Source organism: Fistularia commersonii, chromosome 24 (genome assembly GCF_037954325.1).
Source record: "Fistularia commersonii isolate RoL2024-O1a breed Wild chromosome 24, RoL_Fcom_v1.0, whole genome shotgun sequence".
Classification (NCBI taxonomy): domain Eukaryota; kingdom Metazoa; phylum Chordata; class Actinopteri; order Syngnathiformes; family Fistulariidae; genus Fistularia; species Fistularia commersonii.
In genome coordinates, this window is record NC_141307.1 from 7,888,946 (window position 1) to 8,031,069 (window position 142,124).

At 46.4% G+C, this 142,124-nt stretch overlaps 30 non-coding genes and 4 pseudogenes across 30 annotated transcripts; 9 read left to right on the plus strand and 25 right to left on the minus strand.

Moving 5' to 3' along the window:
- Positions 1 to 20,507: 20,507 nt before the first annotated feature.
- On the minus strand, positions 20,508 to 20,626 carry LOC147219930 (5S ribosomal RNA). The gene has a single exon (XR_015108649.1). It is a non-coding gene; the product is annotated as a 5S ribosomal RNA (ribosomal RNA).
- Positions 20,627 to 22,019: 1,393 nt separating this feature from the next.
- LOC147219931 (5S ribosomal RNA) lies at positions 22,020 to 22,138 on the minus strand. The gene has a single exon (XR_015108502.1). It is a non-coding gene; the product is annotated as a 5S ribosomal RNA (ribosomal RNA).
- Positions 22,139 to 23,531: 1,393 nt separating this feature from the next.
- Positions 23,532 to 23,640, minus strand: LOC147219932 (5S ribosomal RNA; annotated as a pseudogene).
- Positions 23,641 to 25,032: 1,392 nt separating this feature from the next.
- On the minus strand, positions 25,033 to 25,151 carry LOC147219933 (5S ribosomal RNA). The gene has a single exon (XR_015108642.1). It is a non-coding gene; the product is annotated as a 5S ribosomal RNA (ribosomal RNA).
- Positions 25,152 to 26,546: 1,395 nt separating this feature from the next.
- LOC147219934 (5S ribosomal RNA) lies at positions 26,547 to 26,665 on the minus strand. The gene has a single exon (XR_015108616.1). It is a non-coding gene; the product is annotated as a 5S ribosomal RNA (ribosomal RNA).
- A 1,392-nt stretch (positions 26,666 to 28,057) lies between these two features.
- LOC147219935 (5S ribosomal RNA) lies at positions 28,058 to 28,176 on the minus strand. The gene has a single exon (XR_015108503.1). It is a non-coding gene; the product is annotated as a 5S ribosomal RNA (ribosomal RNA).
- A 1,392-nt stretch (positions 28,177 to 29,568) lies between these two features.
- On the minus strand, positions 29,569 to 29,677 carry LOC147219936 (5S ribosomal RNA; annotated as a pseudogene).
- Positions 29,678 to 31,071: 1,394 nt separating this feature from the next.
- Positions 31,072 to 31,190, minus strand: LOC147219937 (5S ribosomal RNA). The gene has a single exon (XR_015108504.1). It is a non-coding gene; the product is annotated as a 5S ribosomal RNA (ribosomal RNA).
- Positions 31,191 to 32,584: 1,394 nt separating this feature from the next.
- On the minus strand, positions 32,585 to 32,703 carry LOC147219938 (5S ribosomal RNA). The gene has a single exon (XR_015108505.1). It is a non-coding gene; the product is annotated as a 5S ribosomal RNA (ribosomal RNA).
- A 1,395-nt stretch (positions 32,704 to 34,098) lies between these two features.
- Positions 34,099 to 34,217, minus strand: LOC147219939 (5S ribosomal RNA). Its single transcript, XR_015108506.1, has one exon. It is a non-coding gene; the product is annotated as a 5S ribosomal RNA (ribosomal RNA).
- A 1,392-nt stretch (positions 34,218 to 35,609) lies between these two features.
- Positions 35,610 to 35,728, minus strand: LOC147219940 (5S ribosomal RNA). Its single transcript, XR_015108507.1, has one exon. It is a non-coding gene; the product is annotated as a 5S ribosomal RNA (ribosomal RNA).
- A 1,394-nt stretch (positions 35,729 to 37,122) lies between these two features.
- On the minus strand, positions 37,123 to 37,241 carry LOC147219941 (5S ribosomal RNA). The gene has a single exon (XR_015108508.1). It is a non-coding gene; the product is annotated as a 5S ribosomal RNA (ribosomal RNA).
- A 1,395-nt stretch (positions 37,242 to 38,636) lies between these two features.
- LOC147219942 (5S ribosomal RNA) lies at positions 38,637 to 38,755 on the minus strand. Its single transcript, XR_015108509.1, has one exon. It is a non-coding gene; the product is annotated as a 5S ribosomal RNA (ribosomal RNA).
- A 1,392-nt stretch (positions 38,756 to 40,147) lies between these two features.
- On the minus strand, positions 40,148 to 40,266 carry LOC147219943 (5S ribosomal RNA). Its single transcript, XR_015108510.1, has one exon. It is a non-coding gene; the product is annotated as a 5S ribosomal RNA (ribosomal RNA).
- Positions 40,267 to 41,658: 1,392 nt separating this feature from the next.
- Positions 41,659 to 41,777, minus strand: LOC147219944 (5S ribosomal RNA). Its single transcript, XR_015108512.1, has one exon. It is a non-coding gene; the product is annotated as a 5S ribosomal RNA (ribosomal RNA).
- Positions 41,778 to 43,172: 1,395 nt separating this feature from the next.
- On the minus strand, positions 43,173 to 43,291 carry LOC147219945 (5S ribosomal RNA). The gene has a single exon (XR_015108580.1). It is a non-coding gene; the product is annotated as a 5S ribosomal RNA (ribosomal RNA).
- A 1,394-nt stretch (positions 43,292 to 44,685) lies between these two features.
- LOC147219946 (5S ribosomal RNA) lies at positions 44,686 to 44,804 on the minus strand. Its single transcript, XR_015108513.1, has one exon. It is a non-coding gene; the product is annotated as a 5S ribosomal RNA (ribosomal RNA).
- A 1,394-nt stretch (positions 44,805 to 46,198) lies between these two features.
- On the minus strand, positions 46,199 to 46,317 carry LOC147219947 (5S ribosomal RNA). Its single transcript, XR_015108514.1, has one exon. It is a non-coding gene; the product is annotated as a 5S ribosomal RNA (ribosomal RNA).
- A 1,196-nt stretch (positions 46,318 to 47,513) lies between these two features.
- LOC147219948 (U1 spliceosomal RNA) lies at positions 47,514 to 47,677 on the minus strand. Its single transcript, XR_015108210.1, has one exon. It is a non-coding gene; the product is annotated as a U1 spliceosomal RNA (small nuclear RNA).
- A 620-nt stretch (positions 47,678 to 48,297) lies between these two features.
- LOC147219949 (U2 spliceosomal RNA) lies at positions 48,298 to 48,488 on the minus strand. Its single transcript, XR_015108147.1, has one exon. It is a non-coding gene; the product is annotated as a U2 spliceosomal RNA (small nuclear RNA).
- A 26,386-nt stretch (positions 48,489 to 74,874) lies between these two features.
- Positions 74,875 to 74,993, minus strand: LOC147219950 (5S ribosomal RNA; annotated as a pseudogene).
- Positions 74,994 to 76,387: 1,394 nt separating this feature from the next.
- LOC147219951 (5S ribosomal RNA) lies at positions 76,388 to 76,506 on the minus strand. The gene has a single exon (XR_015108627.1). It is a non-coding gene; the product is annotated as a 5S ribosomal RNA (ribosomal RNA).
- A 1,381-nt stretch (positions 76,507 to 77,887) lies between these two features.
- On the minus strand, positions 77,888 to 78,006 carry LOC147219952 (5S ribosomal RNA; annotated as a pseudogene).
- Positions 78,007 to 79,372: 1,366 nt separating this feature from the next.
- On the minus strand, positions 79,373 to 79,491 carry LOC147219953 (5S ribosomal RNA). The gene has a single exon (XR_015108541.1). It is a non-coding gene; the product is annotated as a 5S ribosomal RNA (ribosomal RNA).
- Positions 79,492 to 80,882: 1,391 nt separating this feature from the next.
- On the minus strand, positions 80,883 to 81,001 carry LOC147219954 (5S ribosomal RNA). The gene has a single exon (XR_015108618.1). It is a non-coding gene; the product is annotated as a 5S ribosomal RNA (ribosomal RNA).
- Positions 81,002 to 102,116: 21,115 nt separating this feature from the next.
- Positions 102,117 to 102,188, plus strand: trnap-ugg (transfer RNA proline (anticodon UGG)). The gene has a single exon. It is a non-coding gene; the product is annotated as a tRNA-Pro (tRNA).
- Positions 102,189 to 127,120: 24,932 nt separating this feature from the next.
- On the plus strand, positions 127,121 to 127,311 carry LOC147219956 (U2 spliceosomal RNA). The gene has a single exon (XR_015108163.1). It is a non-coding gene; the product is annotated as a U2 spliceosomal RNA (small nuclear RNA).
- Positions 127,312 to 127,948: 637 nt separating this feature from the next.
- On the plus strand, positions 127,949 to 128,112 carry LOC147219957 (U1 spliceosomal RNA). Its single transcript, XR_015108222.1, has one exon. It is a non-coding gene; the product is annotated as a U1 spliceosomal RNA (small nuclear RNA).
- A 1,181-nt stretch (positions 128,113 to 129,293) lies between these two features.
- LOC147219958 (5S ribosomal RNA) lies at positions 129,294 to 129,412 on the plus strand. Its single transcript, XR_015108428.1, has one exon. It is a non-coding gene; the product is annotated as a 5S ribosomal RNA (ribosomal RNA).
- Positions 129,413 to 130,202: 790 nt separating this feature from the next.
- LOC147219959 (U2 spliceosomal RNA) lies at positions 130,203 to 130,393 on the plus strand. The gene has a single exon (XR_015108124.1). It is a non-coding gene; the product is annotated as a U2 spliceosomal RNA (small nuclear RNA).
- A 638-nt stretch (positions 130,394 to 131,031) lies between these two features.
- On the plus strand, positions 131,032 to 131,195 carry LOC147219960 (U1 spliceosomal RNA). Its single transcript, XR_015108233.1, has one exon. It is a non-coding gene; the product is annotated as a U1 spliceosomal RNA (small nuclear RNA).
- A 6,355-nt stretch (positions 131,196 to 137,550) lies between these two features.
- Positions 137,551 to 137,669, plus strand: LOC147219961 (5S ribosomal RNA). The gene has a single exon (XR_015108491.1). It is a non-coding gene; the product is annotated as a 5S ribosomal RNA (ribosomal RNA).
- Positions 137,670 to 139,049: 1,380 nt separating this feature from the next.
- LOC147219962 (5S ribosomal RNA) lies at positions 139,050 to 139,168 on the plus strand. Its single transcript, XR_015108660.1, has one exon. It is a non-coding gene; the product is annotated as a 5S ribosomal RNA (ribosomal RNA).
- Positions 139,169 to 141,013: 1,845 nt separating this feature from the next.
- trnap-cgg (transfer RNA proline (anticodon CGG)) lies at positions 141,014 to 141,086 on the plus strand. The gene has a single exon. It is a non-coding gene; the product is annotated as a tRNA-Pro (tRNA).
- Positions 141,087 to 142,124: the final 1,038 nt, after the last annotated feature.

The window sequence follows — 142,124 nt, forward strand, 5'->3', positions numbered from 1 at the left end:
CCAAAGTTAAATCACCGTAAACTCATAAATAGATATGGCCCGCTTGTCTAAATCACACAAGGAGAAGTCCATCCATTTCCTATTCCTGCTTTGTCAGTACAGAATGCTGCAGCACGGTTGGTATTCACTTAATTATTGGAAAAGCCCCCCAGTACAACAGTCAAAGAACATGAAATGACCACCTAGATCCCCACCATCACCTCTACCAAATGCCAGCTGGAGAAGCTTCACTCCAACACTACCTGGGGAAGAAGAAGTTGGAAGCCAACAAGTGTCAAGCATAAGGCCCTGACCCTGGCATTCAAAACCACCTCAGGAACAGGTCCAGCATATCTGAACAAAATGATAAGACCTTATGCTCCCGGCAGAGAGCTGCGTTCCTCTAATACAAACCTACTAGCAGTACCTTTTGCTCGCTCTAAGCGATCTCAGGCAAAACTGTTCTCAGTTCTACTACCTCAGTGGTGGAACAAACTTCCAAAAGCAACAAGACTAGCATCATCTATCTCAACCTTCAAGAAATAGGTAAAAACTGTTCTCTTTCAGGACTTTTTACTGCGCTGATGCCCCAGATCAGGTTAGGCAGCAAGTTAGGCTATGCAGTGTGTGTGTGTGTACGTTTGTGTATGTCTTCGTCAAAAAAAAAAAAAACCTCACTAACCCAAGCTTACTGTTCTTTATATTTCCTGTGCATCGTGTATTTGCAAGTGTATTTGCAGTCCCTATGTCCTCTATTGTAAGTCGCTTTGGATAAAAGCGTCTGCCAAATGCAATGTAATGTAATGTGATGTAATGTAACATGATCTTAGAGAGTGAGAAGATGCCTGAAGAATGGAGACAAAGTGTGATGGTGCCTATTTTTAAGAATAAACGGGATGTGCAGAATTGTGGCATCTACCCTTGCCTCTCTTTCATTTTCCACATTCATCAGCTCTTCAAAGTACTCTTTCCATCTTCCCATCACTCTTCTAGTATCTCTCAATACATTTCCCTCGCTATCTTTAATCACCTGGACCTGTTGTACATCCTTTCCATCATCATCGCTCTGTTTCGCCAACCTGTATAGATCATTCTCATCCTCCTTACTATCAACCGAGCATACAAGTCATCGTACGCTTTTTGTTTTGCCTTTGCTACCTCTATCTTTACCTTTCGCCGCATCTCCCTGAACTCCTGTCTGTTCTCTTCAGTCCTCTCAGTATCCCGCTTCTTCTTTGCTTACCGCTTTCTCTGTATATACTCCTGCACTTCCTCATTCCACCACCAAGTCTCCTTATCTACTTTCCTTCCAGATGACACACCAAGTACTCTTCTACCTGTCTCCCTGATAACACTAGCTGTAGTTGTTTAATCATCTGGAAGCTCACCCTGACCACTCAGACCCTTTCTCAACTCCTCCCTGAAAACCATGCAACACTCCTCCCTTTTCAGCTCCCACCACTTTGTCCTCTGCTCTGCCTTTGTCCTCTTCATCTACCTTGTCACCAGAGTCATCCTACAAACCACCATCCTATGCTGTCTGGCAACACTCTTTCTGTAACTCTGCCTGGGACCCTTTCTGTAACTCTGCCTGGGACCCTTCCTATAACTCTGCCTGGGACCCCTCCTGTAACCCTTCCTGAGACACCCCGCCTGCCTGCCTGCCTGCCTGCTTGCCTGCCTGAGACACCCTGCGTACCTAAATAAAAGAGTTCCTACCCTGATTTCAGCCTTGGTTGTGTGGTTCCCTGCCCGAGTCCACCCCCGTCCCGTGACAGAATTCTCTGGCCAATATGGACTCGGGGAGCCCACCACCGGGACCCGGTCTCAGCCCCGAAATGGATCTCCAAGCTGCCCTGACCATACACAGCCAAGTGCTTGGACAACACGAGAGTATTCTGGGAGAGTTAGCAGATGCCGGATGTCAGGCCCATGGCAGGTTGGAGTCCATCTCCAACAGGCTTGCGCAGCTAGCCACCACCCCGGACACCTTAGATAGGCACAGCCAGACACTACGCGACCTGGCTGCCTCTCTACACCAGACTCAGGGGCAAGTGGAAAACATCTTCGCCCGGTTGAGCCAGATCTCCTCTGTCCTAGCCCAGAGATCGTTGCGGCAGAATCCTTCCGCTCCGCCGACCCCTGGTCCGGAACCAGCCCCCGCCCCTCGACATCAACCCGCAAAGGAACCGCATGTACCAGACCCCCCGCGATACTCCGGAGACCAAGGCAAATGTGGAGGATTTTTGCTACAGGTCTCACTAGTGTTTGGCTTGCAGCCGATGACCTACCAGAGGGATGAACAGAAAATAGCTTACACCATCAGTTTACTTACCGGAACTGCACTACGCTGGGGTCGGCGGTGAGGCGGACTGCCGTGCCGGTCCTATGCCGCTTTCACCGCCGAGATGAGAGAAGTGTTCGACCACCCTCTCCAGGGAGACGACGCAGTGAAATGCTTGGGCGACCTCACCCAAGGGGGGCGGAGTGTCACTGAGTATGCCGTTGAGTTTCGGACCCTGGCGGCAGCTTGTGACTGGAATGACCCAGCACTACAATACGCCTTTCTGAGGGGAATCAATGAGGAGCTGAAGGACGAGCTGGCGGCGAGGGACGGACCTCCGGACCTGCATGCATTGATCAACCTCACAATCCGGATAGACAATCATCTCCACGAGAAGCGGCGGGAGAAGAAGACCCAGGGACCCCCTTCGGACCGAGCCCGAATCCCAGTCCTGCCTCGCCCCTATCCCGGCTCCCGTAACCCCACTTCTCCACTCCGCCCGAGTTCATTTGCCCGTCCTTTGCCCTCAGCCTCAGGTCGCGCCGTGTCGGGGGAGGAGCCCATGCAGCTGGGCCGAGCGCACCTCACCGCTGAGGAGAAGACTGCCCTGTGGCGCCGGAACGCCTGTCTCTACTGCAGTGAGGTGGGCCACTACGCCGCCACCTGCTCGGCCAAGCTGGGAAAAGCCGAGGCTTGCCAGTGACTGGGAGGGTCCTGGTGAGTCATACGGTGATTCCCCCCCGCTGGCCCACCCACGGGTGCCAACCTCGCTGGAGTGGGGCATGCACCAGCGCTCAGTCTCGGTGCTGGTAGACTCAGGGGCAGAGGGCAACTTCATAGACGAGGCCATGGTTAAAGAGCTCCTCATCCCCACCACAGCTATCCAACCGCCCCGCTGCGCCCTGTCATTGAACAACCGCCGGCTGGCCCGTGTACAGCGCCAGACCGCACCCGTCCGCATCCGGATTTCCGGTAACCATTCCAAATCAATCTCCTTCGCCATCCTGTCTGGACTTCACTCCCCCCTGGGGCTGGGGTTCCCCTGGCTGCAACTACACAATCCCCACATCGACTGGACCGCTGGCAAAATCTGGACCTGGAGCACATCATGCCATGCAACCTGCCTGACCTCCGCCCCACCCCCGGTAGTTCCGCAGCCCCAGATCGACCGTCAACCCCACACCTATCCTGCGTCCCTTCCGAGTATCATGACCTCGCTCCGGTCCTTGACAAGGATAATGCCCCGACCCTTCCCCCCTCACCGGCCTTATGACTGCGCCATAGACCTCCAGCAGGACGCAGTTCTACCCAGAGGTCGATTATATAATCTGTCAAGACCCGAGAGAACCGCCATGGAAGAGTATATTAGAGATTCCCTGGCGACGGGCTTGATTCGACCATCCACCTCTCCGGCCGGGGCGGGGTTCTTCTTCGTGGGGAAGAAGGATGGGGGCCTCAGACCCTGCGTGGACTACCGGGGTCTGAACAGGATCACCATCCGGAACAAGTACCCACTTCCCCTTATCGATTCGGCTTTTACCCCCCTCCACGGGGCCCAGATTTTCACAAAATTGGATTTAAGGAATGGAAGACGGCCTTTAATACGCCCCTGGGGCATTTTGAGTATCTAGTAGTGCCCTTTGGCTAAACCAACGCCCCCGCCGTCTTCCAGCATCTCGTCAATGACGTCCTGTGGGACTTCTTGGACTGGTTTGTTTTTGTTTACCTAGATGACATCCTGATCTTTTCCCGCGGCGAGGAAGAGCACTGGCGGCACGTGAGACAGGTGTTGGAATGCCTTCTAGAGAACCGCCTCTTCGTAAAGGTGGAGAGGTGTGCGTTCCACGTGCCGTCGGTGTCCTTCTTGGGTTACATCATCACTGCGGGAAAGATCGGGATGGACCCCTCCAAGATAGCGGCGGTGAGGGACTGGCTGGAGCCCGGGGACCGCAAGCAGTGACAGCGGTTCCTGGGCTTCGCCAATTTCTACCTCCGCTTCATTCAGAACTACAGCCAAATTGCCGCACCCCTCACCGCACTCACCTCCAGCAAGATTCGCTTCTCATGGACCCTGGCCGCCCGCAACGCATTCCTGGCCCTCAAAACTCGGTTCACCACCGCCCGAATCCTCACTCAACCCGACGCCTCACGTCAGTTTATCATGGAGGTCGACGCCTCGGATACCGGAGTGGGGGCGGTGCTGTCTCAGCGCTCCGGCGGGGACAGCAAGCTCCATCCCTGTGCCTTTTTTTTCAAAAAAGCCGTCGCCGGCTGAGCGGAACTATGACTTGGGAAGCAGGGAGCTGCTGGCCGTCAAGCTGGCGCTGGAGGAGTGGAGACACTGGCTGGAGGGGGCGGAGATGCTGTTCCTGGTCTGGACCGACCACTGGAACCTGGAGTACCTGCGGACCGCCAAAAGATTGAACCCCAGACAGGCCAGGTGGGCACTCTTCTTCGATCGTTTTAGTTTCTCTTTGTCATACCGACCTGGTAATCGAAACATTAAGCCTGATGCCCTGTCCCGTGTCCACTCTAAAGAGGGGGGTTCCGAGCCCCCCGAGCCCATCCTGTCTCCATGCCACCTGGCCTGCTTGGTCTGGGATGTAGAAACCGCGGTCCGACAGGCTCAACAGAACCAGGTATTTCCGGAGGCCGGTCCCCCGGGGACGACGTTCGTCCCGGAGACAGCCCGGGCCGACGTCCTCCGGTGGGCCCACTCCAGCCAGCTATCATGCCACCCAGGGAGGTACAGAACTCTGAGGGTGGCGCGGCAGAGATTCTGGTGGCCCTCCATGTCCTTGTGCCGGTACATTTCAGCCTGCTCAGTCTAAGAGCAGTCTAAGTCCTCTACTCAACCTACCTCGGGGTGGCTACTGCCCCTCCCGATTCTCTGGCGACCTTGGTCCCATATTGCCATAGATTTCGTTACCGGTTTACCCCCCTCTAAGGGGCACACAGTTATCCTGTCCATCATTGATCGTTTTTCTAAATTTGCGCACTTTATTCCACTTCCCAAACTTCCCTCTGCACTAGACACGGCTAAATTATTAGTTTCTCACGTTTTCCGCGCTCATGGCATCCCCGTAGACATCGTTTCCGATAGAGGTCCCCAGTTCACGTCCAGCGTTTGGAAGGTCTTTTGTTTAGCAAATGGGGCCAAGGTCAGCCTGTCGTCCGGGTTCCCCCAAAGTAACGGCCAGACGGAGTGGCTGAACCAGGAGATGGAGGCGGCCCTCCACTGCGTCACCTCTAGAAACCCCAGCTCTTGGAGTGATCACCTTCCCTGGGTGGAGTACGCGCACAACACCCTCCCCAGCGCCGCTACCCAGCCCTCGCCTTTCCATTGCGCGTACGGCTACCAGCCTCCCTTGTTTCCCGAACACGAATGAGAGATTGGTTCCCTCGGTCGGCGTCCATCTCCGCAGGTGCGCTCGGACCTGGCGCCAGGCACGCGCCGCCCTCCTCCGTGCTTCCCGGCGAACTCAGACCCAGGCTAACCGCCGCCGATCCGAGGCGCCAATCTACGCCCCCGGTCACAAAGTCTGGCTCTCGACCCGGGACCTTCCTCTGAAGGCATCCCCCAAAAAACTCTCCCCGCAATTCATTGGCCCATTTGAGATCACTGCTATTATCAATCCGTCTTCTATCCGTCTCCGACTCCCGCCTTCACTAAAGCTCTACCCCACGTTTCACGTTTCCCAGGTCAAACTGGTCCGTGAAGATCCCCTGGCCCCTCCCATTTCCACTCCCCCTCCTCCCCGCGTTCTAGATGGTGATCCCATTTACACCATCTCCAGCCTCCTGGATGTTCGCCGGCGGGGTAGGGGGCTGCAATATCCGGTGGACTAGGAGGGCTCTGGTCTGGAGGAGAGATCCTGAGTTCCGGCTCGGCAGATTCTGGTCCCCTCGTTGATCCGGCAATTCCACCGCGACCACCCAGGCCGGCTCTGTGGGGTGCCGGGAGGCGCCCGTTGAGGGGGGCTACTGTCAGGATCTCCTCTCGGCAGCCGAGAGGAGACACAGCTGAGTTCAATTAAAAATCAGTGCCAGCTGCAGCAGCGGCCAGCTGCCGCTAATCAAAATCTCCATAAAGAGCAGTGGCACGCACTGCTCTGCCACCATTGCAAATATATTGTGATTCTGTATTGAGATCTTGCCTGTGAGCCTGCTTGCAAGACCCTGTCTTGTGACCCTTCCTGTAACTCTGCCTGCGACACCCTGCCTACCTAAATAAAAGAGTTCCTACCCTGATTTCAGCCTATGTGGTGTGGTTCCCTGCCTGAGTCCGCCCCCGGCCCGTGACAGTCTGGTCCAGGCCTGGGAGAAGACAGAAACACTACAGATTCTGTTAGTGCAGCCCAATATGCTTTTTTTAACAGCGGGAGGGGTCCTGACATTGTCCGGACCCCACCAACAGGATGTTCATAGCCTCTTCTGGTAGGAAGCTGGTGCGGCGTGTACCAATATCAATCATTCTGGGCTTTATTTCTGATATTATGCAGTGCGATGACTAATGCTTCAAGCCATGTCAATTTGTAGTGGGAACAGATCTTTCTTTGTCCTTGTTTGGTCCTGGTTTGGGGTTGTGTTGGCTACATACTGTACAACCATCCAATGTTTCCCTTTATCTTTTGTTTGAAATATGGCAACCACCAACCCCTGAGCCACCTTATTGTTTTATTGTATTGTGAGTTGGGCCGTGTGCTTCTCGAAATACACCATGTGCGGCTTCCAAAGGGGGCACCATTTCTCCCGTCGGTGTCTGCCAGAACCCTTCGTTGTTCTTTCTTGCTCCGTGCCCCGTCCAGACAGACTTTTCCCATGTTCCCAGTTCTTGCAACTGCTTTAGTTGGTCAGGGTTCACGCTTGTCCAGGAGCTTTGTTCTACCTCGCTTGGGAGGCTTCCTGCTCCATCTCGTTTAGCATTAGCGGTAGTTCACCATCCGCTGGAAATCCTGCAACTAATTTCGCATATCTGTCTGCTTGTTCGTTCCCTTGTGAATCTTCATCCAGGCCCCCGGAGCGTGCTGTTATATTTCTGACTGCCAGTTCATCTGGTTCCAGGATTTCTCGTGCCAGTTGTATCACCAGGTCTCTGTGCTTACATGGTGTTCCTGCTGATATAGTCCATCCAGACCTGGACATTCCTGCCGATCCTATATGGCATAAACCATATAAATATTGGGAGTCTGTTCAGATCTCTCCTCTCTGACCTTTGAGCTCTATGAGTGCTCCCACCATGACCTGTAGTTCAGCTCTCTGGGCTGAAAGTTTCTCATCCTCTTCCAGCGTTTTCGCTTTAAACACCTGCCATGTTCCTTCTCTTCTCTCCACAATTGCGTAGCCTGCTCTCAATTCATACGTGCCACACATTGTGCCGTGGCAACAGCCATTGATGTACAGTACTCTTCTATCGCCTAGTAGCGAGTCAGCTCGGAGGTCGGTTTGGAACTTCACGTCTTGGCGCACAATTGGGGTGCACTTGTGCAATGGAAACAGCAAGATCTCATCTGCCAGCAGAACGTCAGGTGTTTGGAATGAGACGTTTGGCCTCAGCAATATTTTGCTTTGACACCTTAACGATGTCATGGAGAAGGCTGTGGACTCCAAGAACGCTTGCACCCCATGTGTTGTATACACTATTAATGGGTGATGCATTGTCACTGCGACATTTCAGTGGGGTCCAATTTTGAGCTGTAGTACATCAACACTTATTTTTGATCCTTTGCCTGTCCACTCCCTCTCTGGAAGTGGCTGTCAACGCCGTTCTTTTTCAGCAAACAAAAGGGTTTAGAGTAATCTGGCACGGCAAGGGCGATTGCTTGGCTAATCAGGCCTTTAATTTTTGATGAAATGCACCTCCATTTGTGTAGTCCACGAAAGGGGAGCTGGGAGGTTAGAGTATCCTGCCTTGGCCATCATCTGTCTCATGGGAGCCGTCTGGTCCACGAAATTAGGGATGTGGTGGCTGTGATAGTTCAGAAGTCCAAGAAATCCCATCATATCACGTACAGTTTCTGGCTTAGCATATTGCAGAATCGAGGTCATTTGGATGGTTGTAAGGGATAGCCCTGCTGGGGAAAGTAGGCGTCCGAGGAATACCACTGATTGACGCACACATTAAAGTTTTTTCCTAGACACCTTGTAGCCATGGGCCGCTAGGGGCAGTAGGATATTTCTGGTGGCTTCTAGACATGATTGGGGATTCGTAGCTGCAATTAGGATCTCATCGACATATTGGATGACCTCAACCTCATTAGGGATTTGTACGTCATTCAACAAAGCACACAGGCAATGACTGAATATACCTGGAGAATTAGCCAAGCCCTGAGGGAGACGAGTGTACATCTACTTGTTTCTGTAACACGTAAACGTGAGTTGGTCTCGGCTGTTGTCATGCAGTGGGATACAAAAAAGCATTGGATAAATCGAGCGCCTTAAACCATGTTTGAGCTGGCGTTATTGTGCCAAGAATAAGCAGTGGATTAGTAACGGCATCTAAAGCCGTCATACACTGAGCATTGACTTCCCTCAAGCCGTGTACCGTTCGCCAGAATCCATCGGGTTTTCTAACTGGCAGCAATGGGGTGTTTGATATCGAATTAGTGGGAAGCAACACACCAGCTTCTATCAAACCGGCTATGGTCTCACGGATGCCCTCTGCTGCATCTGATTTAAACGGATATTGTGGGTTATAATTATTTCTTGTTTAAATGCAAGCTCGACAGGCGGGGTGTTAATCAACCCTACATCAAAACTGCCCTTAGACCAGGAGGGTCAAACTCAAGTGGGCCGGAACATTGAAAAAATAGCATACTCAGCAATAGATAATCATAATGTCATATTTTTTCTCTGTTTCGGTGTGAAGAAGTACAAGGACATTTGGAAAATCTTGGAATTTAATGAACAATCCTTTTACAAAACATTTCATGAAACACCAAATATTTCCTTAGACGAACGTGTAATTTACTTTTATCATTCACATGTATGCATTGCAACTGATCCCACTGATCTTACAAAGGCACAAAACTTTAACAAGTAATTGGTATTGAAAAATATAGAAAAGCACTTCAAGATTAAATGAGACTTGTAAAGAAAGGGATTTCTAAACCATATACCAGTGGTGGGCTGTCAGGGCCTGCAAGGCCTTCTCTGCTGGCCTAAAAAAATACCTGAATCACAAACGTTAATTAAAATTTGTCCATGAATACTTTAAATTAAATAATTATTATTTAAATAATTAAATAATTAAATAATTCCAAACGGTCTGTTCACTTCCATTCATAGCTTTTCTCCTGGTTGTGCCGCTTCCAGACAAGCATTTTCATACTAAAGCTTTTAACCAAACACTTTTCAGCCATAATCTGTTGCTAGGCAGGGTCATAGTCAAAGGAGTCTGCCTGGGGGGGGCCTGCACAATTGGTTCTGCAAGCCCTTTACGCAAAAAAAGTGTTGCTGTTGCTGTTGCTTCAACCAATCAGATTTTGAGCTGGCGTAGATTTTGAGGAGAAGCGTACTAGCGAGTTGTGAACAGAAATATAGTTGTGTTTGTTTAATTTCGTTTTTTTCAACCCACAATGGCTGCAGGAGGAGAAGAAACAGATTTAGTTACTAACATATTGTTAAAGTGATTTTCTTTTTGAAGAAAAGCTGGACATAGTAAAGAAAGGTCGGGAACTCCTAAGTTCGTGAACCTGTCACAAACAGGAAAAGGATTTGTCCAACATTTCCAAGCCACGAACTACGACCGGTACCCCTGGGTCACAGGCTCCGAGGTACACTGCAAATTGTATTGCTGGGAGTGCTTGGAGACGAAGCGCAGGGATGATCTGTGCGACAGGATAATAGAACTCTATTTGAGGAAAGGAAGGAGGATGGATTTTGTCTACAAATCATCAGAATTTGAGTGAGTAAAATACTGCTATTTTCCTTAATAATACGGAAAGCTTATAAGGTTATTATTGGGGTCTTTTATGTGTCGCATACATTTGCTATAAAGGCACTGATTGTGGCTTCTGTCTGTTTTTGTGGCTTCCGCCACGGGACACCTGAATGCCACAGGGGTATGTAGAAAGTCCATTAATTTTTGCAGCAGAAATTCAAAAGGTCATTGCTGATTTACGTCCTGAAGCAGGAAAAAAAACGCTGTGAAGAAAGCCCCTAAACCAAGAACAAAGAAAGAAATAGTGTCTGTCCTTGGTTTATGTAACTATTGTACAGCATTCATCGCAGAATTTGCAATCATAACTGCACCGCTTTTGAAAGTGGTATGTGAAAACCCATTGGCTATGAATGATGTTCTATCACCTGGATACCAGAAGCAGATGAATTGTTTGCGGAAATCAAACACCAACTTTGCAGTGTATCCGTACTGGCACATCTAAACTACAATAAGCCATTTATCGTAACTGTGGACTGTAAACAGTCACACATGACGTTCTTACTCTTACAGAAATGTGGGGATAAATTTAGACCAGTAGCTTACCTCTCAAAACAGTTGGACAGTGTAGCTAGGGCTTTCCCACCATGTGTACAAGCAGTAGCAGCAGCCGCTCTAGCTGTAGAAAATTCGGCTGATGTAGTTCATCCATTTGAACTATTAGTACCACATGCAGTTGATGTTCTCCTACTGCAAGCAAATTGTCTTTTCTATCTCCAGCTAGAGAAATCAATTTTACAGCGGTGCTGCTAAGTCAACAACATCTTACCATCAAACGATGTACACAATTCAATCCAGCTACATTTTTACCTTTACCAATAGATGGCACACCTCATGATTGCATAACAGAAACATAACAAGTAGTTCTACCAAGACCAGATTTGCAAGAAACACCACTACCTAATGGTTGTGTGGTTTGTAGATGGATCATCTTTTAAAGATGACAGAGGAGTCACACACACAGGCTGTGCTGTGGTAGAACTCCCGAACCAGGTCATAACTTCAAGGGCGTTACCAACATCACTATCAGCCCAAGCAGCTGAAATTATAGCATTGATAGAAGCCTGCCAAGTAGCAGAAGGGATTGATGTAACAATTTACACTGATAGCCAATATGCCTATTCCACACTCCTTGTATTTGCAAAAATGTGGCAACAGCGAGGCATGGTGACGACTACAGGAAAAACAGTGACGCATGCAGCACTCTTAAGAGAACTACTAGAAGTTATTCTGCTCCCACGAAAATTAGAAGTAGTAAAATGCAGAGCACATCACTCAGGAACAGATAATTTTACTAAAGGAAATGCCTTTGCTGACAAAATAGCAAAGGAAGCAGAAAAAAAAAATACAGCATGCATGCTGAAAAACTATCTACCGCACCATCATTAATTGACAATGATGTACTAAAAGATGCTCAGGAGAATGCGTCAGCTGCTGAAAGACAATCCTGGCTCAAGAGAGGAGCAACAGACTTCAATGGAATTTTGATGATAAATGAAAATGACCCATGGGCCTTGCCATGTGTCAACAGGAGGGATGGAGGTACTTACGTCAAAACACTTCTATACCATTATCCTAAATTCCTGCTTAAAAAAATTTGTGCGCACAATGTATAACATGCTTTGAAAATAATACTCAAGGAAACTAAGACCAAAGAAAGGAAGGTCTCCAGATCCACAATATCCTTTAGAAGTGATGGACATGGATTTTATTGAATTCAATTCTGTAGGAAAATATAGATATTGTTTGGTAATGATTGACAGCCACGGCAAATGGGTGGAAATTTCAACTATGAGAGCGCAAAGACCAGACATCCCCCTCCCTTTTTTTTATATTTAATGTATTTTATTTCCTGAGTTAGCAACTTGCTCCTTTCCTCTCACTCACTGTTCGTAAGCATGTAGTACCACATTCCACCACAGGATGGGGTGAAACCAACTGTGATTAGTTTGCCGAGACAAGGTCACAGCATTAGTTCAGTGCTGTGTCGGCGGCAAAGAGGTTGGAGGCCAGTAATGTGGCTAATGTCTGTGTTACAGCCGACAACAAAACCCGCAAAACCCACACACTGAATCATCATCATTCACGTGTGCAACACAACCACTACAAAAGCTGATGCAGAAGCTGTAGTTAAACCTATCTGTAAATATATTCTGCCAACCCATGGCATACTGCAGAGAATAAATGAAGTTGTACACAATGGGTCAAGTTATGGACGTTGACTTAAAGAGACATTGTTCTTATCATCCACAAACTGCAGGGTTAGTGGAAAGAACAAATGAAACAGTAAAAAACAGACTAAGAAAATGTCTGGGACATACAGGAAAGACATGGCGAGAGTGCATATATATGGTAAAAATGTATATGCACATAGTTACCACGGTGAATGGTTTGACACCATAATAGATAATACATGGTGGACCATTCAGGTTACCGATGACACATCCAGACCTAGAGAAGGCCCACACAGAAGAAACTTAGTGGAATACTTTAGAAATACACTAAGGCAACGAGACGTAACAGACGCAAATGATCTACCTGAATCTCAATCTGCTCCACAGGTGAAGGTCCGAGTTGGTGATTGGATCTTCGTGAAAGTCATAAAGAGAAGCTGTGGAGTTCAGCACGCTGGGAAGGACCATTCCAAGTACTTCTGACCACGCTGACTGCAGTGAAAACTGCGGAACGATCCACTTGGATTCATAATCACACTGTAAGGTACTCCCTGTTGATCCTACTAACACTGGCTAGAGGGGAAGGCTGACTACAAAGGGGAGTAAGAAGGATAGTCTTACTCATCTCAAGGCATCAGCTGCATTTGTGAAGAAACCACCAGGTCCCTAACCGTTTAGGTTGGAAGGATCCAGGATGAGCCCTCCAAAACAGGAGCACCCAACCCAGCAGGAGAAGGCAGAGACAAACAATGACAAGTCTGATGAGTAAAGAAGGGCCTATCTCAAACTTATAAAGAACTATGAAATGAGAACAATGCTCCACACCGTGACAGTCTCTGGTGGCGATTGATAAATATAACAGCAGGAGACCAAACTGATTGCTATGTTTGTACTGTAATGCAAATATCAGTGTCTCCTAACCCGACTATACAACCTTATCCAATTAATGAAAGTGAAACCTTGTCCATAATATGGGTGTATTCCCAAGGACCGAATCAGAGATTTTGAATTTTTCAGAATATAACAAATACCTCAGTCCTTCCCTTTCTGCCTTACAATCCATCAAATTGGCGATTACCAGCAATTATTCTATGGCAACCAACAGAACTGTCATTGAGGGATTCATTCTAATTAAAATGAAAAAGACACCACCATTTTGCATGAAACGACAGTGTGGTAAAAAGGATCATTATCTGGGCCAACTTAAGTGTGACACTGTGCTAAATATGGAAACGGATAGACTAGTTAGGAAAACTTATGACTCCTATAGTAATAGTATATGTGAGGTTGGAAAGTGGGGAATGGATGCGTGCGCCATGAATCTGACTGCCCTCAAGCCATTATTGAAACAATATTCAGTATTGAAACAAACCTCACCAAATTTGGTATTCCACCATGGAGGATTTTCGCATTCCCACATAAATACGGTTCTCCATGCCCAAAAAAACATGTATGGATTTGTGGCAGATGAGCATTTCTGTATCTGCCCCAACACTGGTGTGGCACATGCAATTTGGCCCGATGAAGATGCGCCATGACTTTTATACCACAGCATAACATGACTCATGGCATACAACCCATTAGGCCAGGGGTGGGCAATTATTTTTTCCATGGGGCCACATAAGAAACATAAAATATTATGGAGGGCCGGGCCAAAAGGCTGAACTCAATTCTGCATAATATTAATTGTATTTCTTTATAAAAAGCAGTAAATAGCACTGTTTTGACAAGCTGGCAAGAGTATATGTTAAAGTTAAGCAATGAAAAAATGAGGTTGCCTTACAAAAATTTATTCATTCAAATTTCTCAGCACAATGGTAGACAAAATTTAAATATTTTTTACTATTTGTGACTCATATTAGTGAACATTTTCAGTCACATTCACTTCAAAACACATTTTGAGTTCCATATTGACTGTCACTGAACTGTGATTTTGAGAAAAAGTGTCCCAGTTCACTGTTATCTGGTGCCTTAACATGCCTACATTTGTGGTCTAGCTACCTCATTTGGTGTTTTAAAGTTCTTCTTTCTTGTTCAGTGAGAGAAATCTAATCTCTGCTGGGCTTTAACGAGTACATCGAATGCAGGTTGAATGTCTGAAGTGGAGATGCGAAGCACAGCTGACAGATGATCATCAGTGAGAGGATCTATACCTGTTTTTTGTAAACCTCATCATTGAAAATGTTTGTTCACAAATGTAGGTAGAGCCAAATAGAACAAACATCTTCTGAGCATGTCTCCTAATGTTTGGAAAGTTCTCCTCCTTGAGAGAAGAGTAGAAATCCAGCAGAGATCCTGACTTAAAGTGCTCTGCCAGTACTACATCAGACTGCAGGTCAATGAGTTCCAGCTGAATATCACTGGGTGCATCATCCACACGGAAGGTAAAGGGAGAAGAAATCATGTGCATGTCATCCTCCATTGCTGTAAGATCCTCAAATCACCTTGAAAACTGACCATACAATGCTCCCCACATGGATGAGTACCTGCAGAGGTTATCAGCTGATGGTGTGACTTCTTTCAGGGTCAGCATGTGAGTGAGAGTGTTGCTCTCCTGTTGTCTTGTCTTGCTGTATCTTTCTCATGAAAGCCTTCACCGGGCTGTGCATTTCATGCACAAAAAGGCCCTTGCCTTGCAGCTTGGTGTTCAGTTCATTCATCAGTGCAGTCACATCAACAGCAAATGCAAAATCTGCCATCCTGTCCTCATCTGCAAGCTCTGGGATGGCCTTGCCTTTTGTCTCAAAAAACTCCTGGATTTCTGCTTTCAGATCCCAGACTCTTTTTAGCACTTTGCCCAGGCTGAGCCATCTCACAGAAGTGTGGTAGCCAATGTCACTGTGCTCACTCTCATGCTCCTCCAGAAGTGTTATAAACTGTCTGTGATTCAGTGCCCGCGCCCTGATGAAGTTAACTATTATAGTAACAACATCGATAACATGGTTAATTTTTAGCACTGATGTGCACAACACATGTTGGTGTAAAATGCAATGTAAAAATACCAATTTCTGATCAGGGTCAATTTCAGTCACTTTGTCCTGCATGCGTTTTAAAAGTCCGACATTTTTCCCTGTAAGATTTGGACAACCGTCCTTGGTGACACCTGCCATTCTGTCCCATTTCAGTCCCAACGTGTCCATACAAGAATTTACCTCAGTGAAGAGATCGTTCCCTGTCGTCATCCCTTTTAACGACCGCATTGCTGCCAGCTCCTCCGTAATCTTGAAGTCCGGCGCTATCCCACGGACAAATACGAGTAGCTGGGCTGTGTCGCGGACATCACAACTCTCGTTCAAAGCCAAGGAGAAAAAGTCAAAACTTGGCACTTCACGTTGCAGCTGTAGCTCCAGATTCCCCGCAATGTCCTCGATCCTTCTCGCCACGGTTCGCCTGGACAGCGGGACTTGCTCAAATGCCGCTTTTTTTTCAGGGCATATTAGTGCTGCAGAGTCTACCAAGCACTCTTTCACAAACTCCCCCTCTGCGAATGGCTTGCTGTTTTTGGCTATTTTGTGGGATATCACAAAGCTGGTCTTGGTTGCTGCATCCCTGGATGTATGAAGCTTGGTAAAAAAGCCTTGCTGCGTTTGCAGCTTAGCTAGCAAAGCTTCCGATGTCCGCGCTCTTTCGTCATCAGTCAGGTTTTTATATTTCTCTGCATGTTTTGTCTGGTAATGCCGACTCAAATTGTAGTCCTTAAACACGGCGATCTGCTCCCCGCAAACTAAACACACAGCTTTACCTCCAACTTCAGTAAATAAATACTTAGCTGTCCAATTTTTGTTGAAAATCCTACATTCGGCATCTACCTTTCTTTTTTTAGCCTGAGTGGACATTTTTGAGGGTGAAAGTTGTCTTCTTGTGATTCAATCGCGCGCATGTCTTGATATACGCATTACGTTATTATGTGCGTGAATTAGAAAAAAAAACAACTTCAGAATAAAAGCAGTGCAGCTTTAGCCCATGAATGAGGTGAAATTAGAAAGTATGTTTATTTTGTAATTTCCAATTAACCTTACACTGGCGGTCAGAGTCAACCAAAGGTATGTGGCCCGGGCCATACAATGCCCAGGTCTGTCATACGGGCCAGTCAGTGCCATCCCGCGGGCCGGATGTGGCCCGTGGGCTGTACAATTCCCAGGTCTGTTATACAAGGTATGCTCAGGCATTTCCTACAAAGCACCAAAAGTCAGTTAGAGTTGCCAAAGTATTGTTGGAAAGTACTTTGTTCATTATGGACTACCCGCTAGAATACATTCAGACCAAGGTAGAGATTTTGAAAGGCGCCTTATAAAAGAACTCTTATCCATGCTTGGAGTAAGAAAGTCGCGCACCTCACCTTATCATCCGCAAGGTGATGCTCAACCAGAACATTTCAACAGAACACTTCTCTCAATGCTTGGAACTCTTGAAAATGTGCAGAAACAAAACTGGAGTCAACATATCAGTCAGTTAGTACATGCGTATAACTGCACTAAAAATTAGTCCACTGGATATTCCCCATACTACTTAATGTTCGGGCGCAATGCCAGATTGCCTGTTGACCTCTGTTTTGGTACAGCTCTCGACGGTAATTCAGAGACGTCTCACCTACGGTATGTGGACAAAATGAGAAAAGAACTCCAAAAAGCTTACCATTTAGCTGCAGAGTGTGCAACCAAGAGCCATCTGAGAAACAAAACCTGTTATGATCAACGAGTAAGAGACCAACCTCTACAAGAAGGAGACCGAGTCCTCGTAAGAAATGTTGGCCTCACTGGGAAACATAAACTACAAGATAGATGGAAATCCACACCCTATATTGTGATTAAAAAGTTTTCCAACTTACCTGTAGACAGAGTCAAACCCGAACAAGGAACTGGAAGTGTCAAAACTCTACACAGAGACCACCTTCTACAAATTGGTTATCTTGTCAGGATTCCCGATAATTCTGAACAAACTGAAAGAGTCAGAACACCAGTTACAAGGAGACAACATACTCTAAGACATCAAACACATCACCAAAATGATCAGACATCTGACATCTCTTCAAACTCTGAATCTGAGTATGAGTGTGTCTACGAGTGCCCAACCTATGATAAGGTCAGGAAACCACTGTCCATACCAGACCGAACCACCCCAGAGCATACTCCCTTTGAAAATTTCCCCTCATCTGAGAGTGAACCGGAGGTGGAGAGAGTACATTCTGTCAGTTCACAGGAAGAGGAATATCAGTCCTCCAACGAGGACGCAGATACTAATGATACAGCTGAAGACACTGATGTGGAGTTGAGAACTCAAACGAGCCCTAGAAGCAGAAAGCCAACGCGTGAAGTAAAACCAGTGATCCGCTTGACCTATGATAAACCTGGAACTCAAGCTGGGGAACCTGTGACTATTGTGCACCAGAGCATGGTCATTCACTTGAACCTCAGTGCCAGAGGAAACCCTGATCTTGTGAAACATCCTAAAACATGCCCCTACAGATCTAAGTCTAAACAGTACAGTTAGATGAGGACATCTACACCTTTTAGAAGGGGGAGGATGTAGCCCGTCTAAAATTTCATTACAGACCATACAGGCTAAAATGTAAAGATGTTTTAACATTTAAGTAAAATTAAATAAGACTGAAATGGCTGTAAAAACATTTAATATTTCATGTTTAAAATGTGTTCATAAATGGTTAAAAACAAGGTTTAATCTTATCTAAGGTTGTTGTCATTTATTTGGGAATCGTGCTTTTAATCGCCACAAGCTTGTGTGAAACGTACAGCTCAACATGTGCTTTTGTTTGCATCCGAACTTGTTAAGTGTCAATATGGTATTTTCTTGAATTGTATTGGTTGATGTACACTTAGTGTCCAATCCCATGCGTGATGGCGGGATCTGAATGAGGAAGGCAATAGAACATCTAGGCGCGAGGCATTCGACTGCTGCGTTTGCCGAGGGAAGTTTGTGAAACTAAGCTGAAAGGAGAATGGTCATAAAACATTGTGGATGCAGAGTCTACGTTGCTGTTTTCGACTATTTAACCCTGTGATGAGTGAGTACTCGATGTATATGATTTTTATACTAAGACGATATGTTTAAGTGCACATATGCGATGCTAATCGAGCGTTAGCATTGTTCGCATTTTACCGCGAGTTAATTTCATACTCTGTATGTAAAGTATATGAGCTTGGAATTGGAGACCTTTGACGCTCAGTGGACCGAGAGGAATTCTCTGGACGTTTCTGCTGAGGCTTAACCGATGAGTTTCACCGAGTGCACTTCGTGATGCCGTGATGCCAAGTCATTGCTAACCCGTTTGCCGAGAGGGAATCGCATGGTGATGGACAACATTTGACTATCCATTGCTTCGACACCAAAAGGATTAGTGAGTACATCAAAGCACATGCATTTTATTTTGGGGCTTGTGAACAAGTGAAACGGACATTTTCTGTTTTTCTGGTCCAACGATCCCGAGCATCGAATCAGGCCTGCCACGATTGAACTTTCTGAGAAAAACAAAACGGACTTTAAGGTTATGGTTTTTGAACTGGACTGAACTTGAAGGGATGTACATGGTTTTTGAATATGTTTATGTAGTTGCAAAGCGACAAAATCTCAAATGAACGCACTACCAATTTTATTTCATTTTTCTTTCTTTTAATTTTGTGAAACTAAACTTTAAATTTGTACTTAAAGAGATCTGTGTTTGTCTTAATTCATATTTTATCCTGAGGAGATGGAGGCACCGCTATAATCAAAAAGCATAGATACGTTTAAGTTATCAAAAAATTAGGTATTATTGTTTCTCCTGTTTACCATTGAAAATTTCATCTAAGTAACGTTCCCAGGGCCCAAACCATTGTACTATCACTTCAATAACTAAGAGGTTGGGTGCTACACTGCTCTAACAAAAAACCATCAGACACTCTTTACCTTAGGCTTCAGCCTAAGGCTAAAGCCTAAAGTAAAGAGGGAGCTATCAAAGGCCATACCAGGACTCGTATGCACGGCGGGACAGTTAATGACAAGAGAAAGAGAAAATTAAATAAAATACACATGGAAAAAGGAAGAGTACTACAGATGCAGTATTTGCGCCGAGAATGCTCATAGAGAAGTACAGAGAAGGCCGGTGGGAGCCCCATTGCCTTTTTGTACACCTTGAAAAGTCATAGGACAGGTTGCCAAGAGAGGAGCTCTGGTATCCTATGGCAGAGAAGTGTGTTGCACTGGTGCAGGACATGTATGCTAGCTGGGAGACAGTTGTGCGGTGTGCTGTAAGACGGGACCAGAGAAGTTCAAGGTGGAAGCGGGACTCTGTTGGGGATAGGCCCTGAGCCCCTTCTTGTTCACAACGGTGACGGACGGCCTGACGGATGAGGGTAGACGTGAATCTCCACGGACCGTAACCTTTGCAGATGCCGTTGTGATCTGTAGTGAGAGCAGAAAACAGGTGGAGGTCAAGATAAGATAAGATAAGACCTCCGTCTCGTCCCGGACACGGAGGTCTCGGTGGAGGCTGATGTTCCTGCTTTAAAAAAAAAACAACATGGCTGATGCATCTTCCGCATCTGCCCGGTCACGTGGTGCACGGCCCCCCGACAGGACGCCGAAGCATCAAAGTAAACCCAGGACTTCAACAACCAGACTCCTAGGAATATGATGAATGAATGGGGAAAAATGAAAGAGAGCCAAGGGTAGAAGCGCTGAATACTGGCGACCGCAAAAGGAGCAGAGACAAGTGTAAAAAGAAGCGAGGAGGGTATCGAAGAGGATGAGGAGTTCAAAGGCAGTGGGTCCTGATGACGTACCGTACATGTGGAGTCCTGGAAGTGCCTAGGAGAGCCAGCGGTACGGAGGTCAGCGGTTGGATTATTCAACAGCGACAGGTACAAAAGAGAGAAAAAGAAATTTAGCACACATGGAGAAATACTGTAAGGGGATGACGAGAAAGGCGGCGAGCGACGGACGGAGGCGGCGAGACAACGGAAAGTGACCCGAAAGAAAGGCGGGGAACTATGACTGAGCGCGTGTCGCGCCGGGCTTCACGGTGACTCCGGTGGGACAGACACAAGGGAATGAGCGGCGTGTGTCCGTGTGTGAAATGTTGGCGCTCTTGAGAGACAGCACCCCCTGCTGTTGACAGAGGGAACGAACATGAAAAAGCTTACGGCACCTGGTATTCCCAGGCGGTCTCCCATCCAAGTACTAACCAGGCCCGACGCTGCTTGGCTTCCGAAATCAGACGAGATCGGGCGTGTTCAGGGTGGTATGGCCGTCAACGAGACTAGCCTACGCGGAAGGGCATTTTATAAGCAGCCGTCCTCCGTCTTTTCCACCTCCAGTCATTTCCACATCTGTCAGGAGCTCCTTCTATTGCGTTTCCATGATTACAGCCAGTGGCACCCAAGGTTACTATAACCAAAAATCATCAGACACACTGCACCTTAGGCTGCAGCCTAAGGTAAAGAGGGAGCTAGCAAAGGCCATACCAGGACTCAAATGCACGGCGGGACAGTTAACGACAAGAGAAAGAGAAAATTAAATAAAATACACATGGAAAAAGGAAGAGTACTACAGATGCAGTATTTGCGCCGAGAATGCTCATAGAGAAGTACAGAGAAGGCCGGCGGGAGCCGCATTGCCTTTTTGTACACCTTGAAAAGTCATACGACAGGTTGCCAAGAGAGGAGCGCTGGTATCCTATGAGGAAGTCTGGAGCGGCAGAGAAGTGTGTTGCACTGGTGTAGGACATGTATGCTAGCTGGGAGACAGTTGTGCGGTGTGCTGTAAGACGGGACCAGAGAAGTTCAAGGTGGAAGCGGGACTCTGTTGGGGATAGGCCCTGAGCCCCTTCTTGTTCGCAACGCTGACGGACGGCCTGACGGATGAGGGTAGACGTGAATCTCCACGGACCTTGACCTTTGCAGATGCCGTTGTGATCTGTAGTGAGAGCAGAAAACAGGTGGAGGTCAAGATAAGATAAGATAAGACCTCCGTCTCGCCCGGACACGGAGGTCCCGGTGGAGGCCGATGTTCCTGCTTTACAAAAAAAAAACATGGCTGATGCATCTTCCGCATCTGCCCGGTCACGTGGTGCACGGCCCCCCGACAGGACGCCAAAGCATCAAAGTAAACCCAGGACTTCAACAACCAGACTCCTAGGAATATGATGAATGAATGGGGAAAAATGAAAGAGAGCCAAGGGTAGAAGCGCTGATTACTGGCGATCGCAAAAGGAGAAGAGACAAGTGTAAAAAGAAGCGAGGAGGGCATCGAAGAGGATGAGGAGTTCAAAGGCAGTGGGTCCTGATGACGTACCGTACATGTGGAGGCCTGGAAGTGCCTGGGAGAGCAAGCGGTACGGAGGTCAGCGGCTGGATTATTCAACAGCGAGAGGCACAAACGAGAGAAAAAGAAATTCAGCACGCATGGAGAAATACTGAACGGGGATGACGAGAAAGGCGGCGAGCGACGGACCGAGGCGGCGAGACAACGGAAAGTGACCGAACAAGGTAAGGCGGGGAACTATGACTGAGCGCGTGTCGCGCCGGGCTTCACGGTGACTCCGGTGGGACAGACACAAGGGAATGAGCGGCGTGTGTCCGTGTGTGAAATGTTGGCGCTCTTGAGAGACAGCACCTCCTGCTGTTGACAGAGGGAACGAACATGAAAAAGCTTACGGCACCTGGTATTCCCAGGCGGTCTCCCATCCAAGTACTAACCAGGCCCGACGCTGCTTGGCTTCCGAGATCAGACGAGATCGGGCGTGTTCAGGGTGGTATGGCCGTAAACGAGACTAGCCTAAGCGGAAGGGCATTTTATAAGCAGCCGTCCTCCGTCTTTTCCACCTCCAGTCATTTCCACATCTGTCAGGAGCTCCTTCTATTGCGTTTCCATGATTACAGCCAGTGGCACCCAAGGTTACTATAACCAAAAATCATCAGACACACTGCAACTTAGACTGCAGCCTAAGGTAAAGAGGGAGCTAGCAAAGGCCATACCAGGACTCAAATGCACGGCGGGACAGTTAATGACAAGAGAAAGAGAAAATTAAATAAAATACACATGGAAAAAGGAAGAGTACTACAGATGCAGTATTTGCGCCGAGAATGCTCATAGAGAAGTACAGAGAAGGCCGGCGGGAGCCGCATTGCCTATTTGTAAAACCTTGAAAAGTCATACGACAGGTTGCCAAGAGAGGAGCGCTGGTATCCTATGAGGAAGTCTGGAGCGGCAGAGAAGTGTGTTGCACTGGTGCAGGACATGTATGCTAGCTGGGAGACAGTTGTGCGGTGTGCTGTAAGACGGGACCAGAGAAGTTCAAGGTGGAAGCGGGACTCTGTTGGGGATAGGCCCTGAGCCCCTTCTTGTTCGCAACGCTGACGGACGGCCTGACGGATGAGGGTAGACGTGAATCTCCACGGACCGTGACCTTTGCAGATGCCGTTGTGATCTGTAGTGAGAGCAGAAAACAGGTGGAGGTCAAGATAAGATAAGATAAGACCTCCGTCTCGCCCCGGAGACGGAGGTCCCGGTGGAGGCCGATGTTCCTGCTTTACAAAAAAAAAACATGGCTGATGCATCTTCCGCATCTGCCCGGTCACGTGGTGCACGGCCCCCCGACAGGACGCCAAAGCATCAAAGTAAACCCAGGACTTCAACAACCAGACTCCTAGGAATATGATGAATGAATGGGGAAAAATGAAAGAGAGCCAAGGGTAGAAGCGCTGATTACTGGCGATCGCAAAAGGAGAAGAGACAAGTGTAAAAAGAAGCGAGGAGGGCATCGAAGAGGATGAGGAGTTCAAAGGCAGTGGGTCCTGATGACGTACCGTACATGTGGAGGCCTGGAAGTGCCTGGGAGAGCAAGCGGTACGGAGGTCAGCGGCTGGATTATTCAACAGCGAGAGGCACAAAGGAGAGAAAAAGAAATTCAGCACGCATGGAGAAATACTGAACGGGGATGACAAGAAAGGCGGCGAGCGACGGACCGAGGCGGCGAGACAACGGAAAGTGACCCGAAAGTAAGGCGGGGAACTATGACTGAGCGCGTGTCGCGCCGGGCTTCACGGTGACTCCGGTGGGACAGACACAAGGGAATGAGCGGCGTGTGTCCGTGTGTGAAATGTTGGCGCTCTTGAGAGACAGCACCTCCTGCTGTTGACAGAGGGAACGAACATGAAAAAGCTTACGGCACCTGGTATTCCAAGGCGGTCTCCCATCCAAGTACTAACCAGGCCCGATGCTGCTTGGTTTCCGAGATCAGACATGTTCAGGGTGGTATGGCCGTAAACGAGACTATCCTACGCGGAAGGGCTTTTTATAAGCAGCCGTCCTCCGTCTTTTCCACCTCCAGTCATTTCCACATCTGTCAGGAGCTCCTTCTATTGCGTTTCCATGATTACAGCCAGTGGCACCCAAGGTTACTATAACCAAAAATCATCAGACACAATGCAACTTAGACTGCAGCCTAAGGTAAAGAGGGAGCTAGCAAAGGCCATACCAGGACTCAAATGCACGGCGGGACAGTTAATGACAAGAGAAAGAGAAAATTAAATAAAATACACATGGAAAAAGGAAGAGTACTACAGATGCAGTATTTGCGCCGAGAATGCTCATAGAGAAGTACAGAGAAGGCCGGCGGGAGCCGCATTGCCTTTTTGTACACCTTGAAAAGTCATACGACAGGTTGCCAAGAGAGGAGCGCTGGTATCCTATGAGGAAATCTGGAGCGGCAGAGAAGTGTGTTGCACTGGTGCAGGACATGTATGCTAGCTGGGAGACAGTTGTGCGGTGTGCTGTAAGACGGGACCAGAGAAGTTCAAGGTGGAAGCGGGACTCTGTTGGGGATAGGCCCTGAGCCCCTTCTTGTTCGCAACGTTGACGGACGGCCTGACGGATGAGGGTAGACGTGAATCTCCACGGACCGTGACCTTTGCAGATGCCGTTGTGATCTGTAGTGAGAGCAGAAAACAGGTGGAGGTCAAGATAAGATAAGATAAGACTTCCGTCTCGCCCCGGAGACGGAGGTCCCGGTGGAGGCCGATGTTCCTGCTTTACAAAAAAAAAACATGGCTAATGCATCTTCCGCATCTGCCCGGTCACGTGGTGCACGGCCCCCCGACAGGACGCCAAAGCATCAAAGTAAACCCAGGACTTCAACAACCAGACTCCTAGGAATATGATGAATGAATGGGGAAAAATGAAAGAGAGCCAAGGGTAGAAGCGCTGATTACTGGCGATCGCAAAAGGAGAAGAGACAAGTGTAAAAAGAAGCGAGGAGGGCATCGAAGAGGATGAGGAGTTCAAAGGCAGTGGGTCCTGATGACGTACCGTACATGTGGAGGCCTGGAAGTGCCTGGGAGAGCAAGCGGTACGGAGGTCAGCGGCTGGATTATTCAACAGCGAGAGGCACAAACGAGAGAAAAAGAAATTCAGCACGCATGGAGAAATACTGAACGGGGATGACAAGAAAGGCGGCGAGCGACGGACCGAGGCGGCGAGACAACGGAAAGTGACCCGAAAGTAAGGCGGGGAACTATGACTGAGCGCGTGTCGCGCCGGGCTTCAGGGTGACTCCGGTGGGACAGACATAAGGGAATGAGCGGCGTGTTTCCTTGTGTGAAATGTTGGCGCTCTTGAGAGACAGCACCTCCTGCTGTTGACAGAGGGAACGAACATGAAAAAGCTTACGGCACCTGGTATTCCCAGGCGGTCTCCCATCCAAGTACTAACCAGGCCCGACGCTGCTTGGCTTCCGAGATCAGACGAGATCGGGCGTGTTCAAGGTGGTATGGCTGTAAACAAGACTAGCCTACGCGGAAGGGCATTTTATAAGCAGCCGTCCTCCGTCTTTTCCACCTCCAGTCATTTCCACATCTGTCAGGAGCTCCTTCTATTGCGTTTCCATGATTACAGCCAGTGGCACCCAAGGTTACTATAACCAAAAATCATCAGACACACTGCACCTTAGGCTGCAGCCTAAGGTAAAGAGGGAGCTAGCAAAGGCCATACCAGGACTCAAATGCACGGCGGGACAGTTAATGACAAGAGAAAGAGAAAATTAAATGAAATACACATGGAAAAAGGAAGAGTACTACAGATGCAGTATTTGCGCCGAGAATGCTCATAGAGAAGTACAGAGAAGGCCGGTGGGAGCCGCATTGCCTTTTTGTACACCTTGAAAAGTCATACGACAGGTTGCCAAGAGAGGAGCGCTGGTATCCTATGAGGAAATCTGGAGCGGCAGAGAAGTGTGTTGCACTGGTGCAGGACATGTATGCTAGCTGGGAGACAGTTGTGCGGTGTGCTGTAAGACGGGACCAGAGAAGTTCAAGGTGGAAGCGGGACTCTGTTGGGGATAGGCCCCTTAGCCCCTTCTTGTTCGCAACGGTGATGGACGGCCTGACGGATGAGGGTAGACGTGAATCTCCACGGACCGTGACCTTTGCAGATGCCGTTGTGATCTGTAGTGAGAGCAGAAAACAGGTGGAGGTCAAGATAAGATAAGATAAGACCTCCGTCTCGCCCCGGAGACGGAGGTCCCGGTGGAGGCCGATGTTCCTGCTTTACAAAAAAAAAACATGGCTGATGCATCTTCCGCATCTGCCCGGTCACGTGGTGCACGGCCCCCCGACAGGACGCCAAAGCATCAAAGTAAACCCAGGACTTCAACAACCAGACTCCTAGGAATATGATGAATGAATGGGGAAAAATGAAAGAGAGCCAAGGGTAGAAGCGCTGATTACTGGCGATCGCAAAAGGAGAAGAGACAAGTGTAAAAAGAAGCGAGGAGGGCATCGAAGAGGATAAGGAGTTCAAAGGCAGTGGGTCCTGATGACGTACCGTACATGTGGAGGCCTGGAAGTGCCTGGGAGAGCAAGCGGTACGGAGGTCAGCGGCTGGATTATTCAACAGCGAGAGGCACAAACGAGAGAAAAAGAAATTCAGCACGCATGGAGAAATACTGAACGGGGATGACGAGAAAGGCGGCGAGCGACGGACGGAGGTGGCGAGACAACGGAAAGTGACCGAACAAGGTAAGGCGGGGAACTATGACTGAGCGCGTGTCGCGCCGGGCTTCACGGTGACTCCGGTGGGGCAGACACAAGGGAATGAGCGGCGTGTGTCCGTGTGTGAAATGTTGGCGCTCTTGAGAGACAGCACCTCCTGCTGTTGACAGAGGGAACGAACATGAAAAAGCTTACGGCACCTGGTATTCCCAGGCGGTCTCCCATCCAAGTACTAACCAGGCCCGACGCTGCTTGGTTTCCGAGATCAGACGAGATCGGGCGTGTTCAGGGTGGTATGGCCGTAAACGAGACTAGCCTACGCGAAAGGGCATTTTATAAGCAGCCGTCCTCCGTCTTTTCCACCTCCAGTCATTTCCACATCTGTCAGGAGCTCCTTCTATTGCGTTTCCATGATTACAGCCAGTGGCACCCAAGGTTACTATAACCAAAAATCATCAGACACACTGCACCTTAGGCTGCAGCCTAAGGTAAAGAGGGAGCTAGCAAAGGCCATACCAGGACTCAAATGCACGGCGGGACAGTTAATGACAAGAGAAAGAGAAAATTAAATAAAATACACATGGAAAAAGGAAGAGTACTACAGATGCAGTATTTGCGCCGAGAATGCTCATAGAGAAGTACAGAGAAGGCCGGCGGGAGCCGCATTGCCTTTTTGTACACCTTGAAAAGTCATACGACAGGTTGCCAAGAGAGGAGCGCTGGTATCCTATGAGGAAGTCTGGAGCGGCAGAGAAGTGTGTTGCACTGGTGCAGGACATGTATGCTAGCTGGGAGACAGTTGTGCGGTGTGCTGTAAGACGGGACCAGAGAAGTTCAAGGTGGAAGCGGGACTCTGTTGGGGATAGGCCCTGAGCCCCTTCTTGTTCGCAACGCTGACGGACGGCCTGACGGATGAGGGTAGACGTGAATCTCCACGGACCGTGACCTTTGCAGATGCCGTTGTGATCTGTAGTGAGAGCAGAAAACAGGTGGAGGTCAAGATAAGATAAGATAAGACCTCCGTCTCGCCCCGGAGACGGAGGTCCCGGTGGAGGCCGATGTTCCTGCTTTACAAAAAAAAAACATGGCTGATGCATCTTCCACATCTGCCCGGTCACGTGGTGCACGGCCCCCCGACAGGACGCCAAAGCATCAAAGTAAACCCAGGACTTCAACAACCAGACTCCTAGGAATATGATGAATGAATGGGGAAAAATGAAAGAGAGCCAAGGGTAGAAGCGCTGATTACTGGCGATCGCAAAAGGAGAAGAGACAAGTGTAAAAAGAAGCGAGGAGGGCATCGAAGAGGATGAGGAGTTCAAAGGCAGTGGGTCCTGATGACGTACCGTACATGTGGAGGCCTGGAAGTGCCTGGGAGAGCAAGCGGTACGGAGGTCAGCGGCTGGATTATTCAACAGCGAGAGGCACAAACGAGAGAAAAAGAAATTCAGAGCGCATGGAGAAATACTGAACGGGGATGACAAGAAAGGCGGCGAGCGACGGACCGAGGCGGCGAGACAACGGAAAGTGACCCGAAAGTAAGGCGGGGAACTATGACTGAGCGCGTGTCGCGCCGGGCTTCACGGTGACTCCGGTGGGACAGACACAAGGGAATGAGCGGCGTGTGTCCGTGTGTGAAATGTTGGCGCTCTTGAGAGACAGCACCTCCTGCTGTTGACAGAGGGAACGAACATGAAAAAGCTTACGGCACCTGGTATTCCCAGGCGGTCTCCCATCCAAGTACTAACCAGGCCCGACGCTGCTTGGCTTCCGAGATCAGACGAGATCGGGCGTGTTCAGGGTGGTATGGCCGTAAACGAGACTAGCCTACGCGGAAGGGCATTTTATAAGCAGCCGTCCTCCGTCTTTTCCACCTCCAGTCATTTCCACATCTGTCAGGAGCTCCTTCTATTGCGTTTCCATGATTACAGCCAGTGGCACCCAAGGTTACTATAACCAAAAATCATCAGACACACTGCAACTTAGACTGCAGCCTAAGGTAAAGAGGGAGCTAGCAAAGGCCATACCAGGACTCAAATGCACGGCGGGACAGTTAATGACAAGAGAAAGAGAAAATTAAATAAAATACACATGGAAAAAGGAAGAGTACTACAGATGCAGTATTTGCGCCGAGAATGCTCATAGAGAAGTACAGAGAAGGCCGGCGGGAGCCGCATTGCCTATTTGTACACCTTGAAAAGTCATACGACAGGTTGCCAAGAGAGGAGCGCTGGTATCCTATGAGGAAGTCTGGAGCGGCAGAGAAGTGTGTTGCACTGGTGCAGGACATGTATGCTAGCTGGGAGACAGTTGTGCGGTGTGCTGTAAGACGGGACCAGAGAAGTTCAAGGTGGAAGCGGGACTCTGTTGGGGATAGGCCCTGAGCCCCTTCTTGTTCGCAACGCTGACGGACGGCCTGACGGATGAGGGTAGACGTGAATCTCCACGGACCGTGACCTTTGCAGATGCCGTTGTGATCTGTAGTGAGAGCAGAAAACAGGTGGAGGTCAAGATAAGATAAGATAAGACCTCCGTCTCGCCCCGGAGACGGAGGTCCCGGTGGAGGCCGATGTTCCTGCTTTACAAAAAAAAAACATGGCTGATGCATCTTCCGCATCTGCCCGGTCACGTGGTGCACGGCCCCCCGACAGGACGCCAAAGCATCAAAGTAAACCCAGGACTTCAACAACCAGACTCCTAGGAATATGATGAATGAATGGGGAAAAATGAAAGAGAGCCAAGGGTAGAAGCGCTGATTACTGGCGATCGCAAAAGGAGAAGAGACAAGTGTAAAAAGAAGCGAGGAGGGCATCGAAGAGGATGAGGAGTTCAAAGGCAGTGGGTCCTGATGACGTACCGTACATGTGGAGGCCTGGAAGTGCCTGGGAGAGCAAGCGGTACGGAGGTCAGCGGCTGGATTATTCAACAGCGAGAGGCACAAAGGAGAGAAAAAGAAATTCAGCACGCATGGAGAAATACTGAACGGGGATGACAAGAAAGGCGGCGAGCGACGGACCGAGGCGGCGAGACAACGGAAAGTGACCCGAAAGTAAGGCGGGGAACTATGACTGAGCGCGTGTCGCGCCGGGCTTCACGGTGACTCCGGTGGGACAGACACAAGGGAATGAGCGGCGTGTGTCCGTGTGTGAAATGTTGGCGCTCTTGAGAGACAGCACCTCCTGCTGTTGACAGAGGGAACGAACATGAAAAAGCTTACGGCACCTGGTATTCCAAGGCGGTCTCCCATCCAAGTACTAACCAGGCCCGATGCTGCTTGGCTTCCGAGATCAGACGTGTTCAGGGTGGTATGGCCGTAAACGAGACTATCCTACGCGGAAGGGCTTTTTATAAGCAGCCGTCCTCCGTCTTTTCCACCTCCAGTCATTTCCACATCTGTCAGGAGCTCCTTCTATTGCGTTTCCATGATTACAGCCAGTGGCACCCAAGGTTACTATAACCAAAAATCATCAGACACACTGCAACTTAGACTGCAGCCTAAGGTAAAGAGGGAGCTAGCAAAGGCCATACCAGGACTCAAATGCACGGCGGGACAGTTAATGACAAGAGAAAGAGAAAATTAAATAAAATACACATGGAAAAAGGAAGAGTACTACAGATGCAGTATTTGCGCCGAGAATGCTCATAGAGAAGTACAGAGAAGGCCGGCGGGAGCCGCATTGCCTTTTTGTACACCTTGAAAAGTCATACGACAGGTTGCCAAGAGAGGAGCGCTGGTATCCTATGAGGAAATCTGGAGCGGCAGAGAAGTGTGTTGCACTGGTGCAGGACATGTATGCTAGCTGGGAGACAGTTGTGCGGTGTGCTGTAAGACGGGACCAGAGAAGTTCAAGGTGGAAGCGGGACTCTGTTGGGGATAGGCCCTGAGCCCCTTCTTGTTCGCAACGTTGACGGACGGCCTGACGGATGAGGGTAGACGTGAATCTCCACGGACCGTGACCTTTGCAGATGCCGTTGTGATCTGTAGTGAGAGCAGAAAACAGGTGGAGGTCAAGATAAGATAAGATAAGACTTCCGTCTCGCCCCGGAGACGGAGGTCCCGGTGGAGGCCGATGTTCCTGCTTTACAAAAAAAAAACATGGCTGATGCATCTTCCGCATCTGCCCGGTCACGTGGTGCACGGCCCCCCGACAGGACGCCAAAGCATCAAAGTAAACCCAGGACTTCAACAACCAGACTCCTAGGAATATGATGAATGAATGGGGAAAAATTAAAGAGAGCCAAGGGTAGAAGCGCTGATTACTGGCGATCGCAAAAGGAGAAGAGACAAGTGTAAAAAGAAGCGAGGAGGGCATCGAAGAGGATGAGGAGTTCAAAGGCAGTGGGTCCTGATGACGTACCGTACATGTGGAGGCCTGGAAGTGCCTGGGAGAGCAAGCGGTACGGAGGTCAGCGGCTGGATTATTCAACAGCGAGAGGCACAAACGAGAGAAAAAGAAATTCAGCACGCATGGAGAAATACTGAACGGGGATGACGAGAAAGGCGGCGAGCGACGGACGGAGGTGGCGAGACAACGGAAAGTGACCGAACAAGGTAAGGCAGGGAACTATGACTGAGCGCGTGTCGCGCCGGGCTTCACGGTGACTCCGGTGGGACAGACATAAGGGAATGAGCGGCGTGTGTCCGTATGTGAAATGTTGGCGCTCTTGAGAGACAGCACCTCCTGCTGTTGACAGAGGGAACGAACATGAAAAAGCTTACGGCACCTGGTATTCCCAGGCGGTCTCCCATCCAAGTACTAACCAGGCCCGACGCTGCTTGGCTTCCGAGATCAGACGAGATCGGGCGTGTTCAGGGTGGTATGGCCGTAAACAAGACTAGCCTACGCGGAAGGGCATTTTATAAGCAGCCGTCCTCCGTCTTTTCCACCTCCAGTCATTTCCACATCTGTCAGGAGCTCCTTCTATTGCGTTTCCATGATTACAGCCAGTGGCACCCAAGGTTACTATAACCAAAAATCATCAGACACACTGCACCTTAGGCTGCAGCCTAAGGTAAAGAGGGAGCTAGCAAAGGCCATACCAGGACTCAAATGCACAGCGGGACAGTTAATGACAAGAGAAAGAGAAAATTAAATAAAATACACATGGAAAAAGGAAGAGTACTACAGATGCAGTATTTGCGCCGAGAATGCTCATAGAGAAGTACAGAGAAGGCCGGCGGGAGCCGCATTGCCTTTTTGTACACCTTGAAAAGTCATACGACAGGTTGCCAAGAGAGGAGCGCTGGTATCCTATGAGCAAGTCTGGAGCGGCAGAGAAGTGTGTTGCACTGGTGCAGGACATGTATGCTAGCTGGGAGACAGTTGTGCGGTGTGCTGTAAGACGGGACCAGAGAAGTTCAAGGTGGAAGCGGGACTCTGTTGGGGATAGGTCCCTTAGCCCCTTCTTGTTCGCAACGGTGACGGACGGCCTGACGGATGAGGGTAGACGTGAATCTCCACGGACCGTGACCTTTGCAGATGCCGTTGTGATCTGTAGTGAGAGCAGAAAACAGGTGGAGGTCAAGATAAGATAAGATAAGACCTCCGTCTCGCCCCGGAGACAGAGGTCCCGGTGGAGGCCGATGTTCCTGCTTTACAAAAAAAAACATGGCTGATGCATCTTCCGCATCTGCCCGGTCACGTGGTGCACGGCCCCCCGACAGGACGCCAAAGCATCAAAGTAAACCCAGGACTTCAACAACCAGACTCCTAGGAATATGATGAATGAATGGGGAAAAATGAAAGAGAGCCAAGGGTAGAAGCGCTGATTACTGGCGATCGCAAAAGGAGAAGAGACAAGTGTAAAAAGAAGCGAGGAGGGCATCGAAGAGGATGAGGAGTTCAAAGGCAGTGGGTCCTGATGACGTACCGTACATGTGGAGGCCTGGAAGTGCCTGGGAGAGCAAGCGGTACGGAGGTCAGCGGCTGGATTATTCAACAGCGAGAGGCACAAACGAGAGAAAAAGAAATTCAGCACGCATGGAGAAATACTGAACGGGGATGACGAGAAAGGCGGCGAGCGACGGACGGAGGTGGCGAGACAACGGAAAGTGACCGAACAAGGTAAGGCGGGGAACTATGACTGAGCGCGTGTCGCGCCGGGCTTCACGGTGACTCCGGTGGGACAGACACAAGGGAATGAGCGGCGTGTGTCCGTGTGTGAAATGTTGCCGCTCTTGAGAGACAGCACCTCCTGCTGTTGACAGAGGGAACGAACATGAAAAAGCTTACGGCACCTGGTATTCCCAGGCGGTCTCCCATCCAAGTACTAACCAGGCCCGACGCTGCTTGGCTTCCGAGATCAGACGAGATCGGGCGTGTTCAGGGTGGTATGGCCGTAAACGAGACTAGCCTACGCGGAAGGGCATTTTATAAGCAGCCGTCCTCCGTCTTTTCCACCTCCAGTCATTTCCACATCTGTCAGGAGCTCCTTCTATTGCGTTTCCATGATTACAGCCAGTGGCACCCAAGGTTACTATAACCAAAAATCATCAGACACACTGCACCTTAGGCTGCAGCCTAAGGTAAAGAGGGAGCTAGCAAAGGCCATACCAGGACTCAAATGCACGGCGGGACAGTTAACGACAAGAGAAAGAGAAAATTAAATAAAATACACATGGAAAAAGGAAGAGTACTACAGATGCAGTATTTGCGCCGAGAATGCTCATAGAGAAGTACAGAGAAGGCCGGCGGGAGCCGCATTGCCTTTTTGTACACCTTGAAAAGTCATACGACAGGTTGCCAAGAGAGGAGCGCTGGTATCCTATGAGGAAGTCTGGAGCGGCAGAGAAGTGTGTTGCACTGGTGCAGGACATGTATGCTAGCTGGGAGACAGTTGTGCGGTGTGCTGTAAGACGGGACCAGAGAAGTTCAAGGTGGAAGCGGGACTCTGTTGGGGATAGGCCCCTTAGCCCCTTCTTGTTCGCAACGGTGACGGACGGCCTGACGGATGGGGGTAGACTTGAATCTCCACGGACCGTGACCTTTGCAGATGCCGTTGTGATCTGTAGTGAGAGCAGAAAACAGGTGGAGGTCAAGATAAGATAAGATAAGACCTCCGTCTCGCCCCGGAGACGGAGGTCCCGGTGGAGGCCGATGTTCCTGCTTTACAAAAAAAAAACATGGCTGATGCATCTTCCGCATCTGCCCGGTCACGTGGTGCACGGCCCCCCGACAGGACGCCAAAGCATCAAAGTAAACCCAGGACTTCAACAACCAGACTCCTAGGAATATGATGAATGAATGGGGAAAAATGAAAGAGAGCCAAGGGTAGAAGCGCTGATTACTGGCGATCGCAAAAGGAGAAGAGACAAGTGTAAAAAGAAGCGAGGAGGGCATCGAAGAGGATGAGGAGTTCAAAGGCAGTGGGTCCTGATGACGTACCGTACATGTGGAGGCCTGGAAGTGCCTGGGAGAGCAAGCGGTACGGAGGTCAGCGGCTGGATTATTCAACAGCGAGAGGCACAAACGAGAGAAAAAGAAATTCAGCACGCATGGAGAAATATTGAACGGGGATGACGAGAAAGGCGGCGAGCGACGGACGGAGGTGTCGAGACAACGGAAAGTGACCGAACAAGGTAAGGCGGGGAACTATGACTGAGCGCGTGTCGCGCCGGGCTTCACGGTGACTCCGGTGGGACAGACACAAGGGAATGAGCGGCGTGTGTCCGTGTGTGAAATGTTGGCGCTCTTGAGAGACAGCACCTCCTGCTGTTGACAGAGGGAACGAACATGAAAAAGCTTACGGCACCTGGTATTCCCAGGCGGTCTCCCATCCAAGTACTAACCAGGCCCGACGCTGCTTGGCTTCCGAGATCAGACGAGATCGGGCGTGTTCAGGGTGGTATGGCCGTAAACGAGACTAGCCTACGCGGAAGGGCATTTTATAAGCAGCCGTCCTCCGTCTTTTCCACCTCCAAATTTCCACATCTGTCAGGAGCTCCTTCTATTGCGTTTCCATGATTACAGCCAGTGGCACCCAAGGTTACTATAACCAAAAATCATCAGACACACTGCACCTTAGGCTGCAGCCTAAGGTAAAGAGGGAGCTAGCAAAGGCCATACCAGGACTCAAATGCACGGCGGGACAGTTAATGACAAGAGAAAGAGAAAATTAAATAAAATACACATGGAAAAAGGAAGAGTACTACAGATGCAGTATTTGCGCCGAGCATGCTCATAGAGAAGTACAGAGAAGGCCGGCGGGAGCCGCATTGCCTTTTTGTACACCTTGAAAAGTCATACGACAGGTTGCCAAGAGAGGAGCGCTGGTATCCTATGAGGAAGTCTGGAGCGGCAGAGAAGTGTGTTGCACTGGTGCAGGACATGTATGCTAGCTGGGAGACAGTTGTGCGGTGTGCTGTAAGACGGGACCAGAGAAGTTCAAGGTGGAAGCGGGACTCTGTTGGGGATAGGCCCTGAGCCCCTTCTTGTTCGCAACGCTGACGGACGGCCTGACGGATGAGGGTAGACGTGAATCTCCACGGACCGTGACCTTTGCAGATGCCGTTGTGATCTGTAGTGAGAGCAGAAAACAGGTGGAGGTCAAGATAAGATAAGATAAGACTTCCGTCTCGCCCCGGAGACGGAGGTCCCGGTGGAGGCCGATGTTCCTGCTTTACAAAAAAAAAACATGGCTGATGCATCTTCCGCATCTGCCCGGTCACGTGGTGCACGGCCCCCCGACAGGACGCCAAAGCATCAAAGTAAACCCAGGACTTCAACAACCAGACTCCTAGGAATATGATGAATGAATGGGGAAAAATTAAAGAGAGCCAAGGGTAGAAGCGCTGATTACTGGCGATCGCAAAAGGAGAAGAGACAAGTGTAAAAAGAAGCGAGGAGGGCATCGAAGAGGATGAGGAGTTCAAAGGCAGTGGGTCCTGATGACGTACCGTACATGTGGAGGCCTGGAAGTGCCTGGGAGAGCAAGCGGTACGGAGGTCAGCGGCTGGATTATTCAACAGCGAGAGGCACAAACGAGAGAAAAAGAAATTCAGCACGCATGGAGAAATACTGAACGGGGATGACGAGAAAGGCGGCGAGCGACGGACGGAGGTGGCGAGACAACGGAAAGTGACCGAACAAGGTAAGGCAGGGAACTATGACTGAGCGCGTGTCGCGCCGGGCTTCACGGTGACTCCGGTGGGACAGACATAAGGGAATGAGCGGCGTGTGTCCGTATGTGAAATGTTGGCGCTCTTGAGAGACAGCACCTCCTGCTGTTGACAGAGGGAACGAACATGAAAAAGCTTACGGCACCTGGTATTCCCAGGCGGTCTCCCATCCAAGTACTAACCAGGCCCGACGCTGCTTGGCTTCCGAGATCAGACGAGATCGGGCGTGTTCAGGGTGGTATGGCCGTAAACAAGACTAGCCTACGCGGAAGGGCATTTTATAAGCAGCCGTCCTCCGTCTTTTCCACCTCCAGTCATTTCCACATCTGTCAGGAGCTCCTTCTATTGCGTTTCCATGATTACAGCCAGTGGCACCCAAGGTTACTATAACCAAAAATCATCAGACACACTGCACCTTAGGCTGCAGCCTAAGGTAAAGAGGGAGCTAGCAAAGGCCATACCAGGACTCAAATGCACAGCGGGACAGTTAATGACAAGAGAAAGAGAAAATTAAATAAAATACACATGGAAAAAGGAAGAGTACTACAGATGCAGTATTTGCGCCGAGAATGCTCATAGAGAAGTACAGAGAAGGCCGGCGGGAGCCGCATTGCCTTTTTGTACACCTTGAAAAGTCATACGACAGGTTGCCAAGAGAGGAGCGCTGGTATCCTATGAGCAAGTCTGGAGCGGCAGAGAAGTGTGTTGCACTGGTGCAGGACATGTATGCTAGCTGGGAGACAGTTGTGCGGTGTGCTGTAAGACGGGACCAGAGAAGTTCAAGGTGGAAGCGGGACTCTGTTGGGGATAGGTCCCTTAGCCCCTTCTTGTTCGCAACGGTGACGGACGGCCTGACGGATGAGGGTAGACGTGAATCTCCACGGACCGTGACCTTTGCAGATGCCGTTGTGATCTGTAGTGAGAGCAGAAAACAGGTGGAGGTCAAGATAAGATAAGATAAGACCTCCGTCTCGCCCCGGAGACGGAGGTCCCGGTGGAGGCCGATGTTCCTGCTTTACAAAAAAAAACATGGCTGATGCATCTTCCGCATCTGCCCGGTCACGTGGTGCACGGCCCCCCGACAGGACGCCAAAGCATCAAAGTAAACCCAGGACTTCAACAACCAGACTCCTAGGAATATGATGAATGAATGGGGAAAAATGAAAGAGAGCCAAGGGTAGAAGCGCTGATTACTGGCGATCGCAAAAGGAGAAGAGACAAGTGTAAAAAGAAGCGAGGAGGGCATCGAAGAGGATGAGGAGTTCAAAGGCAGTGGGTCCTGATGACGTACCGTACATGTGGAGGCCTGGAAGTGCCTGGGAGAGCAAGCGGTACGGAGGTCAGCGGCTGGATTATTCAACAGCGAGAGGCACAAACGAGAGAAAAAGAAATTCAGCACGCATGGAGAAATACTGAACGGGGATGACGAGAAAGGCGGCGAGCGACGGACGGAGGTGGCGAGACAACGGAAAGTGACCGAACAAGGTAAGGCGGGGAACTATGACTGAGCGCGTGTCGCGCCGGGCTTCACGGTGACTCCGGTGGGACAGACACAAGGGAATGAGCGGCGTGTGTCCGTGTGTGAAATGTTGGCGCTCTTGAGAGACAGCACCTCCTGCTGTTGACAGAGGGAACGAACATGAAAAAGCTTACGGCACCTGGTATTCCCAGGCGGTCTCCCATCCAAGTACTAACCAGGCCCGACGCTGCTTGGCTTCCGAGATCAGACGAGATCGGGCGTGTTCAGGGTGGTATGGCCGTAAACGAGACTAGCCTACGCGGAAGGGCATTTTATAAGCAGCCGTCCTCCGTCTTTTCCACCTCCAGTCATTTCCACATCTGTCAGGAGCTCCTTCTATTGCGTTTCCATGATTACAGCCAGTGGCACCCAAGGTTACTATAACCAAAAATCATCAGACACACTGCACCTTAGGCTGCAGCCTAAGGTAAAGAGGGAGCTAGCAAAGGCCATACCAGGACTCAAATGCACGGCGGGACAGTTAACGACAAGAGAAAGAGAAAATTAAATAAAATACACATGGAAAAAGGAAGAGTACTACAGATGCAGTATTTGCGCCGAGAATGCTCATAGAGAAGTACAGAGAAGGCCGGCGGGAGCCGCATTGCCTTTTTGTACACCTTGAAAAGTCATACGACAGGTTGCCAAGAGAGGAGCGCTGGTATCCTATGAGGAAGTCTGGAGCGGCAGAGAAGTGTGTTGCACTGGTGCAGGACATGTATGCTAGCTGGGAGACAGTTGTGCGGTGTGCTGTAAGACGGGACCAGAGAAGTTCAAGGTGGAAGCGGGACTCTGTTGGGGATAGGCCCCTTAGCCCCTTCTTGTTCGCAACGGTGACGGACGGCCTGACGGATGGGGGTAGACTTGAATCTCCACGGACCGTGACCTTTGCAGATGCCGTTGTGATCTGTAGTGAGAGCAGAAAACAGGTGGAGGTCAAGATAAGATAAGATAAGACCTCCGTCTCGCCCCGGAGACGGAGGTCCCGGTGGAGGCCGATGTTCCTGCTTTACAAAAAAAAAACATGGCTGATGCATCTTCCGCATCTGCCCGGTCACGTGGTGCACGGCCCCCCGACAGGACGCCAAAGCATCAAAGTAAACCCAGGACTTCAACAACCAGACTCCTAGGAATATGATGAATGAATGGGGAAAAATGAAAGAGAGCCAAGGGTAGAAGCGCTGATTACTGGCGATCGCAAAAGGAGAAGAGACAAGTGTAAAAAGAAGCGAGGAGGGCATCGAAGAGGATGAGGAGTTCAAAGGCAGTGGGTCCTGATGACGTACCGTACATGTGGAGGCCTGGAAGTGCCTGGGAGAGCAAGCGGTACGGAGGTCAGCGGCTGGATTATTCAACAGCGAGAGGCACAAACGAGAGAAAAAGAAATTCAGCACGCATGGAGAAATATTGAACGGGGATGACGAGAAAGGCGGCGAGCGACGGACGGAGGTGTCGAGACAACGGAAAGTGACCGAACAAGGTAAGGCGGGGAACTATGACTGAGCGCGTGTCGCGCCGGGCTTCACGGTGACTCCGGTGGGACAGACACAAGGGAATGAGCGGCGTGTGTCCGTGTGTGAAATGTTGGCGCTCTTGAGAGACAGCACCTCCTGCTGTTGACAGAGGGAACGAACATGAAAAAGCTTACGGCACCTGGTATTCCCAGGCGGTCTCCCATCCAAGTACTAACCAGGCCCGACGCTGCTTGGCTTCCGAGATCAGACGAGATCGGGCGTGTTCAGGGTGGTATGGCCGTAAACGAGACTAGCCTACGCGGAAGGGCATTTTATAAGCAGCCGTCCTCCGTCTTTTCCACCTCCAAATTTCCACATCTGTCAGGAGCTCCTTCTATTGCGTTTCCATGATTACAGCCAGTGGCACCCAAGGTTACTATAACCAAAAATCATCAGACACACTGCACCTTAGGCTGCAGCCTAAGGTAAAGAGGGAGCTAGCAAAGGCCATACCAGGACTCAAATGCACGGCGGGACAGTTAATGACAAGAGAAAGAGAAAATTAAATAAAATACACATGGAAAAAGGAAGAGTACTACAGATGCAGTATTTGCGCCGAGCATGCTCATAGAGAAGTACAGAGAAGGCCGGCGGGAGCCGCATTGCCTTTTTGTACACCTTGAAAAGTCATACGACAGGTTGCCAAGAGAGGAGCGCTGGTATCCTATGAGGAAGTCTGGAGCGGCAGAGAAGTGTGTTGCACTGGTGCAGGACATGTATGCTAGCTGGGAGACAGTTGTGCGGTGTGCTGTAAGACGGGACCAGAGAAGTTCAAGGTGGAAGCGGGACTCTGTTGGGGATAGGCCCTGAGCCCCTTCTTGTTCGCAACGCTGACGGACGGCCTGACGGATGAGGGTAGACGTGAATCTCCACGGACCGTGACCTTTGCAGATGCCGTTGTGATCTGTAGTGAGAGCAGAAAACAGGTGGAGGTCAAGATAAGATAAGATAAGACCTCCGTCTCGCCCCGGAGACGGAGGTCCCGGTGGAGGCCGATGTTCCTGTTTTACAAAAAAAAAACATGGCTGATGCATCTTCCGCATCTGCCCGGTCACGTGGTGCACGGCCCCCCGACAGGACGCCAAAGCATCAAAGTAAACCCAGGACTTCAACAACCAGACTCCTAGGAATATGATGAATGAATGGGGAAAAATGAAAGAGAGCCAAGGGTAGAAGCGCTGATTACTGGCGATCGCAAAAGGAGAAGAGACAAGTGTAAAAAGAAGCGAGGAGGGCATCGAAGAGGATGAGGAGTTCAAAGGCAGTGGGTCCTGATGACGTACCGTACATGTGGAGGCCTGGAAGTGCCTGGGAGAGCAAGCGGTACGGAGGTCAGCGGCTGGATTATTCAACAGCGAGAGGCACAAACGAGAGAAAAAGAAATTCAGCACGCATGGAGAAATACTGAACGGGGATGACGAGAAAGGCGGCGAGCGACGGACGGAGGTGGCGAGACAACGGAAAGTGACCGAACAAGGTAAGGCGGGGAACTATGACTGAGCGCGTGTCGCGCCGGGCTTCACGGTGACTCCGGTGGGACAGACACAAAGGAATGAGCGGCGTGTGTCCGTGTGTGAAATGTTGCCGCTCTTGAGAGACAGCACCTCCTGCTGTTGACAGAGGGAACGAACATGAAAAAGCTTACGGCACCTGGTATTCCCAGGCGGTCTCCCATCCAAGTACTAACCAGGCCCGACGCTGCTTGGCTTCCGAGATCAGACGAGATCGGGCGTGTTCAGGGTGGTATGGCCGTAAACGAGACTAGCCTACGCGGAAGGGCATTTTATAAGCAGCCGTCCTCCGTCTTTTCCACCTCCAGTCATTTCCACATCTGTCAGGAGCTCCTTCTATTGCGTTTCCATGATTACAGCCAGTGGCACCCAAGGTTACTATAACCAAAAATCATCAGACACACTGCACCTTAGGCTGCAGCCTAAGGTAAAGAGGGAGCTAGCAAAGGCCATACCAGGACTCAAATGCACGGCGGGACAGTTAACGACAAGAGAAAGAGAAAATTAAATAAAATACACATGGAAAAAGGAAGAGTACTACAGATGCAGTATTTGCGCCGAGAACGCTCATAGAGAAGTACAGAGAAGGCCGGTGGGAGCCGCATTGCCTTTTTGTACACCTTGAAAAGTCATACGACAGGTTGCCAAGAGAGGAGCGCTGGTATCCTATGAGGAAGTCTGGAGCGGCAGAGAAGTGTGTTGCACTGGTGCAGGACATGTATGCTAGCTGGGAGACAGTTGTGCGGTGTGTTGTAAGACGGGACCAGAGAAGTTCAAGGTGGAAGCGGGACTCTGTTGGGGATAGGCCCTGAGCCCCTTCTTGTTCGCAACGCTGACGGACGGCCTGACGGATGAGGGTAGACGTGAATCTCCACGGACCGTGACCTTTGCAGATGCCGTTGTGATCTGTAGTGAGAGCAGAAAACAGGTGGAGGTCAAGATAAGATAAGATAAGACCTCCGTCTCGCCCCGGAGACGGAGGTCCCGGTGGAGGCCGATGTTCCTGCTTTACAAAAAAAAAACATGGCTGATGCATCTTCCGCATCTGCCCGGTCACGTGGTGCACGGCCCCCCGACAGGACGCCAAAGCATCAAAGTAAACCCAGGACTTCAACAACCAGACTCCTAGGAATATGATGAATGAATGGGGAAAAATGAAAGAGAGCCAAGGGTAGAAGCGCTGATTACTGGCGATCGCAAAAGGAGAAGAGACAAGTGTAAAAAGAAGCGAGGAGGGCATCGAAGAGGATGAGGAGTTCAAAGGCAGTGGGTCCTGATGACGTACCGTACATGTGGAGGCCTGGAAGTGCCTGAGAGAGCAAGCGGTACGGAGGTCAGCGGCTGGATTATTCAACAGCGAGAGGCACAAACGAGAGAAAAAGAAATTCAGCACGCATGGAGAAATACTGAACGGGGATGACAAGAAAGGCGGCGAGCGACGGACCGAGGCGGCGAGACAACGGAAAGTGACCCGAAAGTAAGGCGGGGAACTATGACTGAGCGCGTGTCGCGCCGGGCTTCACGGTGACTCCGGTGGGACAGACACAAGGGAATGAGCGGCGTGTGTCCGTGTGTGAAATGTTGGCGCTCTTGAGAGACAGCACCTCCTGCTGTTGACAGAGGGAACGAACATGAAAAAGCTTACGGCACCTGGTATTCCCAGGCGGTCTCCCATCCAAGTACTAACCAGGCCCGACGCTGCTTGGCTTCCGAGATCAGACGAGATCGGGCGTGTTCAGGGTGGTATGGCCGTAAACGAGACTAGCCTACGCGGAAGGGCATTTTATAAGCAGCCGTCCTCTGTCTTTTCCACCTCCAGTCATTTCCACATCTGTCAGGAGCTCCTTCTATTGCGTTTCCATGATTACAGCCAGTGGCACCCAAGGTTACTATAACCAAAAATCATCAGACACACTGCACCTTAGGCTGCAGCCTAAAGTAAAGAGGGAGCTAGCAAAGGCCATACCAGGACTCAAATGCACGGCGGGACAGTTAACGACAAGAGAAAGAGAAAATTAAATAAAATACACATGGAAAAAGGAAGAGTACTACAGATGCAGTATTTGCGCCGAGAATGCTCATAGAGAAGTACAGAGAAGGCCGGCGGGAGCCGCATTGCCTTTTTGTACACCTTGAAAAGTCATACGACAGGTTGCCAAGAGAGGAGCGCTGGTATCCTATGAGGAAGTCTAGAGCGGCAGAGAAGTGTGTTGCACTGGTGCAGGACATGTATGCTAGCTGGGAGACAGTTGTGCGGTGTGCTGTAAGACGGGACCAGAGAAGTTCAAGGTGGAAGCGGGACTCTGTTGGGGATAGGCCCCTTAGCCCCTTCTTGTTCGCAACGGTGACGGACGGCCTGACGGATGAGGGTAGACGTGAATCTCCACGGACCGTGACCTTTGCAGATGCCGTTGTGATCTGTAGTGAGAGCAGAAAACAGTTGGAGGTCAAGATAAGATAAGATAAGACCTCCGTCTCGCCCCGGAGACGGAGGTCCCGGTGGAGGCCGATGTTCCTGCTTTACAAAAAAAAAACATGGCTGATGCATCTTCCGCATCTGCCCGGTCACGTGGTGCACGGCCCCCCGACAGGACGCCAAAGCATCAAAGTAAACCCAGGACTTCAACAGCCAGACTCCTAGGAATATGATGAATGAATGGGGAAAAATGAAAGAGAGCCAAGGGTAGAAGCGCTGATTACTGGCGATCGCAAAAGGAGAAGAGACAAGTGTAAAAAGAAGCGAGGAGGGCATCGAAGAGGATGAGGAGTTCAAAGGCAGTGGGTCCTGATGACGTACCGTACATGTGGAGGCCTGGAAGTGCCTGGGTGAGCAAGCGGTACGGAGGTCAGCGGCTGGATTATTCAACAGCGAGAGGCACAAACGAGAGAAAAAGAAATTCAGAGCGCATGGAGAAATACTGAACGGGGATGACGAGAAAGGCGGCGAGCGACGGACGGAGGTGGCGAGACAACGGAAAGTGACCGAACAAGGTAAGGCGGGGAACTATGAATGAGCGCGTGTCGCGCCGGGCTTCACGGTGACTCCGGTGGGACAGACACAAGGGAATGAGCGGCGTGTGTCCGTGTGTGAAATGTTGGCGCTCTTGAGAGACAGCACCTCCTGCTGTTGACAGAGGGAACGAACATGAAAAAGCTTACGGCACCTGGTATTCCCAGGCGGTCTCCCATCCAAGTACTAACCAGGCCCGACGCTGCTTGGCTTCCGAGATCAGACGAGATCGAGCGTGTTCAGGGTGGTATGGCCGTAAACGAGACTATCCTACGCGGAAGGGCTTTTTATAAGCAGCCGTCCTCCGTCTTTTCCACCTCCAGTCATTTCCACATCTGTCAGGAGCTCCTTCTATTGCGTTTCCATGATTACAGCCAGTGGCACCCAAGGTTACTATAACCAAAAATCATCAGACACACTGCAACTTAGACTGCAGCCTAAGGTAAAGAGGGAGCTAGCAAAGGCCATACCAGGACTCAAATGCACGGCGGGACAGTTAATGACAAGAGAAAGAGAAAATTAAATAAAATACACATGGAAAAAGGAAGAGTACTACAGATGCAGTATTTGCGCCGAGAATGCTCATAGAGAAGTACAGAGAAGGCCGGCGGGAGCCGCATTGCCTTTTTGTACACCTTGAAAAGTCATACGACAGGTTGCCAAGAGAGGAGCTCTGGTATCCTATGAGGAAGTCTGGAGCGGCAGAGAAGTGTGTTGCACTGGTGCAGGACATGTATGCTAGCTGGGAGACAGTTGTGCGGTGTGCTGTAAGACGGGACCAGAGAAGTTCAAGGTGGAAGCGGGACTCTGTTGGGGATAGGCCCTGAGCCCCTTCTTGTTCGCAACGGTGACGGACGGCCTGACGGATGAGGGTAGACGTGAATCTCCACGGACCGTGACCTTTGCAGATGCCGTTGTGATCTGTAGTGAGAGCAGAAAACAGGTGGAGGTCAATATAAGATAAGATAAGACTTCCGTCTCGCCCCGGAGACGGAGGTCCCGGTGGAGGCCGATGTTCCTGCTTTACAAAAAAAAAACATGGCTGATGCATCTTCCGCATCTGCCCGGTCACGTGGTGCACGGCCCCCCGACAGGACGCCAAAGCATCAAAGTAAACCCAGGACTTCAACAACCAGACTCCTAGGAATATGATGAATGAATGGGGAAAAATGAAAGAGAGCCAAGGGTAGAAGCGCTGATTACTGGCGATCGCAAAAGGAGAAGAGACAAGTGTAAAAAGAAGCGAAGAGGGCATCGAAGAGGATGAGGAGTTCAAAGGCAGTGGGTCCTGATGACGTACCGTACATGTGGAGGCCTGGAAGTGCCTGGGAGAGCAAGCGGTACGGAGGTCAGCGGCTGGATTATTCAACAGCGAGAGGCACAAACGAGAGAAAAAGAAATTCAGCACGCATGGAGAAATACTGAACGGGGATGACGAGAAAGGCGGCGAGCGACGGACGGAGGTGGCGTTAAAACGGAAAATGACCGAACAAGGTAAGGCAGGGAACTATGACTGAGCGCGTGTCGCGCCGGGCTTCACGGTGACTCCGGTGGGACAGACATAAGGGAATGAGCGGCGTGTGTCCGTGTGTGAAATGTTGGCGCTCTTGAGAGACAGCACCTCCTGCTGTTGACAGAGGGAACGAACATGAAAAAGCTTACGGCACCTGGTATTCCCAGGCGGTCTCCCATCCAAGTACTAACCAGGCCCGACGCTGCTTGGCTTCCGAGATCAGACGAGATCGGGCGTGTTCAGGGTGGTATGGCCGTAAACGAGACTAGCCTACGCGGAAGGGCATTTTATAAGCAGCCGTCCTCCGTCTTTTCCACCTCCAGTCATTTCCACATCTGTCAGGAGCTCCTTCTATTGCGTTTCCATGATTACAGCCAGTGGCACCCAAGGTTACTATAACCAAAAATCATCAGACACACTGCACCTTAGGCTGCAGCCTAAGGTAAAGAGGGAGCTAGCAAAGGCCATACCAGGACTCAAATGCACGGCGGGACAGTTAATGACAAGAGAAAGAGAAAATTAAATAAAATACACATGGAAAAAGGAAGAGTACTACAGATGCAGTATTTGCGCCGAGAATGCTCATAGAGAAGTACAGAGAAGGCCGGCGGGAGCCGCATTGCCTTTTTGTACACCTTGAAAAGTCATACGACAGGTTGCCAAGAGAGGAGCGCTGGTATCCTATGAGGAAGTCTGGAGCGGCAGAGAAGTGTGTTGCACTGGTGCAGGACATGTATGCTAGCTGGGAGACAGTTGTGCGGTGTGCTGTAAGACGGGACCAGAGAAGTTCAAGGTGGAAGCGGGACTCTGTTGGGGATAGGCCCTGAGCCCCTTCTTGTTCGCAACGCTGACGGACGGCCTGACGGATGAGGGTAGACGTGAATCTCCACGGACCGTGACCTTTGCAGATGCCGTTGTGATCTGTAGTGAGAGCAGAAAACAGGTGGAGGTCAAGATAAGATAAGATAAGACCTCCGTCTCGCCCCGGAGACGGAGGTCCCGGTGGAGGCCGATGTTCCTGCTTTACAAAAAAAAAACATGGCTGATGCATCTTCCGCATCTGCCCGGTCACGTGGTGCACGGCCCCCCGACAGGACGCCAAAGCATCAAAGTAAACCCAGGACTTCAACAACCAGACTCCTAGGAATATGATGAATGAATGGGGAAAAATGAAAGAGAGCCAAGGGTAGAAGCGCTGATTACTGGCGATCGCAAAAGGAGAAGAGACAAGTGTAAAAAGAAGCGAGGAGGGCATCGAAGAGGATGAGGAGTTCAAAGGCAGTGGGTCCTGATGACGTACCGTACATGTGGAGGCCTGGAAGTGCCTGGGAGAGCAAGCGGTACGGAGGTCAGCGGCTGGATTATTCAACAGCGAGAGGCACAAACGAGAGAAAAAGAAATTCAACACGCATGGAGAAATACTGAACGGGGATGACGAGAAAGGCGGCGAGCGACGGACGGAGGTGGCGAGACAACGGAAAGTGACCGAACAAGGTAAGGCAGGGAACTATGACTGAGCGCGTGTCGCGCCGGGCTTCACGGTGACTCTGGTGGGACAGACATAAGGGAATGAGCGGCGTGTGTCCGTGTGTGAAATGTTGGCGCTCTTGAGAGACAGCACCTCCTGCTGTTGACAGAGGGAATGAACATGAAAAAGCTTACGGCACCTGGTATTCCCAGGCGGTCTCCCATCCAAGTACTAACCAGGCCCGACGCTGCTTGGCTTCCGAGATCAGACGAGATCGGGCGTGTTCAGGGTGGTATGGCCGTAAACGAGACTATTCTACGCGGAAGGGCATTTTATAAGCAGCCGTCCTCCGTCTTTTCCACCTCCAGTCATTTCCACATCTGTCAGGAGCTCCTTCTATTGCGTTTCCATGATTACAGCCAGTGGCACCCAAGGTTACTATAACCAAAAATCATCAGACACACTGCACCTTAGGCTGCAGCCTAAGGTAAAGAGGGAGCTAGCAAAGGCCATACCAGGACTCAAATGCACGGCGGGACAGTTAATGACAAGAGAAAGAGAAAATTAAATAAAATACACATGGAAAAAGGAAGAGTACTACAGATGCAGTATTTGCGCCGAGAATGCTCATAGAGAAGTACAGAGAAGGCCGGTGGGAGCTGCATTGCCTTTTTGTACACCTTGAAAAGTCATACGACAGGTTGCCAAGAGAGGAGCTCTGGTATCCTATGAGGAAGTCTGGAGCGGCAGAGAAGTGTGTTGCACTGGTGCAGGACATGTATGCTAGCTGGGAGACAGTTGTGCGGTGTGCTGTAAGACGGGACCAGAGAAGTTCAAGGTGGAAGCGGGACTCTGTTGGGGATAGGCCCTGAGCCCCTTCTTGTTCGCAACGGTGACGGACGGCCTGACGGATGAGGGTAGACGTGAATCTCCACGGACCGTGACCTTTGCAGATGCCGTTGTGATCTGTAGTGAGAGCAGAAAACAGGTGGAGGTCGAGATAAGATAAGATAAGATAAGATAAGATAAGATAAGATAAGATAAGATAAGAACAACTTTATTAATCCCGAAGGAAACTGTTGTGCCAGAGTTCCAGAAAATATAACAGTAATAAATAATAAAAGGCAGAATTGGAAATCAAAATAAACTATAAACTGAAAAGTGTCTCAGTGAAACTATAGAGAGGTGGGGGTATGCTCTGGAAAGGAGAGGAACGAAAGTTAGTCGCAGCAAGACAGCATACATGTGTGGGGATGAGAGGAACTCGGGTGGAACGGTGAGGCTACAGGGAGTGGAGATCAAGAAGCAGGAGCATTTCAGGGACTTGGACACTCTGGGTTGTTTTTTGGCCCGATCGTAAATCCACGCTTTTGCGGTGCACCTGCCATGTGCAACGACAACTCCCTGGTTGGGTCACAGCCCAGCCAGGGAGGGTCGGCGCGTGCGACCATAAACAGTGAACCCGGCCTCCAGCGACACAGACTTGCTCTTGAACAGCACAACAGGGGAGAGCGCGGACGCAGTCCCCCACTACCAGAAATTATGCAGTCGAGATTCCCACATTTGGGGAATTCGCAGGGGTCAGCACGGCCGCAGTGCAATGGCTGAGCCTCGCCCTGGGTGAACCACCTTCTTGATCATGGTATCTCCCCTGCCAGGTAAGTATGAGTCGCACGCGTCCCGCGCACGGACCGCTTTCACACGCACGCCGTTCTCAGTCGGGGAGGAACCCATGCGGACTGTTGCGGGAGCTCACACACGATCCCTCTCGCACACACACACACACACACACACACACACACACACACACACACACACACACACTCCGTCAAAAAAAAACGTCAACTCTGAGTTCTGACGGGCCAGGACGCTGAAAACGACACGGGCGCTTCAATTTTCACGAAGAAGTCAGAGGACAACCGGAACACGTTCCGTCCGTCCTCCGAATGCCGCGAGGGGTTTCTGCCGCTCTACGACCGGGAGAACTTCCCCTTGAGCCCAGTCTGACACAGTCTATCGGGGGCAATCCATCCGTTTCAAATGCGATCCATTTAGGCTCAGTTCTGGTCCATAGTGGGATTTTATTGGGCTGCACGGGGCGAATGGTAGGGACAGGGTTTCAGGCAGGCACGCTCATGTGTCGCTATCTACCGTTCCCTACCAGCAGAAACAACGGGGACAGTGTCGCTGGTCACGCAGGGCACAGACAAGATCTGGATCCCGTGTATGTTGGTTACGTATGACGTTGTGGGAGGACACGGCAACCTTGACATCGGACACAAAAGCGGGGGGTGCACCCTTCCCAGAGGTACTGCAATACCGGGTCGATGCGTGGAGTGGACGGAGCAAGCCCCTATTCCATCTCCCTGTTCCAAAAATCAATTCAATATTTGGTCCCCAGATAGGGGACGTATCAGATATTAAACTGATAAGAACAGATACTACACTTGATCTTAGCCAAAAGGCCGAGAAGCGATAGACCCGCGCCCTCGCTCGACGCCAGCGCATCCCCCGCACCGTCAGCTTCACTCACGACTTCATTCACAAATAAACCCCCACCCCGTCTCCGCCGCTCGGCCCGGAGCGACGGCGCATGTCCCCCATCGCCCCCATCGCCCCCATCGCCCCCATCGCCCCGGAGATGGAGGTCCCGGTGGAGGCCGACGTTCCTGCTTTACAAGAAACAACATGGCTGATGCATCTTCCGCATCTGCCCGGTCACGTGGTGCACGCCCCCCCGACAGGACGCCAAAGCATCAAAGTAAACCCAGGACTTAAACAAGCAGACTCCTAGGAATCGTGTCCCCTTCAAATCAACCTGGAATATGGGAAAAAGTCGCCCGTGAGGAGAAAAGACACAGGTGGAAACAGGACGTTTGAACCGCTCACGATACACAGCGCGGCAAACGGGCGCCATCTTGTGAACCCGTCTGGTTACCGTATCGATGCGACCAGCTCTCACAGAGACTCGCCGCTCATCGCCGGGAAACACGATTCAAAAAACGGCACGAACACAAGACAACAGTAAAATGGTTTTAAATCCACATTTACATTTAATTATATTCATGTTTTCGTCACTACCAGCAGAACAATTTCTAAACACGACGGTAAATCATCTCGTCCCGTGGCGAACACCCACTGGACCCCGGGACCCCAAACAGCCTTAGACGGCCTTGAACGCTAACCCCGCCCCGCACCGGCTAATACCGGCTGTTACGACGACTGCTGGTCGGACGGAGCCGATCGCGCTCGGCTAGACCACCGCTTTATCGTTGTCGTTTGAGTCGCCAACACTCAATTACCGACGCGCTCCGAGGCAAGATGGCAGAAGGCCACTAGCTAGGCTGTTAGCTAGCCTTACCTCAGCTCACGAAATCTGTGACGTCGTCAAGATTTCTCGGCCGAAAGGCCCTCAATTACCGTCAAAAATCACCGGGAGTTGCTTCGCGGTTGTTATAAACACGGTCAATCCGATTGTAGGTCGAGAAATCGTCACTATTCTCTGTAAAAGTGAACTTACGTCGCGGGGCTGGACGGCGCTTTTGACCGGGAACAAATCGCGGAACCCTGGAGCCTTCAGGGACCGACAGCTCCCTTCTTCACTTCCGTTAACGGGGTATGTTCAGAAAACGGCCATAACTCTTCGGTTCAATTCTACTTCGAACTATATAAATTAATTCTACTTCAAACTATATGAATTAATTCTAATTCTAACCATATGAATTAACTGTACTTTAAATTATGAATTAAGAAAAGAGATGTGGGACCTGTGGAATCCCCTCCGTGGACACTTTCATCCCGAGTCCCGCTTCTCTGAACTCTTATACTGGCATTCTGTGGCTTAACTGATGCCAGACCACCATTGTTGACATGCAGAGGTTTTTAAATGCACTGAATGGAGAGAAGTTCTGACACACTGTTGATGAATCAGGTCCAAGTCCAGTCACCCAGCAGCCCAGGAGTCTCCTTCTGTGCGCCGGTCTGCTCCAAGACCTCCAACATCATCCCCGTTTGCAGTAAAACAAAGAACCACAGGACCCTGGGTACAGATCTTCCATCCTGGCTCTGTAGGAGTGACTGACGTCCTCTGAGCACCTTGTTGTTCTGTCTTACCTGAGATCCAACACAGACCCGCCCTGGACCCCCTGCTGTTCACCTAGAGTGAGCAGGACCAGAGGAGATGCCGTGATAATGAGCACTGTTGTGCAACTTGAAAGTCCTAGAAAATGACATCTGGACATCTGGAGCTCATCTGAATATAAACCACAGCGGGTAAAAACACAAACACATAAGCTGCACTTGTCTGTGAACTGCAGGTGTTCACATTGTAACCAGATATTTACACATTAACCTTTTTTTTTTTTTACTTTTAATTAAATACATACTGTTAACATTTGCAAATATGTCCTGGAAAAGCAGTGCCTGTAACACGGCTGATGGAAAATGTTCATTATGTATGAAACAAGGAAAAGTTCATCCATTTTTTATCCCCGCTTTATTTATTATTGTTATGTTTTACTTGAAACTCTGGCACAACCATTTCCTTTGGGATAAATAAAGTTGTTCTTATTCTTATTCTTAAACAGGCCACATCTGGCCAATCAAAGATTGGTACAGAATTCATGCTTGATATGTATGATTGGATCAACGAATGTGGGAGCTCAAACTGGAGATTATCAATTTTTGGAGCTACTTCAGAACTCTTGAGAATTTATCCTGAACTGAATAACACGGATTGGCTTTGTTATTTAACATTTACTGTGGACCTACTGACACACATGAATGAGCTGGACGTGATGATCCAACCAAAAAAACAGTTTGTGAATGAAATGCAAGAAATGTCAGAGCCTTCAAAACCAAGTTGGTTTTATTTTCAAAGCAAATATCAAAAGAGTCTGATATGTACTGTTCAGAAATACATCTTTTGTTTTACATGTATCATATTGTCAAATTTTAAAAGTCAATCCCGCCCCTGAGCCAAAAAGTTTGCCCGCCCCTGGAATACCTGATGAAGACTTTTCAGAAAACCTTTGATCTGCCATTGCCAGCAAAAGGTATATAAGAAAGTATTGCAATGAATGTTTGTTCCTGACCAACTACTTATTCTCCATCATTATGTCCAAATAAGTTTGTTAAAAATCAGACAATGATATTTTCTGTCTCTCATAGTTGAAGTATACCAATGATGAAAATGAAAGACCTCTATCATGTTTTTAAGTGGGAGAACTTGCACAATTGTTGGCTGACTAAATACTGTTTTGCCCCACTTTATCTGGATACTGGGCACTGACACCTATTCAAATCAACATTTTAAAATGAGCTGATTTAGACTGTAATGATCATTTTGAGCTTATTTTAATCAAATTGTCAAATATTCAAATACAACATTCAAGTTTTTAGTTTCACCTATGAACAGGGTGATGGCAATCAGCACCAACAACACACTGAAGTCTCACAGCACCTTGACTGGACTGAAAATCAATGTCAAAATGAAGCTATGAAAAACAGTGCACCTCTGCGTGAATTCTGTCCTCTTTAAACAAATCTTGAACCCCCGGTGCATGTCTTCGCGATAACAAGTCATAACTTCTCACTCCAAACTCACCTGAAACACAATAACAAATAAAATCTTCAAAGGATACAGAAGAGACCTGCATGTTTTATTCCTCAACCAAGCCAAGGCGTCTTAATCCATCCCCACATCTGTCCTCTGGGAGGCCTTCAACCTCTTCCAAGTGCATGAAACCACCACAAAACTGGTCAGAAGCTTCCTCCAGCATTTCTTATTCTGTAAAACAACCACAGAGTACAAAACATGGTGATCATTGGAAGTGGGCTTCAGGGCAGGCTGCGCCACATCCCCTCCAGCCCTTACCATGGCAATGGAGATGATCATCGGTGCATCTCGGTGGAGCGACGGAGGGGAGCTACTGCAGGCTTGACAGCGGCTGCCTCCGATTCGTGCCTCCAAATAATTATTGGAAAAGCCCCCCAGTACAACAGTTGAAGAACATGAAATGACCACCTAGATCCCCACCATCACCTCTACCAAATGCCAGCTGGAGAAGCTTCACTCCAACACTACCTGGGGAAGAAGAAGTTGGAAGCCAACAAGTAAGGGAGCATTTCCATCGTGAAAGGAAAGCTTACTGGCCACGGTTCCACCTCGTCGAAACAGCCATTCCTTTGATATCAGAGCTGCAGGTCCAGCCTTGGATGGTGGAAGCCTCAGATGCAGAACAGACCAACGCTGCATTGAATCCCTTCAGTGGGTTTTAGGACAGGATACAGATTGGATTGGAAAAGCAGGATTTCCCTTGAAAGGTTGTAAACATCAGACTTTTCTACTCATCCTGAAATTTATTACAAAACACACAAGAGATGTGTTTCAGTATTACACATTTACAATACGCAATTAAAAATGTGTCTGTAGATCTTTGTGCAAGTCGTTACAAATCAGCCTTGCTTGTTCAGAGATGATTAAAAAATCCTTTTCACAGAAAGGTGGATTTAGAACTCAGTAAAATTAAAAAAAACATTGTAACAGTTTTACCAGAGATTTTCAATAATAATGTTTTCGTTTCCCATATGAACAAGCAGATGAAAATGTGTACAAACAACAGACGAGAGTGCCACATGACCACAAGCATGTAATTGATTCCTAAGTACAAATACAACCACAAATACAAAAGTTTTTGAGTCATGCATTGCTCCATTCAGAAGCTGATCCAGGGTCAGCCATCGCAGCCATTCAACGACAAGAAAAACGTCAACTCTGAGTTCCGATAGGCTGGAATGACCGAAACGACATAGACGCTTCAATTTTCATGAAGAAGTCAGAACACAGAACACATTCCGTCCATCCTCCTGATGCCACAATTGGTTTCTATTGTTTTACAAACGGGAGAACTTTGCCACGATCCCGGTCTGACAGTCTTGAAACGCGACCAGTGTGGTGGACGGATCGGGGCTGTCGTCTTTTGTCGTCAAACACAATCCATTTGCGCTAAGATCGGATTCCTTGGTGGGAATTTATTTCGGTACACGGAAGCAAGGCGTAGAGACAGATTGTCCAGTTAACAAACTTATGTCACACGTCACCCACAACCCTCCTGCCTCTTTGCATTATCATCTACCAACATAATACAGTAGACGCACCAAATGGCACGTTAAACATTCGTCTTCACGATCTTTGAGATGGCTGCCATCAAATTTGTTATTATTTGCAATTTGAGAGGGTGCACCGTCATCTTCACTTAAAACAACATCGCTGATGCATCTTCCGCATCTCCCCTGTCACGTGGTGCACGGCCGACCAATAGGAAGCCTTCTTCTTCTTCTTCTTTCGGCTTTTCCCGTCAGGGGTCGCCACAGCGAGTCAACTTTCTCCATCTAACCCTATTCTCTGTGTCTTCCTCTCTCACACCAACTACCTTCATATCCTCTCTCACTACATCCATAAATCTTCTCTTTAGTCTTCCTCGAGACCTCTTGTCTGGCAGCTCCAATTCCAGAATGCGTCTACCAATATATTCTCTATCCCTTCTCTGTACATGACCGAACCATCTCAGTCTGGCTTCTCTGACCTTCTCTCCAAAACATCGAACATGTGCCATCCCTCTGATGGACTCATTCCTGATCCTATCCATCCTGGTCACTCCCAAAGAGAACCTCAATATCTTCATCTCTGCAACCTCTAGTTCTGCCTGCTGTCTTTTGGTCATTGTAACAGTTTCTAGTCCATACATCATCGCTGGTCTCACCACTGTCTTGTACACCTTTCCGTTCATTCTGGCCGATAGTCTTCTATCACATAGTACCCCTGACACTTTTCTCCACCCATTCCAATCAGCTTGGACCCGTCTCTTCACCTCTTTTCCACACTCTCCGTTGCTCTGGACTGTTGACCCTAAGTACCTGAAATCCTCCAGCTTCTTGATCTCCACTCCCTGTAGCCTCACCGTTCCACCTGAGTTCCTCTCATTCACACACATATATTGAGTCTTGCTGCGACTAACTTTCATTCCTCTCTTTTCTAGAGCATACTTCGACCTCTCTAGAGTTTCCTCAACCTGTTCCCTGCTCTAACTACAGATCACAATGTCTGCAAACATCATGGTCCATGGAGATTCCTGTCTAGCCTCATCTGTCAGCCTGTCCATCACCATTGCTAACAAGAAGAGCCTCAGACCTGATCCCTGATGGAGTCCCAGCTCCACCTTGAGCTTCTCTGTTACCCCTACAGCACACCATACCAGTGTCTCACAGCTAGCATACATGTCCTGCACCAGTCTAACATACTTCTCTGCCACTCCAGACTTCCTCATACAATACCAGAGCTCCTCTCTTGGCACCCTGTCATATGCCTATTCTAGGTCTACAAAAACACAATGCAGCTCCCTCTGGCCTTCTCTGTACTTCTCTATTAGCATTCTCAATGCAAATACTGCATCTGTAGTACTCTTCCTAGGCATAAAGCCAAACTGCTGTTCACAGATGCTGACTTATGCTCTCAGTCTAGTTTCCACTACTCTTTCCCATAACTTCATTGTATGGCTCATCAACTTTATCCCTCTATAGTTGCCACAATTCTGCACATCCCCTGTATTCTTAAAAATAGGCACCAACACACTTTGTCTCCTTTCTTCAGGCATCTTCTCACTGTCTAAGATCCTGTTGAATAATCTAGTCAGAAAATCTACCACTGCCTCTCCTCGACACTTCCATACCACCACAGGTGTATCATCAGGGCCAACTGCTTTTCCCCTCTTCATCTTCTTCAATGCCTTCCTCACTTCACTCTTACTAATTTTTGCTACTTTGTGGTCTACAATAGTCACCTCTTCTACCCTTGCCTCTCTTTCATTTTCCACATTCATCAGTTCTTCAAAGTACTATTTCCATCTTCCCATCACTCTTCTAGCATCTCTCAATACATTTCCCTCTCTGTCCTTAATCACCCGGACCTGTTGTACACCCATTCCATCTTTATCTCTCTGTTTCGCCAACCTGTATAGATCATTCTCACCCTCCTTTCTATCCATCCGAGCATACAAGTCATCGTACGCTTTTTGTTTTGCCTTTGCAACCTGTATCTTTACCTTTCGCCACATCTCCCTGAACTCCTGTCTATTCTCTTCAGTCCTCTCAATATCCCACTTCGTCTTTGCTAACCGCTTTCTCTGCATATACTCCTGCACTTCCTCATTCCACCACCAAGTCTCCTTATCTATTTTCCTTCCAGATGACACACCAATTACTCTCCTATCTGTCTCCTTGATAATACAAGCTGCTGTTGTCCAATCATCTGGAAGCTCACCGTGACCACCCAGACCCTTTCTCAACTCCTCCCTGAAAACCATGCAACACTCCTCCCTTTTCAGCTTCCACCATTTAGTCCTGTGCTCTGCCTTTGTCCTCTTCATCTTCCTTGTCATCAGAGTCATCCTACAAACCATCATCCTATGCTGTCTGGCAACACTCTCACCTACAACTACTTTGCAGTCACTGATCTCTTTCAGGTTACCGCATCTATACAAGATGTAGTCTACCTGCGTGCTCTTACCCCCACTCTTATAAGTTACCCTATGTTCCTGTTTTTTTCTGGAAAAAGGTGTTCACTACAGCCATTTCCATCCTTTTTGCAAAATCTACCACCATCTGTCCCTCTGCATTCCTGTCCTGGATACCAAATCTGCCCATCACTTCTTCATCCCCTCTATTGCCTTCGCCAACATGTCCATTGAAGTCTGCACCAATTACCACTCTCTCATTTCTGGGAATATTCTGCATCACTTCATCCACCTCATTCCAGAACTTCTCCTTCTCTTCAGATTCACATCCCACCTGTGGGGCATGGCCACTAACAACATTGAGCATCACACCTTCAATTTCCAGTTTCAGACTCATAAGTCTATCTGACATTCTTTTCACCTCTTGGACATTCCTAACAAACTCCTCCTTTAAGATAACTCCTATTCCATTTCTCTTCTTGCAAGTACCATAATAGCACAACTTAAAGCCTGCTCCTAAACTACTAGCCTACCCTTCCACCTGGTCTCCTGGACAAACAGTATTCTACCTTCCTTCTCTGCATCATGTCAACCAACTCTCTACCTTTTCCTGTCATAGTCCCAATATTCAAAGTCCCTACTCTCCCTACTCCCTACTCCCAGGCTCTTTCCTCCTCTGTCTCTGCTTCTGAACACGCACTCCTCCTCTTCTTCTTGTTCTTGTTCTTCGACCCAATAAAGCCAATAAAGCCACAATAAAGCCATCTAATCAAAACAATTTTGACTAGATGGCTTTATCGTTAAAACCCTCAGCAGTAGGTGAAGACATTGTGTAGAATCACATCCTATTCAGCATATTTTAGCACCAGATACCAGGATTAAGAATTCCATGGTTATTTACAATATGTGCCAAAAATCTTGAACTTGGAAGATAAAAACTTTTTGACCAAATGCCTTTATCTTTCATTGTTGAGTCTGGATTTGAGTGAATTTATTCATTTTGTAGATTCTATATTTTGTAGAAATCCTTCATATTCAGCATATTTCAGCACCAGACACAACCTTTAAAGAATTCCAAAGTTATTTACAACTTGTGCCATAAACATTCGACTTGGTGAGATAAACATTTTTGATCAAATGGCTTTATCTTTTAAACCTGCTGCTGGATTTCAGTAAATGTGACATATATTGTGTAGAATCATGGCCTTTTCAACATATTTTAGCACCAGACACCAGTTTTAAGAATTCACTTGTTATTTATAACTTGGTCCAAAAAGCTTCAACATCATGACATGAAGAGTTTTGACCAGATAGGTCTATGGTTTAAACCTTTGGGTAGATTTAGGTAAAGATGACATACTTTGTGTAGAATCACATCATATTCAGCATAATTCAGCACCAGGCACCAGCATTAAGAATTCCAAAGTTATTTACAACCTGTGCCAATAAACTTAAACTTGGAAGATAAACACTTTTTGACCAAATGGGTTTATCTTTTAAAGATGTGGCTCCATATCAGTAACTGTCGCAGATATTGTGTAGAATCACGTCCTTTTCAACATATTTTAGCACCAGACACCATTTTTCAATAATTCTCTTCTTGTTTAAAACTTGTTCTAAAAAGCTTCAATTGGTAAGATAAACACTTGATGTCCAAATGGCTGGATTTCAGTAAATGTGACATATATTGTGTAGAATTACACCCTATTCAGCATATTCCAAAAACAGACACCAGATTTAAAGAATTACAAAGTTATTTATAACTTTTGCAAAAGAACCCTCGACTGGCTGAGATAAAAAATTGACCAAACGGCTTCATATTTCTAACTGTCGGCTGCATTTAAGCAAAGATGATATATACTGTGCAGAATCACATCCTATTCAATAATTTTCAACCACAGGTGCCAGCTTTAAGGAATTCCAAAGTAATTTACAACTTGTTAAAAAACCTTCAATTTGGTGAAATAAAAAAAAAAAAGACCAAACTGCTTCATCTACTAAACCTGCAACATGATATTTATACATTTGACATATTTTGTCTAAGTTCAAATCCTATTTAACAGAAACCAGCTTCAAAGAATTCCAAAGTAATTTACAACTTGTTCCAAAAACCTTCAATTTGGGTGATAAACATTTTTGAATAAATGGCTTTATCTTTCATTCTTGCGGCTGGATTTGAGTGAATTTATACATTGTTTAGATTCTGTATATATATATATACATATATATATACAGAATATATTCTGTACTGTGTATAATCACATCCTTATCGGGAAATTTGAGCTTCAGACACCAGCTTTAAAGAATTACAACTTGTGCCAAAAACTGTCAACCTGGTGAGATAAAGATATTATATCCAAATGACTGCCAGATCTAGTGATCTGAGAGAAAGACCGGTGGTTAGAACTTCCTCCTTACACCTGCCATCGCTGGATTGACAGGATCTGACTGGACCGAGAAGGCCAAGGAGTAAACACCAAATTAACAGACTGAGTATGGTTTTGTCCATTAAAAGAAAGTAGATGTGGTTTATACTTTTGTCCACGAAAAGTAGGTAGGTGTGGTTCATACTTTTTCCTTCAAAAGAAAGTAGACAGAGGTTTATACTTTTAGCCCTAAGAAAAGAAAGAACAGCAGGGTGCACTGGAATATATGTGTGTGTTGTCACTTCAAAGAGATTTTTATACTGACTAAAGTCAGTCTCTGAGGTAAGTGTAATTTTTAGGTTGTGGTTAAAATTGAGAAAGTTGGTTTGCAGTGACAGCTGTGTCTGCAGAATACTAGGTTCTATAAGAGCTTGGCACGGTCAAAGATCTCTGTGAACATTGTGACTGATAGTTAACCACAACAACCTGTAGTGTAAAAAAAAATGGGAATCTCTTGTAGAAGTAAAAATGAAAAAGTCTTGGAAGGGGATGTGAAGTTCATGCACGAATTGGATCCAGATAATATAAAATATTAAAGAAAATGGAAAAAGACATAAAGCTGGGATGGAAAATTAAGATTAGCATCATTTAAAAACTTATGGATGAACACGAAAAATGCAAAAACAAGAAAAAGAGTGACAAAAAGTTTGACGAAGTGAGAAAAGTTGAAAAATGGATTACACAAGCCACGAAACGAACACAAAGTATACAAAAGAAGAAAAAAAGAACAAATTAAAGATCAGAGTAAAGAAACTATGTTTGTGCAGAAGGAAGATAATGGAACAGCCGTCAAAGCTGTGATGCAGCAACCCCCACCACTGGAGATGCCACAAGGCGCAGTGGGAGGGATTCCAGAGCCATTATACCCAGATCTTAAAAAGCTGCCAGCATATGAGGACATACACAAAGACAAACAAGAACAAGTAAAAGTAAAACCAACACATCCATACAAAACACGGAGAAAGAACCTTAACAAAAGTTATATTGTAGATGAGGCCAAATTATATCCTATCATACAATTTCCGAATCCACACGATGCGGAAAACCCCCATGTGTAAAGATATCACATACTGAGGTAAAAGAAGCTGCAGATAATGGCTGGGGGCCATTCCAAGATGCAGTTTTCCATCTAGCTGAGTCATAGAGTTTGATTGGATTGGAGTTAGAACAAATATTCAAACTTGTCTTTCTATTAAAATGGGCAAGATATCGAGGTGATTACAAAGGAGGAAATCTCCAACAAGAGATTTGTTAACATCCAACAGATGGTCCTATGGTTGGAAATTATCTGGCTGCTGTACAAGCAGTATTAAATAGAGCAAGACCACTGCATGCAGCCACCGCAGCCCATGCACAGTAAGCAGCATGCAAACAAGAAACAGGAGAAACTGTTACGCAGTTTCAATTCCGCAATGAAGGGAAATTTGGAAACCATAGTGGATTAGAATTCAATGAGCAGGATAATTCTCCTTACCAACTACATCTGAAACTTGGTCTGCTGAGAGGACCACCGAGGAGCTCCACTGAATGCCACAGGAGGTCTTTCCTACCTGAGGCTATCAGAATTTTTAATTCCTCTCCCTTCAGCCACAGGGAATCTCAAAATCTTTGTACTTAAGACCTTAAGACACTTTATAGCCTTGACTTGCTACTTAGACACTTCATAGTTTTATTTGTATTTCTTACTCTCCCCACCTTTTTTTTTATACTGTTTACACAATTTCCTACTAGTATTTATTATTGTTATGTTTTACTTGAAGCTCTGGCACAACAATTTCCTTCGGGATAAATAAAGTTGTTCTTATTGTTAACTGAGAAATATACTCTCAATTATTTTCCGTTTTATTTCCCGGTCTGTCTGTCGTGTTTTTATTTGCTTGAAAATAAACTTAACTTCTTCCAGTTCTGCAAAGCAAGAGATGTCTCACACATATTATTCCTCCGTAAAAGACCCAGCCAGTATTGAGGGGTAACACGCAGATCTACTGCACAGATAACCTCTGATAACAGGTTACGGGCCCAGGAAACCCCCAAAGACGGCTGAAAACAGTTTGGAGCCGCTGAGAAGAGTGACGATACTGTGAACTCGGCGTGAAGGTGAGCTTGATTAGCTAGCAGCTGCTAACAGTGCTACCACGTGCTCTAACTAGCAAGCCATGGAGCGGCCAAGTAGGTGGTCACGGCTAGTTTTTACCGGAGATGAGAAGCAGTATGAACTCTGGGAGACAAAATTCTTGGCCTACATGCGGCTGCAGGGGCTCAAAGACACAATTCTGAGTGAAACTCCAGAATTTGATGACGATGACGAGGAGGCGAAGGACAAGGAGCAGAATGAAATGGCCTATGCCCAGCTGATCCAGTTTTCAGATGACAAAAGTCTAGGCTTGGTCATGTGTGAAGCTGCAGATGATGGGAGAAAGGCACTGAAGATGCTACGAGAGTATTATGCAGGTAAAGGGAAGCCTCGCATTATAAACCTGTATACTGACCTGACAAAACTGCAGAAAGGAAGCAGTGAAAGCGTAACAGACTTTGTGATTAGGGCAGAGACTATAATCACGGCGCTAAGAAATGCAGAGGAAGTCATGAGTGATGATCTTCTCATAGCTATGGTGCTAAAGGGACTTCCAGAATCGTTCAAACCATTTGCAGTTCATGTGACTCAAAGTGAAGAAAAGCTCAAATTTGCTGATTTTAAAAGGAGATTGCGTTCACATGAAGACACTGAAAAACTCTGCGCTCATGTGTCAGATAATGCTATGAAAGTGAACACGAAAGTAAATGACACTCTGAGGGGCAATGACAAAAACACAATGGCGGATATGGTGTGCTTTAAATGTGGTGTGAAGGGGCACAAAGCAAGAACATGCCAAAGAAGACAGTGGTGCGGTTTTTGCAAAAGCTCGACGCACAGAGATGCAAACTGCAGGCGTCGTCTAACAAGTGAACAAGCGAGACAAGCTGCAGAGGGAGAGGGCAACACATCGTATGTTTTCTTGACCGAAGACCGGGGAGCGGACATCGTTCCAGACCGTGGTGTGAAGATGAAAGGCCTAATGGTGGACACGGACGCTACTTCTCACATCATCACGGATGAGACAAAGTTCAAGAGCTTCGATGAGACTTTCAGAGCTGACACACACCATGTTGAGCTGGCAGACGGGACCAAGTGTCAAGGCGTGGGGAAGCAGCGGGGAGAGGCAGAGGTGATCCTCATAGACAGCAGAGGACGTCACCACACAGCAACACTGAGAAACATGCTGTTCATCCCTTCCTATCCACAGGACATTTTATCTGTGATGGCCACCACAGCAAGCGGAGTAACGGTAATCTTCAATGAAGGAAAAGACATGGTCAAAATGAGTGACGGTACTGTATTTCCTATTAATGTGCAGAACAAACTTTACTACCTATCTACAGCAGATGAAAGTAATGACAAATGCAAAGGGTGTTTTGATTTACAAACATGGCATGAAATTTCCGGCCATTGTAATTATAGCGAAGTACAAAAGTTGACAAAAGTGGTTGATGGTATGGTAATCAAAGGGAAAACTGAAAAACCTGTATCGCCATATGAAGTGTGTATTCAAGGGAAGTTTGTGCAGATCAGAAACAGAGAGCCTGATGCAAGAGCAACAGAGGTGTTTGATTTAATGCATACAGATCTGGGAGGGCCAGTAGATCCCATATCTATAGATGGACACAGATTTGCATTGTCGTTTACTGATGATTATTCCAGTATAATTTTTGTGTACTTTCTCAAACAAAAGAGTGATACAGTGAGTGCCACAGAGAGACAGAGTTGCTCTTATTTTTATTCTTAAATGTCTGCTTGATGGGGAAACAGCGACAGTAGACAGTGTTATGGCGTATGCAAGGCATGCAGAGGAATTACAAACAGCCAAAGAAACATCAGTTTATGAAATGGAAGATGATGATGATGAAGGATTGTTAATGTTTCAAGGAGGTCGTAGAGGACGAAGACCCCAGAGAGGGAGTACAGGAAGAATTAGATATCAGAGTGGAATTGAGAAAAGACAAAATAGACAGAGATGACTCATGTTGGCATTGTGGTAAAACAGGCCATTGGTCACGACAGTGTGGGCAAAAGAGACAAGGACGAAATGACAGGGGAGATAGGTGAAGTGAGGAGCGTGCACCCTTACCAAGTGCACGCACCCCAACTCATTCAGATGATGATGATGAAGAAGAGGAAGGACTTGAAAGTATAAATATAGCAAGTGCATGGGAACTACTGAATAATTTGACAGTAAAACCCTACATGAATTTGGAAGTTAATGGAGTCTTAACAGAATTCCTGTGTGATACAGGAGCATGCAAAACAGTATTGACAAGAGCACCTCCAAAAATAAATTATTCAAACACAAAGATAAAAGTTCAAAGTGCCCATGGACACACCAAAACGCAAAAACTCACTGAAAAGATTAATATGACACATCCAAATACAAGCCGATCATGCCAAGTGCAGATAATCATTGATCCAAGCAGTGGTGGGCTGTCAGGGCCTGCAAGGCCTTCTCTGCTGGCCCAAAAAAATATCTGAATCACAAACGTTAATTATATTTTGTCCATGAATTTTTATTAAATAATTCCAAATGGTCGGTTCACTTCCTTTCATAGCTTTTCCCCTGGTTGTGCTGCTTCCAGACATATACTTTCATATTAACAATCACATTCCAGCCATAATCTGTCGTCAGGCAGGGTCAAGGTCAAAGGAATCTGCCTGTGGGGGGGGCCTGCACAATCAGTTCTGCAAGCCCTTTACGCAAATAATAAGTGTTGATGACGCTGTTGCTTCATCCAATCAGATTTTGAGTTGGTGACATCAAAGCCTTCTAGCAGGCCATAGCAACATCAGCATATTCACACCCTCTGATTGCATAGTCAGAGAGTGGACAAATATATTAGCGAGGAGAAGCGTACTAGCGAGCTGCGAACAGAAATATAGTTGTGTTTGTTTAATATTGGCATTGTCAACCCACAATGGCTGCAGGAGGAGAAGAAACGGATTCAGTTGCTCATATATTGTTAAAACTGTTTTCTAGATGGAGTTTTGAGGAAAAGCTGGGCATAGTAAAGAAAGGTTGGATAACTCATAAGCTAGCGAACCTGTCACAACCAGGAAAAGGATTTGTTCAACATTTTCAAACCACAAACTACGACCGGTACCCCTGGATCACAGGCTCCGAGTGTCACGACTCATCGGGTCCCCGGGCAAGCGGCATAGCAATCACAGCAATTATCCTCCGCACCTGGTGACCACGCCGCACCAGGGAATAATCCCACTAATCAGGCCTGAGTATAAAGGCGGACCTAAAGTTTCAGTCATTGTCTGATCTCGTTAGGATGAGAAGTTCGTATTGTCTTCATCTCCGCTTGTGTAGAAAGTCCCGGACTGAAAACCAATTAAACTACCTGCAATCCTACATGCCTGTGTCTTTTTTTCAAAGAAGATGAGTTCAGCTGAGAGCAACTATGATATTGGGGATAGAGAGCTCCTGGCCATCAAGTTGGCTTTAGAAGAAGGGCGCCACTGGGTTGAGGGAGGAAACATCCCTTCATTGTGCTCTCTGACCACAAGAACTTGCAATACCTACGCGAAGCAAAGAGGTTGAACCCCCGCCAGGCCAGATGGGCTCTCTTCTTCACCAGATTTCAGTTCACCATCCAATATCGCCCCGGTACTCTCAATGGCCGGGCAGATGCTCTTTCACGTATTCACTCACCTGAAAATGCCCCTGAAGAACCAGAGAACATTCTGCCTGACAGGGTGCTCGTGAGCCCCATCCGGTGGAGCCTGGATGAGGAAATCTGGGACGCATCAGTGTCCGACCCCGCACCACTCAACACTCCTGCCGACCGTACCTACGTACCCCAAACCATCCGGGACTCTCTCCTCACCTCTGCACACCAGGTACAGGGCATCCAGGTATAAGTGCAACGCTGAACATTCTTCGAGGCAAGTACTGGTGGCCAGGTATGTCGAGAGACGTCCAAAGATTTTCAGCCAATGCCCCGATTGTGCCATGGCGAAAACCCCTCGTCACCTACCAGCAGGGAAACTGGAACCCTTACCAATCCCAAATAGACCCTGTCCCATCTCGGCATTGATTATGCCACAGACCGTCCCCCCTCCGAGCATCCTAGTGGTCGTGGATTGCTTCTCTAAGGCATGCAAGTGAGGGGAGTCCCTGCAGCATTGGAGACATCAGAGGCCCTCTTCACCCAGGTCTTTCGGAACTTTGGACTGCCGGAGGACAGACACAGGCACGTAGGATTGCAGGTAGTTTAATGGGTTTTCAGTCTGGGACTTTCTACACAAGTGGAGTTGAAGACAATACGAACTTCTCATCCTAACGAGATCAGACAATGACTGAAACTTTGGGTCTGCCTTTGTACTCAGGCCTGATCAGTGGGATTATTCCCTGGTGCGGCGTGGTCACCAGGTTCCGGAGGATAATTGCTGTCATTGCTGTGCCGCTTGCCCGGGGACCCGATGAGTCGTGACACCGAGGTACACTGCAAATTGTATTGCTGGGAGTGCTTGGAGACGAAGCGCAGGGATGATCTGTGCGACAGGATAATAGAACTCCATTTGAGGAAAGGAAGGAGGATGGATTTTGTCTACAAATCATCAGAATTTGAGTGAGTAAAATACTGCAATTTTCCTTAATAATACAGAAAGTTTATAAGGTTATTATTGGTGTTTTTTTATGTGTTGCATACATTTGCTATAAGGGCATTTTTTTTGTGGCTTCTGTCCGTTTTTGTGGCTTCCGCCACGGGACACCTGAATGCCACAGGGGTATGTAGAAAGTCCATTAATTTTTGCAGCAGAAATTCAAAAGGTCATTGCTGATTTAAGGCCTGAAGCAAGAAAAAAATGCTGTGAAGAAAGCTCCTAAACCAAAAACAAAGACAGAAATGCTGTCTGTCCTTGGTTTATGTAACTATTGTACAGCATTCATCGCAGAATTTGCAATCATAACTGCACCGCTTTTGAAAGTGGTATGTGAAAACCCATTGGCTATGAATGATGTTCTCTCACCCGGACACCAGAAGCAGATGAAGCATTTGTAAAACTCAAACAACAACTTTGTAGTGTATCTGTACTGGCACATCTAAACTACAATAAGCCATTTATCCTAACTGTGGACTGTAAACAGTCACACATGATGTTCTTACTCTTACAGAAATGTGGGGATAAATTTAGACCAGTAGCTTACCTCTCAAAACAGTTGGACAGTGTAGCTAGGGCTTTCCCACCATGTGTACAAGCAGTAGCAGCAGCCGCTCTAGCTGTAGAAAATTCGGCTGATGTAGTTCATCCATTTGAACCATTAGTACCACATGCAGTTGATGTTCTCCTACTGCAAGTAAATTGTCTTTTCTGTCTCCAGCTAGACAGATAAATTTTACAGCGGTGCTGCTAAGTCAACCACATCTTACCATCAAACGATGAACACAACTCAATCCAGCTACATTTTTACCTTTACCAATAGATGGCACACCTCATGATTGCATAACAGAAACATCACAAGTAGTTCTACCAAGACCAGATTTGCAAGACACACCACTACATAATGGTTGTGTGTGGTTTGTAGATGGATCATCTTTTAAAGATGACAGAGGAGTCACACACACAGGCTGTGCTGTGGTAGAACTCCCGAACCAGGTCATAACTTCAAGGGCGTTACCAACATCACTATCAGCCCAAGCAGCTGAAATTATAGCATTGATAGAAGCCTGCCAAGTAGCAGAAGGGATTGATGTAACAATTTACACTGATAGTCAATATGCCTATTCCACACTCTTTGTATTTGCAAAAATGTGGCAACAGCGAGGCATGGTGACGACTACAGGAAAAACAGTGACACACGCAGCACTCTTAACAAAACTACTAGAAGTTATACTGCTCCCACGAAAATTAGCAGTAGTAAAATGCAGAGCACATCACTCAGGAACAGATGATTTTACAAAAGGAAATGCCTTTGCTGACAAAATAGCAAAGGAAACAGAAAAACAAAAATACAGCATGCATGCTGAAAAACTATCTACCGCACCATCATTAATTGACAATGATTCACTAAAAGATGCTCAGGAGAATGCGTCAGCTGCTTAAAGACAATCCTGGCTCAAGAGAGGAGCAACAGACTTCAATGGAATTTTGATGATAAATGAAAATGACCCATGGGCCTTGCCATGTGTCAACAGGAGGGATGGAGGTACTTATGTCAAAACACTTCTATACCATTATCCTAAATTCCTACTTAAAAAAAATCGTGTGCACAATGTATAACATGCTTTAAAAATAATACTCAAGGAAACTAAGACCAAAGAAAGGAAGGTTTCCAGATCCACAATATCCTTTAGAAGTGATGGACATGGATTTTATTGAATTCAATTCTGTAGGAAAATATAGATATTGTTTGGTAATGATTGACAGCCACAGCAAATGGGTGGAAATTGCAACTATGACGGCGCAAAGACCAGACATCCCCCTCCCTTTTTTTTATATTTAATGTATTTTATTTCCTGAGTTAGCAACTTGCTCCTTTCCTCTCAATCACTGTTCGTAAGTATGTAGTACCACATTCAACCACAGGATGGCGTGAAACAAACTGTGATTAGTTTGCCGAGACGCGGTCACAGCATTAGTTCAGTGCTGTGTTGGACGTCAGTAATGTGGCTAATGTCTGTGTTACAGCCGACAACAAAACCCGCAAAACCTACACACTGAATCATCATCATTCACGTGTGCAACACAACCACTACAAAAGCTGATGCAGAAGCTGTAGTTAAACCTATCTGTAAATATATTCTGCCAACCCATGGCATACTGCAGAGAATAAATGAAGTTGTACACAATGGGTCAAGTTATGGACATTGACTTAGAGACATTGTTCTTATCATCCACAAACTGCAGGGTTAGTGGAAAGAACAAATGAAACAGTAAAAAACAGACTAAGAAAATGTATGGAACATACAGGAAAGACATGGCAAGAGTGCATATATATGGTAAAAATGTATATGCACATAGTTACCACAGTTAATGGTTTGACACCATTATAGATAATACACGGTGGACCATTCAGGTTACCGATGACACATCCAGACCTAGAGAAGGCCCACACAGAAGAAATTTAGTGGAATACATTAGAAATACACTAAGGCAATGAGACGTAACAGACGCAAATGATCTGCCTGAATCTCAATCTGCTCCACAGGTGAAGGTCCGAGTTGGTGATTGGATCTTCGTGAAAGTCATAAAGAGAAGCTGTTGGAGTTCAGCACGCTGGGAAGGACCATTCCAAGTACTTCTGACCACGGCGACTGCAGTGAAAACTGCGGAACGATCCACTTGGATTCATAATCACACTGTAAGGTACTCCCTGTTGATCCTATTAACACTGGCTAGAGGGGAAGGCTGACTACAAAGGGGAGTAAGAAGGATAGTCTTACTCGTCTCAAGGCATCAGCTGCATTTGTGAAGAAACCACCAGATCCCTAACCGTTTAGGTTGGAAGGATCCAGGATGAGCCCTCCAAAACAGGAGCACCCAACCCAGCAGGAGAAGGCAGAGACAAACAATGACAAGTCTGATGAGTAAAGAAGGGCCTATCTCAAACTTATAAAGAACTATGAAATGAGATCAATGCTCCACACCGTGACAGTCTCTGGTGGCGATTGATGAATATAACAGCAGGAGACCAAACTGATTGCTATGTTTGTACTGTAATGCCAATATCAGTGTCTCCTAACCCGACTATACAACCTCATCCAATTAATGAACATGAAACCTTGTCCATAATATGGGTGTATTCCCAAGGACCGAATCAGAGATTTTGAATTTTTCAGAATATAACAAATACCTCAGTCCTTCCCTTTCTGCCTTACAATCCATCAAATTGGCGATTACCAGCTAATTATTCTATGGCAACCAACAGAACTGTCATTGAGGGATTCATTCTAATTAAAATGAAAAAGACACCACCACTTTGCATGAAACAACAGTGTGGTAAAAAGGATCATTATCTGGGCCAACTTAAGTGTGACACTGTGCTAAATATGGAAATGGATAGACTAGTTAGGAAAACTTATGACTCCTATAGTAATAGTATATGTGAGGTTGGAAAGTGGGGAATGGATGCGTGCGCCATGAATCTGACTGCCCTCAAGCCATTATTGAAACAATATTCAGTATTGAAACAAACCTCACCAAATTTGGTATTCCACCATGGAGGATTTTCGCATTCCCACATAAATACGGTTATCCATGCCCAAAAACACATGTATGGATTTGTGGCAGATGAGCATTTCTGTATCTGCCCCAACACTGGTGTGGCACATGCAATTTGGGCCGATTAGGAAGCGCCATGACTTTTATACCAGAGCATAACATGACTCATGGCATACAGCCCATTAGGCCAGGGGTGGGCAATTATTTTTTCCATGGGGCCACATAAGAAACATAAAATATTGTGGAGGGCCGGGCCTAAAGTCTGAACTCAATTCTGCATAATATTAATTGTATTTCTTTATAAAAAGCAGTAAATAGCACTGTTTTGACAAGCTGGCAAGAGTATATGTTAAAGTTAAGCAATGAAAAAATGAGGTTGCCTTACAAAAATTTATTCATTCAAATTTCTCAGCACAATGGTAGACAAATTTTTAACATTTTTTACTATTTGTGACTCATATTAGTGAACATTTTCAGTCACATTCACTTCAAAACACATTTTGGGTTCCATATTGACTGTCACTGAACTGTGATTTTGAGAAAAAGTGTCCCAGTTCACTGTTATCTGGTGCTTTAACATGCCTACATTTGTGGTCTAACTACCTCATTTGGTGTTTTAAAGTTCTTTTTTCTTGTTCAGTGAGAGAACTCTAATCTCTGCTGGGCTTTAACGAGTGCATCTAAGTCAGGTTGAATGTCTGAAGTGGAGATGTGAAGCACAGCTGACAGATGATCATCAGTGAGAGGATCTTTTCCTTGGATTTTGTAAACTTCATCATTGAAAATGTTTGTTCACAAATGTAGGTAGAGCCAAAGAGAACAAACATCTTCTGAGCATGTCTCCTAATGTTTGGAAAGTTCTCCTCCTTGAGAGAAGAGTAGAAATCCAGCAGAGATCCTGACTTAAAGTGCTCTGCCAGTACTACATCAGACTGCAGGTCAATGAGTTCCACCTGAAAATCACTGGGTGCATCATCCACACGGAAGGTAAAGGGAGAAGAAATCATGTGCATGTCATCCTCCATTGCTCTAAGATCCTCAAATCACCTTGAAAACTCACCATACAATGCTCCTCACATGGATGAGTACCTGCAGAAGTTATCAGCTGATGGTGTGACTTCTTTCAGGGTCAGCATGTGAGTGAGAGTGTTGCTCTCCTGTTGTCTTGAAAGCAACTGTATCTTTCTCATGAAAGCCTTCACCGGGCTGTGCATTTCATGCACAAAAAGGCCCTTGCCTTGCAGCTTGGTGTTCAGTTCATTCATCAGTGCAGTCACATCAACAGCAAATGCAAAATCTGCCATCCTGTCCTCATCTGCAAGCTCTGGGATGGCCTTGCCTTTTGTCTCACAAAACTCCTGGATTTCTGCTTTCAGATCCCAGACTCTTTTTAGCACTTTGCCCAGGCTGAGCCATCTCACAGAAGTGTGGTAGCCAATGTCACTGTGCTCACTCTCATGCTCCTCCAGAAGTGTTATAAACTGTCTGTGATTCAGTGCCCGCGCCCTGATGAAGTTAACTATTATAGTAACAACATCGATAACATGGTTAATTTTTAGCACTGATGTGCACAAGACATGTTGGTGTAAAATGCAATGTAAAAATACCAATTTCTGATCAGGGTCAATTTCAGTCACTTTATCCTGCATGCGTTTTAAAAGTCCGACATTTTTCCCTGTAAGATTTGGACAACTGTCCTTGGTGACACCTGCCAGTCTGTCCCATTTCAGTCCCAACGTGTCCATACAAGCATTTACCTCAGTGAAGAGATCGCTCCCTGTTGTCATCCCTTTTAACGACCGCATTGCTGCCAGCTCCTCCGTAATCTTGAAGTCCGGCGCTATCCCACGGACAAATACGAGTAGCTGGGCTGTGTCGCGGACATCACAACTCTCGTTCAAAGCCAAGGAGAAAAAGTCAAAACTTGGCACTTCACGTTGCAGCTGTAGCTCCAGATTCCCCGCAATGTCCTCGATCCTTCTCGCCACGGTTCGCCTGGACAGCGGGACTTGCTCAAATGCCGCTTTTTTTTCAGGGCATATTAGTGCTGCAGAGTCTACCAAGCACTCTTTCACAAACTCCCCCTCTGCGAATGGCTTGCTGTTTTTGGCTATTTTGTGGGATATCACGAAGCTGGTCTTGGTTGCTGCATCCCTGGATGTATGAAGCTTGGTAAAAAAGCCTTGCTGCATTTGCAGCTTAGCTAGCAAAGCTTCCAATGTCCGCGTTCTTTCGTCATCAGTCAGGTTTTTATATTTCTCTGCATGTTTCGTCTGGTAATGCCGACTCAAATTGTAGTCCTTAAACACGGTGATCTGCTCCCCGCAAACTAAACACACAGCTTTACCTCCAACTTCAGTAAATAAATACTTAGCTGTCCAATTTTTGTTGAAAATCCTACATTCGGCATCTACCTTTCTTTTTTTTGCCTGAGCGGACATTTTTGAGGGTGAAAGTTGTCTTGTGATTCAATCGCACGCATGTCTTGATACACGCATTACGTCATTATGTGCGTGAATTAAAAAAAAAACAACTTCAGAATAAAAGCAGTGCAGCTTTAGCCCATGAATGAGGTGAAATTAGAAAGTATATTTATTTTGTAATTTCCAATTAACCTTACACTGGCGGTCAGAGTCAACCAAAGGTATGTGGCCCGGGCCATACATTGCCCAGGTCTGTCATACAAGGTATGCTCAGGCATTTCCTACAAAGGACCAAAAGTCAGTTCCAGTTGCCAAAGTATTGTGGGAAAGTACTTTGTTCATTATGGACTACCCGCTAGAATACATTCAGACCAAGGTAGAGATTTTGAAAGGCGCCTTATAAAAGAACTCTTATCCATGCTTGGAGTAAGAAAGTCGCGCACCTCACCTTATCATCCGCAAGGTGATGCTCAACCAGAACATTTCAACAGAACACTTCTCTCAATGCTTGGAACTCTTGAAAATGTGCAGAAACAAAACTGGAGTCAACATATCAGTCAGTTAGTACATGCGTATAACTGCACTAAAAATTAGTCCACTGGATATTCCCCATACTACTTAATGTTCGGACGCAATGCCAGATTGCCTGTTGACCTCTGTTTTGGTACAGCTCTCGACGGTAATTCAGAGACGTCTCACCTACAGTATGTGGACAAAATGAGAAAAGAACTCCAAAAAGCTTACCATTTAGCTGCAGAGTGTGCAACCAAGAGCCATCTGAGAAACAAAACCTGTTATGATCAATGAGTAAGAGACCAACCTCTACAAGAAGAGTCCTCATAAGAAATGTTGGCCTAACTGGGAAACAAACTACAAGATAGGTGGAAATCCACACCCTATATTGTGATTAAAAAGTTTTCCAACTTACCTGTATACAGAGTCAAACCCGAACAAGGAACTGGAAGTGTCAAAACTCTACACAGAGACCACCTTCTACAAATTGGTTATCTTGTCAGGATTCCCGATAACTCTGAACAAACTAAAAGAGTCAGAACACCAGTTACCAGGAGACAACATACTCTAAGACATCAAACACATCACCAAAATGATCAGACATCTGACATCTCTTCAAACTCTGAATCTGAGTATGAGTGTGTCTACGAGTGCCCAACCTATGATAAGGTCAGGAAACCACTGTCCATACCAGACCGAACCACCCCAGAGCATACTCCCTTTGAAAATTTCCCCTCATCTGAGAGTGAACCGGAGGTGGAGAAAGTACATTCTGTCAGTTCACAGGAAGAGGAATATCAGTCCTCCAACGAGGACGCAGATACTAATGATACAGCTGAAGACACTGATGTGGAGTTGAGAACTAAAACCAGCCCTAGAAGCAGAAAGTCAACGCGTGAAGTAAAACCAGTGATCCGCTTGACCTATGATAAACCTGGAACTCAAGCTGGGGAACCTGTGACTATTGTGCACCAGAGCATGGTCATTCACTTGAACCTCAGTGCCAGAGGAAACCCTGATCTTGTGAAACATCCTAAAACATGCCCCTACAGATCTAAGTCTAAACAGTACAGTTAGATGAGGACATCTACACCTTTTAGAAGGGGGAGGATGTAGCCCGTCTAAAATTTCATTACAGACCATACAGGCTAAAATGTAAAGATGTTTTAACATTTAAGTAAAATTAAATAAGACTGAAATGGCTGTAAAACATTTAATATTTCATGTTTAAAATGTGTTCATAAATGGTTAAAAACAAGGTTTAATCTTATCTAAGGTTTTTGTCATTTATTTGGGAATCGTGCTTTTAATCGCCACAAGCTTGTGTGAAACGTACAGCTCAACATGTGCTTTTGTTTGCATCCGAACTTGTTAAGTGTCAATATGGTATTTTCTTTAATTGTATTGGTTGATGTACACTTAGTGTCCAAACCCATGCGTGAGGGCGGGATCTGAATGAGAAAGGCAATAGAACATCTAGGCGCGAGGCATTCGACTGCTGCGTTTGCCGAGGGAAGTTTGTGAAGCTAAGCTGAAAGGAGAATGGTCATAAAACATTGTGGATGCAGAGTCTACGTTGCTGTTTTCGACTATTTAACCCTGTGATGAGTGAGTACTCGATGTATATGATTTTTATGCTTAGACGATATGTTTAAGTGCACATATGCGATGCTAATCGAGCGTTAGCATTGTTAGCATTTTACCGCGAGTTAATTTCATACTCTGTATGTAAAGTATATGAGCTTGGAATTGGAGACCTTTGATGCTCAGTGGACCGAGAGGAATTCTCTGGACGTTTCTGCCGAGGCTTAACCGATGAGTTTCACCGAGTGCACTTCGTGATGCCGTGATGCCAAGTCATTGCTAACCTGTTTGCCGAGAGGGAATCGCATGGTGATGGACAACATTTGACTATCCATTGCGTCGACACCAAAAGGATTAGTGAGTACATCAAAGCACATGCATTTTATTTTGGGGCTTGTGAACAAGTGAAACGGACATTTTCTGTTTTTCTGGTCCAACGATCCCGAGTATCGAATCAGGCCTGCCACGATTGAACTTTCTGAGAAAAACAAAAAGGACTTTAAGGTTATGGTTTTCTAACTGGACTGAACTTGAAGGGATGTACATGGTTTTTGAATATGTTTATGTAGTTGCAAAGCGACAAAATCTCAAATGAACGCACTACCAATTTTATTTCATTTTTTCTTTCTTTTCATTTTGTGAAACTAAACTTTAAATTTGTACTTAAAGAGATCTGTGTTTGTCTTAATTCATATTTTATCCTTAGGAGATGGAGGCACCGCTATAATCAAAAAGCATTAAGAAGTTTAAGTTATCAAAAAATTAGGTATTATTGTTTCTCCTGTTTACCATTGAAAATTTCATCTAAGTAACGTTCCCAGGGCCCAAACAATTGTACTATCACTGCATTAACTAAGAGGTTGGGTGCTACACTGCTCTAACCAAAAATCATCAGACACTCTTTACCTTAGGCTACAGCCTTAGGCTACAGCCTAAGGCTAAAGCCTAAGGTAAAGAGGGAGCTATAAAAGCCCATACCAGGACTCTTATGCACGGCGGGACAGTTAATGACAAGAGAAAGAGAAAAATAAATAAAATACAAATGGAAAAATGAAGAGTACTATAGATGCAGTAATTGCGCCGAGAATGCTCATAGAGAAGTACAGAGAAGGCCGGTGGGAGCCGCATTGCCTTTTTGTACACCTAGAAAAGTCATACGACAGGTTGCCAAGAGAGGAGCTCTGGTATCCTATGAGGAAGTCTGGAGCGGCAGAGAAGTGTGTTGCACTGGTGCAGGACATGTATGCTAGCTGGGAGACAGTGGTGCGGTGTGCTGTAAGACGGGACAAGAAAAGTTCAAGGTGGAAGCGGGACTCCGTCGGGAATAGGCCCTGAGCCCCTTCTTGTTCGCAACGGTGACGGACGGCCTGACGGATGAGGGTGGACGTGAATCTCCACGGACCGTGACCTTTGCAGATGCAGTTGTGATCTGTAGTGAGAGCAGAAAACAGGTGGAGGTCCTTATAAGATAAGATAAGACCTCCGTCTCGCCCCGGAGACGGAGGTCCTGGTGGAGGCTGATGTTCCTGCTTTACAAAAAACATCATGGCTGATGCATCTTCCGCATCTGCCCGGTCACGTGGTGCACGGCCCCCCGACAGGACGCCGAATCATAAAAGTAAACCCTACACTTCATCAACCAGACTCCTAGGAATCTGATAAATGAATGAGGAAAAATGAAAGAGAGCCAAGGGTAGAAGCGCTGACTACTGGCGACCGCAATAGGAGCAGAGACGAGTGTAAAAAGAAGCGAGGAGGGCATTGAAGAGGATGAGGAATTCAAAGGCAGTGGGTCCTAATGACGTAAGGTACATGTGGAGGCATGGAAGTGTCTAGGAAAGCCAGGGGTACGGAGGTCAGCAGCTTGTATTATTCAACAGCGAGAGGCACAAACGAGAGAAAAAGAAATTCAGCACACATGGAGAAATACTGTACATGGATGACAAGAAAGGCGGCGAGACAACGGAAAGTGACCGAACAAGGTAAGGCGGGGAACTATGATTGAGCGCGTGTCGTGCCGGGCTTCACGGTGACTCCGGTGGCACAACCACAAGGGAATGAGCGGCGTGTGTCAGTGTGTGAAATGTTGGCGCTCTTGAGAGACAGCACCCCCTGCTGTCGAAAGAGAGGACGAACATGAAAAAAGCTTACGGCACATGGTATTCCCAGGCGGTCTCCCATCCAAGTACTAATCAGGCCCGACCCTGCTGGGCGTCCGAGATCAGACGAGATCGGGCATGTTCAGGGTGGTATGGCCGTAAACGAGACTAGCCTACGCGGAAGGGCATTTTATAAGCAGCCGCCCTCTTTGTTTTCCCCCTCCAGTCATTCCCACATCTGTCTGGAAGCTCCTTCTATTTAGTTTCCATGATTACAGCCAGTGGCGCCCAAGGTTACTCTAACCAAAAATCATCAGACATACTTTACCTTAGGCTGCAGCCTAAGGTAAAGAGGGAGCTAGCAAAGGCCATACCAGGACTCGTATGCACGGCGGGACAGTTAATGACAAGAGAAAGAGAAAATTAAATAAAATACACATGGAAAAAGGAAGAGTACTACAGATGAAGTATTTGCACCGAGAATGCTCATAGAGAAGTACAGAGAAGAGCAGTGGGAGCCGCATTGCCTTTTTGTACACCTAGAAAATGCCTACGACAGGTTGCCAAGAGAGGAGCTCTGGTATCCTGTGAGGACGTCTGGAGCGGCAGAGAAGTGTGTTACACTGGTGCAGGACATGTATGCTAGCTGGGAGACAGTGGTGCGGTGTGCTGTAAGACGGGACCAGAGAAGTTCAAGGTGGAAGCGGGACTCTGTTGGGGATAGACCCTGAGCCCCTTCTTATTCGCAACGGTGACGGACGGCCTGACGGATGAGGGTAGACGTGAATATCCACGGACCGTGACCTTTGCAGATGCAGTTGTGATCTGTAGTGAGAGCAGAAAACAGGTGGAGGTCAAGATAAGATAAGATAAGACCTCCGTCTCGTCCCGGAGACGGAGGTCCCAGTGGAGGCTGATGTTCCTGCTTAATAAAAAACAACATGGCTGATGCATCTTCCGCATCTGTCCGGTAACGTGGTGCACGGCCTCCCGACAGGACGCCAAAGCATCAAAGTAAACCCAGGACTTCAACAACCAGACTCCTAGGAATCTGATGAATGAATGGGGAAAAATGAAAGAGAGCCAAGGGTAGAAGCGCTGACTACTCTTGACCGCAAAAGGAGCTGAGATGAGTGTAAAAACAAGCGAGGAGGGCATTGAAGAGGTTTAGGAGTTCAAAGGCAGTTGGTCCTGATGTTGTACCGTACATGTGGAGGCATGGAAGTGTCTAGGAGAGCCAGCGGTACGGAGGTCAGCGGCTGGATTATTCAACAGCGAGAGGCAAAAACGAGAGAAAAAGAAATTCAGCACACATGGAGGAATACTGTACAGGGATGAAAAGAAAGGGGGCGAGCGACGGACGGAGGCAGCGCGACAACGGAAAGTGACATGATAAGGTAAGGCGGGGAACTATGAATGAGCGCGTGTCACGCCGGGCTTCACGGTGACTCCGGTGGGACAAACACAAGGGAATGAGCAGCGTGTGTCCGTGTGTGAAATGTTGGCGCTCTTGAGAGACAGCACCTCCTGCTGTCGACAGAGGGGACGAACATGAAAAAGCTTACGGCACCTGGTATTCCCAGGCAGTCTCCCATCCAAGTACTAACCAGGCTCGACCCTGCTTGGCTTCCAAGATCAGATGAGATCGGGCGTGTTCAGGGTGGTATGGCCGTAAACGAGAGTGGCCTACGCGGAAGGGCATTTTATAAGCAGCCGTCCTCTGTCTTTTCCACCTCCAGTCATTTCCACATCTGTCAGGAGCTCCTTCTATTTAGTCTCCATGATTACAGCCAGTGGCGCCCAAGGCTACTCTAACCAAAAATCATCAGACACTTTTCACCTAAGGTAAAGAGGGAGCTAGCAAAGCCCATACCAGGACTCGTATGCACGGCGGGACAGTTAAAGACAAGAGAAAGAGAAAATTAAATAAAATACACATGGAAAAAGGAAGAGTACTAAGGATGAAGTATTTGCACCGAGAATGCTCATAGAGAAGTACAGAGAAGAGCAGTGGGAGCCGCATTGCCTTTTTGTACACCTTGAAAAGTCGTACGACAGGTTGCCAAGAGAGGAGCTCTGGTATCCTATGAGGACGTCTGGAGCGGCAGAGAAGTGTGTTACACTGGTGCAGGACATGTATGCTAGCTGGGAGACAGTGGTGCGGTGTGCTGTAAGACGGGACCAGAGAAGTTCAAGGTGGAAGCGGGACTCTGTTGGGGATAGGCCCTGAGCCCCTTCTTGTTCGCAACGGTGACGGACGGCCTGACAGATGAGGGTGGACGTGAATCTCCACGGACCGTGACCTTTGCAGATGCAGTTGTGATCTGTAGTGAGAGCAGAAAACAGGGGGAGGTCAAGATAAGATAAGATAAGACCTCCGTCTCGCCCCGGAGACGGAGGTCCCGGTGGAGGCTGATGTTCCTGCTTTAGAAAAAAACAACATGGCTGATGCATCTTCCACATCTTCCCGGTCACGTGGTGCACGGCCCCCCGAAAGGACGCCGAAGCATCAAAGTAAACCCAGGACTTCAACTACCAGACTCTTAGGAATCTGATGAATGAATGGGGAAAAATGAAAGAGAGCCAAGGGTAGAAGCGCTGACCACTGGCGACTGCAAAAGGAGCTGAGATGAGTGTAAAAACAAGCGAGGAGGGCATCGAAGAGGTTTACGAGTTCAAAGGGAGTGGGTCCTGATGTTGTACCGTACATGTGGAGGCATGGAATTGTCTAGGAGAGCCAGCGGTACGGAGGTCAGCTGCTGGATTATTCAACAGCGAGAGGCAAAAACGAGAGAAAAAGAAATTCAGCACACATGGAGAAATACTGTACAGGGATGAAAAGACAGGCGGCGAGCGACGGACGGAGGCGGCGAGACAACGGAAAGTGACTTAAAAAGGTAAGGCGGGGAACTATGACTGAGCGCGTGTCGCGCCAGGCTTCACGGTGACTCCGGTGGGACAAACACAAGGGAATGAGCGGCGTGTGTCCGTGTGTGAAATGTTGGCGCTCTTGAGAGACAGCACCTCCTGCTGTCGACATAGGGGAAGAACATGAAAAAGCTTATGGCACATGGTATTCCCAGGCAGTCTCCCATGCAAGTACTAACCAGGCCCGACCCTGCTTGGCTTCCAAGATCAGACGAGATCGGGCGTGTTCAGGGTGGTATGGCCGTAAACGAGATGAGCCTACGCGGAAGGGCATTTTATAAGCAGACGTCCTCCGTCTTTTCCACCTCCAGTCATTTCCACATCTGTCAGGAGCTCCTTCTATTTAGTCTCCATGATTACAGCCAGTGGCGCCCAAGGCTAATCTAACCAAAAATCATCAGACACTTTTCACCTAAGGTAAAGAGGGAGCTAGCAAAGCCCATACCAGGACTCGAATGCACGGCGGGACAGTTAATGACAAGAGAAAGAGAAAATTAAATAAAATACACATGGAAAAAGGAAGAGTACTACAGATGAAGTGTTTGCACCGAGAATGCTCATAGAGAAGTACAGAGAAGAGCAGTGGGACCCGCATTGCCTTTTTGTACACCTAGAAAAGGCGTACGACAGGTTGCCAAGAGAGGAGCTCTGGTATCCTATGAGGAAGTCTGGAGCGGCAGAGAAGTGTGTTACACTGGTGCAGGACATGTATGCTAGCTGGGAGACAGTGGTGCGGTGTGCTGTAAGACGGTACCAGAGAAGTTAAAGGTGGAGGTGAGACTCCGCCGGGGATAGGCCCTGAGCCCCTTCTTGTTCGCAATGGTGACGGATGAAGGTAGACGTGAATCTCCACGGACCGTGACCTTTGCAGATGCCGTTGTGCTCTGTAGTGAGAGCAGAAAAAAGGTGGAGGTCCTTATAAGATAAGATAAGACCTCCGTCTTGCCCCGGAGACGGAGGTCCTGGTGGAGGCCGATGTTCCTGCTTTAGAAAAAACAACATGGCTGATGCATCTTCCGCATCTGCCCGGTCACGTGGTGCACGGCCCCCCGACAGGACGCCAAAGCATCAAAGTAAACCCAGGACTTCAACAACCAGACTCCTAGGAATCTGATGAATGAATGGGGAAAAATGAAAGAGAGCCAAGGGTAGAAGCGCTGACTACTGGTGACCGCAAAGGAGCAGAGACGAGTGCAAAAACAAGCGAGGAGGGCATCGAAGAGGATGAGGAGTTCAAAGGCACTGGGTCCTGATGTTGTGCCGTACATGTGGAGGCATGGAAGTGTCTAGGAGAGCCAGTGGTACGGAGGTCAGCGGCTGGATTATTCAACAGCCAGAGGCACAAACGAGAGAAAAAGAAATTGAGCACACATGGAGAGATACTGTACAGGGATGAAAAGAAAGAAGGCTAGCGACGGACGGACGCGGCGAGACAACGGAAAGTGACCCGAAAGGTAAGGCGGGGAACTATGACTGAGCGCGTGTCACGCCGGGCTTCACGGTGACTCCGGTGGGACAAACACAAGGGAATGAGCGGCGTGTGTCCGTGTGTGAAATGTTGGCGCTCTTTCGAGTCAGCACCCCCTGTTGTAGACAGAGAGGACGAACATGAAAAAGCTTACGGCACCTGGTATTCCCAGGCAGGCTCCCATCCAAGTACTAACCAGGCCCGACCCTGCTTGGCTTCCGAGATCAGACGAGATCGGGCGTGTTCAGGGTGGTATGGCCGTAAACGAGACTAGCCTACGCGGAAGGGCATTTTATAAGCAGCCGTCCTCTGTGTTTTCCACCTCCACTCATTTCCACATCTCTATGGAGCTCCTTCTATTTAGTTTCCATGATTACAGCCAGTGGCGCCCAAGGTTACTCTAACCAAAAATCATCAGACACACTTTACCTTAGGCAGCAGCCTAAGGTAAAGAGGGAGCTAGCAAAGGCCATACCAGGACTCGTATGCACGGCGGGACAGTTAAAGACAAGAGAAAGAGAAAATTAAATAAAATACACATGGAAAAAGGAAGAGTACTAAGGATGAAGTATTTGCACCGAGAATGCTCATAGAGAAGTACAGAGAAGAGCAGTGGGAGCCGCATTGCCTTTTTGTACACCTTGAAAAGTCGTACGACAGGTTGCCAAGAGAGGAGCTCTGGTATCCTATGAGGACGTCTGGAGCGGCAGAGAAGTGTGTTACACTGGTGCAGGACATGTATGCTAGCTGGGAGACAGTGGTGCGGTGTGCTGTAAGACGGGACCAGAGAAGTTCAAGCTGGAAGCGGGACTCTGTTGGGGATAGGCCCTGAGCCCCTTCTTGTTCGCAACGGTGACGGACGGCCTGACAGATGAGGGTAGACGTGAATCTCCACGGACCGTGACCTTTGTAGATGCAGTTGTGATCTGTAGTGAGAGCAGAAAACAGGTGGAGGTCCTTATAAGATAAGATAAGACCTCCGTCTTGTCCCGGAGATGGAGGTCCCAGTGGAGGCTGATGTTCCTGCTTCATAAAAAACAACATGGCTGATGCATCTTCCGCATCTGCCCGGTCACGTGGTGCACGGCCTCCCGACAGGACGCCGAAGCATCAAAGTAAACCCAGGACTTCAACAACCAGACTCCTAGGAATCTGATGAATGAATGGGGAAAAATGAAAGAGAGCCAAGGGTAGAAGCGCTGACTACTGGTGACCGCAAAGGAGCAGAGAAAAGTGCAAAAACAAGCGAGGAGGGCATCGAAGAGGATGAGGAGTTCAAAGGCACTGGGTCCTGATGTTGTACCGTACATGTGGAGGCATGGAAGTGTCTAGGAGAGCCAGCGATACGGAGGTCAGCGGCTGGATTATTCAACAGCTAGAGGCACAAACGAGAGAAAAGGAAATTGAGCACACATGGAGAGATACTGTACAGGGATGAAAAGAAAGAAGGCTAGCGACGGACGGAGGCGGCGAGACAACGGAAAGTGACCCGAAAGGTAAGGCGGGGAACTATGACTGAGCGCGTGTCACGCCAGGCTTCACGGTGACTCCGGTGGGACAAACACAAGGGAATGAGCGGCGTGTGTCCGTGTGTGAAATGTTGGCGCTCTTTCGAGTCAGCACCCCCTGTTGTAGACAGAGAGGACGAACATGAAAAAGCTTACGGCACCTGGTATTCCCAGGCAGTCTCCCATCCAAGTACTAACCAGGCCCGACCCTGCTTGGCTTCCAAGATCAGACGAGATCAGGCGTGTTCAGGGTGGTATGGCCGTAAACGAGATGAGCCTACGCGGAAGGGCATTTTATAAGCAGACGTCCTCCGTCTTTTCCACCTCCAGTCATTTCCACATCTGTCAGGAGCTCCTTCTATTTAGTCTCCATGATTACAGCCAGTGGCGCCCAAGGCTATTCTAACCAAAAATAATCAGACAGTCTTTACCTAAGGTAAAGAGGGAGCTAGCAAAGCCCATACCAGGACTCGAATGCACGGCGGGACAGTTAATGACAAGAGAAAGAGAAAAATAAATAAAATACACATGGAAAAAGGAAGAGTACAACAGATGCAGTATTTGCGTCGAGAATGCTCATAGAGAAGTACAGAGAAGGCCCGTGGGAGCTTCATTGCCTTTTTGTACACCTAGAAAAGGCATACGACAGGTTGCCAAGAGAGGAGCTCTGGTATCCTATGAGGAAGTCTGGAGTGGCAGAGAAGTGTGTTACACTGGTGCAGGACATGTATGCCAGCTGGGAGACAGTGATGCGGTGTGCTGTAAGACGGGACCAGATAAGTTCAAGGTGGAGGCGGGACTCCGTCGGGGATAGGCCCTGAGCCCCTTCTTATTCGCAATGGTGACGGATGAAGGTAGACGTGAATCTCCACGGACCGTGACCTTTGCATATGCCGTTGTGATCTGTAGTGAGAGCAGAAAACAGGTGGACGTCAAGATAAGATAAGATAAGACCTCAGTCGGAGATAAGACCTCAGACGGAGGCGGCGAGACAACAGAAAGTGACCCGAAAGGTAAGGCGGGGAACTATGACTAAGCGCTTGTCCTCCAGCTTCTTGATCTCCACTCCCTTTAGCCTCACCGTTCCACCTGAGTTCCTCTCATTAACACACATATATTCTGTCTTGCTGTGACTGACTTTCATTCCTCTCTTTTCTAGAGCATACTTCCACCTCTCTAGATTTTCCTCAACCTGTTCCCTGCTCCAACTAGAGATCACAATGTCTGCAAACATCATGGTCCATGGAGATTCCTGTCTAGCCTCATCTGTCAGCCTGTCCATCACCATTGCTAACAAGAAGAGGCTCAGAGCTGATCCCTGATGGAGTCCCACCTCCACCTTGAACTTCTCTGTTACCCCTACAACACACCGTACCAGTGTCTCACAGCTAGCATACATGTCCTGCACCAGTCTAACATACTTCTCTGCCACTCCAGACTTCCTCATACAATACCAGAGCTCCTCTCTTGGCATCCTGTCATATGCCTTTTCTAGGTCTACAAAAACACAATGCAGCTCCCTCTGGCCTTCTCTGTACTTTTCTATTAGCATTCTCAATGCAAATACTGCATCTGTAGTACTCTTCCTAGGTATAAAGCCATACAGCTGTTCACAGATGCTGACTTCTGCTCTCAGTCTAGTTTCCAGTACTTTTTTTCATAACTTCATTGTATGGCTCATCAACTTTATCCCTCTATAGTTGCCACAATTCTGCACATCCCCTGTATTCTTAAGAATAGGCACCATCACACTTTGTCTCCATTCTTCAGGCATCTTCTCACTCTCTAAGAGCCAGTTGAATAATCTAGTCAGAAAATCTACCGCTGCCTCTCCTCGACACTTCCATACCTCCACAGGTATATCATCAGGGCCAACTGCTTTTCCACTCTTCATCCTCTTCAATGCCTTCCTCACTTCACTCTTACTAATTTGTGCTACTTTGTGGTCTACAATAGTCACCTCTTCTACCCTTGCCTCTCTTTCATTTTCCCCATTCATCAGCTCTTCAAAGTACTCTTTCCATCTTCCCATCACTCTTCTAGCATCTGTCAATACATTTCCCTCTCTGTCCTTAATCACCCGGACCTGTTGTACATCCATTCCATCTTTATCTCTCTGTTTCCCCAACCTGTATAGATCATTCTCACCCTCCTTTCTATCCATCCGAGCATACAAGTCATCGTACGCTTTTTGTTTTGCCTTTGCTACCTCTATCTCTACCTTTCACTATATCTCCCTGAATTCCTGTCTGTTCTCTTCAGTCCTCTCAGTATCCCACTTCTTCTTTGCTAACCGCTTTCTCTGTATACAGACCACCAAGTCTCCTTGTCTACTTTCCTTTGTCCTTTGTCCTCTTCATCTTCCTTGTCACCAGAGTCATCCTACAAACCACCATCCTATGCTGTCTGGCAACACTCACCTACAACTACTTTGCAGTCACTGATCTCTTTCAGGTTACCGCATCTATACAAGATGTAGTCTACCTGCGTGCTCTTACCCCCACTCTAATAAGTTACCCTATGTTCCTGTTTTTTCTGGAAAAAGGTGTTCACTACAGCCATTTCCATCCTTTTTGCAAAATCTACCACCATCTGTCCCTCTGCATTCCTATCCTGGATACCAAACCTGCCCATCACTTCTTCATCCCCTCTATTGCCTTCGCCAACATGTCCATTGAAGTCAGCACCAATTACCACTCTCTCATTTCTGGGAATATTCTGCATCACTTCATCCAACTCATTCCAGAACTTCTCCTTCTCTTCAGATTCACATCCCACCTGCGGGGCATAGCCACTAACAACATTGAGCATCACACCTTCAATTTCCAATTTCAGACTCATAAGTCTATCTGACATTCTTTTCACCTCTAGGACGTTCCTAACAAACTCCTTCAAGATAACTCCTACTCCATTTCTCTTCTTGTCAATACCATAATAGTACAACTTAAAGCCTGCTCCTGAACTTCTAGCCTTACTACCTTTCCACCTGGTCTCCTGGACAAACAGTATATCCACCTTCCTTCTCTGCATCATGTCGACCAACTCTCTACCTTTTCCTGTCATAGTCCCAATATTCAAAGTCCCTACTCTCCCTACTCCCTACTCCCAGGCTCTTTCCTTTCCTCCTCTGTCTCTGCTTCTGAACACGCACTCCTCCTCTTCTTCTCGTTCTTGTTCTTCAACCCAATAAAGCCAATAAAGCCACAATAAAACCATCTAGTCAAAACAATTTTGACTAGATGGCTTTATTTTTAAAACCATGCAGCAGTAGGTGAAGACATTGTGTAGAATCACGTCATATTCAGCACCAGATACCAGCATTAAGAATACCATGGTTATTTTCAATATGTGCCAAAAATCTTTAACTTGGAAGATAAAAATTTTTTGACCAAATGCCTTTATCTTTCCTTGTTGAGTCTGGATTTGAGTGAATTTATTCATTTTGTAGATTCTATATTTTGTAGAATTCCTTAATATTCAGCATATTTCAGCACCAGACAAAACCTTTAAAGAATTCCAAAGTTATTTACAACTTGTGCCATAAACATTCAACTTGGTGAGATAAACATTTTTGACCGAATGGCTTTATCTTTTAAACCTGCTGCTGGATTTCAATAAATGTGACGTATATTGTGTAGAATCATGGCCTATTCAACATATTTTATCACCAGACACCAGTTTTAAGAATTCACTTGTTATTTATAACTTGGTCCAAAAAGCTTCAACATCATGACATGAAGAGTTTTGACCAGATAGGTTTATGGTTTAAACCTTTGGGTAGATTTAGGTAAAGATGACATTGTGTAGAATCACATCATATTCAGCACCAGGCACCAGCATTAAGAATTCGAAAGTTATTTACAACCTGTACCAAAAATCTAAAACTTGGAAGATAAACACTTTTTGACCAAATGGGTTTATCTTTTAAAGATGTGGCTCCATATCAGTAACTGTCGCAGATATTGTGTAGAATCATGTCCTTTTCAACATATTTTAGCACCAGACACCAGTTTTCAATGATTCTTTTCTTGTTTAAAACTTGTTCTAAAAAGCTTCAATTGGTAAGATAAACATTTGATGTCCAAATGGCTGGATTTCAGTAAATGTGACATATATTGTGTAGAATTACGCCCTATTCAGCATATTCCAAAAACAGACACCAGATTTAAAGAATTCCAAAGTAATTTACAACTTGTTCCAAAAAATTCAATTTGGTGTGAAACATTTTTGAATAAATAGCTTTGTCTTTCATTCTTTCGGCTGGGATTGAGTGAATTTATACATTGTTTCGATAGTGTATTATCACATCCTAATCGGGAAATTTCAGCACCAGACACCAGCTTTAAAGAATTCCAAAGTTTTTTAATACCTTTGCCAAAAACCTTAAACTTGGAAAAAGCTTCAACTGGTGAGATAAACACTTTATGTCCAAATGGGTGTGTTTTAAACCTGCAGCTGGATTTCAGTAAATGTGACATACTGTACATTGTGTAGTATCACTTCATATTTAACATATTGCAGCACCAAACACCAGTTTTTAACAATTCACTTCTTATTCAAAACTTTTTTCAAAAATCTTCAACTTGGTGAGGTAAGATCTTTTCAACCAAATGCCTTTATCATTTAAAGATCTGGCTGGATGCTAGTGGATCAGACATTAATTGTTTAGAATCACATCCTATTCAGCATATTTCAAAAACAGACACCAGTTTTGAAGAATTACAAAGTTATTTACAACTTTTGCAAAAAAACCCTCGACTGGCTGAGATAAAAAATTGACCAAACAGCTTCATATTTCTAACTGTCAGCTGCATTTAAGTAAAGATGATATATACTGTGCAGAATCACATCCTATTCAATAATTTTCAACAACAGGTGCCAGCTTTAAGGAATTCCAAAGTAATTTACAACTTGTTAAAACCTACTAAACCTGCAACATGATATTTATACATTTGACATATTTTGTGTAAGTTCAAATCCTATTTAACATATTTCAACAACAGAAACCAGCTTTAAAGAATTCCAAAGTAATTTACAACTTGTTCCAAAAACCTTCAGTTTGGGTGATAAACATTTTTGAATAAATGGCTTTATCTTTCATTCTTGCGGCTGGATTTGACAGAATTTATACATTGTTTAGATTCTGTATTGTTTATAATCACATCCTTATCGGGAAATTTGAGCTTTGGACACCAGCTCTTAAGAATTACAACTTGTGCCAAAACTGTCAACTTGGTGAGATAAAGATAGATAAAGATTTGTAAGTATGTAGTACCACATTCCACCACAGGATGGCGTGAAACCAACTGTGATTAGTTTACTGAGACGCGGTCACAGCATTAGTTCAGTGCTGTGTTGGACGCCAGTAATGTGGCTAATGTCTGTGTTACAGCCGACAACAAAACCCGCAAAACCTACACACTGAATCATCATCATTCACGTGTGCAACACAACCACTACAAAAGCTGATGCAGAGGCTGTAGTTAAACCTATCTGTAAATACATTCTGTCAACCCATGGCATACCCCAGAGAATAAATGAAGTTGTACACAATGGGTCAAGTTATGGTCAAGTTATTAATTGTCTTTAATATGAAACCAGATTAATCTTATTCTTAATGATCTGTATTTATGAGTGCAAACAAATTTCGTGTCATCACACTTTTTTTCTCTCTCTCTCACTGCACTCCTACAGTCTACTTGCTGCTGCTGGCTCCTGAAACTTGGCATCTTTTTGCCTTCACAAGTGCATTGATATTAGGTGTGAAATCCTGAGTAGCAGCACATTTAACAATGTCATTCAAGTGTTTATTTGTTAATCTTGAGCGCTGCTTTGTTTTATTATTGTTCATTACAGAGAACACCTGTTCACAAAGATAAGTAGTCCCAAACATGGATAGAACCTTTGCAGCCATGGCTGTTAATTTGGGGTAACCTGGCACGAGATATTGATAAAACGTACCCAATCCCACGGACCCAAATTTATCCTTCATAGCGGAATCGCACTGCAAGTCAATAAGCTCGAGCTGAATGTCAGCTGGCATATCAGAAGGCTTCACTGTAAATGGCGAGCGAAAAAAGCCAAATTTGTTCTCAAGTTCATTGAATACCTGAAACCTCTGCTCAAACTCTTGCGGCAAATCTGTTATGTTGTCTTTATATTTATCCAAATCATTATCAGGATGGTCCGGTGCCTTCGGACGCACAGCTGTGAGACAAGAGAAATGCGCGGTGTCACCGTTGGATAGCTGCGACTCCCACAGTGACAGTTTCATCTTGAACGCAGTTATGCTGTCGTAATATTGAGTGACAACTCTGTTACGGCCCTGCAATGTAGTGTTAAGTATATTCAAGTGTTGTGTAATATCAACCATAAACCCGAGATCCTGCACCCATTCCTTGCATTCAAGTTCCTTTACTGGGCGTCCCTTCTTCTCCATGAACTGTCCAATTTCCCCTCGTAGCTCAAAGAAGCGCTTGAGTCCTGCACCTCTGCTTAACCACCGCACGTCAGTGTGGTATGGAAGGACGGCATGAATGTCATTGTCACTGAGAAATGTGTCAAACTGACGGTGATTTAGCCCGCGTGCCCTGATGAAATTGACAGTTTTCACAACCACACTCATAACATGGTCCATTTGCAGTGTTTTGCAACAAAACGCCTCCTGGTGCAAAATACAGTGAAATGTCCAAAACTCTTGTCCTCCATTTGCGGTCTGTACTTTGTCACGGAATTTTGTGGCAACGCCTGCCTTTCTTCCGACCATTGATGGCGCGCCGTCAGTAGCCAGGCTCACGGCACGGGACCAGTCCGCTCCCACCTTGTCCAGCGCCCCAACGAGAGCACTGAAAATGTCATCTGCTGCTGTCATCTGCTGTTGTGGTGTGGTGTCATTCATGGGCACCAATTCAAGCAGCTCCTCGGAGAAGGTCAAAGTTTCATCAACACCTCTAATGAATATGGCCAGTTGAGCAATATCTGTGAAATCGCTGCTCTCATCTATTGCAATTGAAAATGCGATAAATGACTTGATTTTCTCTCTCAGTTGGCTGCTCAAGTCACTTGAGAGTTCTGTCACCCGATCTGCGACAGTGTTCCTCGTTAGACTAATATTAGCAAAGGCAGGTCGCTTTTCAGGGCACACGACTTCTGCAGCCTTCAGCAAGCATGTTTTTACAAACTCCCCATCAGAAAATGGCTTGGATGCCTGCACCAGCTCGTTGGCAATGATGTAGCTAACTTTTACAGCAGCATCAGCAATATCGCGGCTGCACGTAAAAGTAGACTGCTGTTTCTTCAGACCAGCGACCAATTTGTTTATCTCGTCTTTCCTTATTTGTCCTTTCAAGTGGTCATACTTGTCTTTATGATGAGTCTCATAGTGGCGCCGAATATGAAACTCTTTGAACACTGCAACTTGCTGATTACATACCAAGCACACTGGTTTTGCATTCACTTCTGTGAATAAATACTTCTCAGTCCAATTTTCCTGGAAAACTCTGCACTCTGTGTCCACTTTTCTTTTTTGTGACAGTGCCATTTTGGGAAGGGTGTATTGACCGATAACTTGTTTAGTAGTGGTGGATGGTGAAACAAGATTGCTGTTTTATTTTTACTTGGACACATCACGTTGCGAATGTTTATGTCCTGTGGCTAACTCGTGTCAGTGCCGCATGCTGGATGTGAGTGCTTTTACACATTTACTGCCCTCTAGCGGCCGGAGGGAGCATTTGGTTTGTATTTATTTAAAAAAAAAACTCACAACTTTTGATAGAAATGAGCTAGAGACTTGCTTCTTTTTTTGACATACTCAGAAATTTATGCCGGGCCGGATTAAATCATCCAACGGGCTACATCCGGCCCGCGGGCCGTATGTTTGACATGCCTGAGCTAGAGGGTAAAGAGGACAGTGACACTTTAATGCCATTTTCACAGTTTGACCCTCTTGGATGGATTGTGAACGGAACTTGGTAGCGAATAATTTTAAAATGTCTAACACCTGTAATTGTGATTCTTATTCTGTTTTGTTTGTTTACTATGTGCGTTATTCCTTGTTTGAGATGCATGATTGCTAAAATGGCTTCCGCAGCCTTGGTTCAGATGGCGATCATGTCAGGATCTCCTCTCGGCCGAGAGGAGACACGGCTGCGTCCCAATTGAGAATCAGCGCCAGCTGCAGCAGCGGCCAGCTGCCGCTAATCTACATCTCCATAAAGAGCAGTGGCACGCTCTGCCTGGGGCCAGAGAATTGTGAGACTCTGCCTGCGACCCTGTTGGGACTCTGCCTGTGACCCTTCACCTAACCTTGTTGCTTGGCTCACCCCCCCCCATCTTGCCACTGAAATAAAGAGATCTGATCCGATTCCAGCCCTGGTGGTGTGGTTCTCTGCCCGACTCTGCTTGGACTGTGACAGATAATAGCAGTGCAGACCAAACCAAGGACTTACTACAGTGGACAAATATATGAGCGACTGCCTATGAGTGATTCAGAAAAAGAAAATTATAATGATTCGATTGTGGAAGACGACGATGATGTTGGATTAAGTGTTATCTTTAAACTGTGTACCAACATGGCGTGGTGATGCAGAGGTGTCTAACATTGTTTGAAATCTCATAAACAGGAGGGAAATATTAGTTTTCTCTATATTTATAACTATGTTATTTCGATTGCTTACATGATCTATGTCCTTAAAATGACCTTTGTCCTTAAACAGGAATTGTGTCTTCCATGACCTTAGATTCCAATGGTCATAAACATCTTTAGATAAGAACTTATCCCCCTTGGATGTAAATTCTAATGGACATAAACACTTCAGGACAGAAACCTCCCCTCCCCTGTATATCATCCTGGACAACATAAGTATATGCATGAACTATAGTATCCAATGAACATTGTTATGTAAATAAACACATTCACACAATAATTCACACGTCCTATTCAACATATTTTAGCAAAAGATACAAGTTTTAAAGAATTCCCTTCTGATTTAACAGTTGTTCCAAACACTTCAACTTGGTGAGATAACCCTAGAACACTAATGTTAAAATTAGTAACACAATCACAAACGTTGGGTATATTTTACCCAATACAATATCCTGGATAAAATACAGCTTTCATCAATTTTAAAGATGGGCTGATGGGAGGTGCGACACAATCATACAATTAATAACATCAGTGAGCAGCCTGAAGCCTCCTAAGGACCCTCAAAACTCGGGCAATGGCAACTCAATGAAAATCATATGATGAAAATTGTGTGGGTGAAAATAACCCAACATTAGTGTTCTAGGGTAAACAATTTTGACCAAATGGCTTTATCTTTTAATCCTGTGGCTGGATTTCAGTAAATGTGACATATATTGTGTAGAATCACATCCTATTCAGCAAATTTCAGCACCAGACACCAGCTTTAATGAATACCATAGTTATGTACAACTTGTGCCAAAAAGCTTCAACTTTGAGATAAACACTTTTTTAGCAAACGACTTTATCCTTTAAACATGCGGCATGATTTCAATAAATGCTACATATATTGTGTAGGATCACATCCTATTCAACGTATTTCACAACCAGGCACCAGCTTTAACGAATTCCAAAGTTATTTACAACTTGTGCCAAAATCTTTCAACTTCGTGAGATAAACACTTCTTGACCAACAGGCTTTATCTCTGAAACCTGCAGCTGCATTTCAGTAAATGTGACTTACTGTAATTGTGTAGAATCACATTCTATTCAACATATTTTACCACCAGAAATCAGTTTTAAAGAATTCCCTTGTTATTTGAAATGTGTTCAAAAAGGTTAAACATGGTGCAATAAACAATTTTGACCAAATGGCTTTATCTTTTAAACCTGCGGCTGGATTTAAGTAAATGTAAGAATTAGCATTAGAATAGGAACAACTTTACTTATCCCGAAGGAATTTGTTGTGCCAGAGTTACAAGAAAAACATAACAATAATAAATAATAGTAGAAAATTGTATAAACAGTTATAGAAAAAAAGGGGAGAATAAGAAATACAAATAAACTATAAAGTATCTTAAGTAACAAGTGAAGATGATAAAGTGTCTTAAGGTCTTAAGTACCAAGTAAAAGATAAGGAGTGCACAAGAGTATGAAAGAATATTGTACATGAAGCTGTAATGAAATGAAATATTTCATAGTTTGGAATGTATATACAGATAAATGATTACAATTTACAGGAAGTGGGTGAGAATTATTATTATTTTTTTTAGGTTTAAGATTTTGAGATTCCCTGCGGCTGAAGAGAGATGAATTAGAAAGTCTGATAGCTTCAGGTAGGAAAGACCTCCTGTGGCGTTCAGTGGAGCTTCTCGGTGGTATCACTCTGCGGCTGATAGAGCTTTGACAGGACATCAGTGGCATGCAGGGGGTGATGAACATTGTTGATGATGCTGAGGAGCTACCTGCGGCTAGATTTCAGTAAATGTGACATTTTTTGTGTAGAATCGCATCCTATTGAACATATTTCAGCAACAGACACCAGCTTTAAAAAATTCCAAAGTAATGTTCAACTTTCAACCAAATGCCCTAATTTGGTGAGATGAACATTTTTTACCAAACAGCTTAACTTTTCAAACTTACAGCTGGATTTGAGTTAATTTAAATATTGCGTATATTTTTATTGCATAAAATCATATCTAATTTAGTATATTTCAATACCAGACACCAGCTTTAAAGAATTCCTTAGTAATTTACAACGTGTTCCAAAAAAATTCAATTTAGCAATATGAACATTTTTGACCATGTGGCTTTATCTTTCATTTTTGTGGCTGGATTTGACTGACTTATGCTTTTTGTAGATTCTACATTGTATAGAATCATATCCTAATCAGCATATTTCATTTCCAGACACCAGCTTTAAAGAATTACAAAATTATTTACAACTTGTGCCCAAAAACCTTCAACTTGGTGTGATAAAAACTGTATTTCTCAATGGTTTATTGTTTTAATCTGCGGCTGAATTTCAGCACATGTGAAATATGTTGCGTAGAATCACCTCCTATTCAACAAATTTCGGCAACAGACCAAAGCTTTAAAGAATTACAAATTTATTTACCACTTGATCCAAAAACCTTCGAAATGGCAAGATAAAAATTTTTGACCAATTGGAATTATCTTTTTGACCTGCAGCTAGATTTCAGTATAACAACATATTTAATGAAAAATCACATCCTAATCAGCATATTTCTTCTCCAGACACCAGCTTTAAAGAATTACAATGTTATTTAGAACTTGTGCCAAAAACCTTCAAATTGGTGGAATGAACAATTTAAACCAAAATGGCTTTATCTTTATCTTATCCAAAATCCTTCTACTTGGTGAGATAAACACTCCGTTTCCAATGGCTTTATTTTTAAACGTGCAGCTGGTTTTCAGTATATATGACATTTATTTCGTATAATCACATCCTATTCAGCATATTTGAGCAACAGACACCAGCTTTAAAGAATTCCAAGTAATTTTCAACTCGTTCCAAATGCCTTAAACTTGGTGAGATAAACATTTTTTACCAAACGACTTTACCTTTCAAACCTGCAGCTGGATCTGAGTGACTTTAAATATTGTGTAGATTTAAATTGCATAGAATCATATCTAATCATATTTCAATACTGAACACCAACTTTAAAGAATTCCTTAGTTATTTACGACTTGTTCCAAAAAACTTTGATTTGGCGATATAAACACTTTTGACAAAATGGCTTTATCTTTCATTTTTGTGGCTGGCTTTGACTGAACTCATACATTTTGTAGATTCTACATTGTGTAGAATCACATCCTAATATGCATATTTCATCAACAGACACAAGCTTTATAAAGCCGTTTGGTAAAAAATGTTTATCTCACCAAGTTTAAGGCATAGGGTGAAATAAACATTTTTCACCAAATGGCTCAATCTTTCATGCTTGCGGCTGGATTTGAGTGAATTTAAACATTGTAAAGATTCTGTGTTCAGTAAAATGACATCCCAATCAACATAGTTCATCACCAGACACCAGCTTTACAGAATTCCAAAGTAATTTATAACTTGTGCCAAAAAACCTTCAATATAGTGAGATAAACACTTTATATCCCAATGGTTTATTGTTTAAGCCTGTGTCTGGATTTCAGCACATGTGACATATATTGTGTAGAATCACGTCCAATCCAACATATTTAGAACTCGACATCAGCTGTTAGGAATCCTCTTGAAATTTAAAAATTGTTCCAAAAAGCTTTAACTTGGTGAGATAAAAAAATTTGAAAAACTGACCTTATCTTTGAAACCTGCCGCTGGATTTCAGGAAATGTGACATTCAAAGTGTAAATTCACCTCCTATTCAACAAATTTCAGCAACAGACACAAGCTTTAAAGAATAACAAAGTTATTTACAACTTTATCCAAAAACCTTCAAATTTGTAAGATAAACTTTTTTGGCCAAATGGAATTATCGTTTTTAACCTGCAGCTAGATTTCAGCATAATGACATATTTTTCGTGTAAAATCACATCCTAATCAGCATATATCTTCTCCAGACACCAGCTTTAAAGAATTACAAAGTTATTTGGAACTTTTGCCCAATATCCTTCATCATGGTGAGATAAACATTTTGTTTCCAAATGGCTTTATTTTTAAACATGCGGCTGATTTTCAGTAATTATGACATTTATTTCAAAGAATCACCTGCTATTCAGCATATTTCAGCAACAGACACCAGCTTGAAGGAATTCCAATGTGATTTACAACTATTTCCAAAAAACTTCAACTTGGTGAGATAAAAAAAAAAAAAATTAACAAGGGGCTTTATCTTTGAAACCTGCTGCTGGATTTCAGTAAATGTGACCTATATAGTGTAAATTCACATCCTATTTAACAAATTTATAACAAAAGCTTTAAAGAATTACTAAGTTATTTATAACTTGTGCCAAAAAACCTACAAATTGGTAAGATAAACATTTTTGTCCAAATGGCATTATCTTTTTGACCTGTGGCTGGATTTTAGTAAAGGTGACATATATTGTGTAGAATCACATCCTAATTAGCATATTTCTTCTCAAGACACCAGCTTTAAAGAATTAAAAAGTTATTTACAACTTGTTCCAAATGACTTCAACGTTGTGAGTTAAACACTTTATATCCAAATGGCTTAATTTTTAAACTTGCGGCTGGATTACACTAAATGTGAAATATATTCAGAGGAATTACATCATATTCAACATACACTCACCGGCCACTTTATTAGGTATACCTGTCCAACTGCTTGTTAACACTTAATTTCTAATCAGCCAATCACATGGCGGCAACTCAGTGCATTTAGGCATGTAGACATGGTCAAGACAATCTCCTGCAGTTCAAACCGAGCATCAGTCTGGGGAAGAAAGATGATTTGAGTGACTTTGAACATGGCATGGTTGTTGGTGCCAGAAGGGCTGATCTGAGTATTTCAGAAACTGCTGATCTACTGGGATTTTCACGCACAAGTATCTCTAGGGTTTACAGAGAATGGTCCGAAAAAGAAAAAATATCCAGTGAGCGGCAGTTCTGTGGGCGGAAATGCCTTGTTGATGCCAGAGGTCAGAGGAGAATGGCCAGACTGGTTCGAGCTGATAGAAAGGCAACAGGGACTCAAATAACCACCCGTTACAACCAAGGTAGGCAGAAGAGCATCTCTGAACGCACAGTACGTCCAACTTTGAGGCAGATGGGCTACAGCAGCAGAAGACCACGCCGGGTGCCACTCTTTTCAGCTAAGAACAGGAAACTGAGGCTACAATTTGCACAAGCTCATCAAAATTGGACAATAGAGGTTTGGAAAAACGTTGCCTGGTCTGATGAGTCTTGATTGCTGCTGCGACATTCGGATGGTAGGGTCAGAATTTGGCGTCAACAACATGAAAGCATGGATCCATCCTGCTTTGTAGGATGGTGGTGGTGGTGTAATGGTGTGGGGAATATTTTCTTGGCACTCTTTGGGCACCTTGGTACCAATTGAGCATTGTTGCAACGCCACAGCCTACCTGAGTATTGTTGCTGCCCATGTCCACCCTTTATGACCACAATGTACCCAACTTCTGATGGCTACTTTCAGCAGGATAATGTGCCATGTCATAAAGCTGGAATCATCTCAGACTGGTTTCTTGAACATGACAATGAGTTCATTGTACTCAAATGGCCTCCCCAGTCACCAGATCTTAATCCAATAGAGCATCTTTGGGATGTGGTGGAACGGGAGATTCGCATCATGGATGTGCAGCCGTCAAATCTGCGCCAACTGTGTGATGCCATCATGTCAATATGGACCAAACTCTCTGAGGAATGCTTCCAGCACCTTGTTGAATCTATGCCACAAAGAATTGAGGCAGCTCTGAAGGCAAAAGGGGGTCCAACCCGTCACTAGCAGGTGTACCTAATAAAGTGGCTGGTGAGTGTATATTGACTAGGACCTGATTCTACACAATTAAATTTCAAATTTACTGAAATCCAGCCGCAGGTTTAAAAGATAAAGCCATTTGTAGAAAAACTGTTTATCTCAAGAGGTTTGAGGATTTTGGCAGAAGTTGTCCATAACTTTGGAATTCTTTAAAGCTGGTGCCTGGTATTAGATTGAGCTGAATAGGATGTGATTCTATACAATGTAGAATCTGCGAAATGCATAAGTTCAGTCATATCAAGACGCAAGAATGAAGGATAATGGCATTTGGTCAAAAAATTTCATCTCACCAAGTTGAAGAATTTTGGAACAAGTTTAAAAAAAAAAAGAGAATTCTTGAAAACTCTGTTGCTAAAACATGTTGGTTAGCACGTGAATCTACACCACATACATCACATTTACTGAAATCGAGCCGCAGGTTTAATCATAAAGCCAGTTGGACATAAAGTATGTATCTCACAAAGTTGAAGGTCTTTGGCACAAGTGAAAATAACTGGAATTCTTTAAAGTTGGTTTGTTAGGATCAAATATGTTGAATAGGATGTGATTCTACACAATATAGAATCTAAACAATGTATAGATTCACTCAAATCCTGTCTCAAGAATGAAAGATAAAGCCATTTGGTCAAAAAAAAATTATCTCACAAAGTTGTAGATTTTCGGAACCAGTTTTAAAAAAAAACGGGTAATCTTTAAAACTGGTTCCTGTTGCTGACATATGCGAGATTGGATGTGACAATAAGAATAAGAATAAGAATAAGAACAACTTTATTAATCCCGAAGGAAATTGCTGTGCCAGAGTTACAGAAAATATAACAGTAATAAATGATAAAAGAAGGCAGAATTAGAAATAAAATAAACTATAAACTATAAAGTGTCTCAGTGAAACTATAAAGTGTCTTCGTAAGCAGTGATAAAACTATAAGTGTCTTGGTAACAAGTGAGGTAAGGAGTGCACAATAGTATGATAGAAGGGAACATTGTAGTGTAGCTGTTCTGAGATGAGATGAAATATTGCACAGTTTCTGAATATTGCACAGAAATGAGATATTGCATATTTTGTTTGTTTTTAGGTTAAAGATAGGTTTTTATGGTTGCCGGCGGCTGAATGGAGAGGAATTAAAAAGTCTGATCGCCTCAGGGAGGAAAGACCCCTGTGGCATTCAGTGGAGCTCCTCGGTGGTATCAGTCTACGGCTGAAAGAGCTCTGACAGGACGTCAGTGTGGCATGCAGGGGGTGATGGATGTTGTCCATGATGCTGAGGAGCTTCCTCAGCATCCTCCTCTCTGACACCTGCACCACAGACTCCAGCTCCACGCCCAGGACAGATCCAGCTCTCCTGATGAGCTTGTTGAGTCTGTTAGCGTCAGCTGTCTTGAGCCTGCTGCCCCAGCACACAACAGCGTAGAAGATGACGCCGGACACCACCGAGTGGTAGAACATCTGCAGCATGGTCCTGCAGACATTGAAAGATCTGAGCCTCCTGAGGAAGAACAGGCGGCTCTGACCCTTCTTGAAGATGGCGTTGGTGTTAATAGTCCAGTCCAGTTTATTGTCCAAGTGGACACCCAGGTACTTATAACTGTCCACAATGTCCACCTCTGTACCCCTGATGGTGACTGGGGTCGGATGGGTCCTCTGTTTCCTGAAATCCACCACCAGCTCCTTTGTCTTTGTGACATTGAGCTGGAGGTGGTTCAGTCCACACCACTCCACAAACCTGTCCACCACGCTCCTGTACTCCTCCTCCTGGTCTCTGTTGATGCAGCCCACGATGGCAGAGTCATCTGAGAATTTCTGCAGGTGGCAGGACTGCGAGGAGAACCTGAAGTCTGAGGTGTAGAGCGTGAACAGGAAGGGAGACAGGACCGTCCCCTGTGGCGCCCCCGTGCTGCTCACAATGGTGTCCGATGCGATGTTCCCCAGCCTCACGTACTGCAGCCGGCCTGTGAGGTAGTTGTTGATCCAGGCCGCGAGTGGAGCATCTACCTGCATGTCCAGAAGCTTCCTGTTCAGCAGGGCAGGTCGAATGGTGTTAAAAGCACTGGAGAAGTCAAAGAACATGACTCTCACAGTGCTTCCTGCCTCCTCCAGGTGTGTGTAGATTCTGTGCAGCAGATAGATAATGGCGTCTTCCACTCCTATCCGGGGCTGGTATGCGAACTGCAGGGGGTCCAGCGAGGGTCCGACGACTGTGCGAAGGTGCCTCAGGACGAGCCTCTCCAGCGACTTCATGACGTGTGATGTCAGGGCCACTGGTCTGTAGTCGCTGTGTGTGCTGGGATGCTTCACCTTGGGCACTGGAACCAGACATGAGGTTTTCCACCGGTCGGGGACAACCATCTGGGTCAGGCTCAGGTTGAAGAGATGTGAGAAGATCCCACACAGCTGAGAGGCACATCCTTTCAGCACTCTGGGGCTAAGGCCGTCAGGGCCGGCGGCTTTCCTGGGACGGAGGCGGCTGAACTCTTTTCTCACCTCCTCAGCGGTGAAGGCGACAGGAGGGGGTGGAGAGAGTCCTATTGGGGGGCAGGAGGGCTGAGGTGTTAACGAGACGTCGTCCAGGGAAGCAGAAGAGGTGCGTGGGGGAGGAGGAAAGCTCCTTGAGGTGAGGGGTGAGGGCACAGGGGAAGGAAAGTCCTGAGAGGAGCTGGGGGGAGGGTGGGCGGAGGCACCTTCATCAAATCTGTTAAAAAACAGGTTTAGTTTGTTTGCCTAATGCAGGTCTCCTTCCATCATCTGGCTTGCTTGTTTTCCATGGCCAGTGATGGTTTTCAACCCACTCCACACCTCCCTCATGTTGTTCTGCTCTCCTCAGTTTGCTCTCCAGCTTCCTCCTGTAACTGTCCTTTCCCTCTGCGATCTTCTCCCTCAGCTCAGTCTGCACCTTCTTCAGTTCCTCTTTGTCTCCACTCCTGAATGCCGCCTTCTTCCTGTTCAGCGTGTCCTTAATGTCCTTAGTCACCCAGGGTTTGTTGTTTGAGAAACAAGGCACAGTCTTGGTGGGGATGATGTTGTCCGTGCAGAAGTTAACATAGTCAGTTATACAGTCGGAGAGTTTTCTGACGTCGTCTCCCTGGTCTTCGCAGAGCACATCCCAGTCCGTGGTCTCGAAGCATCCCTGAAGAGTCAGTTCTGCCTCCTGTGACCACCTCCGGACAGTTCTGGTGATCACAGGTTGCCGCTGGACTTCAGGAACATAGCGAGGCTTCAAGTGGACCAGGTTGTGGTCTGCCCTGCCCAGAGCAGGGAGAGCTGTGCAGCTGTATGCGTCCTTGGCATTGGCATACAGCAGGTCCAGAGTTTTATTGTCTCTTGTCTTGCAGTCCACAAACTATTTGAAAGTGGGCAGAGATGACAGGGTGGCGTGGTTGAAATCCCCAGAGATGGCTATGAAGGCACTGGGGTGCCGGGTCTGGAGTCTCGCGACTGCGGAGCTGATGACGTCATTAGCCCGCGGTGCATCGGCAGACGGTGGGATGTAAACAGTAATCATGATTGCGTGGGAAAACTCTCTGGGCAGATAGTACGGCCGGAGACTCACCGCCAACAGTTCGATGTCCGGGCAGCAAACACGCTCCTTCACCGTAACGTGTCCGGGGTTGCACCACTTGTTGTTTACAAACACAGCGACACCTCCTCCTTTCTTCTTGCTGCTGCCGGCACAACTCCGGTCCCCTCGCACCAACTGAAAGCCGGGTAAACTCACCACAGAGTCCGGTATGTTGTTGTTTAGCCAAGTCTCAGTGAAGCACAACACCGAGGCCTCACGAAACACCCCGTCGCTCCGCGTGAGTGCCGTTAGCTCCTCCAACTTGTTGCCCAGCGATCTCACGTTTCCCATCACAATGGAGGGGAGATACGGTCTGTATCTCCTCTTCCTCACCCACCGTCTCCTCCCGGCCCTGCAGCCCCAGTATTTCCTCCGTAGCTCCTAAGGGATTTCATGCCTCTCCCCCATCTCGCCGCTGTGTTGAAGCTCCATCAGCTGGTCCCGGGTGTAAACAATGGAGCCATGGCGCCATTGCGCCATGGCGCCGCTCCGTCAGGACCGGGATCCGGCTCGAAAAAAAGTGCTCCAAACACCGCGAAAACAAGAAAGAGCGAGTGGAGCATCATCTAGTACTGTGGCAAAAACCTTAACTAAATTGTCACTAAGGAGAAGAGTGGATAAAAATTAAAAAGAAAAGTAGAAGATTTACGAGAGAGACACTCGGTGAGGAGCAACTCTGGCAGGCAGCCGCGAGGCCCGAGGCAGCGCCGGAAGTGATCAATTCAATCAAATCCTGCCGCAAGAATGAAAGATGAAGCCATTTGGTCAAAAATGTTTATCTCGTCAAATTGAAGGTTTTTGGAACAAGTTGTAAATGACTTTGGAATTCCTATAAACCTGGTTTGTGTTGCTAAAATATGTTGAAGTTTAAGTGACCTTACTCAATATATGATGAATATAAAGAAATCAAGCCGCAGGATTAAAAGAAAAAGCCATTTGTTAAAAATGATTGTCTCGCCAAGTTGAAGGCGTTCTGAACAAGTTGTAAATTACTTTGGAATTCTTTAAAGCTGGTGTTTGGTGTTGAAACATGCTGAATTTAATGTGATTCTCCACAATATATACTTCATATTTATTGAAATCCAGCCACAGTTTAAAATAATAAAGTCATTTGGTCAGGAAGTGTTTATCTCACCAAGTTGAATGTTTTTGGCACAAGTTGAAAATGATTTTGGAAGTCTTTCAAGCTGGTGTCTGTTGCTGAAATATGCGTAATAGGACATGATTCTACACAATATAATTCATATTTACTTAAATCCAGCTGCAGGATTAAAGGATAAAGCCATTTGGTCAAAATTGTTTTTCTCATCAATTTGATGGTTTTTGACAAAAGTTGTAAATTTCTTTGGAATTCTTTAAAACCGGTTTTTGGTGCTGAAATATGCTGACTAGAATTTGAATCTCCTAGATAGTTGTCAAATTTACTGTGTTCCAACCACAGGATTAAAATATAAAGCAATATGGTCAACTAGTGTTTATCTCACCAAGTTGAAGGTTTTTGGCACAAGTTGTAAAGAACTCGAATTCTTTGAAACCGGTGTCTGGTGCTGAATTATGCTGAATATATGTAGTTCTACATAATATATGGAACATTTACTCAAATATAGAAGCATATTCAAAAGATAAAGCCAGCTGGACATAAAGTGTTTACCTCACCAAGTTGAAGGTTTTTGGGTAAAAGCTGTAAATAACTGTAATTCTTTAAAGCTGGTGTCTGTTGCTGAAATATTACTGAACTGGACGTGAATTTATATTATATATGTCACATTTACTGAAATCCAGCCGCAAGTTAAAAAGATAAAGCCCTTTGGTCATTTTTTTTTTTTTTTATCCCACCAAGTTGAAGCTTTTTGGAACAACTTTTAAATAAAAAGGGGAATTTTTTAAAATTGTGACCTTTGCAGAAATATGTTGAATAGGACGTGATCCTACATAATATATGTCACATTTACTAATCTCCAGCCGCAGGTTTAGACGATAAAGCCCAATGGACACAGAGTATTTATCCCACCGAGTTGAAGGTTTTTGGCAAAAGTTGTATATAACTTTGTAATTCTTTAGAGTTAGTGTCCGGTACTTAGATAGGATGTGAATATACACTATATATGTCACATTTACTGAAATCTCGCTGCATGTTTAAGGGATAAAGCCATCGGGTTATATTTTTATCTTATCAAGTTGAAGCTTTTTGAATAAGTTTTAAGTAACAAGGGAATTCTTTAAAACTGGTGTCTGGTATTAAAATATGTCTAATATTACATGGTTCTTCAGAATATAGGTCACATTTACTTCAATCCAGACGCAGGTTTAAACTAGAGGGACTAAGGAGGGATCATTTGATCCCTAACCTTTGGAGACTACAGAGGGGTCATTTGATCCCCCTGCCATGGAATGTGGTCTGTCCAGTATGCTAATAATGTGGCAGCCCTCCTGCTGGGAGTTGAATGCAGTTTATCAGAGGAGCAGCTGTGGGAGGAGGGGGGAGAAAGAAGTGTGAATCAGTTTTACATGGATTTCACCTAATCAAGGGTAATTGTAACTTCATTGCTTCTGACTCTGATCTTTCTCTTGAAAGCTTGAATGTGCTTGTTTTTTTTTGGAAATATTCTGCATTGCTTGATGCTGGATAACCACTTCTTGTGCAGGCTTGATACAGCACATGGGTGTTCAGGGTTCCCATGTCGACCATGTTATGGAACACAGTGCCTGGCCATTTTCGTGTTCCTGCCCGCACGCTGTACTCGCGCACCATCTGATCCAAGGCAACGACACCGGATTTTGTGGAATGTTACTGGGTGATGGTGCTTGGCTTTCTTTTGTGGCTTTCCTCAGTCTGATCCACACCGTGTATACTGCTCATAACGTAGACAGTCTTCTTCCATCTGGCTGCATACACTGTCAGGGTGGTGTCAGTCGTTGAAAACACCTGAGTGCTGAACTCATTGCATTTCATCTCCTGAGCCGAAGGGGGAATATCTCTGCAAATCTTATTGAGTGGCCCAAGACGGGTAGTGAAAGTGGCAATCTCAAAACTTTTGGCCATGACTGTAGAATGTGAAGACCAAGGCCTCAGCTACATTTCACATCTTGCATTGTACTCCCAGCAAGTGGCTGCCTGCCATTAGTCCCATATTAGAATAAAAGCAGGTGGTCATCAGAAGGAAACCCCAAGGCTCAGAAATCCCATATCAGTTTCGAGCTGGTAAAGGGCAGTGTTTCCTCAAAGCGTCTCCAAGTGCTTGTTTATGGGGGAATGTGGGTATTCTGTAAGTCTTTCCAAAGAGTGTGGTTCAGTCCTGCTCTATATTTGTACAGCATCATGGAAACGCTGTGTTGGCATTTGGTGCTATACGAATAATCAAATTTGATTGGTCGTGACTTAACTCAGCAAGCTTTTGTGGCTCGTTGGTCTAGGGGTATGATTCTCGCTTTGGGTGCGAGAGGTCCCGGGTTCAAATCCTGGAGGAGCCCGAGTCCTTCTAATGCTACATTCTGCTGTGTCATACGGACAGATCCGGTCTACTCATCGCACACACCTTGCATCCTTTGCTTCAGCAGCGATGTTCAACCATCACAGACTTTTCCACTCAATGATTACTTGCATAGAAGAAAAAACTCCCAAGTTTCAGCTTCACAAGGAGGACACCTTTGTAGTATTTGGTTCTCAGGACCACTTCAGCACCATCACACTTTGTCTCCATTCTTCAGGCATCTTCTCACCCTCTAAGATCCAGTTGAATAATCTAGTCAGAAAATCTACCGCTGCCTCTCCTAGACCCTTCCACACCTCCACGGGTGTATCATCAGGACCAACAACTTTTCCACTCTTCATCCTCTTCAACGCCTTCCTCACTTCACTTTTAGTAATTTGTGCTACTTTGGGGCCTACAATAGTTCCCTCTTCTACCCTTGCCTCTCTTTCATTTTCCCCATTGATCAGCTCTTCAAAGTACTCTTTCCATCTTCCCATCACTCTTCTAGCATCTCTCAATACATTTCCCTCTCTGTCCTTAATCACCCGGACCTGTTGTACATCCTTTCCATCTTTATCTCTCTGTTTCGCCAACCTGTATAGATCATTCTCACCCTCCTTACTGTCCAACCGAGCATACAAGTCATCGTACGCCCTTTGTTTTGCCTTTGCTACCTCTATCTTTACCTTTCGCCGCATCTCCCTGAACTCTTGTTTGTTCTCTTCAGTCCTCTCAGTATCCCACTTCTTCTTCGCTAACCGTTTTCTTTGTGTATACTCCTGCACTTCCTCATTCCACCACCAAGTCTCCTTATCTACTTTTCTTCCAGATGACACACCAAGTACTCTCCTATCTGTCTCCCTGATAACACTAACTGTAGTTGCCCAATCATCTGGAAGCTCACCGTGACTACCCAGAACCTTTCTCAACTCCTCCCTGAAAACCATGCAACACTCGTCCCTTTTCAGCTCCCACCACTTTGTCCTCCACTCTGCCTTTGTTCTCTTCATCTTCCTTGACACTAGGAGTCATCCTACAAATCACCATCCTATGCTGTCTGGCAACACTCTCACCTACAACTGCTTTGCAGTCACTGATCTCTTTCACGTTACCTCGTCTATACAAGATGTAGTCTAGCTGCGTGCTCCTACCTCCGCTCTTATAAGTTACCCTATGTTCCTTTTTTTCTGGAAAAAGGTGTTCATTACAGCCATTCCCATCCTTTTTGCAAAATCTACTACCATCTGTCCCTCTGCATTCCTATCCTAGATACCTAATCTGCCCATCACTTCTTCATCCCCTCTATTGCCTTCACCAACATGTCCGTTGACGTCTGCACCAATTACCACTCTCTCATTTCTGGGAATATTCTGCATCACTTCATCCAACTCATTCCAGAACTTCTCCTTCTCTTCAGATTCACATCCCACCTGCGGGGCATAGCCACTAACAACATTGAGCATCACACCTGCAATTTCCAATTTCAGACTCACAAGTCTGTCTGACATTATTTTCACCTCTTGGACGTTCCTTACAAACTTCAAGATAACTCCTACTCCATTTCTCTTCTTGTCAGTACCATAATAGTACAACTTAAAGCCTGCTCCTAAGCTTCTAGCCTTACTACCTTTCCACCTGGTCTCCTGGACACACAGCATATCCACCCTCCTTCTCTGCATCATGTCGACCAACTCTCTACCTTTTCCTGTCATAGTCCCAATATTCAAAGTCCCTACTCTACTCTAGTCCCACGCTCTTTCCTTTCCTCCTCTCTCTCTGCTTCCGAACACGCACTCCTCTTCTTCTTGTTCTTGTTCTTCAACCCACAGTAGCCCAATTTCCATTAGTACCCTGTAGGTCATCAGTACCAATGGCGGTCGTTGTTAACCCGGTCCGCGACCGATCCGGTATGGTATAGTTTTGGTTGACTCGCATGTTTGGTTTAGGCAAAACTTTAACGCCGGATGCCCTTCCTGACGCAACCCTCTGCATTTATGCTTGGGACCAGCTCAGGGAGACACTGCTCCAGGCCCCCCCGAAGGCAGGCTTGGAGAGACACGGGCCAGTGCCGCACTGAGGCTGCATTCCAATGCTGCTCCAAATCAACTCATAAAATCTATTAACCAAATAAATGTCAACTTTATCTGGAGGAACAGACCACACAATCTAAAAAAAAAATCACATTTGGTGAAAGAAACAAGTGAAGGAGAGCTGAAAGTGATAGATTTTGACTGCCTGGATGGGACATTGAAGGTGAACTGGTTGAAATCCTGGATCAAACATCATCATTCTTTCTGGCATTGTATTCCAAACTACTTATTCAACAAAGTCGGTGGCCTAAGTCTTCTGCTCATCTCTGACTTTGAAAATTTGACAGGAATCTTGTTGATATCAGAGTTCCATATACAAATTTTATTACACTGGAAAATGATATATATACACACACAATTTCTCACCACACAGTACAATAATTTGGAACAATAGACATGTACTGCATCACAACAAATCTATTTTACAAGGAATGGTTTGAGAAAAGTATATGGTCAATAATTGACTTGATGGATGACAATGGCAGTCTTCTAGACTATGAACAATTCTGTACTAAATCCAGATTTAACCCTCCCATATTAGAGTTCATAAAGTTACGAAACGCACTACCTCGACAATTTGTATTCCTGACCAAAAATATAATGCATACCAAACCATATAACCACAGTTACCCCAACTATAACTCCAGGGAATCTCAATTCTGGACAGAAAGTGCAGCAACTCCTTTATTAGGAAATGTTTCACCCCTGGACATCAAAACAAAAATAATGTTTTAAATAAATTTGATAAGGAATCGATTGCCACGCTGCGAACTATGTATCTGACTCTACCCATACCCCCCCCAGGGTAAAAGGGACCCACTTCAAAATTATGAGTGACATCTACCCATCTAAGGAATTATTGAGGGTACTCTTTAATTTTGAAGATAATATTTGTACATTTTGTGAAGATAACACTGACTGTCACGAACCGCTGGGGCGGACTCGGGCAGGGAACCACGCGTCAGGGCAGAGATGGGTTGAAAGCGCTTTTATTGGGGTTGAAATGGCGGAACGGGATGCAGACGGGATGGGTTGCAGACGGGACGGGATGCAGGGTCTCGCCAGGACGGGTTGCAGATGGGGCTGCGGACTGGACGGGTGTGCAGACGGGACGGGTTGCAGACGGGACTGCAGAGGCTGGGTCTCACCAGTGCGGGTTGCAGACGGGACGGGTTGCAGACGGGACTGCAGAGGCTGGGTCTCACCAGTACGGGATGCAGACGGGACTGCAGAGGCTGGGTCTCACCAGTACGGGATGCAGACGGGACTGCAGAGGCTGGGTCTCACCAGTACGGGATGCAGACGGGACTGCAGAGGCTGGGTCTCACCAGTGCGGGTTGCAGACAGGACGAGTTGCAGACTGGACGGGTGTGCAGACGGGACGGGTGTGCAGACGGGACGGGTGTGCAGACGGGACGGGTGTGCAGACGGGACGGGTGTGCAGACGGGACTGCAGAGGCTGGGCCTCACCAGTACGGGTTGCAGACGGGACACGGGAGGGGACAGAGGTTACACCGGCCGACTTGGTCCGGTCGTAACGAGGGATGGGACAGAGGTTACACCTGGGGTCCGGTCTTAGCAAGGATGGGGTCCTGGTCGTGGCAAGGGATGGGGTCCTGGTCGTGGCAAGGGATGGGGTCCTGGTCGTGGCAAGGGCTTCACAGTGGTCTGTGACAGCCACAATCCCCCAGCGCCAGGCAGAGCGTGCTGCTGCCCTTTATAGGGATCTTGATTAGCGGCATCTGCTGCAGCTGGTGCGGATTACAATGGGGATCAGGTGTGAACCCTGACAATACCCCCCCCTCAATGGGCGCCTCCTGGTGCCCCACGGAGCCGGCCTGGGTGGGTGGGTGTGGTTCCCCGAGTCCATGTTGGCCGGGGGATTCTGTCATGAACCACTGGGGCGGACTCGGGCAGGGAACCACGCTTCGGGGCAGAGATGGGTTGAAAGCGCTTTTATGGGGGTTGAAATGGCAGAACGGGATGCAGACGGGATGGGATGCAGGGTCTCGCCAGAACGGGTTGCAGATGGGGCTGGTTGCAGACCGGGCTGCAGACTGGACGGGTGTCCAGATGGGACTGCAGAGGCTGGGTCTCACCAGTACGGGTTGCAGACGGGACGGGTTGCAGACGGGACTGCAGAGGCTGGGCCTCACCAGTACGGGTTGCAGATGGGACGAGTTGCAGACTGGACGGGATGCAGACTGGACGGGTGTGCAGATGGGACGCAGGGGCTCACCGGGGCAGGTATGCAGACAGGAGGCAGACACCCAGACACACTTGGTCCGGTCGTAACGAGGGAGGGGACAGAGGTTACACCGGCCGACTTGGTCCGGTCGTAACGAGGGACGGGACAGAGGTTACACCTGGGGTCTGGTCGTGGCAAGGGATGGGGTCCTGGTCGTGGCAGGGCTTCACAGTGGTCTGTGAGGGCCACAATGGCAAGGGTGGGGTCCGGTCGTGGCAAGGGTGGGGTCCGGTCGTGGCAAGGGCTTCACAGTGGTCTGTGAGGGCCACAATCCCCCGGCGCCAGGCAGAGCGTGCCGCTGCCCTTTATAGAGATCTTGATTAGCGGCATCTGCTGCAGCTGGCGCCGATTACAATGGGGATCAGGTGTGATACCCTGACACTGACACCACTGACCATATATTTTTCTTATGCGAAAAAGTACAGGGCTTTTGGGCTAAAACTCAAAAATGGGTTAAAGATCATTTTCCATCGTCACCACTTTCCTTCTCAAGAGATGATATAACATTTGGACTACTTTTAAGCAACAAAAGAGATGAACTCTGTGTCAATGTTATTTTAGGCCTGTCCAAGTTCATCATTCACAAAAACAGAATGCAAAAATGTTCCCCAAATTTTGATTTCTTCAAAAACGATTTTGAATTATATAAAAAAAAGTCTTAAAACTTATGGAAAAATCCAAAAACCAAAACATATACAGTTTGATGGCTGAGATTCCTTGTGAACCGCCAACTTAATGACATGTTATATTCCCCTTGCAATTTTTTTTTTTTTTTTTTCGTTTTAATCTTATTTGTCTATATTTTATTCAATTATTTCCTTTTAATTTCTTTTTTTTTTGTCTAGCATTATAAATTTCTCACAAACCGTGAACACTATTAACTTCTGATTACATCCAGAACGAATGTCCTTATGTCCTTTGCTTCCTCATCCCTGGTTGTTTCATTGACATTCAGTTCTACCTTGCCATGTTTATGTGTACATTTGTATAATTGCGTGTACTATTTATCTTCAATAAAAAAAAAAAAAAAATGAGAGGCTGAGAGAACTTCCTTGTCTCTCTCGCCCCCTCCCCCCTTAACGCCCCCCTCTTCTTCCTCACGGCGGCCGATGGGACGCGATTCTCGCCGTTGTCGTGGGAGTAGGGTAAAGGATTCCCCGCGTTGGTGCGAGCGATGCGTTTCGAGGCGTATTGCATGTGTGTGTGGATGGGGGGGTTTGACAACCACCCCCTCCCTCCCCAGCACAGCAACGACGTACTTCCCCAGCCTAAAATCCAAGTTGAAAGCAATTCAGTCTTGTTTTAAGACGGTGTGAGGGTGACAGCAATTGTCCAAGAAGCTTTCTTCGGTTATTTTTGAGGTTTCTCAATGTACTCCTAATGGGAGAGAAGGTAAAGCCCACAGTAAAGGCTACAGGCTTTGCCCTTGTCCGCGCTGCAAGGGACTTTACCCGGTTTTCGAGGGGACCTCCTGCGTAATGGTGTTGAATTGACCGTCTGCTAGGGTGGTTTGATTTTCTCCCTTGAAGCTTGCCCACATGGGGTGTTCCCTGTTTGTGGGGTCCCCTGACTCTAGATGACCTTGAGCATTGCTGGCCCTCCATGGTGTTTGTCTCATTTGAATGTCTGCCCTATCACCTTTCAATGGTACTTTGTGCCAACCATGGGTAACGGTGAATCAGGGTTTTATTCTGGAGAGGGAGCCTGAGAAACGGCTACCACATCCAAGGAAGGCAGCAGGTGTTACCTACTCCTGACCCGGGGAGTTAGTGATGCAAAATAACAATACAGGACTCTTGAGGCCCTGTAATTGGAAAGAGTACACTTTAAATCCTTTGGCAAGGAACGATTGGAGGGCAAGTCTGGTGCCAGCAGCTGTGGTAATTCCAGCTCCAATAGTGTATCTTAGTTGCTGCAGTTAAAAAGCTCATAGTTGGATGTCGGGATTGAACTTATGATATCTCCCCTCCTGACGTATGCGTGGCCCTGTCGAATATGACCTCGGATGAGACGACCCACTAAATTTAAGCATTAAACGGAGGAAAAGAAACTAACCAGGGTTCCCTCAGTAGCAGCAAGGAGGGCAGAGCCCTGTGCCAAAATCCCTGCTGGACAGGCTGGTGCATGACATGTAGTGTATCGAAGTCTGCTCGCCCGGTGTGGCTCGGTGGCCTGAGTCCTTCTGATTGAGGCTCAGCCCGTGGACGGTATGAGGCCGGTAAGGGCTCCTGTTGCGCCGGGGTGCGGTCTTCTTGGAGTTGCGTTGCTCTGGAATGCATCCCAAAGCGGGTGGCAAACTCCATCTGAGGCTTAATACCGGCATGAGACCAATAGTTGACAAGTACCTTAAGGGATAGTTGAAAAGAACTTTGAAGAGAGAGTTCAAGAGGGTGTGAAACGGGTAGGGTCGGCGCAGTCCACCTGGGGGATTCAACTTGGTGGGCCAGGGTCAGCAACTTGGATCCCCTCATGGGATCTCTGCCTGGGTGGTGCCGGCCCACTGAGTGCGTTTCCTCCAAGGCTGGTGCGCCATGACCGTCTGTGGGTCGGCTTAGAAAGGCTTGGGACGAAGGTGGCATGTGGCCCAGGGGGCTTTACAGCTACCGCCTGCACCTCGCTCCCGGGGTGGACTATCCTTACTACGCCATGCCGTCAAAGGCAGGGAGTGGCCCACGTCTTCCCTGAGGCGCCAGGGGTCAGCAGCAATGTCGGCTACCCACGTGACCCGTCTCGAAACACGGACCAAGGAGTCTAGCGCACGTGCAAGTCAGAGGGTCAGTGACAAGCCTGTGGCGCAATGAAAAGATCAGGAGTACCAGGCCCCGCAGCGAGGAGCAGAAGCCTCGCCCGCGATTCGCCCAAGTCCCCTGGATCAGGAGTACCAGGCCCCAGGGTGGAGGACTGGAGGAGCAGAGGAGAGCAGATGCATGGCTCGCGATTCACCTGAGTCCCCCGGATTGGGAGTACCAGGACCAGGAGTGGAGGAGAGCAGAAACACATTCCGCGATTCGCCTAAGTCCCCTTTTCGCGAGTTTCAGGGCCCGGGGCGGAGGAGCGGAAGAGAGCAGAAGCATTGCCCGCGATTCGCCTGAGTCTGGCGGATTGGGAGTCCCAGGACCATGAGTGGAGGAGCGGAGGAGAGCTGAAGCTCGGCCCGTGATTCGCCTTAGTCCCCTTGATCGCGAGTGCCAGGGCCCGGGGCGGAGGACTGGAGGAGCAGAGGAGAGCAGAAGCCAGGCCCGCGATTCGCCTGATTGCGGCGGATCTGGAGTACCAGGACCTGTAGTGGAGGAGCGGTGGAGAGCAGAAGCCCGGCCCACGATTTGCCTAAGTCCCACGGATTTGGAGTACCAGGACCCGGAGCGGAGGAGCGGAAGAGAGCAGAAACCCGGCCCGTGATTCACCTAAGTCCCCCAGATCGGGAGTACCAGGGCCGGGAGTGGAGGAGCGGTGGAGAGCAGAAGCCCGGCCCGTGATTCGCCTTAATCCGAAGGATCGCGAGTACCAGGCCCCGCAGCGGAGGAGCAGAAGAGAGCAGAAGCCTGGCCCGCGATTCGCCTAATTTCCCTTGATTGCAAGTACCAGGGCCCGGGGCGGAGGAGTGGAGGAGCGGAGGAGAGCAGAAGCCCAGCCCACGATTTGCCTGAGTCCGGCGAATCGGAAGTACCAGGACCTGGAGTGGAAGAGCGGACGAGAGCAGAAGCCCGGCCTGCTATTCGCATAAGTCCCCTTTATCGCGAGTACCAGGACACGGAGCGGAGGAGAGGAGGAGAGCAGAAACTTGGCCCGTGATTCGCCGAAGTACCCCAGATTAGGAGTACCAGGGCCGGTAGTGGAGGAGCGGTGGAGAGCAGAAGCCCGGGCCGCGACTCGCCTAAGTCCCCCGGATCGTGAGCACCAGGACCAGGAGCGGAGGAGCTTTGTCATTTGATTGACTTCCTCACTCAGCCGCCAGTTCTGGGATATCCAGTTTTTGAACAGCCCTTCACGGTACACTGTGATGCTACGCAGGAGAGATTTCGGGCTGTGCTATAACAGCGACAGGGTGGAAAGCTGGTTGTGATTGCTTACGGATCAAGAACTCTGACTTTCTTTTTTTTTTTTGAACATTTATTAGAACAGGTTCCTCAGCAGAGTCGCACACATTCTTACAAAACCTCATAACAAGATACACATTATACTATATTCTTTATAGGTCACTTATTTCCTCACTAGTGCGCGAAAAATAAAATTAAAAAAAAACAAAAAAAAAAAAACACAAAAACAAACAAACAAACAAAAAAAAAACATCTAACTCAGTCAAATAGAGATAATATCTTCAACTCTCCAAATATTTTTTAATGGGTGCCCATTTGTCAAGATATAGGTCTGTCTGAAGTCGTAAGATTTTTCTGTTATGCGTTCCATGCAGTTTACATCCTTAAGTCTCTGACGCCACTGGTCCAGGGAAGGTGGGTGGGGTTTGAGCCAGTTTACTGTGATCATTTTATGTGCAATTAATAGAAGAACTCTAAGCGTAAACACCTGTTTTTTCCTTAGGCCGCTTGTTGATGCTGTACCCATAATAAATTGCTGTGGATCAATTGGTCTGTTTAATTTTAAAATCTCACTTATTTGTTTTTTTACCTCTTCCCAGAATTTCATCAGTTTAGGGCAGTCCCAAAAAATGTGGGAAAAGTCCCCCGTTATGCCACAGCCCCTCCAACACAGGGGAGAACAGTTATTATCATACGAAGCTATTATCAAGGGACATTTAAAATACCTTATTCTTAACTTCCAGCTGAACTCCCTCCATGTTGGGCTGCTTAAACATTGTTGCCAGGGCAACCAAGAACTCTCCCGTTCTCCATCAGCAATCATGGCATTAGATTGCAGTTCCCACTTAGCTTTCACATCCAGTGTGTCTACTGAAGTGTCCATATGTATCCTGCCATATATATCTGATATTGTATTTTTAATGTTCATTTTGTTCTCAACTATCTCAGTCCAATATTGTTCAAAATTAGTTGAAGCTTCTTTAATATTGTCCCATTCTTTGTGTGTCATCAAATAATGTCGAATTTGAAAATATCAAAATAAATCCTTAGAATCAATGTCGTATTTTGCCTGAAGTTGTGAAAAAGCCCTCAGAGTTCTTCCTTCAAATAACTGATTTATTGTGATTAAACCTTTCCCTGCCCATCTAATGAAACCACCGTCCATCTTTGCTGGCAGAAAGTCACCTGCTGCTGTTATTTTTGCTGCCCTCGATAGAGCTAGAGGTAGATTCAGGAATCGTCTTGTCTTTTCCCAAACCTTAAGTGTATGGTTGACATATTCATTTTGTATCTTAAGTCCACGTCTTGCTTTTGAATTTAGAAAGGGGAGAGTTGAAAGCGAAACATTTTTAACTGAACCTTGCTCTATATGCACCCATCTTGTGTCCATATCTAGTTTTATCCATGAGACCATTTTTCCAAGTTGTGCTGCCAGGTAGTAACTTCTTAAGTGTGGCAAGGCCAATCCGCCCTTATCTCTGGGTGCACAGAGTATTTTCAATCTCACTCTGGGCCTCTTGTTCTGCCATATATATTTGGAAATGAGCTTATCCAGTAATGTAAAGGTAGATACAGGAACAGTGATAGGCAGAGCATTGAACAGAAACAGCATTCTAGGTAGGACATTCATCCTGATACTTTCTATCCTCCCAACTAAGGACAAAGGAAGCACCTCCCATCTTTCCATGTCATTTTTGATCTGAGAAATTAGTTTGCCATAATTTGCCTTATATAGCTGACTTGTGTCGTGTGTGAGAATGATTCCCAGGTATCTAAAGCCCCCTTTTGACCACTTGAATTTCACCTGTCCGTCCAAGCATGTCGGCCAGCATCCTGTTATCATCATTGCTTCTGATTTCCCCTCATTCACCTTGTACCCTGACACCTCCCCATAGTCCCTCAGGCATTGCATAAGGGCCGGTATAGATGACTGAGGGTTTCTTATAAACAAAAGAACGTCATCCGCGAACAACGAAATTTTGTGCATCTCCCCTTCTTCATCTACTATTCCCTCGATCTGATCGTTTGTCCTTATCAATTCAGCAAGCGGTTCGATACACAATGCGAAAAAATAGGCGAGATTGGGTTCCCCTGCCTGACTCCTTTTTTAAGGTGAAAAAATTGGGAGCGGTACCCATTCACCCTGATCCTTGATATTGGGTCTTTATTCAGTGCTTCAATCCATTTATAAATGTCATATTAAATCCCATTTGTTCCATAGTAAATTTCAGATATGTCCAGTCCACTCTGTCGAACGCCTTCTCAGCATCTAGACTGAGAAGCATTGACGGGTGAACTGAATGTCTTGCCACTGATTGTACATTTAATGCTCTTCTAATATTTGCTCCTTGTCGACCTGGTATGAAACCAGTCTGGTCTGGATTAATCAATTTACCTAAATACTTCTGCATTCTATTTGCTAATATGGCACTAATAATCTTTACGTCATTCCCCAACAAACTGATTGGCCTATAGGCACCACAATCTAATGGATCTTTCCCCTCTTTGTGTATAACCGCTATTACTGCCTCAGACCAGGTCTTAGGTGGGTCAGATAGGTGGGTTTTCTCAGATAGGAGCTATTGATTCGTCCGCCTCAGATGCAGAGAGTTTTCTTAAATCAAGATTTTTGAATATATCTTCTAATTTCCTTTTGTCTTGTGTTTCTCCTGATGTATCATAAAGGTTTTTATAGTAAGTTTGGAATGCCTCAGCTATCTCCTCTGGGTGGGAGACCTCGGTCAGAGAGGAGGGGTGTTTTATCTTAGGGTCAATACGGCTTGATTGTTGTTTCCTCAGTTGAAAGGCAAGTAGCCGGCTTGCCCTATTTCCCTTTTCATAGTACCTTTGGCTTGTGTATCAAAGTACTCCCTCTGCTTTTTGTGTGAGAAGTTCATCCAAGGAGGTTTTACTTTCTTGTATTTGTTTAAAGACATTTTTGTCCCTTGTCATTTTGTGTTCATGTACTAGTCTTTTTATGTCACTTTCCAGCTGTTTTTCCTTTTCCATTCTCTGTCGGTTTAATCTAATCGCAATTTCAATACATTTCCCTCTCAGCACCACCTTTGCCCCCTCCCAAAGAGTCGAGGGGGATACTGATCCATTATCATTAATTTTGAAGTACTCATCAATTGCTTTTTTTATGTTTTCCTTTATACTTGAATCTGTCAACAATGAAATATTTAGTCTCCAGTATTTGAAGTGCCAACCAAAGCCTAAATTTAATTTCATATATACAGGACCATGATCAGATAGGGTACCAGGTTCAATAACACATTCTCTGACTTTATATAAGCTTTGTTTTGAAATGCAAATCAAATCAATTCTTGAATATGACCCATGTACCATGGACAGAAAGGTGAAATCTCTCGTGGTCGGGTTCTTAGCCCTCCAAACATCCACAAGTCCTAATTCTTCCAACATATGTTTTGCTGCCCTGGATTTCCTGCTAATGGGCCCATAATCAGAAGGAGTTTTATCCAATTTTACATTTAAAACACAATTGAAATCTCCTCCTAAAATTATAGTACCTCTGGCTTCTCTTGCCATTACAGTTGCCACTTCTTTGAAGAAATTGGGGTCATCTTCGTTGGGGGCATAGATATTCATGATAGTTAGCTCTACTCCACTCAAGGTTCCCATAATAAGTATATATCTCCCCGCTTTATCCTTCACTTCTCTCTGAATTGCAAAACTAATTGAATGACTAATCAAAGTTGCTACTCCCCTCTTTCTGCTGTTTGAACAAAAAGCATAAAATACCTGTGCAACCCAGTCTCTCCTCAATTTCTTATGTTCTACCTCATTTAAGTGTGTTTCCTGTAGTAACGCTATTGAGCAATTAAATTTCTTCAACTGAGTCAGCATTTTCTTTCTTTTTATAGGATTATTTAGTCCTTTGACATTATAGCTGATAATCCCTACCTCTGACATAAATCAGTATTTCCTATTTTCATTTTACTCTCCCCAGATTCACCTTTGCATAAAGTAACTATCCTTGCCCTAGTAGTACCAAAAATCACTTGTGCCGACCTAACCGACATGTCAAGGAAATAAGAACTCTTAAAACACAAAACAGAAAAAATAACGTAAACATATGTGACTTCCAATAGTCCAGCTGAGTACAGATATCTGTCCAGCTCCTGTTGTAATGCAGGCAGAGGGTTGTGATTTAAGATTCTCTCTGGGCAAAGTGCACTGAGTGCTGTCCAAACCACAGACCAAAGAAAAAAACAAAACCTTTGGTGAGGCGGTGATCCCAACACGGGTCTCATCGTAAAAAAATATTAATTGAAAATAATAGCAGAGTTAACTCTCCTCTCCTCTCAATAACTTTACAATATGATTCACTTAACTTCAGCATATTTGGCTGTTTAAACTATGAACAGTAATACACATAGAACTTTAAGATTGACAGTAATAACGTTATCTAATTATTTTAACATTACCCGGGCACAGTACTCCTCATCATTTTAGTCCAGCAAAACAGCCCGCAGGTCTGCGGCGGACAGTGATGTGTCCTTTCTTTCTCTCTTCCCACCATCCTGTCTTGTATGTATCATGTATCTTTTGAGAGTTCCCATTCCAGTCTCTCTCTCTTGCGAACCTGCAACTCGATGCCGAGCTTCTTCAACGTTGGCACAGCATCCACCAGCGGAGGAAATGTTTTAGCTCCCGACTCCAAGTTGATTCTCAGCTGCGCCGGATAGCGGCACATTGCCCGGATCTCCTTCTCCTTCAGCTGCTTGATCACTCCTCGGACCCGCGTTCTCTTCCTCTGTATTTCTGGAGAGTAATCCTGGTTTAAGTAAATCACTCCCTTTTGGAACTTCACTGGTTTTTGGGCCCATGCTTGTCGCAGCACTGCTTCCTTTTTCTGTATAATCCAGAAACCTCACGATAATGGAGCGCGGAGGCGCTGAACTCGCAGGCTTTAGCCCCAGTGATCTGTGTGCCCTCTCGATTTTTACATTTAGCTCGGGCGGGAGTTGTAGCGCCGTCTCAATTAAGTTCCTCACAAAACCAATCATGTCACCTTTCTCACTTTCCTCGGGGACTTGATAAATTCTCAGATTGTTGCGGCGCATCCGATTCTGTAGATCGTCGCACATGTTCGTCAGGGCCGCCTCCCGTTTCAACAGGTGCCTCAGCATCCTCTCATGGCGCTGGCTTGTGTCTTCCACCTGGCATACCCTGGTCTCCGCTTCCTCAGTTCTCCGCTCTAGCTTCTCCATCCTTTGAATCAATCCTTTGAATATACATTTTTACCATATATATGCACTCTCGCCATGTCTTTCCTGTATGTTCCATACATTTTCTTAGTATGTTTTTTACTGTTTCATTTGTTCTTTCCACTAACCCTGCAGTTTGTGGATGATAAGAACAATGTCTCTTTAAGTCAATGTCCATAACTTGACCCATTGTGTACAACTTCATTTATTCTCTGCAGTATGCCATGGGTTGGCAGAATATATTTACAGATAGGTTTAACTACAGCTTCCGCATCAGCTTTTGTAGTGGTTGTGTTGCACACGTGAATGATGATGATTCAGTGTGTAGGTTTTGCGGGTTTTGTTGTCGGCTGTAACACAGACATTAGCCACATTACTGCCGTCCAACACAGCACTGAACTAATGCTGTGACCTCGTCTCGGCAAACTAATCACAGTTGGTTTCACGCCATCCTGTGGTGGAATGTGGTACTACATACTTACGAACAGTGAATGTGAGGAAAGGAGCAAGTTGCTAACTCAGGAAATAAAATACATTAATATCAAAAAAAAAAGGGAGGGGGATGTCTGGTCTTTGCGCTCTCATAGTTGCAATTTGGATATAATATCTTTATCTCACCAAGTTGACAGTTTTTGGCACAAGTTGTAATTCTTAAGAGCTGGTGTCCGAAGCTCAAATTTCCCGATAAGGATGTGATTATAAACAATACAGAATCTAAACAATGTATAAATTCACTCAAATCCAGCCGCAAGAATGAAAGATAAAGCCATTTATTCAAAAATGTTCATCACCCAAACTGAAGGTGTTTGGAACAAGTTATAAATTACTTTGGAATTCTTTAAAGCTGGTATCTGTTGTTGAAATATGTTAAATAGGATTTGAACTTACACAAAATATGTCAAATGTATAAATATCCTGTTGCAGGTTTAGTAGGTTTTGACAAGTTGTAAATTACTTTTGAATTCCTTAAAGCTGGCACCTGTTGTTGAAAATTATTGAATAGGATGTGATTCTGCACAGTATATATCATCTTTACTTAAATGCAGCCAACAGTTAGAAATATAAAGCCATTTGGTCAATTTTTCATCTCAGCCAGTCGAGGGTTTTTTTGCAAAAGTTGTAAATAACTTTGTAATTCTTCAAAACTGGTGTCTGTTTTTGAAATATGCTGAATAAGATATGATTCTAAACAATTAATGTCTGATTCACTAACATCCAGCCAGATGTTTAAATGATAAAGGCATTTGATTGAAAAGTTCTTACCTCACCAAGTTGAGGATTTTTGAAAAATGTTTTGAATAAGAAGTGAATTGTTAAAAACTGGTGTTTGGTGCTGCAATATGTTAAATATGAAGTGATACTACACAATATACAGTATGTCACATTTACTGAAATCCAGCTGCAGGTTTAAAACACACCCATTTGGACATAAAGTGTTTATCTCACCAGTTGAAGCTTTTTAGAACAAGTTTTAAACAAGAAGGGAATTCTTTAAAATTGGCGTCTGGTGCTAAAATATGTTGAAAAGGACATGATTCTACACAATACATGTGACAATTACTGATATGGAGTCGCATCTTCAAAGGATAAAGCCATTTGGTCAAAAAGTGTTTATCTTCCAAGTTTAAGGTTTTTGGCAAAGGTATTAAAAAACTTTGGAATTCATTAAAGCTGGTGTCTGGTGCTGAAATTTCCCGATTAGGATGTGATAATACACTATCGAAACAATGTATAAATTCACTCAATCCAGCCGAAAGAATGAAAGACAAAGCTATTTATTCAAAAATGTTTCACACCAAATTGAATTTTTTGGAACAAGTTGTAAATTACTTTGGAATTCTTTAAATCTGGTGTCTGTTTTTGGAATATGCTGAATAGGGCGTAATTCTACACAATATATGTCACATTTACTGAAATCCAGCCATTTGGACATCAAGTGTTTATCTTACCAATTGAAGCTTTTTAGAACAAGTTTTAAGAAGAAAAGAATTATTGAAATCTGGTGTCTGGTGCTAAAATATATTGAAAAGGACATGATTCTACACAATATCTGCGACAGTTACTGATATGGAGCCACATCTTTAAAAGATAAACCCATTTGGTCAAAAAGTGTTTATCTTCCAAGTTTTAGATTTTTGGCACAGGTTGTAAATAACTTTCAAATTCTTAATGCTGGTGCCTGGTGCTGAATATGATGTGATTCTACACAAAGTATGTCATCTTTACCTAATTCTACCCAAAGGTTTAAACCATAAACCTATCTGGTCAAAACTCTTCATGTCATGATGTTGAAGCTTTTTGGACCAAGTTATAAATAACAAGTGAATTCTTAAAACTGGTGTCTGGTGCTAAAATATGTTGAATAGGCCATGATTCTACTCAATATATGTCACATTTACTGAAATCCAGCAGCAGGTTTAAAGATAAAGCCATTTGATCAAAAACGTTTATCTCACTAAATCGAATGTTTATGGCACAAGTTGTAAATAACTTTGGAATTCTTTCAAGGTTGTGTCTTGTGCTGAAATATGCTGAATATTAAAGAATTCTACAAAATATAGAATCTACAAAATGAATAAATTCACTCAAATCCAGACTCAACAATGAAAGATAAAGGCATTTGGACAAAAAGTTTTTATCTTCCAAGTTAAAGATTTTTGGCACATATTGTAAATAACCATGGTATTCTTAATGCTGGTATCTGGTGCTGAAATATGCTGAATATAACAGTCAAAATTGTTTTGACTAGATGGCTTTATTGTGGCTTTATTGGCTTTATTGGGTCGAAGAACAAGAACGAGAAGAAGAGGAGGAGTGCGTGTTCAGAAGCAGAGAGAGAGGAGGAAAGGAAAGAGCCTGGGAGTAGGGAGTAGGGAGAGTAGGGACTTTGAATATTGGGACTATGACAGGAAAAGGTAGAGAGTTTGTCGACATGATGCAGAGAAGGAAGGTGGATATACTGTTTGTCCAGGAGACCAGGTGGAAGGGGAGTAAGGCTAGAAGCTTAGGAGCAGGCTTTAAGTTGTACTATTATGGTACTGACAAGAAGAGAAGTGGAATAGGAGTTATCTTGAAGGAGGAGTTTGTTAGGAATGTCCAAGAGGTGAAAAGAATGTCACATAGACTTATGAGTCTGAAATTGGAAATTGAAGGTGTGATGCTCAATGTGGCTATGCCCCGCAGGTGGGATGTGAATCTGAAGAGAAGGAGAAGTTCTGGAATGAGGTGGATGAAGTGATGCAGAATATTCCCAGAAATGAGAGAGTGGTAATAGGTGCAGACTTCAATGGACATGTTGGCGAAGGCAATAGAGGGGATGAAGAAGTGATGGGCAGTTTTGGTATCCAGGATAGGAATGCAGAGGGACAGATGGTGGTAGATTTTGCAAAAAGGATGGAAATGGCTGTAGTGAACACCTTTTTCCCGAAAAAACAGGAACATAGGGTAACTTATAAGAGTGGGGGTAAGAGCACGCAGGTAGACTACATCTTGTATAGATGCGGTAACCTGAAAGAGATCAGTGACTGCAAAGTAGTTGTAGGTGAGAGTGTTGCCAGACAGCATAGGATGATGGTTTGTAGGATGACTCTGATGACAAGGAAGATGAAGAGGACAAAGGCAGAGCACAGGACAAAATGGTGGAAGCTGAAAAGGGAGGAGTGTTGCATGGTTTTCAGGGAGGAGTTGAGAAAGGGTCTGGGTGGTCACGGTGAGCTTCCAGATGATTGGACAACAGCCGCTTGTATTATCAAGGAGACAGATAGGAGAGTAATTGGTGTGTCATCTGGAAGGAAAATAGATAAGGAGACTTGGTGGTGGAATGAGGAAGTGCAGGAGTATATGCAGAGAAAGCGGTTAGCAAAGACGAAGTGGGATACTGAGAGGACTGAAGAGAACAGACAGGAATTCAGGGAGATATAGCGAAAGGTAGAGATAGAGGTAGCAAATGCAAAACAAAAAGCGTACGGTGACTTGTATGCTCGGATGGATAGAAAGGAGGGTGAGAATGATCTATACAGGTTGGCGAAACAGAGAGATAAAGATGGAATGGGTGTACAACAGGTCCGGGTGATTAAGGACAGAGAGGGAAATGTATTGAGAGATGCTAGAAGAGTGATGGGAAGATGGAAATAGTACTTTGAAGAACTGATGAATGTGGAAAATGAAAGAGAGGCAAGGGTAGAAGAGGTGACTATTGTAGACCACAAAGTAGCAAAAATTAGTAAGAGTGAAGTGAGGAAGGCATTGAAGAAGATGAAGAGGGGAAAAGCAGTTGGCCCTGATGATACACCTGTGGTGGTATGGAAGTGTCGAGGAGAGGCAGTGGTAGATTTTCTGACTAGATTATTCAACAGGATCTTAGACAGTGAGAAGATGCCTGAAGAAAGGAGACAAAGTGTGTTGGTGCCTATTTTTAAGAATACAGGGGATGTGCAGAATTGTGGCAACTATAGAGGGATAAAGTTGATGAGCCATACAATGAAGTTATGGGAAAGAGTAGTGGAAACTAGACTGAGAGCATAAGTCAGCATCTGTGAACAGCAGTTTGGCTTTATGCCTAGGAAGAGTACTACAGATGCAGTATTTGCATTGAGAATGCTAATAGAGAAGTACAGAGAAGGCCAGAGGGAGCTGCATTGTGTTTTTGTAGACCTAGAATAGGCATATGACAGGGTGCCAAGAGAGGAGCTCTGGTATTGTATGAGGAAGTCTGGAGTGGCAGAGAAGTATGTTAGACTGGTGCAGGACATGTATGCTAGCTGTGAGACACTGGTATGGTGTGCTGTAGGGGTAACAGAGAAGTTCAAGGTGGAGCTGGGACTCCATCAGGGATCAGGTCTGAGGCTCTTCTTGTTAGCAATGGTGATGGACAGGCTGACAGATGAGGCTAGACAGGAATCTCCATGGACCATGATGTTTGCAGACATTGTGATCTGTAGTTAGAGCAGGGAACAGGTTGAGGAAAATCTAGAGAGGTCGAAGTATGCTCTAGAAAAGAGAGGAATGAAAGTTAGTCGCAGCAAGACAGAATATATGTGTGTGAATGAGAGGAACTCAGGTGGAACGGTGAGGCTACAGGGAGCGGAGATCAAGAAGCTGGAGGATTTCAGGTACTTAGGGTCAACAGTCCAGAGCAACGGAGAGTGTGGAAAAGAGGTGAAGAGACGGGTCCAAGCTGATTGGAATGGGTGGAGAAAAGTGTCAGGGGTACTATGTGATAGAAGACTATCGGCCAGAATGAACGGAAAGGTGTACAAGAAAGTGGTGAAACCAGCGATGATGTATGGACTAGAAACTGTTAGATGGAGAAAGTTGACTCGCTGTGGCGACCCCTGACGGGAAAAGCCAAAAGAAGAAGAAGAAGAAGGCGTCCTATTGGTCGGCCGTGCACCACGTGACCGAGGAGATGCGGATGACGCATCAGCGATGTTGTTTGAAGTGAAGATGACGGTGCACCCTGTTAAATTGCAAATAATAACATATTCGATGGCAGCCATCTCAAAGATCGTGGAGACGAATGTTTAACGTGCCATTTTGTGCGTCTACTGTATTATGTTGGTAGATGATAATGCAAAGAGGCAGGAGGGTTGTGGGTGACGTGTGACATAAGTTTGTTAACTGGACAACCTGTCTCTACGCCTTGCTTCCGTGTACCGAAGTAAATTCCCACCAAGGAATCCGATCTTAGCGCAAATGGATTGTGTTTGACGACAAAAGACGACAGCCCCGATCCGTCCACCACACTGGTCGCGTTTAAAGACTGGCAGACCGGGATCGTGGCAAAGTTCTCCCGTTTGTAAAACAATAGAAACCAATTGTGGCATCAGGAGGATGGACGGAATGTGTTCTGTGTTCTGACTTCTTCATGAAAATTGAAGCGTCTGTGTCGTTTCGGTCATTCCGGCCCATCGGAACTCAGAGTTGACGTTTTTCTTGTCGTTGAATGGCTGCGATGGCTGACCCTGGATCAGCTTCTGAATGGAGCAATGCATGACTCAAAAACTTTTGTATTAGTGGTTGTATTTGTACTTAGGAATCAATTACATGCTTGTGGTCATGTGGCACTCTCGTCTGTTGTTTGTACACATTTTCATCTGCTTGTTCATATGGGAAACGAAAACATTATTATTGAAAATCTCTGGTAAAACTGTTACAATGGTTTTTTTTTTAATTTTACTGAGTTCTAAATCCACCTTTCTGTGAAAAGGATTTTTTAATCATCTCTGAACAAGCAAGGCTGATTTGTAGCGACTTGCACAAAGATCTACAGACACATTTTTAATTGCGTATTGTAAATGTGTAATACTGAAACACATCTCTTGTGTGTTTTGTAATAAATTTCAGGATGAGTAGAAAAGTCTGATGTTTACTACCTTTCAAGGGAAATCCTGCTTTTCCAATCCAATCTGTATCCTGTCCTACAACCCACTGAAGGGATTCAATGCAGCGTTGGTCTGTTCTGCATCTGAGGCTTCCACCATCCAAGGCTGGACCTGCGGCTCTGATATCAAAGGAATGGCTGTTTCGACGAGGCGGAACCGTGGCCAGTAAGCTTTCCTTTCACGATGGAAATGCTCCCTTACTTGTTGGCTTCCAACTTCTTCTTCCCCAGGTAGTGTTGGAGTGAAGCTTCTCCAGCTGGCATTTGGTAGAGGTGATGGTGGGGATCTAGGTGGTCATTTCATGTTCTTCAACTGTTGTACTGGGGGGCTTTTCCAATAATTATTTGGAGGCACGAATTGGAGGCAGCCGCTGTCAAGCCTGCAGTAGCTCCCCTCCGTCGTTCCACCGAGATGCACCGATGATCATCTCCATTGCCATGGTAAAGGCTAGAGGGGATGTGGCGCAGCCTGCCCTGAAGCCCACTTCCAATGATCACCATATTTTGTACTCTGTGGTTGTTTTACAGAATAAGAAATGCTGGAGGAAGCTTCTGACCAGGTTTGTGGTGGTTTCATGCACTTGGAAGAGGTTGAAGGCCTCCCAGATGACAGATGTGGGGATGGATTAAGAAGCCTTGGCTTGGTTTAGGAATAAAACATGCAGGTCTCTTCTGTACCCTTTGAAGATTTTATTTGTTATTGTGTTTCAGGTGAGTTTGGAGTGAGAAGTTATGACTTGTTATCGCGAAGACATGCACCGGGGGTTCAAGATATGTTTAAAGAGGACAGAATTCACGCAGAGGTGCACTGTTTGTCATAGCTTCATTTTGACATTGATTTTCAGTCCAGTCAAGGTGCTGTGAGACTTCAGTGTGTTGTTGGTGCTGATTGCCATCACCCTGTTCATAGGTGAAACTAAAAACTTGAATGTTGTATTTGAATATTTGACAATTTGGTTAAAATAAGCTCAAAATGATCATAACAGTCTAAATCAGCTCATTTTAAAATGTTGATTTGAATAGGTGTCAGTGCCCAGTATCCAGATAAAGTGGGGCAAAACAGTATTTAGTCAGCCAACAATTGTGCAAGTTCTCCCACTTAAAAACATGATAGAGGTCTTTCATTTTCATCATTGGTATACTTCAACTATGAGAGACAGAAAATCACCTTGTCTGATTTTTAACAAACTTATTTGGACATAATGATGGAGAATAAGTAGTTGGTCAGGAACAAACATTCATTGCAATACTTTCTTATATACCTTTTGCTGGCAATGACAGGTCAAAGGTTTTCTGAAAAGTCTTCATAAGGTATTCCAGGGATGGGCAAACTTTTTGGCTCAGGGGCCGGATTGACTTTTAAAATTTGACAATATGATACATGTAAAACAAAAAATGTATTTGTGAACAGTACATATCAGACTCTTTTGATATTCGCTTTGAAAATAAAACCGACTTGGTTTTGAAGGCTCTGACATTTGCTTGCATTTCATTCACAAACCGTTTTTTTGGTTGGATCTTCACGTCCAGCTCATTCATGTGTGTCAGTAGGTCCACAGTAAATGTTAAATAACAAAGCCAATCCGTGTCATTCAGTTCAGGATAAATTCTCAAGAGTTCTGAAGTAGCTCCAAAAATTGATAATCTCCAGTTTGAGCTCCCACATTCGTTGATCCAATCATACATATCAAGCATGAATTCTGTACCAATCTTTGATTGGCCAGATGTGGCCTGTTTAAGAATAAGAATAAGAACAACTTTATTTATCCCAAAGGAAATTGTTGTGCCAGAGTTTCAAGTAAAACATAACAATAATAAATAATAGTCGGAAGGAGGGAGAATAAGAAATACAAATAAAACCATAAAGTGTCAAAGGCAAGGCTATAAAGTGTTTTAAGGTCTTAAAAAGTACGAAGATTTGAATATCCCCTTCGGCTGAAGGGTTTGCCTACCCTTGATGTATTCACAGGGTTTTTACACACTGTTGCTGGTAGTTTGGCCCATTCCTCCATGCAGACCTCTTACCTCTTGTAGATCCTGCCTACAAAGCCACTCCTTCATTGCCCGGGCGGTGTGTTTGGGATCATTGTCATGCTGAAACCCAGCCACGTTTCATCTTCAATGCTCCTGCAAATGGAAGGAGATTTTCACTCCAAATCTCACAATCCATGGCCACATTAATTCTTTTCTTTCAGCCTTTCTGATCAGTCGTTTGGTCCCTTTGTAGAAAAACAGCCCCAAAGCAATGCTTCACACTGGCAATGGTGTTGTTTTGAATGTGATTCAGCATTCCTTCCCCCAGCTACGACACACTTAGCTTTTACTAAAAAGTTGTATTTTGGTTTCATCTGACCATAGGACATTCATAGTCCTCTTTTGGATCATCCAAATGCCCTCCAGTAAATTTAGATGACGCGATGGGACACATGCTATCTCAGTAGAGGGACACATCTGGCACTTCAGGGTTTGAGTACCTGGCAGCGTAGTGTGTTACTGATGGTAGCCTTTATTACTTTGGTCCCAGCTCTCTGCAGCTTATTCTCTAGGTCCCCCTGTGGGCGTCTCATCATTTTGAGCCCTCGGGGTGAGCTCTTGTGTGGAGCCCAAGATGGAGGGAGATTATCAGTGGTCTTGTATGTCTTCCATTTTCTAATAATTGCTCTCACAGTTGATGTCTTCACACCAAGCTGCTTTCCTAGTCCAGATTCAGTCTTCCCAGCCTGGTGCCGGTTTACATTTTTGTTTATGGTGTCCTTAGACAGCTCTTTGGTCTTGGCCTGATTGAGTTTGGAGTGTGACGGTTTGAGGTTGTGGACAGGTGTCTTCTATCCTGGTAACCAGTTCAAACAGGTGCCATTAATACAGGTAAGGTGTGGAGAACAGAGGGGCATCTTAAAAAAGAAGTTACAGGTCTGTGGGAGCTCTGTGATATCTAATTTATTGGTAACCAAATACTTATTTTACTGAAGAATTTACCAGTTAATTTATTAAATCTCTTTAACCCCAGCACTGTCTCTCATAGTTGAATAGCAACAGAGGGTCAAATGTGCAAAGCCATAAATGACTCGGATTGGGACAAAGTGGGGATAAAAAATGGATGAACTTTTCCTTGTTTTATTCATTATGAACATTTTCCATCAGCCGTGTTACAGGCACTGCTTTTCCAGGACATATTTGCAAATGTTAACAGTATGTATCTAATTAAAAGTAAAAAAAAAAAAGGTTAATGTGTAAATATCTCGTTACAATGTGAACACCTGCAGTTTACAGACAAGTGCAGCTTATGTGTTTGTGTTTTTACCCACTGTGGTTTATATTCAGATGAGCTCCAGATGTCCAGATGTCACTTTCTAGGACTTTCAAGTTGCACAACAGTGCTCATTATCACGGCATCTCCTCTGGTCCTGCTCACTCTAGGTGAACAGCAGGGGGTCCAGGGCGGGTCGGTGTTGGATCTCAGGTAAGACAGAACAACAAGGTGCTCAGAGGACGTCAGTCACTCCTACAGAGCCAGGATGGGAGATCTGTACCCAGGGTCCTGTGGTTCTTTGTTTTCCTGCAGACGGGGATGATGTTGGAGGTCTTGGAGCAGACCGGCGCACAGAAGGAGACTCCTGGGCTGCTGGGTGACTGGACTTGGACCTGATTCATCAACAGTGTGTCAGAACTTCTCTCCATTCAGTGCATTTAAAAACCTCTGCATGTCATCGATGGTGGTCTGGCATCAGCTAAGCCACAGAATGCCAGTATAAGAGTACAGAGAAGCGGGACTCGGGATGAAAGTGTCCACGGAGGGGATTCCACAGGTCCCACATCTCTTTTCTTAATTCATAATTTAAAGTACAGTGAATTCATATGGTTAGAATTAGAATTAATTCATATAGTTTGAAGTAGAATTAATTTAAATAGTTGGAAGTAGAATTGAACCGAAGAGTTTATGGCCGTTTATGTCGGTCCCTGAAGGCTCCGGGGTTCCACGATGTGTTTCCGGTCAAGAGCGCTGTCCAGCCCCGCGACGTAAGTTCACTTTTACAGAGAATAGTGACGATTTCTCGACCTACAACCGAATTGACCGTGTTTATAACAACCGCGAAGCAACTCCCGGTGATTTTTGACGGTAATTTAGGTCCTTTCGGCCGAGAAATCTCGACGACGTCACAGATTTCGTGAGCTGAGGTAAGGCTAACTAAGCCGCTCCGCTAGCCAAACAGACTAGCTCGCGGCCTTCCGCCATCTTGCCTCGGAGCGCGTCGGTAATTGAATGTTGGCGACTCAAACGACAACGAAAAAGCGGTGGTCTAACCGAGCGCGATCGGCTCCGTCCGGACCAGCAGTCGTCGTAACAGCCGGTATTAGCCGGTGCGGGGCGGGGTTAGCGTTCAAGGCCGTCGAAGGCTGTTTGGGGTGCCGGGGTCCAGTGGGTGTTCGCCACGGGACGAGATGATTTACCGTCGTGTTTAAAATTTGTTCTGCTGGTAGTGACGAAAACATGAATGTAATTAAATGTAAATGTGGATTTAAATCCATTTTACTGTTGTCTTGTGTTCGTGACGTTTTTTGAATTGTGTTTCCCGGCGATGAGCAACGAGTCTCTGTGAGAGCTGGTCGCAACGATGCGGTAACCAGACGGGTTCACAAGATGGCGCCCGTTTGCAGCCCAGTGTATCGTGAGCGGTGCAAACGTCCCTTTTCCACCTGTGTCTTTTCTCCTCACGGGCGACTTTTTGCCACATTCCAGGTGGATTTGAAGGGGACACGATTCCAAGAGTCTGGTTGTTGATGTCCTGGGTTTACTTTGATGCTTCGGCGTCCTGTCGGGGGGCGTGCACCACGTGACCGGGCAAATGCGGAAGATGCTTCAGCCATGTTGTTTCTTGTATGAAGTCGTGAGTGAAGCTGACGGTGCGGGGGATGCGGTGGCGTCGAGCGAGGGCGCGGGGCTATCGCTTCTCGGCCTTTTGGCTAAGATCAAGTGTAGTATCTGTTCTTATCAGTTTAATATCTGATACGTCCCCTATCCTTGGACCTAATATTAAATTGATTTTTGGAACAGGGAGATGGAATAGGGGCTTGCTCCGTCCACTCCGCGCATCGACCCGGTATTGCAGTATCTCCGAGAACGGTGCACCCCCCGCTTTTGTGTCCGATGTCAAGGTTGCCGTGGCCTCCAACAACGTCATACGTAACCAACACACACGGGATCCAGATCTTGTCTGTGCCCTGCGTGACCAGCGACACTGTCCCCGTTGTTTCTGCCGGTAGGGAGCGGTAGATAGCGACACACGAGCGTGTCTGCCTGAAACCCTGTCCCTACCATTCGCCCCGTGCAGCCCAATAAAATCCCACTATGGACCAGAACTGAGCCTAAATGGATCGCATTTGAAACGGATGGATTGCCCCCGATAGACTGTGTCAGACTGGGCTCAGGGGGAAGTTCTCCCGACCGTAGAGCGGCAGAAACCCCTCGCGGCATCAGGAGGACGGACGGAACGTGTTCCGGTTGTCCTCTGACTTCTTCGTGAAAATTGAAGCGTCCGTGTCGTTTTCGGCGTCCCGGCCCGTCAGAACTCAGAGTTGACGTTTTTTTTGACGGAGTGTGTGTGTGTGTGTGTGTGTGCGTGTGTGCGCGTGTGCGCGTGGACGTGTGTGTGTGTGTGCGCGCGCGCGAGAGGGATCGCGTGTGAGCTCCCGGAAGAGTCCGCGTGGGTTCCCCCCCGACTGAGAACGGCGTGCGTGTGAAAGCGGTCCGTGCGCGGGACGCGTGCGATTCATACTTACCTGGCAGGGGAGATACCATGATCAAGAAGGTGGTTCACCCAGGGCGAGGCTCAGCCATTGCACTGCGGCTGTGCTGACCCCTGCGAATTCCCCAAATGTGGGAATCTCGACTGCATAATTTCTGGTAGTGGGGGACTGCGTCCGCGCTCTCCCCTGTCGTGCTGTTCAAGAGCAAGTCTGTGTCGCTGGAGGCCGGCTTCACTGTTTATGGTCGCGCGCGCCCACCCTCCCTGGCCGGGCTGCGACCCAACCAGGGAGTTGTCGTTGCACATGGCAGGTGCACCGCGAAAGCGTGGATTTACGATCGGGCCAGAAAACAATCCAGAGTGTCCAAGTCCCTGAAATGCTCCTGCTTCTTGATCTCCACTCCCTGTAGCCTCACCGTTCCACCCGAGTTCCTCTCATCCCCACACATGTATGCTGTCTTGCTGCGACTAACTTTCGTTCCTCTCCTTTCCAGAGCATACCCCCACCTCTCTATAGTTTCACCGAGACACTTTACAGTTTATAGTTTATTTTGATTTCTAATTCTGCCTTTTATTATTTATTACTGTTATATTTTCTGGAACTCTGGCACAACAGTTTCCTTCGGGATTAATAAAGTTGTTCTTATCTTATCTTATCTTATCTTATCTCGACCTCCACGTGTTTTCTGCTCTCACTACAGATCACAACGGTATCTGCGAAGGTCACGGTCCGTGGAGATTCATGTCTACCCTCATCGGTCAGCCCGCCCGTGCGTCACCATTGCGAACAAGAAGGGGCTCAGGGCCTATCCCCGACGGAGTCCCGCTTCCACCTTGAACTTCTCTGGTACCGTCTTACAGCACACCGCACGCACCACTGTCTCCCAGCTAGCATACATGTCCTGCACCAGTGTAACACACTTCTCTGCCGCTCCAGACTTCCTCATAGGATACCAGAGCTCCTCTCTTGGCAACCTGTCGTAGGCCTTTTCTAGGTGTACAAAAAGGCAATGCGGCTCCCGCCGGCCCCCTCTGTACTTGTCTATGAGCATTCTGGGCGCAAATACTGCATCTGTGGTACTCGTCCTTTTTTTCCATGTGTATTTTATTTATTTTTCTCTTTCTCTTGTCATGAAGTGTCCCGCCGTGCATACCAGTCCTGGTATGGCCTTTGGCAGCTCCCCCTTTACCTTAGGCTGCAGCCGAAGGTAAAGAGTGTCTGATGATGTTGGGTTCGAGTAGCCTTGGGCGCCACTGGCTGTAATCATGGCGACTAAAGAGAAGGAGCTCCTGACAGATGTGGAGATGACTGGAGGTGGAAAAGACAGAGGACGGCTGCTTATAAAGAGCCCTTCCGCGCGGGCCCCTCTCGTTTACGGCCATACCACCCTGAACACGCCCGATCTCGTCTGATCTCGGAAGCTAAGCGGGGTCGGGCCTGGTTAGTACTTGGATGGGAGACTGCCTGGGAATACCAGGTGCCGTAAGCTTTTTCATGGTCGTCCTCTCTGTCCCCAGCAGGGGGTGCTGTCTCTCAAGAGCGCCAACATTTCACACACGGACACACGCCGCTCATTCCCTTGTGTCTGTCCCACCGGAGTCACCGTGAAGCCCGACGCCACACGCGCTCGCTCAGTCACAGTTCCCCGCCTTACCTTTCGGGTCACTTTCCGTTGTCTCGCCGCCTGCCTCCGTCCGTCGCTCGCCGCCTTTCTTCTCATCCCTGTACAGTGTTTCTCCATGTGCGCTGTATTTCTTTTTCTCTCGTTCGTGTCTCTCGCTGTTGAATAATCCAGCCGCTGACCTCCGTACCGCTGGCTCTCCTAGACACTTCCATGCCTCCACCTGTACGCTACGTCATCGGGACCCACTGCCTTTGAACTCCTCATCCTCTTCGATGCCCCCCTCACTTCTTTTTACGCTGGTCTCTGCTCCTTTGCGGTCGCCAGTAGTCACCGCTTCTACCCCTGGCTCTCTTTCATTTTTCCCCATTCATTCATCAGGTTCCGAGGAGTCTGCTTGTTGAAGTCCTGGGTTTACTTTGATGCGCCACGTGACCGGGCAGATGCGGAAGATGCATCGGCCATGTTGTTTCTTGTAAAGCAGGAACGTCGGCCTCCACCGGGACCTCCGTCTCCGGGGCGATGGGGGCGATGGGGGAGATGCGCCGTCGCTCCGGGCCGAGCGGCGGAGATGGGGTGGGGGTTGATTTGTGAATGAAGTCGTGAGTGAAGCTGACGGTGCGGGGGATGCGCTGGCGTCGAGCGAGGGCGCGGGGCTATCGCTTCTCGGCCTTTTGGCTAAGATCAAGTGTAGTATCTGTTCTTATCAGTTTAATATCTGATACGTCCCCTATCCGGGGACCAAATATTAAATTGATTTTTGGAACAGGGAGATGGAATAGGGGCTTGCTCCGTCCACTCCGCGCATCGACCCGGTATTGCAGTATCTCTGGGAACGGTGCACCCCCCGCTTTTGTGTCCGATATCAAGGTTGCCGTGGCCTCCAACAATGTCGTACGTAACCAACACGCACGGGATCCGGATCTTGTCTGTGCCCTGCGTGACCAGCGACACTGTCCCCGTTGTTTCTGCCGGTAGGGAGCGGTAGATAGCGACACACGAGCGTGTCTGCCTGAAACCCTGTCCCTACCATTCGCCCCGTGCAGCCCGATAAAATCCCACTATGGACCAGAACTGAGCCTAAATGGATCGCATTTGAAACGGATGGATTGCCCCCGATAGACTGTGTCAGACTGGGCTCAGGGGGAAGTTCTCCCGGTCGTAGAGCGGCAGAAACCCCTGGCAGCATCAGGAGGACGGACGGAACGTGTTCCGGTTGTCCTCTGACTTCTTCGTGAAAATTGAAGCGTCCGTGTCGTTTTCGGCGTCCCGGCCCGTCAGAACTCAGAGTTGACGGTTTTTTGACGGAGTGTGTGTGTGTGTGTGTGCGCGTGTATGTGTGTGCGTGTGTGCGTGTGTGTGCGTGTGTGTGTGTGCGCGCGCGAGAGGGATCGCGTGTGAGCTCCCGGAAGAGTCCGCGTGGGTTCCCCCCCGACTGAGAACGGCGTGCGTGTGAAAGCGGTCCGTGCGCGGGACGCGTGCGATTCATACTTACCTGGCAGGGGAGATACCATGATCAAGAAGGTGGTTCACCCAGGGCGAGGCTCAGCCATTGCACTGCGGCTGTGCTGACCCCTGCGAATTCCCCAAATGTGGGAATCTCGACTGCATAATTTCTGGTAGTGGGGGACTGCGTCCGCGCTCTCCCCTGTCGTGCTGTTCAAGAGCAAGTCTGTGTCGCTGGAGGCCGGGTTCACTGTTTATGGTCGCGCGCGCCGACCCTTCCCGGCCGGGCCGTGACCCAACCAGGGAGTTGTCGTTGCACATGGCAGGTGCACCGCAAAAGCGTGGATTTACGATCGGGCCAAAAAACAATCCAGAGTGTCCAAGTCCCTGAAATGCTCCTGCTTCTTGATCTCCACTCCCTGTAGCCTCACCGTTCCACCCGAGTTCCTCTCATCCCCACACATGTATGCTGTCTTGCTGCGACTAACTTTCGTTCCTCTCCTTTCCAGAGCATACCCCCACCTCTCTATAGTTTCACCGAGACACTTTACAGTTTATAGTTTATTTTGATTTCTAATTCTGCCTTTTATTATTTATTACTGTTATATTTTCTGGAACTCTGGCACAACAGTTTCCTTCCGGATTAATAAAGTTGTTCTTATCTTATCTTATCTTATCTTATCTTATCTTATCTTATCTTATCTTATCTTATCTCGACCTCCACCTGTTTTCTGCTCTCACTACAGATCACAACGGCATCTGCGAAGGTCACGGTCCGTGGAGATTCATGTCTACCCTCATCCGTCAGCCCGCCCGTCCGTCACCATTGCGAACAAGAAGGGGCTCAGGGCCTATCCCCGACGGAGTCCCGCTTCCACCTTGAACTTCTCTGGTACCGTCTTACAGCACACCGTACGCAGCACTGTCTCTCAGCTAGCATACATGTCCTGCACCAGTGTAACACACTTCTCTGCCGCTCCAGACTTCCTCATAGGATACCAGAGCTCCTCTCTTGGCAACCTGTCGTCGGCCTTTTCTAGGTGTACAAAAAGGCAATGGGGCTCCCGCGGGCCTTCTCTGTACTTCTCTATGAGCATTCTCGGCGCAAATACTGCATCTGTAGTACTCTTCCTTTTTCCATGTGTATTTTATTTATTTTTCTCTTTCTCTTGTCATTAACTGTCCCGCCGTGCATTCGAGTCCTGGTATGGCCTTTGCTAGCTCCCTCTTTACCTTAGGCTTTAGCCTTAGGCTGTAGCCTAAGGTAGAGAGTGTGTGATGATTTATGGTTAGAGCAGTGTAGCACCCAACCTCTTAGTTAATGCAGTGATAGTACAATGGTTCCGGCCCTGGGAACGTTACTTAGATGAAATTTTCAATGGTAAATAGGAGAAACAATAATACCTAATTCTTTGATAACTTAAACTTATTTATGCTTTTTGATTATAGCGGTGCCTCCATCTCCTCAGGATAAAATATGAATTAAGACAAACACAGATCTCTTTAAGTACAAATTTAAAGTTTAGTTTCACAAAATTAAAAGAAAGAAAAATGAAATAAAATTGGTAGTGCGTTCATTTGAGATTTTGTCGCTCTGCAACTACATAAACATATTCAAAAACCATGTACATCCCTTCAAGTTCAGTCCAGTTCAAAAACCATAACCTTAAAGTCCTTTTTGTTTTTCTCAGAAAGTTCAATCGTGGCAGGCCTGATTCGATGCTCGGGATCGTTGGGCCAGAAAATGTCCGTTTCACTTGTTCACAAGCCCCAAAATAAAATGCATGCGCTTTGATGTACTCACTAATCCTTTTGGTGTCGAAGCAATGGATAGTCAAATGTTGTCCATCACCATGCGATTCCCTCTCGGCAAACGGGTTAGCAATGACTTGGCATCACGGCATCACGAAGTGCACTCGGTGAAACTCATCGGTTAAGCCTCAGCAGAAACGTCCAGAGAATTCCTCTCGGTCCACTGAGCATCAAAGGTCTCCAATTCCAAGCTCATATACTTTACATACAGAGTATGAAATTAACTCGCGGTAAAATGCTAACAATGCTAACGCTCGATTAGCATCGCATATGTGCACTTCAACATATCGTCTAAGCATAAAAATCATATACATCGAGTACTCACTCATCACAGGGTTAAATAGTCGAAAACAGCAACGTAGACTCTGCATCCACAATGTTTTATGACCATTCTCCTTTCAGCTTAGCTTCACAAACTTCCCTCGGCAAACGCAGCAGTCGAATGCCTCGCGCCTAGATGTTCTATTGCCTTCCTCATTCAGATCCCGCCCTCACGCATGGGATTGGACACTAAGTGTACATCAACCAATACAATTAAAGAAAATACCATATTGACACTTAACAAGTTCGGATGCAAACAAAAGCACATGTTGAGCTGTACGTTTCACACAAGCTTGTGGCGATTAAAAGCACGATTCCCAAATAAATGACAAAAGCCTTAGATAAGATTAAACCTTGTTTTTAACCATTTATGAACACATTTTAAACATGAAATATTAAATGTTTTACAGCCATTTCAGTCTTATTTAATTTTACTTAAATGTTAAAACATCTTCACATTTTAGCCTGTATGGTCTGTAATGAAATTTTAGACGGGCTACATCCTCCCCCTTCTAAAAGGTGTAGATGTCCTCATCTAACTGTACTGTTTAGACTTAGATCTGTAGGGGCATGTTTTAGGATGTTTCACAAGATCAGGGTTTCCTCTGGCACTGAGGTTCAAGTGAATGACCATGCCCTGGTGCACAATAGTCACAGGTTCCCCAGCTTGAGTTCCAGGTTTATCATAGGTCAAGCGGATCACTGGTTTTACTTCACGCGTTGACTTTCTGCTTCTAGGGCTGGTTTGAGTTCTCAACTCCACATCAGTGTCTTCAGCTGTATCATTAGTATCTGCGTCCTCGTTGGAGGACTGATATTCCTCTTCCTGTGAACTGACAGAATGTACTTTCTCCACCTCCGGTTCACTCTCAGATGAGGGGAAATTTTCAAAGGGAGTATGCTCTGGGGTGGTTCGGTCTGGTATGGACAGTGGTTTCCTGACCTTATCATAGGTTGGGCACTTGTAGACACACTCATACTCAGATTCAGAGTTTGAAGAGATGTCAGATGTCTGATCATTTTGGTGATGTGTTTGATGTCTTAGAGTATGTTGTCTCCTGGTAATTGGTGTTCTGACTCTTAGTTTGTTCAGAATTATCGGGAATCCTGACAAGATAACCAATTTGTAGAAGGTGGTCTCTGTGTTGAGTTTTGACACTTCCAGTTCCTTGTTCGGGTTTGACTCTGTCTACAGGTAAGTTGGAAAACTTTTTAATCACAATATAGGATGTGGTTTTCCATCTATCTTGTAGTTTATGTTTCCCAGTGAGGCCAACATTTCTTACGAGGACTCGGTCTCCTTCTTGTTGAGGTTGGTCTCTTACTCGTTGATCATAACAGGTTTTGTTTCTCAGATGGCTCTTGGTTGCACACTCTGCAGCTAAATGGTAAGCTTTTTGGAGTTCTTTTCTCATTTTGTCCACATACTGTAGGTGAGACGTCTCTGAATTGCCGTCGAGAGCTGTACCAAAACAGAGGTCAACAGGCAATCTGGCATTGCGCCCGAACATTAAGTAGTATGGGGAATATCCAGTGGACTAATTTTTAGTGCAGTTATACGCATGTACTAACTGACTGATGTGTTGACTCCAGTTTTGTTTCTGCACATTTTCAAGAGTTCCAAGCATTGAGAGAAGTGTTCTGTTGAAATGTTCTGGTTGAGCATCACCTTGCGGATGATAAGGTGAGGTGCGCGACTTTCTTACTCCAAGCATGGATAAGAGTTCTTTTATGAGGCGCCTTTCAAAATCTCTACCTTGGTCTGAATGTATTCTAGCGGGTAGTCCATAATGAACAAAGTACTTTCCCACAATACTTTGGCAACTGTAACTGACTTTTGGTCCTTTGTAGGAAATGCCTGAGCATACCTTGTATAACAGACCTGGGAATTGTACAGCCCACGGGCCACATCCGGCCCGCGGGATGGCACTGACGGGCCTGTATGACAGACCTGGGCAATGTATGGCCCGGGCCACATACCTTTGGTTGACTCTGACCGCCAGTGTAAGGTTAATTGGAAATTACAAAATAAACATACTTTCTAATTTCACCTCATTCATGGGCTAAAGCTGCACTGCTTTTATTCTGAAGTTGTTTTTTTTTAAATTCACGCACATAATGACGTAATGCGTATATCAAGACATGCGTGCGATTGAATCACAAGACAACTTTCACCCTCAAAAATGTCCGCTCAGGCTAAAAAAAGAAAGGTAGATGCCGAATGTAGGATTTTCAACAAAAATTGGACAGCTAAGTATTTATTTACTGAAGTTGGAGGTAAAGCTGTGTGTTTAGTTTGCGGGGAGCAGATCGCCGTGTTTAAGGACTACAATTTGAGTCGGCATTATCAGACGAAACATGCAGAGAAATATAAAAACCTGACTGATGACGAAAGAACGCGGACATTGGAAGCTTTGCTAGCTAAGCTGCAAATGCAGCAAGGCTTTTTTACCAAGCTTCATACATCCAGGGATGCAGCAACCAAGACCAGCTTCGTGATGTCTCACAAAATAGCCAAAAACAGCAAGCCATTCGCAGAGGGGGAGTTTGTGAAAGAGTGCTTGGTAGACTCTGCAGCACTAATATGCCCTGAAAAAAAAGCGGCATTTGAGCAAGTCCCGCTGTCCAGGCGAACCGTGGCGAGAAGGATCGAGGACATTGCGGGGAATCTGGAGCTACAGCTGCAACGTGAAGTGCCAAGTTTTGACTTTTTCTCCTTGGCTTTGAACGAGAGTTGTGATGTCCGCGACACAGCCCAGCTACTCGTATTTGTCCGTGGGATAGCGCCGGACTTCAAGATTACGGAGGAGCTGGCAGCAATGCGGTCGTTAAAAGGGATGACGACAGGGAGCGATCTCTTCACTGAGGTAAATGCTTGTATGGACACGTTGGGACTGAAATGGGACAGACTGGCAGGTGTCACCAAGGACGGTTGTCCAAATCTTACAGGGAAAAATGTCGGACTTTTAAAACGCATGCAGGATAAAGTGACTGAAATTGACCCTGATCAGAAATTGGTATTTTTACATTGTATTTTACACCAACATGTGTTGTGCAAATCAGTGCTAAAAATTAACCATGTTATCGATGTTGTTACTAAAATAGTTAACTTCATCAGGGCGCGGGCACTGAATCACAGACAGTTTATAACACTTCTGGAGGAGCATGAGAGTGAGCACAGTGACATTGGCTACCACACTTCTGTGAGATGGCTCAGCCTGGGCAAAGTGCTAAAAAGAGTCTGGGATCTGAAAGCAGAAATCCAGGAGTTTTGTGAGACAAAAGGCAAGGCCATCCCAGAGCTTGCAGATGAGGACAGGATGGCAGATTTTGCATTTGCTGTTGATGTGACTGCACTGATGAATGAACTGAACACCAAGCTGCAAGGCAAGGGCCTTTTTGTGCATGAAATGCACAGCCCGGTGAAGGCTTTCATGAGAAGGATACAGTTGCTTTCAAGACAACAGGAGAGCAACACTCTCACTCACATGCAAACCCTGAAAGAAGTCACACCATCAGCTGATAACCTCTGCAGGTACTCATCCATGTGAGGAGCATTGCATGGTGAGTTTTCAAGGCGATTTGAGGATCATAGAACAATGGAGGATGACATGCACATGATTTCTTCTCCCTTTACCTTCCGTGTGGATGATGCACCCAGTGATTTACAGCTGGAACTCATTGACCTGCAGTCTGATGTAGTACTGGCAGAGCACTTTAAGTCAGGATCTCTGCTGGATTTCTACTCTTCTCTCAAGGAGGAGAACTTTCCAAACATTAGGAGACATGCTCAGAAGATGTTTGTTCTCTTTGGCTCTACCTACATTTGTGAACAAACATTTTCAATGATGAAGTTTACAAAATCCAGGTATAGATCCTCTCACTGATGATCATCTGTCAGCTGTGCTTCACATCTCCACTACAGACATTTAACCTGACTTCGATGCACATGTTAAAGCCCAGCAGAGATTAGATTTCTCTCACTGAACAAGAAAAAAGAACTTTAAAACACCAAATGAGGTAGCTAGAGCTTCTCTCTTGGCAACCTGTCGTACGCCTTTTCTAGGTGTACAAAAAGGCAATGGGGCTCCCACGGGCCTTCTCTGTACTTCTCTATGAGCATTCTCGGCGCAAATACTGCATCTGTAGTACTCTTCCTTTTTCCATGTGTATTTTATTTATTTTTCTCTTTCTCTTGTCGTTAACTGTCCCGCCGTGCATTCGAGTCCTGGTATGGGCTTTGCTAGCTCCCTCTTTACTTTAGTTAAAGAGTGTCTGATGATTTTTGGTTATAGTAATCTTGGGTGCCACTGGCTGTAATCATGGAAACGCAATAGAAGGAGCTCCTGACAGATCTGGACATGACTGGATGTGGAAAAGACGGAGGACAGCTGCTTATAAAATGCCCTTCCGCGTAGGCTAGTCTCGTTTACGGCCATACCACCCTGAACACGCCCGATCTCGTCTGATCTCGGAAGCCAAGCAGGTTCGGGCCTGGTTAGTACTTGGATGGGAGACCGCCTGGGAATACCAGGTGCCGTAAGCTTTTTTATGTTCGTCCCCTCTGTCAACAGCAGGAGGTGCTGTCTCTCAAGAGCGCCAACATTTCACACACGGACACACACCGCTCATTCCCTTGTGTCTGTCCCACCGGAGTCACCGTGAAGCCCGGCGCGACACGTGCTCAGTCATAGTTCCCCGCCTTACCTTTCGGGTCACTTTCCGTTGTCTCGCCGCCTCCGTCCGTCGCTCGCCGCCGTTCTCGTCATTCCCGTTCAGTACTTCTCCATGTGTGCTGAATTTCTTTTTCTCTCGTTTGTGCCTCTCGCTGTTGAATACTCCAACCGCTGACCTCCATACCGCTGGCTCTCCTAGGCACTTCCAGGACTCCACATGTACGGTACGTCATCAGGATCCCCTGCCTTTGAACTCCTCCTCCTCTTCAATGCCCTCCTCGCTTCTTTTTACACTCGTTTCTGCTCCTTTTGCGATCGCCAGTAATCAGCGCTTCTACCCTTGGCTCTCTTTCATTTTTCCCCATTCATTCATCATATTCCTAGGAGTCTGGTTGTTGAAGTCCTGGGTTTACTTTGATGCTTTGGCGTCCTGTTGGGGGGCCGTGCACCACGTGACCGGGCAGATGCGGAAGATGCATCAGCCATGTTGTTTTTTTTTAAAACAGGAACATCAGCCTCCACCGAGACCTCCGTCTCCGGGACGAGACGGAGGTCTTATCTTATCTTATCTTGACCTCCACCTGTTTTCTGCTCTCACTACAGATCACAACGGCATCTGCAAAGGTCACGGTCCGTGGAGATTCACGTCTACCTTCATCCGTCACCATTGCGAACAAGAAGGGGCTCAGGGCCTATCCCCGACGGAGTCCCGCTTCCACCTTGAACTTCTCTGGTCCCGTCTTACAGCACACTGCACCACTGTCTCCCAGCTAGCATACATGTCCTGCACCAGTGTAAAACACTTCTCTGCCGCTCCAGACTTCCTCATAGGATACCAGAGCTCCTCTCTTGGCAACCTGTTATACGACTTTTCAAGGTGTACAAAAAGGCAATGGGGCTCCCACGGGCCTTCTCTGTACTTCTCTATGAGCATTCTCGGCGCAAATACTGCATCTATAGTAATCTTCCTTTTTCCATGTTTATTTTATTTAATTTTCTCAGTCTCTTGTAATTTACTGTCCCGCCGTGAATTCGAGTCCTGGTATGGCCTTTGATAGCTCCCTCTTTACCTTAGGCTGCAGCCTAAGGTAAAGTGTGTCTGATGATTTTGGTTAAAGTAACCTTGGGTGCCACTGGCTGTAATCATGGAAACGCAATAGAAGGAGCTCCAGACAAATCTGGAAATGACTGGAGGTGGAAAAGACGGAGGACGGCTGCTTATAAAATGCCCTTCCGCGTAGGGTAGTCTCGTTTACGGCCATACCACCCTGAACACCCCCGATCTCGTCTGACCTCGGAAGCCAACCAGGGTCGGGCCTGGTTAGTACTTGGATGGGAGACCGCCTTGGAATACCAGGTGCTGTAACCTTTTTCATGTTCGTCCTCTCTGTCCCCAGCAGGGGGTGCTGTCTCTCAAGAGCGCCAACATTTCACACACGGACACCCGCGCTCATTCCCTTGTGTCTGTCCCACCGGAGTCACAGTGAAGCGCTCAGTCATAGTTCCTCGCCTTACCTTTCGGGTCACTTTCCGTTGTCTCGCCGTCTCTGTCTGTCGCTCGTCGCCTTTCTTGTCATCCCTGTACAGTATTTTTCCATGTGTGCTGTATTTCTTTTTCTTTTGAATCATCCAGTCGCTGACCTCCGTACCGCTGGCTCTCCTAGACACTTCCATGCCTCCACATGTACGGCATGTCATTAGGACCCACTGCCTTTGAACTCCTCATCCTCTTCGTTGCCTTCCTCGCTTCTTTTCTTAAGAATAAGAATAAGAATAAGAACAACTTTATTAATCCCGAAGGAAATTGCAGTGCCAGAGTTACAGAAAATATAACAGTAACAAATCATAAAAGAAAGGCAGAATTAGAAATAAAAATAAACTATAAACTATAAAGTGTCTCAGTGAAACTATAAAGTGTCTTAGTAAGCAGTGATAAAACTATAAGTGTCTTAGTAACAAGTGAGGTAAGGAGTGCACAATAGTATGATAGAAGGGAACATTGTAGTGTAGCTGTTACGAGATGAGATGAAATATGATGAAATATTGTACAGTTTCTGAATATTGCACAGAAATTAGATATTGCACATTTTTGTTTGTTTTTAGGTTAAAGATAGGTTGTTATGGTTGCCGGCGGCTGAATGGAGAGGAGTTAAAAAGTCTGATCGCCTCGGGGAGGAAAGACCTCCTGTGGCGTTCAGTGGAGCTCCTCGGTGGTATCAGTCTACGGCTGAAAGAGCTCTGACAGGACGTCAGTGTGGCATGCAGGGGGTGATGGATGTTGTCCATGATGCTGAGGAGCTTCTTCAGCATCCTCCTCTCTGACACCTGCACCACAGACTCCTGCTCCACGCCCAGGACAGATCCAGCTCTCCTGATGAGCTTGTTGAGTCTGTTAACGTCAGCTGTCTTGAGCCTGCTGCCCCAGCACACAACAGCGTAGAAGATGACGCCGGACACCACCGAGTGGTAGAACATCTGCAGCATGGTCCTGCAGACATTGAAAGATCTGAGCCTCCTGAGGAAGAACAGGCGGCTCTGACCCTTTTTGAAGATGGCGTTGGTGTTAATAGTTGTAAAGTTGTAAATAGTTGACAAGTTGTAAATTACTTTGGAATTCTTTAAAGCTGGTGTTTGGTGGTTTGATGCCAAACTTATCTGGTTTTGTAGCAATATATTGAATCAAAGGGCAACGTTTCTGATGGGTAAAGCTGTTCATCAATTGTGATGTGACGACCAGGTCTGTACAGTCATGGCCAAAAGTTTGGAGAATGACACAACAATAGAACCATCTGGCAAACACCTAAAAACCATGAAGGAACAGACATTGTGAAAGTGGCAATCTCAAAACTTTTGGCCATGACTGTAGAATGTGAAGACCACGGCCTCAGCTACATTTCACACCTTGCATTGTACTCCCAGCAAGTGGCTGCCTGCCATTAGTGCCATATTAGAATAAAAGCAGGTGGTCATCAGAAGGAAACCCCAAGGCTCAGGAATCTCATATCAGTTTCGAGCTGGTCAAGGGCAGTGTTTCCTCAAAGCGTCTCCAAGTGCTTGTTTATTCGGGAATGTGGGTATTCTGTAAGTCTTTCCAAAGAGTGTGGTTCAGTCCTGCTCTATATTTGTACAGCATCATGGAAACGCTGTGTTGGTGTTTAGTGCTATATGAATAATCAAATTTGATTGGTCGTGACTCAACTCAGCAAGCTTTTGTGGCTCGTTGGTCTAGGGGTATGATTCTCGCTTCGGGTGCGAGAGGTCCCGGGTTCAAATCCCGGACGAGACCGAGCCCTTCCAATGCTACATTCTGCTGTGTCATACGGACGTATCCGGTCTACTCTTCGCACACACCTTGCATCCTCTGCTTCAGCAGCGATGTTCAACCATCACAGACTTTTCCACCCAATGATTACTTATATAGAAGAAAAAACTCCCAAGTGTCAGCTTCACAAGGAAGACACCTTTGTAGTATTTGGTTTTCAGGACCACCTCGCTATAATGTCATCCAGAATGGTGAGACTGAAATTAGAGTCTACTCGTAAGCCCTTTAGTACCAGGGCTTACAATGGGCCCATGGCATTGCTGGCTACCTTCTCGTTTTCCATTGCAGTAACCAGGCACTTCACCGTTTGCTTGGGGCAACAGGTGAATCTGCCTTCAGATTAGCATGCAGGCTCTGATTATTCTTCAGGGGAGCCTGGTCTTACAGCCCTCAAGGATTTTCTTTGGGATTGCTTCGGCAGGACACTGGAAACAGGCTGGATCCTCTCCAAAATACTTTTGTACTTTGGCAGGAGGGGGCAGGACATCATACATGGATCTGATGGTCAAGCTCAGCTTGTGGCCTCCATGTTCCACTGCCGCTCCAAAAGATCATACTACTTTTTACACCATCTCAGCTCACCCAGCGGCCATGCTTGGTGAGGGACAAAGCTCTGGCAATTCAGTCTGCTTCTTCCTGGTGGTGCATGTCCAGTACCACCAGCTGGTGCTGCTCAGCGGGAGAAGCCTTCCGTCATGTGGGATATTTTTGTTTTCCTGCACCTCTTGCCATGTTGAATTGGCCCACAATGTCCCTTTGTCTCACGGCAGACTTTGCCTTTGCTTTACTTTTCATTTTCTCCCAGTCTCTACGGTAGAAGCAGCACTGCCGCTGAAGAGATGTTGGGACTCTTTGACATTGTCTCATGTCTTGCTTAGTAATACTTGTATTTCTCCACCAGGCCCAATTATGGTGGGGATAGGGCTCCATTGATTGTGATCAGCGTTGCAGAGAAAATCAAGTCACATCTCATTTGCCATTAGGTTTTCTCACATTCAATACC